The 144,179-nt window shown below is 37.9% G+C and overlaps 3 protein-coding genes across 12 annotated transcripts in view; 2 read left to right on the top strand and 1 right to left on the bottom strand.

Annotated features, from left to right (window-relative positions):
* CDKN2AIPNL (CDKN2A interacting protein N-terminal like) overlaps window positions 1-2,516 on the top strand; it is an 8,963-nt gene extending 6,447 nt beyond the window's left edge. The window contains exon 2 of the mRNA XM_020991211.2: window positions 1,272-2,516. Coding sequence (XP_020846870.1) covers window positions 1,272-1,320 — 49 coding nt within the window. The 3' untranslated portion in view covers window positions 1,321-2,516. The remainder of the gene's footprint in view (window positions 1-1,271) is intronic.
* A 25,988-nt stretch (window positions 2,517-28,504) lies between these two features.
* On the bottom strand, window positions 28,505-40,851 carry UBE2B (ubiquitin conjugating enzyme E2 B). 3 transcript variants are annotated; one of them, XM_020991207.2, is made up of 6 exons: window positions 40,719-40,851; window positions 36,181-36,261; window positions 34,536-34,561; window positions 32,005-32,094; window positions 31,501-31,589; window positions 28,505-30,618 (listed from the first exon to the last, which is right to left on the bottom strand). In XM_020991207.2, exons 1-6 carry the CDS (start codon window positions 40,760-40,762, stop codon window positions 30,490-30,492), a joined length of 459 nt encoding a protein of 152 aa, XP_020846866.1. In that variant the 5' UTR covers window positions 40,763-40,851; the 3' UTR covers window positions 28,505-30,489. The 3 variants fall into 3 exon arrangements, with proteins under 3 accessions (XP_020846866.1, XP_020846868.1, XP_078006485.1); XM_020991209.2 differs by lacking the exon at window positions 40,719-40,851 and adding an exon at window positions 39,054-39,078; XM_078150359.1 differs by lacking the exon at window positions 40,719-40,851 and adding an exon at window positions 36,584-36,741.
* A 10,991-nt stretch (window positions 40,852-51,842) lies between these two features.
* CDKL3 (cyclin dependent kinase like 3) lies at window positions 51,843-120,208 on the top strand. 8 transcript variants are annotated; one of them, XM_078150362.1, is made up of 13 exons: window positions 51,843-52,123; window positions 52,940-53,125; window positions 57,204-57,398; window positions 79,449-79,627; window positions 83,329-83,441; window positions 87,530-87,669; window positions 90,796-90,884; window positions 106,849-107,002; window positions 107,138-107,466; window positions 108,633-108,729; window positions 109,652-109,814; window positions 110,684-110,781; window positions 119,905-120,208. In XM_078150362.1, exons 2-13 carry the CDS (start codon window positions 52,961-52,963, stop codon window positions 119,947-119,949), a joined length of 1,767 nt encoding a protein of 588 aa, XP_078006488.1. In that variant the 5' UTR covers window positions 51,843-52,123; window positions 52,940-52,960; the 3' UTR covers window positions 119,950-120,208. The 8 variants fall into 8 exon arrangements, with proteins under 8 accessions (XP_078006488.1, XP_078006486.1, XP_020846860.1 ...); XM_078150360.1 differs by lacking the exon at window positions 119,905-120,208 and adding an exon at window positions 118,230-119,898; XM_020991201.2 differs by lacking the exon at window positions 119,905-120,208 and adding an exon at window positions 118,230-119,898 and having other exon boundaries at window positions 51,843-52,022.
* The last annotated feature ends 23,971 nt before the right edge of the window (window positions 120,209-144,179 follow it).

The following is a 144,179-nucleotide window of genomic DNA, read 5'->3' on the forward strand; positions in this document are numbered from 1 at the left end:
TTGATATCTTTTGTCTTTACATAAGTTATTTCAATCCTTCCTTTCTAGATTAAACTTTCCCTAGAGACAAAGAAAAACAATTAAGTAAAATATCCCATACAATGACCTCATCTGAATATATACAATAGTCTATCCTATACACAGATACTATCTCATACACACATGCACACACCCTGGAGGAGGAAAAGTTTTATTACCTGTTCTCAGGGACCCAAAATGAAGTGTATTTTTAAATTGTTATATTCATTCTAAAAGTATATGAATGGGACATTTTATATTTTTCTTTAAAAGGGGGGATTACAGATATAATTCCAGCCCATGGCAAAGGGCCAACTTTCCCAGCCCTTGTATTCCCTCTATCCTTTCATTGCATTCTTAGATTTTTAAACATTCTTAAAATGTTTAAAACAAGAAATTGAGGGAATTCTGTAATTATATAAGCTTTATTCAAAATAATTCTATTATGCATTAGATGGAGCTTTTGGTCTAAAGATGGTTTCTTTAGCTGATGAAAAAATCTTTGGAAAGAGGCAGTACCCCTCTTTGATTTTTTGCTCCTGCTAAGGAATTTAGTTTGTTCTTTCATTTATTGAGAAATATAGGATGAATGGCTTTATCTGGGAAGTAGGTCATACCTTGAAAACTGTTTACTGGAAAGAATACAGGATTGATCTTTTTGCACTGCCAATGTTAAAGAAGCCCACTAAAATACAACCAAAGTGCTTTCTTCACACCCTGTTCAAGAGTTGTCTGAAGCTAATTATGAATTTACCAAAGGTGCCAGAGAGTATGTACCCACGAATAATATTTCTGCTTTTACTCACTTTACTATTTGCAGAAATGCTTTTACAATTTACAGCAGCGTGAAATCCAGAAAAGTATAACCTTCCTATCACTTAGCTATATGAGTCAATGTGAAGTGCTGTGAATTACTACCTGAGTTTGGCTGTTTTTAATTGAGAACAGTAAGTATTTTGGTGACTAAAGAGAGTTACTTTCCTCAGAGCATACCAGCAGAAAAGTTGTATTTCAACTATTTTATGTTACTGCTTAAATTGTAGACTAATGTAGATTCAGCATGACAAGACAAAAAAATTAGGTGCTGGGTCAGCAAATTGGTGGCGGTTGGTATTTGGCAGATTTTTCTAGATGTGGTTTAAGATAGTAGTAGTTTTGGGGAGAGTTGTCTGGATGACACAAAAAATATATCCTTACTTATGGAAATTTTGGCTCCATAACCTTTTATTGTTGGTTTGTTTGGTTTTTTCCAGTGTAAACACTAAGGAAGATTTCTCCAATTTTCATCATGCAGTTGAATGATTGACCAAGAGGGTAGACTGAAAGGGCTTTTGAACATAAAGGCTTTTGCAAAGCTTCTAGATCTCACATACACAGAAAGAAGAGAACTGGGATGAAGTAAAATCATTGCGTTGACTTCTTTAACTGTCATTGTCTTGGTAGCTACCTTTTTAAAGCAAATGTAGATGGTGTTTTTTATAGACAGTGAGTTCAGTAATATTGTATAAAATCCCTTTCTGATTTTCTCTTCAGTTTTAAAATATCAAGCTTTTTTAAAATGTCATGATTATTTTTATCTTGCAAGTCATCATGACAAGATTTCATTTCATTCTTGAACTATGAGTGAAACAGCATGAACTCTTTGACAAAACTATGTATTTTTCTTTGTTATTTTTAAATTTAAAAATATATAAAATATGTCCTTCCTTTGACATAAATCAGTGGAATCAGAGACCAAAAATATCCATCCTTGAGTGACCACCTGGTCAGCCCCCTTACTTGAAAAACAATAGGGAGATAAGAATCTATTTTCTTTGCAAAGCTCTGAGACCTGAGACACCAATTTTTTTACTCCCACCCATTCTAACATTTCCTGTTAGAATCCTGTTGGGATTTTTTTTTTATAAAGCAAAAGTTTCCCCTTCTCTCTGGAAATAAAACCAGAAACTCACCTTTCATTAGAGGATCTACTTTCTCTTTCCTAGGCTAAATTATATCGATTGCTTTCACTTATTACAGCCTTGTTAGTATTTTGTGATTTTCCTCTGTATCATCTTCATTCATTCATGGATAATCTATACAAATTCTTGTGGAATACCTACTTATGTTCAGGCTGGATTCACTGGAATTTGACTATGAGAGTCACTGTACCTACTGTATTCAGGTTTGAGTTCTACTCCCTGTGTGTAGGATCCAGTGAAGAAGGAACCGTGAGGACATCTTCTAACTTCTTTTTTTGTTTGTTTGTTTCTATTTTTTTGCTAGGCAATGGGGTTAAGTGACTTGCCCAGGGTCACACAACTAGTAAGTGTCAAGTGTCTGAGGCCGGATTTTAACTCAGGTCCTCCTGACTCCTATCCACTGTGCCACCTACCTGCCCCTCTAACTTCTAATATGGCTCAGGAAGTATCTAGACCACATTTGCTCAGCTCCTTCCAAGTCTTTTCCAGAGAATCCTTCAAGGGATTCAATAAATAACCTTGATTCAGGTTTCCTTTTTCAAGATTTGGCATTGATGTCAAATGGCAACAGGCTGCTGGGTTTTTTCTTTTTCTTTTTCTTTCACTTCAACAAGTGTATACTCATATGCAAGATGCTGAGGATACAAAGGCTGAGCAGCCCCTGCTCTCAAGAAGCTTACATTCTGCTGAGAGATACAACATGTACACAGAGAAGTGTGTAACAGGTCATTTGAAGTGGGAGAGACCATTAACAACTGGGAATCAGGAAAGTTACACTGCAGAAATGTTAACTAAGCTGAGAATTGAAGGAAACTTAAGATTATAAGAGGTGAACAGTCCATCTGGTTTATCAGTTTTTGGTTGGTTCCTAGCTTCAAAGCAAAATTGTTGAACCCTATTTGTACAAGTGGACTTAGCTTTCAGAAAATCCATAAAAATATGGATGTACAATTGGCCATACCAAGAATTCAATGATTTCTAACAGTAAACCTTCCAAGTACATTTTAAATGTTCAATTCATAAAAAAGAAGTCTGTATAGGCAGGCAAATAGGCATCAAACCTTCAAGTGCTTATGAGGCCAGGTGCTTGCCAGAGATACAAAGCAAAAAGACAGTCCCTACTCTCAAGGAGCTTACATTCTAATGGGGGAGAGATAATACATAAAAGGGAACTGAAAAGGGAGGATGGTGGGGAAGCCCAGAAGCACAGCTGGGAGGAGAAGGAAGCATGTCCAGACTGGACCTATCTCTAAAAAGGAGACCCAGAAGGAACTCATCAGTGGGAGAAGGGACTCGGTATGGCCCAGCGATGTTTAGGGTGAGAAAGCCCCAACCATGAAAGGAGAAACTCCAAGATGAGAGGGCAGTTTTGGGGGATGGGAGTTGGGGAGTTGTACGTAAAGCAAGTTGATTTTCTTACCTGTACACTTGTTAAAACTGCCCGGCCAATTTGTGCGAAGTCTTTTCATAGAATTTCACTACTTTATTTCTGACTTAAATTAACTAAGAGATCATATCAGATCATGTTAAACTCTGATTATATCATCCAAGATGTTTTCTGTTCCTCTCTAGTTTAGTGCCTGTTTCTATCTTCCAAACTCATCTCCAGATGTTATCTACAAAGTTAATGCACATCTTTTGTAACCCACTTTCCTACCAACATCTATTTCCAAAATCCTTCGAAATATTATCCTTCAGATGTAAGCCCTTTGGAGCCATTGGTGCAGATGAAATAGCACTCAATTTTAGATTTTGAATCCAGGCTCTGGCACTTTCTACCTTATTGACTTTGGCTGGACACATCATTCGACCATTTGTCATTTGTAAAAAAAAGAGAATTGGACTAAATGACCTTTAAGTTCTCTCCTAACCCTGTCATGAAAAGAGTGGGCCACAGTAGCTGAGGTACTGTTGTAGGTGCCTGATTAATTTGATGGTAATGATCTTTCCTTTAATTAAACCGTATTTCAAAGGTGGTATTCTAAAGTTCCTCATCCCCCTGTGGACTATGGAAGGACCACATTTTCCCCTTTGCAGGATTGAGACCTATGGCTTCAGGCAGTCTAGACTTGGCAAAGTGATGCTTGATCCACTAACCTGTCCCATTGGGCATTTAATGGATAAGGGTGTTAGCAATTGCTGCCCATCCTGTATACACATTATTGGTCTCTAGTAACTCTTAGCAAAAATGCTCACCTGAATTGAAGTAATTAGACGGTTTCTAACTGCTTGATTGCATAGAATCTCTGCCATAAATTGAGACTTATGTCTGGAACTAACCTGTGGTTAATTGTTACCAGCTTCTATAATCTGCGAGCCACATGGGCACTGAGTTGCCAATCACACTGAACTTGAATGAAAATTTAACATCTGCTTACACTTTAGCATTAATAAGAGCTACTCTTCATAGCAGAGAATTATCTTAGTTATTCTCAAAACTTTTCCTAAAATACTTAGCTTAGGCCTCTCTTATGGATTGCTTAGAATTTAAAAGCATTGCAGATTTTTTATCATATGGAAGACATGCTCCAGCTATTAAAAAAAACGAGACATTTTAAATAAAAGCAAGCCATGTGCAATTATATTCCTTTCCAAAAAAAATCACTCTTGCTCCTTGTCTCCTCAAAGTTCTTTAAACAGTGAACTATGGTGCTGCCTGCTTTTACAACAGTATCTCTTTGGGTTTTTAAGTAAATCATTACAAGTGAAGCATTCTCACAATTCAAGTGACTGAAGAAAAGGCTCAGTAGAGTCAGACCTCAGTCACTGGAACCTAGGGCAAAGAAAACAACCTACTTGTACATGGAAATGTAGAAAAAATGTTGGCTTTGGAGTCAGAGGACCTTTGTGCTATTCTGGCCCGTTACCTGTGTGATTATGGGCAAATTAACCTCTGTGGACCTCAGTTTCCTTAACTGTAAAATAAGAGGGCTAGACTAGATGGCTTCTTAAGGTTCCTTCTAGGTTGAAATCTATGACCCTATGATCCTATAGTTGTGTCATTGAAGGAGGCACAAAACTTACCATCAAGAAATACTGAGTTCCTGTAATGGAATTTGGATTCCCCTCAAAGGGATTGTGAGGATACCATTTTTAATCACTGACTGGCTTCCCCTTGAAAATTTCTTAGTTTTCACCATGTTTACCACAAGTCACTTTTATAGTAGTCACTGTTTATCTTTGAGTTAATATCAAAGAGAGGTATATCTATGCCCTGACTCTCATATGCCCAAAAAGAATCCCATTTATCCATTGGTGGTAAGTAAAATGAAGTTCTTACCAAAAACATTTCCATGGAAACCAAACAGAATGAGAACCAGAGGTATAGAATATTAAACTGTTATTAATATTGCTGCCTAATTTTCATACACATACATCCTTATTTCTTTTCAGGGCCTATTTTTCTAACTATACCAGAATATTCTCTCTTCCATCTCTTCATCATAGGTCAGCACTACATTTAAACATAGAAGTTAACTCCTTTATCACACTGAAGTAACAATTATCGGCAGCATGGTTTTCAAGTGTGTCTTGGCTGAAGGCACTATTTACCTGAGAATTATTGTCGTTCAGTTGTTTCAGTCATGTTCGACTCTTTATGGCCCCATTTGGGGTTTTCTTGGCAAAGATTCTAGAGTAACCGGCTTTGCCATTTCCTTCTCCAGTTCATTTTACAGATGAGGAAACTGAAGCAAACAGGGTTAAGTGACTTGCCCAGGGTCACACAGCAAGTCTCTGAGGCCAGATTTGAACTCAGATATTCCTGACTCCAGGCCCAGTACTCTATCCACTGAGCCATCTAGCTGCCTTATTTGAGAAAGGCCACAACAAATTCTCATCCTGTTATTATTTATTTTCCTTTTCCACTGACATCTTGAAGATATTGAGAATATTTAATTATTCCCATTAGGCAAAAGGTGCCCAATCATGAATAATTTGAACCATATAATTATTTCTGAGATGAGAGGAACAAATCTGATTTCTCTGGACCCAGACTGACCAAAGTTGCGCTGATGTATGTCATCATAACTTTGTACAGGGTTTTGAAATGGTGATAGAAGCAGTGTAGTGCAGTGGGAAGAGCACTAGATTTGCGGTCAGAGAAGCTTGTTTCAAATTCTAAATTTGAAAAAAAAAAAGTAGGACCACTTAATACCTTATATATTCTAATCCTTTGGGCCTCTTTTCATGTGTATAAAATGAGGTGGTTAATCATTCTGGACATAAATTTGGAAATATGCAAGAAAAGCAACTAAATTGTTCATAATCATTTTGACCCAGTGTTTTCACTCACTACTTAAGCATGTGTCCCAAGGATGTTAAAGACAGGAACAAAAGTCTAATTAATATGTATCGAATTTGTCATTGAAACACTTCATGGTAGCAAAGAACTGGAAACAGTAGAAAGTCTATCACCTAAGAAATGGTTGGCAAAAAGCTTTTTAAGGAGTATTATTGCATAGTATGAAATTATGAATGAGGAATTTGGAGAAACATAGGAAGATTTGTATGGACTGAAGCAGAGCAAAATAAGCAGAACCAAGAGAAAATAAACATAGTTAACTATATCAATGTAATTGGAAAGTTGAACTCTGAGTAACTGGAAAAAAAACCTGGTGAAGGTCCTGAAGAGAGAATAAAATATACCTTCCTACTCTATACAACCGTAACAATCTTATATACATTGTCAGTTGTGGCTTCTATACCTCCAAATCAAATGTTTTCATTTTTGTTTTTTGCTTAATCATTTTCTTTCTCAGAAGAGAGGGTTCAATTAGCAGTGGGAGAACAAGGACGGACATAACTATGTAAAATCCATAAAATGTATTTTCAAAAAATAAAAGAGGGGGCTGTGTTAGATGACTTCTAAGGTCCCTTACAGCTCTAAAATTCTATGATCCTGTGATTGTGATGTCTGTACCCCTTGATTCTCAGACAGAAAGAAGAGCTGACTGAACTGCCCACAGAGTCTTTCACGCATCTTTAGTTGGGAAAAGTGGAGCCAAGGACAGGTAGCTCAGCTGGCTTGAAGTTCTGAATCAGCAACCGAAGGAGTCCAGCAGTATCTGGATACATCTTCCCAGAGCAGTAGCCAATAGTGAAACAAAGGAGTCAAAAGCCAAACAAAACAGATGGGAACAATGCCGTTCTGCATAGAATTTCTTTATTTGGTCATTTTCAAGATGGAAAGAAAAAAAAACCCAAAAAACAGAATAAGGAGGATCTAAAACTCAACAACAGAAATTATACAAGTAACCATTCAAGGAGAGATTTCATCTTCCTGAGACGGAGGAAATGTGGTTAACGTAGCTTTAGAAACTAGCCCCCACTGATTTTATAAGGTAGAGTGGAAAGGCGGGATTAGGCAGGAGTTTTATTTATTTCATACATTCACTATACTGTCTGTGATGGAATGGGCCTCATCAATGTGCTTAGGAGGCTAAATTGAATCATGTTTCTATCTCCTGATCAAGGCTTTCTGGAGTCTCCATCTTTTTCCCCCACAAGGGAACTCCTGCTTCATTCCGTTATAAGCATGATAGTATGGCAAAAAGGTGAAATTGGAAGCATTAGGTTCAAGTGTGAATGGATAAGTCCTTTTACTCCTCTAAGCCTTAGTTCATAAGGTCATAAATTTCAAGAGGTCAAGTCAAACTACCCCATTTTACAGATTAGGAAACTGAGTTACAGAGTGTCAGCCCAGGGTCACACAGCCAGTAAGAATCTAAAACAGGATTTGAACCCAGATCTTCCTGACTCCCGGTGCAGTATCACACTGCCTCCTGTTGTGAGTAAACTACTTTGTATATCTTAAATAACTACATAAGAAGAAACTATTATTATTCAGAACCCATCTGTGGTGGGAAAAAAAATCCATCAAGGTCCTGCGGTAAAATGGGTTGGTGATAGGTGAGTGCTTCCTGCCCTAACAATGCACTGCTACATCTTTTCCTAAGGCCTGAGGAGAATGAGAAGCTTTTGGAGATGAGGCTGATAAAGGACTGAAGATGCAGGGCAGAACACTGCAATTGGCATAGACTGAAACTTTCTAGGCTGAACAAATCATCTTTATAATCCAAGGCTTTGAACAATTTGGAAAGTATCACTTTTGACCAGGGAGGAGGGAAGAAAAAGAACAAGAGAGTGATGAGACCAGAGTAAAGTAGAAAAGGAGGGAAAATACCTGGTCTTGTAGATGATTAGGAGGCCATGGGATTTAGAGGTGCAAGGGATCTAATCCAACCTTCTTATTTTTTCCTCCACTGAATAGTACTTTGTTTTTTCCAATTACATGCAAAGATAGTTTTCAACATTCACTTTTAGATTTTTAGTTCCAAATTTTTTTCTCCCTCCCCAAGATGGCATACAATCTGATATAGGCTATACGTGTATAATCATATTAAATATATTTCCCCATTAGTCATGTTGTGAAAGAAGAGTCAGGACAAAAGGGAAAACCCACAAGAAAGAAAAAAAAGAAAATAGTAGCTTTGGTCTGCATTCAGACTTCATCGTTCTCTCTCTGGATATGGATAGCATTTTCCATCATGAGTCCCTTGGAATTGTCTTAAATCATCGCATTGTTGAGAAGAGCTAAGTCTATCAAAATTGGTCATCGCACAATGTTGCTGTTACTGTGTACGACGTTCTCATTCTGCTCACTTCACTCAGCATCAGTTCATGTAAGTCTTTCCAGGTTTTTCTGAAATCCACCTGCTAAACATTTCTTATGGAACAATAGTATTCCATTACATTTATATACCACAACTTGTTCAGCCATTCCCCAATTGATGGGCGTCCTTCAATTTCCAATTCTTGGCCACCACAAAAAGAGCTGCTATAAATATCTTTCTACATGTGGGTCCTTTTCCCTTTTTTATGATGTCTTCAGGATATAGACCTAGTAGTCAGCCTCCTTATTTTATAGGAGTAAACTGAACCCCAGAGAGGGGAAAAAACTTGTTCATGGTTACACAGCCAGTAACTAGTGGCAGAGCTGGGATGGAACTAGAACTTATGGTTCCTGACTCCCAACACAGGGTTCTTTCCATGAGATTATAGGATTTATAACTGGAAAGGTTTTAGATATCACCCTGGCTAACCACCTCATTTAATAGATGAGGAAAACGAATGCCTAAGAGGTGAAGTGGCCTCTCAAGGCCAGCCATGTAGTAAGTAGCGGAAGTGGGATTTCTTGGGTCTTCTGACTCCAAGTCCAATAGTATGAGACCAAAAAACGTAAACTGCTATTTAACAGTTGTGGAAGTTTTCTATCAAAACAAAAACATATTTCCCTCCTATGACCCTTCATAACTTTGGGTAACCTGGAGGGCATTTTCCTGGGTTATTTAGGGTTTTTTACCTCAAGTTAAGTCTAAGTTTCTTGTTTCATCTGGTCATGGGAGGTACCTGTGGGGGTGGTTGCTGTTTAAATGTAAAGGTAGTGTGGATATATGTGATCCAGCCCACCTTTGTGAAGGCAGAAGAGCTGTGCTAACAGTAGGAGGGGCAGGGAGGATGCAGGACCTCCAAGGCTGGATAATCTCTCCTATCTTCAAGAAGGGTTTTGAGCTAGACACATCTATCTGCCACTCCTCAAATATCTCTAGTCGAGAAGTGTAACTCAGAGTGGTTCAGAATGAAAGTTGTTTCCCCTGATTGCCATCAACAGAAGGGTAATAGCTTAATATTGCCAGTTTCACTCAATCCCACCAAGTCCTGGTTTCACAAAACACCATTACAAACATCTAATAGTGAATCAATCTTTTCATCCAAGCAGAGCAGTAAACAGAAACCAGGGAAGTTACAAAGATTCAATGAGATAAAAGAATACACAATAGTAAAGGGGCTCTTCAGCTGGAAACCAACGATATAGGGAACTCTCACCAATGGGATTGCAAGCATTAGAAGTCAAGGGACGAGATGGGGGCTAGTTTCCCACTTGTCTTCAGCTCTGGAGCTCCTGTTAGCCTTGCAAAAGTTTTCTTGTGACTTGTTTCTTTTGATCAAGGCCCTTTCTTGAAGTGTTCTCCAGCAAACTGAAGTCTTTCCTTCCCTCACACAGCATCTAGCTCAGTATTTTCTTTGCCAAGCAGGAGTTCTCCTTTACAGGTACTCAGAGAAAAACTGTCAATCTTGCCTAGGTGGGAGTGAGTGTTACAATTTTAAAAAAGAGAGACAGTCTCAACAAGGGATAGTCCTTGAAAAACCCAATAAAATACCTTATGGGAAAAGGATCACAAAACTTCAAGAGCAACATTTTGGTGTCAGCTACAACAGAAATGTAAGGCTTTTTTGTTTTCTGCAAAATTCCTTCAACCTTCCATGTCTTATTACTTGTGCAAGTGAATGCTTCCTTTTGGCTATTTACGTCCCCTACCCTGCATCAAAAGCTGTGACAGTTAATAGTATTTCTTATGTGATCCTGGGGCTGGCTAAATGACTAAATCATTTACTTCCAGCTGAGATGATGAGATTCTTGTGAAACATCCATTTTCTGACAAATTCCCCTTGGATTTTGCACAAGCAGTAGAAGCCAATAGATTTGCTGTGGCTGACTAGTCAGTGAATTTTCCTATCACCTTTCTTCAAGGACTGCTGGGTTTTCTAGGTTAATACTGATAACTGTTGACTCACCTAATTCTCCCATCATCCCAGTAAGAGGACCTGGCTTCTGATTGGCTGAGAGAATACTGAGCCTCAATTCTGTGTGAGTGGAGGAGGGATTTACTTCAGTTTGTTGAGGACATTCTTCAGGAGAGGTCCTTGATCAAGAAAGAATAGATTACTTCCCGCCCCCCCATCTTACAAGTGGAGAAATGAGAGAGGCCATGTGACTCACATCATCAGTACTTGATAAACTTTTAAAAATCAGAGTTCATTTGCCCAAAGTGACAGGATGAGTCAGAGAGAAAGAAACAGAAAAAGAAGGCAGGTTTCCTGGATGCCTGACCTAGTTTTCTCATGCTGTCGAGCAAGGCAGAAAACCCTTCATCCACATAAAGAGGTGGGGCTTTTGGCATTGATTTTAAAAGAAAAATGATAATAGTCACATTTATCCAGTACTAATATTTGAAAAGCTTTTCCTCACTTCAGCTTTGAGAAGTGAATAGAGCAATTATTTTTTCTATTTTATAAATGAGAAAACAGGATCAAAGAGGAGAAGGAAATTAGTATTTGATTAATAAATTGAGCCAGAACTTTAGCCCAGATTTTCTGATTCCAAGTTCATCACTAGCTTCATACCACACTGTCTCTTCAAAAGCAAAATGCGTCATGACCAGCTTTCCAATAGCCACTGCATTTTTCAACTGCAGATCAGCCAGGATGCGGCTGAGTGAGTGAAGTCCCTTTCTGTCAGCATCCCCTCAGTGTCCCAGGAAGAGCTCAACCCAGTAGCTAAAGAGATCAGTCAGTGCTTGCGTCAAATTTTCAGCTCTCCCCTTGGAGTAACCTGCACAACCAGAATTCTCCTCCAACCAGACCCAGCATCCCCTGGGAAGAAGGCAGTGGTGCCTGTCATGGCAACAGATGCTATGAAGCATTCCTGACTGCCCCACCCCCCTTCCTCCCCAGTTGTCTGGGCTGGTGAGGTTTCTTTCCTTCCTAGACTAGCCGTTCAGTTGTACTAGATCAGGCTCCCTCCTATGCTTGTAAAACCACTGCCCTCTGCTGTCCAGAAGGCAGCAAATGCACATTGAGGTTGATGGCCGTGGATGTGCTGCAGAATACCTTTCCATTTCCAGCTGTGTTCAGAATCAAAGCCTCAGAGGTCATTTGCAGAGGTGTCAAACTCAAGGCTCTCAAGTTGCAAGCAGTTGCAAACTCCAAGTGCTACCTGAACTGGATTAGAATGCAATTAAGAAATGTTTAACAAAGTAAAAATTCAATACATCATAGATAATGTTAATTTGTGGTTTTCTAAGTCAATAAGCAGCCTGTAGGAAATAATTTATTTTTGAGGGTGACACTTCTATAACTCATTCCCCTTATTTGCACAGGCAGGGCAACTGAAAGCCAGAGATTTAATAGTGAGGACTAAACCCTAGAATCCAATTCTGCTGATTCCCAGTCTGTGCCATCCAGAAGATCAATAATATTTCTGTAAGACTGTTTTTTCCTCAAGAGCAGGGAGTAAGCCTTCTCTAAACTTGATATCTTCCCCTTTCCCTCCCCCTACATTTGACCTAGTAATGACAGCCGACACCTCATAAAATATTTGTGAAACTGAATTTAATTGAATGGGGATGAATCAACTCCTTTCTGAAGTTGGGCAGGTGGCCTGACTCTTTGAGGTGATTAGTTATGCAACAAAAGAGACCCTCTTTTAAAAAACAGAAAGAATTATTGGGGCAGGGAGTAGTGAGTATTTGCAAATGACCCAGGTAAATGGAGATGGGGAGAGGTAGAGTCAGTCCTTCACTCTTCATGAATGTATCTCCCAGGTGATGTAACTTACACCTGGGCAGAACATCAAGTTGGAAAAGATCTCGGTGGCCATACAATCCAACCCATACTAGAAAAATGCTCGAAGGACCTCTGGATGCAGCCATTTACACTTGTGGATTATAATAATTGCAAACTTAACTTTGACTCTTTGTTTTCATCAGTTGCTCCTAATTTAGCCCTCTGGAGGCAAAGAGAACAAATCTATATCCTGTTACACCTGACAAATCTTCAAATACTTGAACACTAACCATCTTTGGGACCTCATGCATCCTATGTTGTGTGCTCCTAATTTTCAATATCATTTATCTTCTTCATCAGGCCTCCCCAACAGCCCCCTTCAGTTCTCTAACCCAGCAGTCTAAACACACAAATCAAACAGTTCTCTAACTCATTATAAAAATGAGTCCATTAGCTTCACTGTGGTTGCTGGAAATGCCTGTTTCTGGGTGCTTGGAGAACAGGGTCCACAATGAGATGGTCTCAGGGGAGGAATATGGCTTTGAGCCTACCTGACGAGATTTCTGTTTCAATCAACAAGTACTTAGGAGGCAGCTTCTATTTGCCAAGGACCTGGGGGTCCAAAGACCAAAGTGAAACAGTCCCCACCTTAATGAGCTTACATTCTATTGGGATAGACAACATAAAACATATAGCTATCTACAAAATAAATTCAAGGTGATTTGAAGGGAGGAGTACTAGCAGATAGGGGCATCAGAAAAGGCCTCATGGGGTCAGCTAGGTGGCGCAGTGGTTAGAGCACTGGCCCTGGATTCAGGAGCACCTGAGTTCAAATCTGGCCTCAGACACATAACACATAGTGTGACCTTGGGCAAGTCACTTAACCCCATTGCCCAGCCAAAAAAGAAAAGAAAAGAAAAGGCCTCATGCCAAAAGTGACATATTAGTTGATTCTTGCAGTATTCTAAAGGGTTGAGAGGAGAGAATGCATTCTAGGAATAGCCAGTACAAAGGCACAGAAATGGGAAATGGAGTGCTATTTATGATGGCTCAAAGTGCCAATTGTAGGGTACTCTCCTCATTAGTGGAGATTGATTACTCAATGCTCCTTGCTTGTATAAGAGGTAGAGGTGGTAAAACCTGGAGAGAAGAGAAATCCAAGACTCTGTGCTTCCAGCATCCCATCAAGAAAGAAGATATATCATTCCAACCTTTCTTTAGGTCAGTGAAGGGAGAGAAACACTCTAGGAAGTAGCCTACAATGTAGAGGAACTGGAATCTCTGTCAAGACTTTATCCCCAGCTTGCTACACTAGAGACTTTGGGGAATTCCCCTGGGGTGAGAGATTTGAGTCTCTTTCTCTTGGTTGAGCTGAGTTATCTCATTCCCAATGGGAAAGCTTATTTACTTTTTGTATTGTCTGGTATATATCCTCCTATGCATACTTTCTTTTTAAAAAAGTTATTTGTTTTAATCAGCCAAGATCCACCTTCTCAACCCACTTCTCAATCCCACAACACCTCCAATGAAGAACACAAGAAAAACAAAAACCATTACAAACATGTGTAGTCGATCAAAACAAATTTCCACATTGGCCATCTTCAAAACAATATTTGTCTCATTCTGCAGTCTGAGTTCTTGACCTATCAAGAGCTAGGTTTCTTCATGTTTCTTTTTTGCATGTTTTTCATTAGTCTTCAGGAATTTTGGTTGGTCATTATGCTAAGAGTTCAGCGCAATAGTATTCCATCATATTTATATACTATAACTTGTTTATCCATTCCCCAACTATGGACACACCCTCATATTCCCATTCCTTGTCACCTCAAAAAGAGCCATAAATATTTTTTGTACATCCTTAGAGTTTGTTGTACTTAGGACTAATCCCTCCCTTCCCTCTAATTCCCTGTTGAAATTTATTTCTGTATCCAATTGTGTGTGTGTGTGTGTGTGTGTGTGTGTATGTGTGTGTGCCTTGCTCCTCCTCAGTGGCAAAGTTGTATTTGTGCACCCTGATTATGTGAAATAATTTCCCCTAAACTCCTTTCCCTTCTACCTTTCTTCCCTCAGTGTATTCCTTTTCCCTTCTCATTCCTTTATTTTCTTAAAATCAGCAAGGAATAACATTCCTTTGTCTTGTCTGATTAGACTCTCTCTATGGACCCTCATGATGGTAGGATTCACAGGGGACACATGTATCATCTCCCCATACTTGAATGTAAGCAGCTTATCCTTGTTTGGCCCTTTATTATTATTCATTCATGTTTACCTTTTTATGTTGCTCTTTACTGTTGTGTTTAAAAGTTTTTACGCAGCTCTGATCTTTTCATCAAGAATGTTTGGAAGTTTTCTATTTCGCTAAGGGTCCATTTACCCCCTGTAGCATTATATTAAGTTTGCTGGGTAAGTTATCCTCAGCTATAAACCCATATCCTCTTCCGGCATATATTCCAAGTCCTTCACTCTTTTATACTGGTGGCTACTAAATTATGTGTGATCCTGTAGTACTTATTCTTTTACTTGGATTCTAGATTTTTGGCTATGATGTTCTTGGGAATTTTCATTTTGAGGTTTCTTTCAGGAGGTGACTGGCAGATTCTGTATCCACTTTGCCTTCTGATTCTGGTCAGTTTTAAGATTTATGGAAATATGATGTCTAGGTTCTTTTTTTTTGATCATGGCATTCAGATAGTCCAATGATTCTTAATTTTTTTTCTCTTTGATCTATTTTCTATGTCAGTTGTCCTGCTCATATAATCTTATATAACTTCTATTTTTTTTTCAGCTTTTTGACTTTGTTTTAATATTTCTTGTTGCCTCATGAAATTGTTTGCTTCTATTTGGTCCATTTTAATTTTCAGGGAATCTGTTGCTTGGGCAAGTACCTCTTGTACCATAAGAGGTCTTGTACCTCTTGTGCCAAGGTGTTAATTCCCTTACAAGGTCTTGCTTCCGTTGCTCCCATTTCTTTTCCAATTTTTTCCCTTTAAACTTTCTCACTCCATTTATAAAAACAATTTAAACTTTTAAAAACTCTTGCTCCATTTCATTCAGGAATGGTAGTTGACTCTGTGCCTGTGTTTTTCTTCGAGGCTTTGCTGGGGTGTTTTGTTGGAGTCATTATCTTCTGTGTTTGTGGCAGCATCCCTGCCACCTCAATAGCTCGTCATGGTGGTGTCCTTTCTTGGTTTGCACATTCTTCCAGGCTGTTTCCTATGTTTGGACTTCACGTTACAGCTGTGCTCTGCAGGACTTCCAGAGGGAAGGTCTGGGCTGGTCTTATTGCCACTTTCTTGGAACATTGAGTATTGTGTCATTCCAGGATCTGAGGGATAGGCTGGTGAACTGCAAGCTTTCAGTGCTCCCAAAGGGTTCTGATCCAGGGCAAAGTCTGTTTGCTGTCTCCCTGGTCTGAATTCTGTCAAGTTTCTGACCTGGGTTGGGGTCTGATAAAGAGTAGACTGCTGCTGGACTCCACCCCTGCCAGCTGACTGGAAAATCCTGTTAGTTCAGAGCGGCTCCCCTTTGGTCTGAGATTCCAGCCTTGCTATTCCTCTCTGCAGGCTGAACTAGGTGTTGGAAGCGAGACCCTGCTCAGAGTCTGAGGTGTGAGCCAACTCACTGCTGTTGCTGCTGTAGGAAAACCTACCTCCAAACCTCACCCTCCACAGATTCTCCCTCTTGCTTCACCCTGGATCTGTGACCTGGAAGTAGGCAGTGGGCAACAACAGCTTCCAGTTTACACCTGTCCCCACTCAATGGCAAGGAATGGTTCTGGGGGTGGCTCAATCCTTTGCCTTGGTGCACAGTGTTTCCCTGGCACTAGAGTGTACAGTGTAAGGGGTGCAGTATGCTCCTGGCCTGACCCCCTCCCCAGTATTCACAGACCTCCCTGTCTCCCTATGCCAAATTGGGCTGGACAAACGTCTCATTGTGACTTTTTTCTGGATTTCCCCATCAAGACTTAGTCTGGAATCTTACTAAATCTGTTTGGAGGAATTTGTAGACAGGAGTTCACCCATCATTCTGTCATCTTGGCTCCCTCCTATGCATACTTTCTCTGATCTCTGTTTTGCTATCAACTTAAATAAATGGGTTTATTTGCTACTTGCTATGCATCTTCATTGTGGAACAGGCATTTGGTAAGAAGGGAGTCAAGTTTTGTATATATAGCTTGGAACCTTCCTTTCCTGTTTAAGGAATAGAGATCAAGAGTGAAGCTTAAACCTAAAAATCACTTCCCCTAATAATATTTAAAGGGACCAGATATAATTTTAGCCCAATACCCTCTCTGAGGAGAACAGAGTCACCAACCCATGGCCCTAAACTCCTGCTTTCCCCCAGGCAGGAATCCATCTTTCTTGGAGAAGGGTGGGAAGAGAAGATGCTAGAAATATCTATTTTTGTCTCCCTGCAAGTTACGTCTAGACAGACTTATGTGGGCACACATAACCTACACAGGCAAAAACAAAACAACAGGCATTGAATAATCAGCCTCCACCAGTGAGAAGAGTCCCATGTAATTGGCCTTTGAACCAAGCGTTACATGAGGGACAATAAAAAGGCAAATTTGACAAGACCATAGCATTTTGAAGAGAGTAGTGAAAGATGATGCTAGAACAGTAGATTGGGGCCGTGGTGTGAATGACTCTAAGTTCCAGAGTTTATATTTGATCTGATATATAAGGGGAACCTACTGGTGTTTACTGAAGAGAGCGCTTTAGAAAAATCATTTTGGGGTAGCTAGGTGGCAAAATGGATAGAGCTCCAGTGCTAGAGTTAGGAGGACTTGAGTCTGACCTCAGACACTTGACACTTACTAGCTGTGTGACCCTAGGCAAGTCACTTAACCCTGCCTCACCAAAAAGCAAAAAACAAAAAACAAACAATAACTAAACTATACAGCCCTCATTTTGGGGCAGCTAGGTTGCATAGTGGTTAGCGCTCCACCCTTGGAGTCAGGAGGACCTCAGTTCAATTCTGACCTCAGACACTTGACACTTACTAGCTGTGTGACCCTTGGCAAGTCACCTAACCCTGACTGCCTCACAAAAGAAAAAAAAATCATTTTGGTAGCTGTGTGAAGGAATAGCTTAAAAGGTCTCAGGAATAATTTTAGCCAAGAGTATACCTGTCAAAAACTCATCAAGACATATTGCCCCCATCCCTTGTACTGCTTGTTTTAAAAACACATTCTGGAAACCTAAGGGTTAGAATCCTCTCATTCCTCTCTGCTATGGAGCATTCTTGGCTATTTTTCTCACTACACATACTCCCACAATAGATTTAAGTGAACCCTGCTCTACCAACAGATCTCATTGATAACCTGATCAATAAGGCCAGGAGGGGGGCTCATCTGGAAAACAAATTAGAGTTTGCTTTAATTCTCTGTAACAGGGCAGTTTGGATTCTCCCCTCATGTTCAAAGTCAACAGGCCTGATCTAAACAGAATCACAACAAAGTGCCCATCATCGAGTGGATTGAAATGGCCTCTATTAGGATAACACATTTTGTGCTCAAAATGCTTTTGACAAATGGATAAATACATATAGAGCCAGTGCTTAGTGCAGTTCTAGGTTCATAGTAAGCACTTAAGAAGTGTTTTTAAGTCTCTATGACAACAGAACAAGATGGTCCCTACTATCAAAAATCTTACATTATAATAAAGGAAGAAAAGACTTAAGGGGAAGCTAGAAAGAGGGAGCAGGAGAGGGTACCCACACAGGGACAAGGCTGGTCAGGAAGTGGAGCAGTGTGAGAGCGAGTTAGGCTGGGACTCCTCACATACGGTTTGCCCAACCAGAGATTTCACTGAGTAGGCTGAGAGTAGAGTATTTCCAAAGCAGCTAGGCAACATAGTGGATACAGTGTTGGGCTTGGAATTAGTAAAATCAGAGTCCAAAACCTGCCCATACACTTAGTGGATGTGATCCTAGGCAAGTCACATGAAGTTTCATAGCCTGTTTCCTCATCAGGAAAATGGGGATGAAAGCATCTGCTGTTAGATAATACATCTACCCTGCCTCATTCTCAGGCTTGTAGGAAAGAACAAATGAGGTAACATACGTAAAGCATTTGGTGGGCCTTCAATGCTATATAAATGCCGCTTTTATTTTTTAATCTTTGTGCAGGGATCTCAATGGTCTTCCTATAGAGCAGGCCTGCACAACATACAGCCCACAGGCTGCTTGCAGTACACCAAAAATGTAGAGGATGGAAAAGAAAGTAAAGATGTGACAAGTGCTTTGTCTGTGCCCAGCTTAACTTGCCTTCCACTAGTCACTACTGTGCTGGTCATGTACCTTGCTGGGTGGTTTGCCACAGTGCACTCTCCTGCTTGCCACATGATCCACAGCAACCAACCATCATCTCTACCTCTAGTCTGAGAGGAGTGATTTAATGATAAATAAAAATCTTAAGTAGTAAGTAATTAATTGATATTAATTGAAATTTCCCTTTTTAAAAATATTGTTTATTTGTAAAATAGCTTAATCATTAATTATACCTTTACTTAAGAAAGTGAGCCTGTGACCTGAAAAAGTTTAGCCTATTTTAATTTTGGCCCCTATTTACTGCCAAGTTGTGCAGGTCTGCTGTAAAGAGCAACCTAACATGAACTGGAAATCTCCATTTGCTGTTGGATCAATGTCAAAGAACTCTGTTGGATTTAGTTATATCTTGTTTCCAGTTTGAAAGATTTCACTGTCTAGATTGAAATAGAACCATACAACTGAGAACAATACAAATCAAACAGTAGTAAAGTACTTGGTCTGTAGACCATGCATCTGATTCAAGGGATATAACTGATTACTTAGGTCACATACCTACATTCCAAAAGATTACACTAGGTTCTTTTTCTTATTATTGTTCAGGATTCATCCATAGATAGCAACATGACATGAACTCCAGTGGCTATTGTTCTAAAGTCCTAGAATTGGATTAAAGCGTCATAAGATGACCCCAAATTCTCCTCTATCTTATCAGTTTCCTGATAGAACTGTAATGAAGTTAAGTATTTTGTTGCCTACTTGAAAGATTTCATTGCCTTAAATTGAAATATAGATGTCCTAACAATGAGAGAAATACAAAGCATGAGAAACTAAACAAATTGTTATGTAGGACATGAATCATAGTCTAGGCATATACTCGATTATTATATATCTAGACTCCGAAAGATAATATTGTGTTTCTCCTAAGGGGTTTCCAGGAAGCAGTCATAGTTGTTGTTCAGCTGTGTCAGAGTCTGTATGACCCCACAGTAAGTCCATAGGGTTTTCTTGGCAAAGATAAGTAGAATGATTTGCCAATTCCTTCTCCAGTGTGTCCCCATTTTACAGATGAAGAACTGAGGCAAATAGGGATTAAATGACTTGTCCTGCTACCACTATTAGTAAGTGTCTGAGCCCAGATTTGAACTCAGATGTTCCTTACTCCAGGCATGGTGCTCTGTCCACTGCAGCATCTCACTGCTCCCCACGAGGTTACCTATAGGCAACAATTTGGTATCACGTGGAACTCTTTACTAGCTATGGGATCAGTGTTCTAGAAGAAGAGTAACTAATTTAAGCATCTTATGTCTTAGTTTAAAATTTTCATTGTTTTACATTGAAACATAGCTAGGTTAATGATAAAGAATGAAACCAACCAAATTAGAGTAAAAGATTTATCTTTAGATCACATATTGCACTCAAGAAATATGCCAGACTTCCTAGCTACCTATCAGTTCCTAAGAGTTATATTTTTTTGCAGGGTTTTCAGGTATCCTGCTATAGAAAGCAACCTAACATGAAACGGAAGTTTTTATGAGCAATTGGGTACATGTAGAGAAGAACTCTATTAGAGTTAAGTATCTTGCTTTTCATATAAAAGATGCTATTGTTTCAGGTTGAAATAGAGCTATCCTATTGACTGAAAGCAATACCAACCAAACGGGAGAAAACTACTTGTCTGCAGACCATTTATTTTATTCAATGATGACAACAGATTTCTATATACCTAAGTTCTCTCCTCCCCGCAAATGTTTTTCTGCCAAGTTTTAAAGATATTTAACAATGACATAGAGCACAGCTCTAAATCACTAATAAAAGAACTGAAAAGCAAAACAACTCTTAGGTTCTACCTTCACATCCAGCAAACTGAACCAGATCATAAAACTTGGGAATAATCAGTGTTGGAGGAGGGGTTATGGAAAGACAGGCACAGTAACACACTTTGGGTAGAACTTTGAATATTGGTCCAACCAATCTGGAAAGCAAATTAAAATTAAGCTAAGAAAGTGACTAAAATTTTCATACCTTTTGACTCAGAGATTCCATTGGTAGGCATATACCCCAAGAAGTAAAATGAGACAAAATAAAGTCCTGAATATTACATTATAGCAGTATTTTTTGGTAGTAGCAAAGAAGATGCCCTTTGATAAAGAAATGGCTAAACAAATGGTGGTGCAAGAAGACAGTGGCCTATGACTATAGCATAAGAAATAATGAATATGATGAACACTGAGGAGTATAGTTAGACTTTTATGAACTGATACAAAGTGAAATAAAGAGAATGAGGAAAATTACAGAACGACATCAACTAAATTAAAACTGAAAGCTATGAAAATATAATGATCAAGCTTGTCTACAAAGGAAGAGATATAAAATTGTACCTCCCCCTTTCTTTAGAGAGATAGGGGAATATGACTGTGGAGCACAATATATAAGGTCAGTGGTTTTCATTGTGAAAGTTTTGCCAAACTTTTTTCCTCCCTCACATCATGCAGTCTCCACTCCAACTATCATCTCCCCTCTTCTCCACGAAAACTTTGGACTCTTGCCCCTGAAACTGTCCTGTGTTCTGACAGGCCAGATTTAGCCTTCCTTATCTTGCCTACATTCAGGCTTCCATCAAACTTCCGGGCTCTTTCCATGTTTCATCTTTCCAGCTCCATTTTAGTTGTTAGTTTCCCCATTAGAATGTAAGCTCTTTGAAAGCAGAGTTTAGCTTGTATTTGCATCGCACAGTTCTAGCATATAAATGCTTAATGAATGCTTTGTCTAAACTATATTCAATAGACAATAAATATTAAGTCCCTACCTTGTGCCAGTTCCTGTGCTAAGCTCTGAGGCTACAAATAAGAAAGACAATCCTGCCCTCAAAGAGCTTACAATCTAATGGGAGGAAGACAGCACACAAATGGAAGATGGAAAGGAGTGTGGGAGGCACTTCTCTCCCTCCTTATCTATTTATCTATCATCTAGCCTTCCATCTATCTATCATCTAGCTATCCATCTTTGTAATAAGGGATAGCTCATTGGAAGAGGATCCTAGAAACAGATATATTGGGAAATATAGGTGATGGAAAAAAGATGTAAAAAAATTAAAAACACAAGACAAAATGCTTTCTTCACAGTGACTAGAATTCTGCAAGCATGGAAAAAGGTTTTCCCAGCCTCTATGACTTTCTCCAATATCCATGAGGACAGAAGTATTACAACTAACTTTTTCTACCCCTCCTCCAATCTACCCCAATCCACTGACAGGACAGTAGACAAATCAGACCAGCTAAGTTTAGCATTTTTTTCCCTTTGCTCTTTAACATTCAGTGTTTGCTTTCCCTCTGCACATGGTTTGCAACCTCCCCATCCCCCACCACCTCAGGCTTATCTTCAGACAAATTTCCTTGTGACTACAAGAATCTTAGGTGCATTCCACAGAAACTTACCTTAGGTTGAGATAGTGTGAGCAGCAGCTTTGGGGAGCAAACCTTCCAGCTGAGATTTCTGCAACCCTACAGATCTTGATACTCATTCTTTGCACACTTCCCTCTTTTGCAACCTGATGGCCAGGTGTAACAAAGGCATATGCCATTCCATAGGATAGTGGGGGTGGGGAGAACATTACAATGGAGTGTATTTACTTCCCCTCAAGGTTAGCAGGAAATGGTTAGATAAGCACTTTTATGAAAAATCATTGCTAATTGCAGCTTAGATTATCTTACTCTCCTTTTCTTTGCTCCAGCAACAGTGCAGAAAATTACAGCAGAAAATCATTTTCCAGCTCAAGTTTGTACAATAACTTGACACCAGACCTAGCCCAGTATTTACAACAGTCTCCTCATTTGACTTGCTGGGATCTAAGGGGACTGACTCACTTCTAACAACAAGCTGTATTTTTCTTGGCAAAAAGTGTTATTTGTAGATGGAGAGGGGAGGGCAGGCAGGTGTGCCCTTTGCCCTTTAGACAGGAAGCCAGAGTTAGGTGGAACAAGAACTACTAGGGCAGGAGATGGTAGAAAAGAACATTAGAAAATGATGAAGTATATGTGTGCAGAGGGAGGGCGGATGATAAGAAAGTCTAATCTGATTCTTAGCCAGGAAATAAAACTTTTAAGAGATTGGCTCTGACAGCCACTCTCCCTTCTCTTAAAGTTCTTGAGTGGCTTGGGCTTTAGACCAACACCTTACACCATCTTCAACAATATATTCTAAATTGATACATGAACTTAATATTAAGGAGCATAGTATAAAAAAAATAGAAGAAAAACAGGTAGTACAACTCTCACAGCAATAGGTAGATTTTGATAAGAAGGGAAATGGTTGAATGGGAAAAATATTTGTATCAAATTTCTCTGATAAGGGATTGGTATTATATACATATATATTTTATATATATGCATATATACATACATATGATATTATCAACAATTTATATATATACATATAACACATATATGTATGTGTGTACAAATATATATAGTGTGTATAAATATATATATATATATAGTGTGTGTATATATATATTTTATATATATACATATATATGTGTATATATATATATATGTATAAAATAGCCATTCCCCAATAGTATATGGTTAAAGAATGTGAACAAATAGTTCTTAAATTAGTTTCCACAACCACATGAAAAAATGTTCTAAATCACTAATAAGAGAAATTGCAATTCAAAACAACTCTAGGGTTTTACCTCAGACCCTACAAATTAGTTGGAGGAGTTATAGAATGATAGGCACACTAACACATGGCTATTAGAAGCTGTGAAATGGCACGGTCATTTTGGAAAGCAATTTGGAATCAGGCAAATAAAGTGACTAAAATATTCATACCATTTGAACTAGAGACTACATCACTGGGCGTATATCCCAAGGAAGCCACTAATAAGAAGAAAGTCTCTATATACTCCGAACTTTTTGTGATAGCTAAGAATTAGAAATAAAATAGATGCTCATAATAAGAGATGGTTAAGCAAACTGTGGCACATGAATGCAATGGAATATTACTGAGCTCTAAGAAATATTATGTGTGAATAGAGAGAAGCATGGAAAGATCTATATGAACAGATAAGGAGGGAAGCAAAGCCTAGAAAACAATATACACAGTAACTGCAAAAATGTGAATGGAAAGAACTACAACACACAAAAAAATCTGAAGCAAATGTAACAAAATTATAAAGATCAAGCAGGACTCAAAAGATACATGAGATGACACCTTCAACCCACCCCTTCGTGGAGGTGGAAGGTCCACATGTGTTACACACTGCACATGTTTTTGGATTTTTTTTTTTAATATCTCGATCAGTTGTGATTTTTTTTTCCTCTCTAAAAAATACTATTTGTTATATGGGATGGCTCTCTGGGAGCAGGAGGGGGATAGATAGTTGAGATAACTAGGATAATATAAGAAACAGATGATACCAATAAAAAATTTTAAAAAGAGGGACTTGAATTTTTTTTAAAAAGTGACTTAGTTGACTACATAATATTTCACATTTATATAGCACTAGACATGCCTTACACACTTTATTTTATTTGATCTTCACAACCTGTAAAGTAGGTAATAATCTTCATGTTACAGGTGGGGAAACTGAGGCACAGAAAGGCTACCTAGGTAATGAGAACCAGGGCTGCAAGTTGCACCCATTTCTTCATATTCTAAATCTAGTGCCCTTTCCTCTACTCTGTCCAGCTACCTCTGGGTGGATCATGCCGCTCTTTGAAAATGTCTAGATAAGGGCTTGAAATTGGCTCCCCTCACACAACCAGCTCTAAAAATGGGTAGCAGCATTAACTTTCTATCAGTGGAAAGCCCTCAGATAGGTTTCTGAAGATCATTCAACAGTATAATAAATGTATTATTATAATAAGTATTAAGCATTTACCATGTGCAAAGACTAAGCTAGGCTCAGAGAATTAAAAACAAAAATGCAATAGGCTGTCCTCCAGGTTACATTCTACTAGGGCATGCAATACAAACATATAAGCTCAAGAAAATTTAAGGAGTAAAAGTTAAAAATTAGGGAGGTGACATGAACTGAGCCTTGAAGAAGTGAAATTTTTTTTTAGGTAGGCAATGGGTTTAAGTGACTTGCCCATGGTCACACAGCAATAGTATTGAGTGTTATGTGTCTGAGACCGGATTTGAACTCAGTTCCTTCCGACTCCAAGGCTGGTGCTCTATCCACTGCACCACCTAGCTGCCCCAAGAAGCAAAACATTTTGAGAGCCAGAGGTGAGGAAGGAGTGAATTCTAGGCATAGGGGCCATGCTATGTAAAGCCATGGAGGCAGGAGATAGAATTCTAAGTTCAAGGGTTAGTAAGTAGGTCACATCGGCTGAAACGTAGTATGTAAGGTGAAGGGCATGAAACAAATCTCAAAAAATCGTCTGGAGTGACAATGAAAGATTTTAGATGCCAACCTGGAGAAGCTGTATTTTATCATAGGAACAAAAAGAAGCTATTGAAGTCTCGAGCAGAGGAGAGTGACACGATCAGATATGTTTGGCAGCTGTGTGGAATATGTGCTGAGAGCCAGCTACTGCAGTAGCCTAGGAAAGAAATGATGAAGACTTGAACAAGTAACGTAAGGCCTTGGGTGTAGAAAGAAGGGGACAGGTGAAAGAGCTACAGAAGTAGAATCTGGAAGATAACGGGAACTGATTATATATGGGATGATTAGGGACAGCGAAGGGTTAAGGATGTTGTTGCCAATTTGTGAGTGACTAGAAAGATGGTGGCACCTTGATAGAAATAAGGAAGTTTGAGAGAGAGTTTAGTTTCATCTTGGCCACATTGACTTGAGATGTCTATTAGACACTGAGGTGGAGATGTATAGAAAGCAGTTGGAGATGTAGGAGAGATTAAGGAAAGGTTGTTTTGGAAGTCATATGCATAGAAAGATAATTGAACTCAGGGGAGTTGCTGAGATCACCAGAAGAGGTATAAGGAGAAAAGAGGGCTCAGAGTCAGTCTTGGGACCAGCCATGGTTAAATGCTAAGAGATGGATTATGATGAAACTGAGGTGTAATTGGCAGGAAGGAAAACCAGAAGAGAGTATTGTTTGGGACTCCAAAGGAAGAAAATATCCAGCAAGAGGCAGTCCGAGTCGAGTACTAAAAGCTGGAGAGATCAAGAGAAAAAGAAAAGGCTACCATATTAAGCAACTAAGAAATCATTGGTAAGCACAAAGCAGTTTTGATTCATTTTCATACTTGACAGGTACATTCCCTCTTCCTCTCATACCAATTAGAGCTACAGAACATTTAGAATACAATTCTCTTATGCAGATAGCAAGTTCCTTGGAAAGTCATTATTCAGCCTCTTAGTTTCTCCATCTTCTCTTCTAGGCTTCAGGTCATTTCACTGTTCACCATTAAATTAGACATCTGTGGGGGCCTTTTATTTCTTTTTGGTTTCTTTTTTCAATTAACAAAAATATTTTTTCTCTCCCTCTTACTTTCCTCTACCACACCGGAAAAACAATAACCACAAACTTTTGTAACAAATACGCAGACAAGCAAAACTAATTCCAGCATGGACCGAACAAAAAGTCTCGGCCTGCACCCTGAGTTCATCACACCTGTTAGAGGGTGGTAGTATGTTTCATTACAGATCCTCTGCCATTGTGGTTGGTCACTGTGATCAAAGTTCTTAAGTCTTTCAAAGGTGTTGGTCTTTACAACGCTTTACTGCAAAAATTGTTCTACTGGTTTTGCTTACTTTACTGCATGAGGTTCATACACATCTTTGCAAGTTTCTCTGAAACCATACCCTTGATCATTTCTTATAATAGTATTCCATTACATTCATATACTATATTCAGCCACTCCCCAACTGATGGGCACTCCCCCTGCTTTTGTTTTCAGCCGAAAAAAAGCTGCTTCTGTGCTGCCTTTTCCACCTATGTTTTGAATAAATACAATTTTGTGAAATGACTGATACATTAAAGACTTTCCTAACAAGTTTGTCTGAAAGGGAAACTGCTTAATAATTCCCATACCTACCTTTAAAAAAGGACTTGTAAAAGAATTTCACAAACTTGCAGAATATACCTGAGAAGAAAATTTTTTCAGTTACCAACTAAACATGTTTTGAGTAAGAACTTACCTAACTCCTTTCCTTGAAAGATACAGGAAACTCAGATTTTTCCCCAAGTAAATTTTGTTTCTAATATCCTCCCTGTCTACCACATGCTTTTAGAACAATTGGGGAGCAAATGACTGCAAATTCTTTCCCCAAAAACTACAACAGGTTGGTTCTTTCACAGAAGAGATTCAAGTAGCTTCTCTTGCCAGTTTTCATTTGATAAAAAAAAGAGAACGCCAGCTTAGGACAATTTCATTTGCCTTTAATAGCTTGCCAGCTACTGACTTTACTACTCTATCATTTGCATAAATATTCCTCTACATAAGCAAGGCTCCATTGATATTGCTTACTGCAAGCGGATGGGCTCACAATAGTCATTAGCACACTGCAATCCATGTGGCACTACAAGGAGCTATTAGGAATGCATTTGTCAAGCACTTTCTTCATAGTGCTAGGAAGCTCAGGATCATTTCTGAGATGGCACTACACTTAACAGTTTGAGAAAAGACTGCTTATCCTGAAGAACAACAAATGTTACTAAACATTGCACTGTATACGCTGGAGTCAAGAAACCTGGGGTTTAAGACCTGCCTCCAAGTCACTGAGCCCTGAGCCCATTTTCTCAACTGTAAAAAGGGGACAGTTACACTAGCATTACCTATCTCAGTTTTGTGTACTTGTCAAAACATTAAACTGCTATAGAAATGAAAGTTTACTGGCCCCACTCTCGTTAAAAGGGAGATTTTCAGAGATATCCCAGGAAAATTATTCATCTGGTCTTAAGTATACTCTTTACTATTCTTTATTTGGTTCTTTTCACTTAATCACTGAATGCTATTTCTCAAAAATTTGTTTGGCTCTACAATAAGGCTGAAAACAAAATTATTTACAGGGAAGAGGAAACTATAGTTGATTGGAAAGGGCTCCTAATTGAGGAGTCTGGAGGTCTGGGTACATGTTGTGGCTGCATTGCCCAATAACCATGTAATCATGGTCATTAACTTCTTTCCATGCCAGTATTCTCTGAGGAAATCTGTGTGAAGTGCCACAGAAATGTAAGCTAACATTAATGGAATCAAATGAACCAAGTGACTTAACTGGTTATCAGCATTAGAGCTGGAAAGGACTTTAAAGATCATCTTAGTCAATCTCATTTTTCAGACTGTAAGTCAGTTAGAAATTCTCATCTCCCAACTCATTCCACCATACTACATGTACTGTTTTCTATCTGAATCTTCCCTAAATTATCATTCAAAGTGAGAGCTTCTAGCCTATTCTGGTCTCTAGAAAACAGGGTTTATTCTTTTTAAAGCCTACCTACATGGCAATATGGCATAATGGATCAAGAGCTGGCCTTGAAGACAGAAGGCTCCTGTCCCACCCCAGATAGATCCCTTGGCCTCTCAGTATTGTCTACAGCTATGACTAGGTGCAGGAAAGATGCTGACTTGCATCGGTAGAAGCAGTTTCCTTTGCTAGGCACTCCCTACAGCAGTATTTCATTCTTCCAAAAACTTTTCTCCAGGAAGCCCCTAGGCTCCACAAGCATTTATGCTAAACATGATTTTGCATATTTTTCAACTCTCCAGCTTATAATCTTGAGGGCAGTCTTATTTTCCTTTGGTCTACATCTTTAATCTAGTTAATATAATGCTATAAACACCCTATGAGCACTAAGATATGAAATACAAATAATGCAAGGCTTATTTCATGAATCTGCAAAAATGTATAGGTAAAGACAGAAGTCGAGATGGCCTCAGTTTGCTTTTGACTGTATTCACAAGTGTCTGAAGTTTTCCCACAAAATAATTCTATTTAACAACAAACAATAACAAAATTATAGAACCCAATTTCTGAAGGTTTAGATTGAACAGTTTAAATTTATAATTTTCCATCAATTCTGACATACTCTGGGTTTCAACTAGGAAAGGAAGATAGGTCACATGAGGATTAAACTGATTTGGAGAGATTATCCAATAGTAGCTTTTTTTTCTGATTATCCAATAGTATTCATGAACATGTCAAAATGGACACACCTCACACCTCTCTATTGTCACAAACTACTAGATGTTCAATCTTTCAAATTACATATATTCAGAAAGTACACAAATACTTGGTAATTGTAAAAGCATTAGCCACTTATATCAAAGCACTTCTAAATAAAAAGTCTCTTATTGATGCTATCAGTATTTTCATCAGTGAATAGTTTCCAACCAGCAGTTCGTAAAACTCTTAACATGTCCCCCTTTAAATTATACCTCATAGTTTCAGCAATACATGAATTAATCCTTAAAGGGAAATGCCCGGAGTTATTTGTCCTACTATTACAATTTCTTTAGAGTTCATTCTGGGTGCTACATCATCCACCCAGCTCCTATCTGTGAGGGAGCTGTTGTTTCCCTACGAGTGTGTGCCACTGCAATGATATACACACTCCTCAAGTGACCTGGATGGATACGATGAAAAACACACTTAAGGTTACTGCCACAGGTGCTTATAAAGGCACAGACCTACCATAAACACCAGGAGACTAATTTTCAATATCTTATTTTTGGGAGATGGACAGGAAATTAAGAACTCTCAAGTTCATCATATGGAAAGCCGTTTCCCATTTATCCTTAAACATCTTAGCATTAGCTTTCTGAAGCACTGTTGCCTTGTAATGACCGTGCAAACTTCATGTGCAATTAGCTTTTGTACAATATGGGGGATTTTTTTTCTCCCCACGAGAGCAATTTAGAAGACCCTGAAGTACGTATGGTTTTGGAGGAGAAAGAAATATAGATCTACATTAAAGGCTGGCATTAAATAAGCTAAAAAGCAATTCCTTTCCAAAACTTTGCCTTGATGAAAGAAAAAATCTGGTTCTTGATTTATCATTCTACTAGGAAGTAAATTCATAATTTTTAAAAAATTCATGCCAACAGTTTCAATTTCCCACCAAAATTGATTAGTGAGATCAAGAGTTTACCCAATCTCCTAGAGTAATTAATGAAATGACCTAAAGAGGCAAGTGATCGATCCTTCAATAATTAAGCATCAAAATGAAATCAAATAGCTCTGTATAGCAATTACTCTATTAAGAGTAATTAATATGCATATTCAGAACTGGTGTATGAAATTACTATGGATATTCAGTTAAAGAAGCACACATCTAACTTATATTTCCTGACAAACTATTGAGAGGATGCTATTATTCCCCTGAAATTGGAGAGATAAAACAAATACAAATGACTGGAGAGAGATACTTATGCATCAATCCCTCCTAGTCAGATAAGGAAATAAGTGACAAAGTCTCTTGCACTGAAGTTATGTATTTAACAGTTTTACATGTAATATTTATATATAAAAAACTTTTAAGTGCTTTTCTCCAATTTAAAAATCTAAAGAATTCAAAAATAAGGCATTCAATATTTGAAAAAAGTACAGATTTACAAAATGTGTATATTCTGTCATGAAAACTTCACACCAACATTATACACTTGGAAAAAAAATACAAACAGGATATATTACAAATTTATGTAGCAATAACTTAGTTCATACCATGCAATAAAAAGTACATTAATCAAGATACACAAGCTTTTAAAGGTTCTAAACTGAAGGGCTTTTTTTTCTTTTTTGCAGACACATTAGGTATGCAAATCCTTAAAACCTGTGGCACTTAAAATTTCTGGTAGCCTTTCTACTGAGAGGTAAATTATACACAACAATGATGATGAGGATGAACAGAGCAGTTGTCTATTATGAATCATTCCAGCTTTGTTCAACAATAGCTGAAACTCTTTTCTCATATTCTCGTTTGTTTTCCTGATAAAGCTGCGCTGCCTGGCTATTGGCAGGACTGTTGGGATTAGGTTCATCCAGCAGAGACTGAAAGAGAGAAGAAAGGAAAAGTATACCTCTTTAATACTTGAAACAGAGTACATGACAATGATAAAAACAACAGAAATCCTTCAGGAGGAGTAATCATTGATATTAGTGCAAGCTTTAGCTACCAAGCTACTTGACTCTAATAATGATAGTGTCCTGACAATGAACTTAACTTCAAAAGCAAATGACTATCAACTATCTTATGAGATCACATTTCAAAGACAATCAGAAAAGAACAGCATTCTCCAGGAACCAAGAGACAGTAAGCTAATTTGGCTGTTAAATATATGGTTATAATTTAGCAACCAGCATTGTAAAAACTCAGTCCAAAAGGTGTTACTTTTCCAACATCTGGCAGTGAATCTTTTTTCCCAACATCTGGCAGTGAATCTTTTTTCCCCTTCATATACCAAAATGTGTAGAACTGGTGAGGGAATAAAGTAGGTAGGGAAAAAACAATGCTGGAAATAAGTGTATGTGTGTATTGGAAAAGGAGAAAAAGTAGGGAGCTTCAAAGGGTATATTAAAATCCAAAGAACCACTACTACGTGCACACTTCCCCTCCTCCCCCGCTGCCAAATTAATTCCTCTCATTCTATTTCACTGATTCCAATTATTATCTACCATGCTGCTTTGATATCTAAGTTTCACTCAGGAGTGGGGAGGAGACCACAGTTTACCTATTAGGCAAATTTAATGTTGCTTTGCTCATATACTATTATCCCAAGATTCTTACTCTCTTCCCTAGCGCCCCTTAAATAAACGGAAGTCTACATTCTTCTAGTCAACAAGAATATCCTTTCTGGGATTCTTCACCAAGATTTCCTAACCATAGCAAAACCTGATTTACACTATTTCTAGCAAGAAAGACAAAGAGTTTACCTGAATTGATGTTAAAATAGAGGACACATCATACGTTGGACTCCAACGATTCTGGAGGATATCTAAACATATGCTACCATCGGCATAGACTGCAAATATAATACTGAAGTCAGTAACAGTTTACTTTGTTATACTTCAAGAATTCCCAGAAATCTTTCCCACACATAATAGAGCTCTGTGAAGCCCTCCAATGATTTTCCAAAAACTTCTCTGTTCCATAGGAAGATAACTTTAAAAAATAATATCACCAGGAAGAAGGGTTATTCTAATAAGATGTCAACAGGAGAGGGTTTGACTAGATAACTTTTAAGGCACTGTCCATCTCTAAGTCTGTGATCATTAAAACTATGTTAGTATTTCAAACTATGGAAATGGAGATAAAAAAAACCATGGCAGAAAATAGCTAATAGCACTAAAAGTGCTCCTTTGTGAAATGTGACAATTCAAAGGGCTTAAATCTACCCTCTTCAGTATTTGCAGTATCTGTTAAAGACAGTCACTTACCATTTGGATGAAACATCTTTGATAAGAACCTAACAGTGGGAGGTTTATTCGGATATTCTTCTGAGAATTCTATTACTAGTTTAAAGGTACCTAAGACAAAATAAAACAAAGTCAATAAAACAATCAGGACAATTATGAGCAATCAACTGGCACCTTTTAATTACCACACAAATATAAACGCCCTACTTTAGCACCATACTTAAGAGGTGGTGTTATCTATTAGTACTATTACTACTACTCATGGACACATTATATGCCTGTGATATGATTCTGAAATGGGAATAAGTTAGGACTGCCAACATAGACTCATTTATCTCTATTCCCTTTTATTATTCATTTAGAATAGTTGTTTTAGGCCTAAGTAGGCAAAATGCCCCTCTAGTTAAGGTAGGCAGCATGATATATTGGAAAAAGCAATGGATCTGAAGTCAGATAGCTTGGTTTACTTATCTGTGTGACCTTGGGCAAGATTCTTAATTTCTACGGGCCTCAGTTTCCTCATCTTTAAAATGAAGAGACTGAACTTGGATTGATGATCTCTAAGGCTCCTTCTAGCTCTGAATCTATGATCCTAACTAATGGCTGTATTTTTTTAGAAGGCAAAATGATGGTAGAAAGGAACTGTTTAGCTGCTCTATCACCTCATGGAAGGTGCTTAGAATGTTACTATTAAGTATACAAGTCACATATCAAACTACATAAGCAAAGGGAATATTCTGCATTTGTCTCTGGATTTCTTATGGAGGAAGCTTTGGCATAGTGGAGAGAGAGCATGCCTTTGAGCCAGGAAGACCAAAGTTCAAGTCATGCTTCTGAAACATATTGATCGGGTGACCCTATGGCAAGCAAGTTAGCTTTCGGGTGTTCTACAAAACTCTCTAAAACTGAATGTTACAGAGAGGGTGGCAGTCGGCATTGGTAGAGGAAGTTCCTTTTGTATTCCTAGAAACTAGAACAATGCTTTGTACATAATGAGCAATTTAAAAATATCTGTTAAAGTAAACTCAAGTTCACAAAAACAAGTCATTTTTTAACCACAGAAAATACTACCCAAATAACCACACCTAAAACCCCCCAATCTATGAACATCTATCTGCTTATTAGAGGGCATCCAACAAACTGGGAAATATTTCATAAAGTAAAAATCAATAAACTTTTAGTCCAGCTTTCATTGCCAAGGTCTAATGGACAAGCTTCAAGCTTCTTTCCTTACCTCTACTATTTAAAATATATATACACACAGAGAGAACACAAATACCTCACACCTATTTCTCAGGCTTATTCAAAAGTCAAATGAAATTTGGTTTTAATCTACCCTGACATTAGAGGCTCTTATTTAGGAAAGATTTTAGAAAGTCTTTACTACATTAAAATACTGGGAATTGTACCATGCTTAACAGCAAGGGATTTCCTTGTCTGTTTCCAATTTGGGATTTTTCTACATGCGTAAGTCACATCCAAAAATCAATCCCTTCAAATTTGCATCCAACAGGGTTGGCAATTTAAACAATATAAAGAAAATAAGTTCTATAAAGACAGGTATTTGAGATCTATGACTGCTCACTGCAAAAAAAAAAACCTACTACCCGTCTTACTAATAAATACTACACACACTTTTGATTGAGAAACCACATGACTGGGTTGATACAGGGCCATCTTTGCAGTCAAGAAGAACTGGGTTCAGATTCTGCTTTTGATCCACATTTGCTGTGCAACCACTGACAACAGTCACTTAACCCCTCACCAAATCCAGGCAACTCCACAAGACTGTTACAAACAGCTGTTGATCTGCAACAGTGGAAGGAGTTTCTACAAAGTAGGGTTCATGACACTGATGAAATCACACATCCAGATCGAGACACTGTATTTAAAAATTCTGATTGACGAATGTTAAATATTTGATCATTTTAAATAATTCAACTTAAGAAAAGATGTCATATTAAGGACAACCCCAAGAACTGACTTTTAAAAAATCAATTCAATGAGTTCAACTAAACGGTTATCAGTTAGTTTTGAATTCCTCTACTTCTCCGTGAAAATAATCCAATGTGTGTACAATAGAGAATACAAAATGTTTACTACCACTTAGGAGTGGGGAAAGTCGAGTGCTGTTGTAACTATTCTACATGAAGCTATCAGCAGCAATGTTTAAAAACAACTCCAGTTAAACACTATGCCAACACGGTCACAGCAGGCTAAAACTATGACCAACCTCCTGGACATCTCTAGTATGTTACAAACCATCTAAATATAAACTATTCTCAACATGGTCCCTGTCTCTAATATCCAATATCCAATATCCAACTGTCCCAGCAATAAACTAGGGCACTGAAGTTTATTCAAGCTCCAGAAGACAAAGTCGTTTGTGAGCTGTTAATTCCCAATAGCCTACAATTTTTTGTCTACTTTCAAACTGGCTTGCAACAGCAGGAAAAGGTTTTAAGCAGAAGGTATTAATATGCCAACTTGCTACTTAAAAGCATCCTCTTCATGTAGGAGATAGCAAAGAAAAGTTCACCAGGAGCACTTACCATCCTCAAAGGGTGTGCCTTCTGGCCTGAGAGATTAAAAAAAAAATATCTAATTAGCATATGCCCTTCAATATACTCTTGTAAGATGGGGACCAAAAACACTTCAAAACAACTTAAAATGACCCTAAGCCAATTTATCCTGGTTTCCAGAAGATTTAATATCTTCCAGCATTAGTGCAGCTAGGTGGAGAAGTAGATAGAGGTGTGGGCCTGGAGTCTCATGTTCCAGAGTTTAAATCTGGCCTCAGACACTTAATAGCCAAGTGACCTTGGACAAGTCATCTAACCCTGTTTGCCTCAGTTTCCTCATCTGTAAAATGGGTTGGAAAAGGAAATGGCAATCCACTGCAGTATCTTTACCAAGAAAGCCCCAAATGGGGTCATGAAGAGTTGGTCACAACTGAACAACAGCAAACCATTAGTCCTATGAGAAATGAGGCTAAGCTCAATGTGGATGTTATCACAGGTAAGCCATTTTACTGACTGCCATTCTTCTCTTGCCCCAAAACTTTTCCCTTCTTTTCATACCAATTTAACCTTTCCCAAGAGGTTTAAATACATAATATGTGCACAGTACATTAAAGATTTTAATACAAATAATTACTGAGGTAGGTTAAACGTAGGTTTATTCTTTCTTCCCTCTGAGATTATTCCCACTTACTTATTAAAAACAATGTGACTTTTAAAAACATACTCTGGAGCAAAAAGAATTTTTTGGGGGATCTTATTTTAAAAAGTTATTAACAATTAAATCTTTTTTAAAAGATCAAAAGGATCACTTCACAGTAATTTGAATTTAAAGCTTCTGGTGCCTATAACCACAACAAAACTAGGAAGAAAAGAAATGGAATAAAGAAAGAATGAAAATACAACAAAATTTGAAAGGCATATAGAATTCTAATGTAAAGAGAAAAAAAAATCAAGTTTACATTTTAACACATAGTTATTGAAGCCAAGAACTCACTTTCTACTTTTATTTATGTAGGCCTGTAGAGTATATTTGCATTTACTATACTGCCACATTAAGTGGTACCTTTTCCCCCTGCAGTAAGGCTGAAATACATTCTGGGTTGTACTTGTACCCAGACCAGTTTTTCCTTTACCATTCTACTGAATGCATAACTTTAACTGGTATGGTCTTACAAGGAAATAAAAGCATAATTAAATTTATGTAAAAGATCAAAAGCACAAGTGAAATAGTTCTTATAATCCCACTATAAAAATTCTAGTAGAAATTTCTTAACTTCTAGTTCTAGACATGGAGGATTTCAACTTCTTTCAAGAGAACTTAACTCTCAATACTACAAAACCTTCATGATTTCACTCATGTAGGTATTTCCTCAATAGATGCAGATCACAATTTTTCCATACCTTACTGGTCTTTATGGTTTAAAAAAAAAATCAGATGGTGACCAACAATCTAGTGATTGATTCCTCTGTACTTAGCTAGGTCCTTGTACCACCAACAGAAACTTTTTTAGTTTGATGGGACCTGTTCTAGCTTGCATTTTACTAGTGTAGCTTTTTAGAGCTGAAAATGAACTCTCTGTATACAATGTGGTTTTACGTAGAATATTTGCCAAATATTTTGCTTCAATGCTCAAAGGATGATGAGGCCTATCATTTGTTATCACCTGCTACTTACCCAAATATAACTGCATTCCACTGCATGATGTTGTTTTCAGATGGTGCGCCGCTGACACCCACAGGTGGGTCTTCTTGCAATCTAAGAATTAAAGAAATACAAGCAAAAAAGTTGACTATGGAATCCAATGAGGAAGGCCACCAAAGCACACAGGATCACTGTTCCATACAGTCTTCTAGAAACTCTAATCAATTTATGTTATTTTAAACTAGATGTATTTCCATGTCTTTGCTGATAGGACAAGGGCTCCTTTTCAACCCCTGAATGAAAAAATCTAGAGGTACCTAAACCTTGCTGCCTTTAAAAAGCTATAGAGCACTCCAGGTTCTCCAGAATTTTACAGGATTTAGGATCAATGATTTTCCCCTAGGTTATGTAAGATGGTGTTCTCTTAGGAACTTACCATGTAGCATTAACTGAACAGCTCAACTGCCAAGGTAATTCTGATCACTGGACCATATTATTTAGGGCTAGAAGCGACTGGCTTCAGATGTCATCCCTTCAACTGATGGTGAGAAAACTGAGGCCCAGAGAATTAAATATCTTGCCCAAGATCACGGAAAGCTGGGAGTAAAGCAGATATTCAAATCCAGGTCCTGACTCCAAATCCAGTACTTTTGCCATTACAACACCCTATTTTCATTGTCCCTTCATTTCTATATCCCTTCACAAGCTATATGACAATATACATTTTAATCATGACCCTTGCTACCTTGCAACATGGAGGACAGAATGTAATTACAATTATAAATAGCTCAACTATGCCTACTGAAGGCAGCTAGGTAGCACAATGGCGTCTCGAAGATTTGAATTCAATATTCAGCCTCAGATACTTACTGGCTGTGTGACCCTGGGCAAGCCACTTAATGTCTGGTCTATCTCTGTTTCCTCAACTGTAAAATAATGAAAACACTTACTTCCCAGGGTTGTTGTGAGGATCAAATATTTGGAAAATGTTTAGCATAATACCTGGCACAAGTATGAAGAAATGCTACTTATTATTATTATTATTAGTATTAGTAGTAGTAGTAGTAGTATACCAATCTACTACTAAATAAACATCTTTTTTTTTTATTCCGTTTATTTCAGGAGAAGGTAACATCAATTTACTTGGGATTGTGATGGAAATTAGGGTCATCTAATCCTGAGGTATCAAATGTGCTACCCACAACACACCTCAGCTGGATCCAAATTAAAATGTAACTGGGAATTATTTAACAAAATAAATGAAAAGAAAACATAGACAATATTACATTTTTAAACTAAGTAGATATGCAGCCCACAGGGAACCTTCCAAAACTAAGGACTGGTGAGTCCCCTTTCCATTTGAGTTTGACATCACTGATCTAGTCCAAGCTCCTCATTTCACAGATAAGGAAGCTGAAGCTCAGAAAGGTTGGGTAACTAAGACTAACTATGATCACACACAGGTTGTAAGCAGAAACTTCTTTCCATTACACTCTAAGGAGTGTGCTTAGTTAAGATATAATGAAGATGGCAAAGCATATAGGAATAACTTTCAAAAATCAGCTAGATCCCTTTTATTGTCATTTACCTTTTCTTCAAAGCTCCAGATTCAACAATTATATAAGCTGTATCTTAAAAGGCAGTGACAAAACACCAAGGGTCTGGAGAGTGAATGTGTCAGGGCTAGACTAATAACCAGATAGATAACCTTCCTCAGGGTCAAGTTCACTCAGCATTCAGCTGAGCCTCGATTCTCGTGGTTTACTGGCTGCCAGACTCCTAAATCTAATTAGGCAGGAACCAGACTGAGGTTGCAAGTACAAGAAAGCCACATAACCACATTAGAAGAAAGGGTAACAATGCTTTTTCTCCAAATTTCACCTCATAGTTTTCATAACTGAAAGGCTATTTTGTACATAATGGTGAAGGATAGAGTTGTAAATAGTAAATACTAGTCTCTTATACTAGTGATGACTTTGTGACCACTATGATTCTAAACAAAACTATGACACAAAAATGACAATAAATAGAATGGCTGATGTTCATAGGGCTTTATGAATTACTAATCAGTTCATATGCCCGGATCTCATTTGATCCCTTAAAAGTACAGGGCGAGTAAAGTAATACAACTACCATTAACTCACAATTAGTAGATGGGGAAACTGAGGCCCAAAGAAATTAAGTGCCTCATCCAGGGTCAAGCAGCTAATTAATTAGGTGGCTGAGTCTAGTAAAAGGGTTCTAAACACACAGTGTTTAAAGTGTAGATTCAACTGCTCAGCAAGGTGTGGTAAGTCTTTTATAAGAGTGAGGTTCCGGAAGAAGCAAGTGGAAGTTCAGAACAATGAAGGTACCCTGGGATATCAATGTCTGTGAACAACAGCGACCAATGGACAACAAGGACAGCACAATTTACAGGAAGCCAAAGTTTTCATATGCAAGTAGTGCATATTTATTTCCCTTTTATAATTGACACCCTGCAATTCACTACTCTCTCCTTAGGGATAAACATCATAGGCTCTTAAGCATGTTCAGTAGACTGTCAACAAGCAAAGTTGCAGGACTGATATATCTTCCATAATTGCCATAACTTCTTGCTAGCTAACCCCAGCATGCTTCTAAAGGTACAGAAATTTTTTTAGCATTTAGAAATGTAGCACATAAAAAGTTTTGTTGCCAGAATTAAGCTGTATCCAAAGCAAAATTTAAAAAATAAAATGAGCTGTACCTGGAACCCCAATTGGAAACCTATTACTTAGGTAATTCTCAGAAAAACCAACCAATGAAATATCTGAGTCATAAAATAGTGTTTTAAAGACAGTGTTCTTAAAAAAAAAATCAAAAGCTGAGTACATTATACATGTGACCCTCCTAATTTTTCTTGAAAAATCCTTCAAGTGTCTTACCTTACAATATGGAGTTAACCTTTGTCTCTTTTTCAGGTAACCCTCTTTTAAAGGCTTCAATACAGAGCTATAAAGTTTTACATGCAAAGTATCATTGTAAACTATACAATACTTTGCGCATAAGCATTTTATCTTCATACTGATTTTTTTTCTTTTTGGTAAACGGGTTCAAGCACACTGCATTTAAGCAGAATTATACTGGGGAAAAGGCATCCATAACAGCTCAGTCTGAATTAACATATATCATACTTAAGGAAAAAGATCTCTCAAGCATACCTGAGAACTTAAAAGGGTGTGGTGAAAGCACTCTAATTTTTAACTAACCAAAAACTTTGTAGTAAACAAGCAGGTTTCCCCAGAACAAAGAAGTCATCCCAAATATTTCTCTTTAAGCAAAAAAAAAAAAGTTGAGGAAAAGATAGGTTCAGTAAGAAATTTCCTCACCACTTTATATTCCTAAGTATCTTCCAAAGTGTTTGTAAAGGTAAGTAAATGACTTTTAAAAAAAACAACTATTTTGTCAAAATCCCATCCTTCTCAACAGATAAAAATCCTAAAATCAAATCTAAATGCACCACAGGAAACCCAGGTGCTCGTCTTATCACTTTCAGTACTGGCGAGAAAGGCATTTCTTCAAACCTTAAGAGTTACTAGTTCAAAGGTTTATCCAACATGTCTCCTGGTAACTAAAAAGGATATCTGGAGAGAATGAATTGATCCCCACCAGACCCCTAACTAGCTCTTACAAGGACTGGAACCAGAGGTTTGGGTTGGCTCAGCACCCAGCAAGGTTGTTTTTGTTTTTGCTTTTTTCCCGGGGGGGGAAGAGGGGGAGGGAAAAGGGGGGGAAGATGAGGGGAGGTAGAGGATTAGCTTCCACCAACTTCTCCACTCTCACGGAAGGGACAGGGGTTACTAAAGGCCTAGCCCCAACCCCGGAGAAGGGGTGTGGGATTCAACTAGAAAAACACAGAATTAAGATTCCGGCTGGGGGAAGGGGAGCATCCTCCAGTGCAAAGGACACCCCGCTAGGGCATACAAAAATGAACGAAACAGAGGATTGAGGTGGGGGAAGGAAGGAAAATAACCCCCTCTTCTCCAAACCTGGGGGTGTCACCCGACAGTCGCCTCATCCTCATTAAAATAACAAATGAAACCCAGGAAGGCAAAGAAATCAGCTCCTTCCCCTTCCCCCCGCCCCGGCTCCAAACTCGGGGGTGTCCGATCGCCTTCCTCTATTACAAAAACAAATAAGGCTGAGGCAGGCCCTCCGTTCCCCAAACACTGGGGTGTCGGACGCCCCCTTCTACTGATGGGGACGGGGAGCTGCGCGAAGCTAGAGGCCTATGCAGTCCCCTACCTACACCCCCACCCCTGTTTTCACCCAGGAAAGAGAAGAGAAAATTGGAATTCCCTTGGCCCGGAACTAAAGGTCGACAGAGTGCAGCGAGCTCCGGTCAGAAGCCGCCTCAAACCCGGGCCCTACCCCTAGCCCCAAACCGGGATCTAAGAGAGGACAGGCCGCGTCGCGGAGCTAAAAGGAAAGTGCCCTGCGGCCTGGCCTCGCCGGGATTGGTCTCCAGTCTCCTCTTCTGCCGAAAGGCTTCGGGGAAGGGAGGAAGACAGCCGGAAAATAGAACAGGGACATCTGCTGGGGGCAGTTACCGCTTGAAGTCCCGCATGAGCCTCCTCCTGGCCGGGGTCGACATGATTCCCCCGCTCCCCCGCGGTCTGTGTGAGAGAAAAGAGTCCCGAGCTCCCCACCCCCCACCCCCCCTGCCGTAGCACTCAGGAGCACCGCCACCACCAAAGCTTCACAAACAACCTGCAATGACTTCTTCTGCCGCTGCACAAAAGATCCCTCCGCCCTCCGCCTGTACCACTATGGCGACTTTGTAGGAGGGGGAGGAAAGGGAGGAGTCTGAATGAATTCTAATCCTTCATCAGAAAAATATCGAGTTTTTGACTGTAGCACTATTGTTCAATGCAATATGCCTTATATTCGCCTAATTTCCATTGCGTAGTGAGTAACTGAAACCGTATCACAACCAAACCTCTGCTAGTTCCCCCTTGATACAATCTTAGACTCGTCCAAGTGGGGAGGAGTCGGAGATGCGGGAGGGAGTGATGCAGCCAGCTCCTGAGATTTCAGGCTAGAGGAAGGACCATTACGTCAGATCACGTGACACTCGGTGATGCTGTCAACAATTCAGGTGGGGGGGGAGGGAACTAGACCACGTGGCCCTGTGACGCAGGCAGAACTGTTTTCTGAGAAGGGACTGGAACCGTGAAGTTGCGAGGAGAGTTTGTCCGGTTCTCTGGTGACGGAAGGATTTTCTCTTTAGGGCCCAATCTGCTTAGTCACCCCACCACCAGGAACCACGGCTGTTGTTCGCTGCCAGTCAGGAGATAGCAGACAGGTGGGAACGAAGGCTTGCATTTCTTTTTGCCTTCTTCCTTTGAGGCGTGGGGGCTTGGTGGTCGCGGGCACTCCCTCTCCTGGCGCACGTCGCAGCCCCTCTCGTTCTTGGAGGGTCTTTGTGAGGTCCTGTGGCCGGACAGCTCTCTGCCTGTGGCCACCTTGGTGATCGAGGCTCCAAATTTAACTAAGTTGGTTAGTTTTCAGAAGACAGGCACAGGGGGCTTGTTTAAAATCTTTTAAATTGTGCCGATATGATTTACGGCTTAAATTCCTCCCACCCCCCACCCAAAAAAACCAGGCCAGAACAAAAACACTTTTCTCAAGCTGTGGAAATGTTACTTCGAGGTATCGATGTAGGGCAGTAGGAGAGAGTTTTTATTGATGGGCAACAATGAATGGTGACTGCCTCCCTTCCCCTGTACAGAGGAATAAAAATGGCCAAATGTGTATAGACATCTCCCTTTCTGTACTTCACTGAGGTTACTCTAGAGCTGGAAACCCCAGGAAAGGGTGTGTGTGCGTGTGTGTGTTTTCAAAATTATATTAGAATTTTTTTTTTTGGCAGTTGGGGTTAAGTGACTTTCCCAGGGTCACACAGCTAGAGGCTGGATTTGAAGTCTGGTCCTCCTGACTTCAAGGCCGGTGCTCTAGCCACTGCGCCACCTAGCTGCCCCAAAATTATATTCGAATTTCAGGAAAATTATATTGGAATTTCATTTTTTCTTGAATGAGCTCTATTTCATTTGAGGATTTGTATCAGAATTTGTGGATTTTGTCTGTATTTCGCAGGGATCTTAGTTACCTTTACATCTGTTCCAGCACCTAGCATGTGCCTTGCACATAGTACTTATTAATAAGCATATCTTTTTTTAGTAGGGGGTTGACAAGTTCAGAGGTAAGTTGTAGGATTGTGAATTTGGCAGCTCTGTTGAGAGTGGATTGAAAGAAGGGAGAGATTGTTAAAGAAGCTATTATAATAATCCAAACAAAAAGTGATGAGGGCTTGAACTAGGGCAGAGGCTGTATGAGTCAAGGGAAAAGGATGGATATGAGAGACTTGGGGCAGTAGGAATGACAAGACTTAGCAACTAACTGGACATGGGGATTAAGAGAGAAGAGTCGAAGACAACCTCCAGACAGTGAACCTGAGTGACTGTAACAATAGTAGTGCTATCAGTAGAAACAGGGAAATTGAGGCATCATGTTATAGTTAAAAGAGTGCTGGGTTTGGAATCAGATGAGGGTACAAATCCTGGACTTGGACAAGACATTAACCTCTCTGTGCCTTATTTTCCACACTCACAAAAAAAAAAGAACAAAATGCAACCTTATAGACACCTTGAGGAAGATTTCCCATGCTTGAGTTAAGATCATAGTAAATTTCTTGAGATAGATGTAATGGAAAAAAAAAGCCAAACACTTTGTTCAAAGATCTTCTAATTATTAGTATGCTAAGTCATAAAGTGAGGCATAAAACATGTTTGCTATTGTGTATGCCATGGTTATGGACCATGCCTCCCATAGACTCCACATAGAAGAGGCACTGTTTGTATATAAGGTCTTCCAGATGTTCCTGTTTATAGACAAAACAGTGCTGATCATATCAAGCCCTATAATACTACTTTCTCCTTAATGAGATCCACAGCTACTCAAAAGAATTCAACCTGTGCTAAGACATCTAAGACGCAGAAGCTAGGGTCAAGGATAAAGCTGGTAGGAGAGGAATAGCAGCTGTCCAAGGATAGGACTTTGTATTCTTCATAGTTATAAGTTATCTATAGATCAGGCCTTACTGTATACAAGTGGAGACAAAAAGAATCTCAGAGCAGAGACACAGAGAGCACTCCCTTTGGGAGAAGCCATATTCTCCAGAAGGCAACAAGGCTGCCAAATCGGTAGCCAGCGAAATCCCATGGCAAATTGAGGTTCTCAGAATAGAATCAGTGTGAGACTAGGGCAGCAGAGGAGTCTGTTACCCAGCATTTGGACCAGGCTTATGCAGAACTGTGTTCAAGATAGAATGAATATGATCACCCTCACATTTTAAACATGTCATAAATGTTCTGTAATAACTATGCAAATCACCAATAATTCAACAAACATTTATTAAGGGTCTGTATGAGCACTTGTATTAGACAGTGACTGGTGGGAATACAAAGTATAGATGAGGAAGACAGAGCCAAGATGGTGGAATAGTGGAAGGAAGTACAGTGAGCTTCCCCCCAAAATTCCTCCAAACATATAGAAAAGGTACCATACTGAATACTGATGGAGAAATCCAAGGAAAAAAAATCACAGTGACTAATTTTTCTGGCCCAGGTTGGCACAGATAAACTGACAGGTCTGTAAACACTAGGAACAGGGTTTGGCCAGGAGCATGTGGTCATCTGGAGCACTGAAGTACCCAGAGAGAGGCTGAGCATTAGGGCAAGAAGGGGTCTAAAATCATAACAGGCCACCAAAAGGGAGCTGGTGCTAACTGGCAGCTATGTCATCCGATACCCATTTCCAGGTCACAGATACAGAGTAGACTGATTTGTGTCTAGGGCTGGTGTTGCAGGGCAGGTAGCAGCCAACGTCTCTAGGTGCTGTACTAACAAGTTCAGAAGCAAGCAAGAACTGTCTGTCAGGAGCAGAGCAGGGTTTTACTTTCAGCATCTGGTCCATTCTGCAGCAAAATAACCAGGGCAGGAATCCCTGACCAAAGGGAATCCTATAATTCTGTCACTGAACCAGCAGAGCTTCCCAGCTGCCTGACAGGAGGTGAGTCCAGCAGTAGTCTATTGTTGTTCTGACCCAAACACAAGTCAGGAACTTGCAGAGCTCAGACGGGAAGGGCAGTGATTAGAATTTGCCTCAGATCAGACAACTTTGAGAGGAATGAAAGCTTGCAGTTTACCAATCTGAGCTGTCCCTGAGATCCTGAAATAAAACAATGCTAGATACCTCCAATAAGCAGGACCATCCCTGACCTTCCTTCCAGTAGCACACAGAGTCCAGCTCTAACATCAAGTCTGAAAGCAGGAAGTAAGCTGAAAGACTGAACAAACAAACAAAAATCCTACTACAAAAAGCTGTTGTGGTGACAAAGACATTTGAGGCACAAACTCAGAAGAAGAGAATGACTTCAAAACCTCTACAAGCAAATACTCAAAGAAATACATGGCCTGGGCACAAATTCAACTAGAATTCCTAGAGGAGATGAAGCAAGCATTTTTAAAAGTTTAAAATGTGTGTGTGCTCATATACAAAAATATTTATAGCAGCTCTTTTTGTGGTGGCAAAGAATTGGAAATCGAGGGGATGCCCATCAATTGGGGAATGGCTGAACAAGTTGTGGTATGTGAATGTAATGGAATACTATTGTTACATAAGAAAGGATGAGCAGGTGGACTTCAGAAAAACCTGGAAAGACATGAACAGATGCTGAGTGAAGTGAGGAGAACATTGTACAGAGTAACAGCAACAATGTGAGATGCCCAACTTTGATAGACTTAGCTCTTCTCAGCAATATAATAATCTAAGATAATTCTAAAAGACTCAAAATGGCACATGCTGTCCACATCTAGAGAAAGAACTATAGAGTCTGAATGCAAATCAAAGCATACTATTTTCTTTTTTTTGTTTGTTTTTTCTTTCTTGTGGTTTTTCCTTTCTGTTCTGATTCTTCTTTTACAATGACTAATATGGAAATATGTTTACTATGATTGTACATATACAGCCTTTATCAGATTGCATGCCATCTTTTATGTCTTAGGGAGGGGGGAAATTTTAGAACTCAAAATTTTATAAAAGTGAATGTTAAAAACAATAAATAAAATTTTAAAAAGAAAATATTTAAGAAAATAAAAAAATACAATGAAACAAAAAATAAAAATGTGTGTTTAATAAATGAGAGGCCTAGAGGGAAAAAAAATGGAAAGAAATGAGAGGTATTGAAGAAATAACAGTTTGTTACAAGAGGTGCAGGATCTTGCTCAAGCAACAAATTCTCTGAGATTTAGAATGGACTAAATGGAAGCCAGTAAGTCTATAAGATAATAAGAAATATTAAAACAAAGTCTAATGACCAAAAGATAGAAGAAAATATGTTTTCTCATGATAAAAACAACTTGATCTAGAAAACATCAAGGAGAAAAAAAATTATTGGAGGTATCAAGCATTGTTTTATTTCAGGATCTCAGGGACAGCTCAGATTGGTAAACTGCAGTTTAAGGTAATCGTTGGAGTACCTTAAAGCCATGTCCAAAATAGAGCTTAGATATCAATAAGAGTTTCAGGAAATCTTGGTTTTAAAAAATTCGGTTTTATCATCAGTTCTGAATTCTGTCCCTCCAGTCTCCTACCCCACCCATTGAGAAGGCAAGAAAAATAAAACCCATTACAAATGTGTATAGGCCTGCAAAACAAATTCCTGCTTTAGTCATGTCCAAAAAAAGAAAAGAAAATATACTTCAATCTACATTCAGAGTTCATCGACTATCTGGGGTTGGATAGTATATTTAATCATGAGTCCTCTGGAACAATTGTTTGTTGTGTTGATCAGAATTACTAAATCTTTCAAAGCTGATTATCTTTTCAATATGGTTATTACTATATAAATTTTTTTTCTAGTTATACTCACTTCATTTTGTTCCAGTTCATATAAGTCTTCCCAGTTTTTTCCTAAAACCAACCCCTTCATTTCTTATGTTTTATCACATTAATATTCCAATTAACGGACATCCCCTCAGTTTCCAATTCTTTGCCACCACAAAAAGAGCTGCTATAAATATTTTTTGTACATGTGGGTCCTTTTTCTCCTGTTTTTAAAAAATATCTTTGGGGTATAGACCTAATAGCAGTATTGCTGGTCAAAGGGTATGCAGAGTTTAATAGCTTTGGGGACTTAGTTCCAAATTGCTTTTCAGAATGCTTGGGCTAGTTCATAGCTCCACCAACAGTGCATTAGTGTACCTGTTTTTCCACAGCTGCCTCGCCTCCAACATGTCACTTTTCCTTTTTCTGTCATCTTAGCCAATCTGATGGATGTGACATAGTACCTCTGAGTTGTTTTAATTCTTGTTTCTCTATTAGTGATTTACAGCATTTTTTCATATGACTATTGATAGCTTTTCTTCCTTAGAAAACTGCCTATTCATATATTTTGACCATTTGTGAATTGGAGAATGGCTGTTATTCTTATGAATTTGACTTAATTGCCCATATATCTTAGAAATGAGACCTTTATCAGAAAAACATGCTGCAAAATTTTTCCCCAGTTTCCTGCTTTTCTTCCAATTTTAGCTGCATTAATTTTGTTTGTGCAAAATCTTCATAATTTTATATAATCAAAAATATCCACTTTATCTCCCGTGAATCCTTCTCTTGTTTGGTCATGAACTCTCCCCCTTTCCATAGATCTGATAGGCCATTTTGGGAAATCTTAAAGGAAAACTGCCCAGATCTCTTAGAACCATAGAGTAAAGTAGAAATAGAAAGAATCTGTTGACTACTTCCTGAAACAAACCCCCAAATGAAAACTCCCAGGAACACTGTGGTCAAAATCCAGAGCTTCCACGTCAAAAAATATGACAGTCAAGAAAGAAATATTTTTGAAAATGAGGAGCCACAGCCAGGACCACACATAATCATAGCAGTCACCACTATAAAGGATCAGAGCCCTTAGAGTATGATATTACAGATGGAAAAGGATATGGGTTTATAACCAAGAATAAATTATCCAGAAAAACTAAATATAATCCTACAGGGAGGGAAATGGATCTTTAACAAAATTAGAGAACATCCAAGCATTCCTGATGAAAGACCAGAACTGCATAGAAAGTTCAAAATTTAAACAGGAATTAAGAGAAACAAAAAGGCAAAAATAAGGGAACTTAAGGGACCAAATAAGGATCTGCTAATTTACATACAAATGTGGGGACATGATATATGAGCCCTCTCTGAGTCTTATCATCAGGGGTCATGGAAACTAATTAAACAAGGCCTTGGAGTAATTCTCTTATGTTCTGAGGACCTTTAGAAAAGAACTGAAAGTGAGGGGAAGAAGAATACATTGGAGGAGCAGAGGGAGGAAAGTGAGGGAAAATTATCTCACATAATCAGGGTGTATAAGTAGACATCTATACAAACAAGAAGGAAGAGGTGGGTTGGAGTGGCTGATACCTGAACCTTACTCTCATCTGAACTGGTCAAAGGAGGGAAGAATATATACAGACAGACACACTAGAGTTGTATACAAAAATACATTTCACTCAACAGGAAAATTGAGAAAGGAGAGAAGGATAAGGGGGAACTAGAAGGGCAGATTAATGAAGAGATTAGTCCTAAGCAAAACAAATTCTAAGGACAGAGAAAAACATTTTTTTTTTGAGGTGGCAAAGAATTGGAATCTGAGGGAGTTCCCATAAGCTGGAGAAAGGCTAAACACATTATGGTATATAAATGTGATGAAATATTATTGTGCTATAAGAAATAATGAAGGGGTTGATTTTAGAGCAACCTGGGAATACTTGTATGAACTGATGGAGAACAAAGTGAATAGAACCGGAAAACAATGACAACGATATGGTAATGACAAACAACTTTGAAAGAATTAAAGATTCTGATCACTGTAATGAACAGCCAGGATTTCAGAGAACTAGTGATGAGATATGCTACCTACCTCTGAATGGTGCAGAATGATCAGTTTGGACATTTGCACATAGTCAATGGAGAAATTTGTTTTGCTTGACTATGTTTGTAATGGGTTTTTTTTTTCAAATGGAAGAAAATGGGTTGAAGTTAGAGGGAGAGAAGGTAGAAATTTTTGCTAACTGAAAAAAATAAATTTTTTAAAGAAAATGATAGCTACAAAAAGTATAGATGAGACAGTCTTTTATGTATGGTAAGTGAGATACATACCTTTTTGAAAGATGCTTTGTAAATAAAGTTGGACTCTTTATTTTATTAGAGCCTGGTGAAGAGGTTCTCAATCCAAGACTTTTTTCTAGGTAGGGTTTGAAGGTATGATTCTTAGTACCCTTCACACAAGTATTGTCCCCTCTTAATGTATTATGTCTGGTCATTGCAAAGGACCCAGAGATCAGAGTCAAGCATGAGGAAGCAGGGAGGGGGTGTGTCTTCAGGGTTTTAAGTAGGCTGTAACATTATCATAAATGTGACTTGATAACATTATCAAAGAGGCTACTAGATAGAAAAGAGTTAGATACAACCAAACCACTGAACAACAACATTATCACAATTATTTGACTTTATGAAAATATCACAAAAATACAATACACATTTATTAAAACTACTTTGATGAGTACCATGAGAAGTATGAAGTTTAGATCTGATGCAATGCAAGTATTTATCATCCGCTTGTACAGTGTGTAAAACACTGTGCTGGGCACCAGGGATACAAAGATTAAAAAAACACCAGTTCCTCCCCTCCACTAGCTTACTTTCCACTGACAATATATAACAAACCGTTAATATAAAGTATATACTAAAAAAGTACAAGTAATTTTGGGGGTGGGGAGGTGGAGGACACTAACAACTGGAGATGAGGAAGGGTCTTATTTGTTGGTGGCACCTCAGCTGAGCCTTGAAAGGCACCGGAGATTCCAAGAGGAAGAGGTCAGGAGGGGTAACATGACAGTCATTGAAAAAAAAAGCTCATGCAAAGGCATAGAGGTAGGAGGTGGACTATCAAGTACAGGGAACAAATAGTAGCCCAGTTTGACTGGAATGAAATATTTGTATAGTCAATTAGGCAACTATTGGAATAGTCCACACCAGCAGCGATGAGGACCTGAGCTAAGATAGCAGGCACACAAATAAAGAGATAAACAGATGCCAAAGGCGCGAGGTCGTTCCCTATTGCAGTATTTTAAAAGTTTCTAAATGCAGTTTTGTGTCAGAAAAAGTTTAGGATTGTAGAAAAAGGTATGTAATTTTTCAATAAATCCAGCACAGACAACTCCAGTTCTGGGTCCAGTTTCTTGTTGTTGTTCTTCTCCTTTTTTTAACATTGTTTCCCCAAGATATATGGGTAATCATGGACTAACTCAAAGAACTGCCCATCCAACTACAACTGCAATGGATAACCTGAACAATAAATATTCTCCATCCTGTTGATTTTTCTTGTGGGGATTGTTAATGTTGTTCATAGCACTTCTACCAGTATGGCCATAGTTGTGAATAATAGAGAGGAAACCCACATTTGTCTAAAAGCTTTCTTACCATGGCTCTGACTAGCAGCTATAGAAAACAAATTTGAAATGTGCAGCATAGCTAAAATAATTCCTTTAGAAAAAAATAGGGCATTTTACTTACAAAGGCACACCCATATTTCCTCCCATCCCTTGACACATATAGATATTAATCCTTTATCCTTCTCAAAATGCCACTTAAACAATGATCCAGAAAGTCTTTCCTCTCTTGTTTTGGTTCAGACCTGTGATTTCATCAATATGGGGAGCTCCCAGGATGGAAACGCCCTCCAGTAATGTACAGTGGTAATTTCTGGTAGCTTTAATTTTAAGAGAGTTGACTAGGGCACTAAGATTAAGTGATTTGCCTATGATCACAACTTAAGTATTTGGCAGAGGCAGGATCTGGGCCCAGATCTTCCTGAATCTATACCTACCTTCTCTCAACTTCTCCACTCTACCCAGTTCTCCTATCTAACTGCTCCTCAGTCTCCTTCACTGGTTCTTCGTTTCATACCTACCAATGTGGGTGTCTCCCAAGGTTCCAACCTGAGCCCTCTTCTTGCTCAATACACTCTCACTTGATGATCTCATCAGCTCCCATGGCTTTAATTATTTTCTCTATGCAGATGATTTCCAAATCTGGATATCCAGCACTAGGTCTCCTGAACTCTTGGACAATTTGAACAGTAGGTATCTGAAATTTAACATGTCCAAAATAAAACTCATTACTTACCCCCATACCCCTTCCAAACTTTGTTGAGGATGCCATTATCCAATAACCTAAGCTCACAACTTTGGTGTCATCCTTGACTCCTCAATCACCCAAACATTCCATTACTAAATCTTGTCTTTTCAAAACATCTCTCTTATAGATCTCCTTTTCTTGCTCTTATACAGCCACAAGTCTAGTTCAGACCCTCACAATTTTGGACTACTGCTAATTATTTGAAGCCTTCTTGCTTCAATGATCTACCAAATCTATTTTCTACTCGATGCCAAGTTGATTTTCCTAAAGTACAATCTGATCACAATATCACTCTCTTGCTCAGTGTGCTCCAGAGGCTCCCTATTTTCTCCAAAATTTCTCCAATTTTCTCCCTATAAACTCCTCTTTAGCATTTAAAGCTCTTCATAATCTGGCTCCTTCCTGAGTTGCCAGTCTTCTCACACTTTTTCTTCCCTCTACCACATTCTGCCTGATTGCTATTAACTACATGCTCCATCTCCTTTGCATTGGCTGTCCCCCATTTCTGGAAATGCTCAGCCCCTTCAGCTCGGACGGACTCCGGCTTCCCTCAAGACTCAGCTCAAATCCCACCCTTTGGCAAGAGTCCTCTCCCTCCTTCCATCACTATATAGTGCCTTCCCTCTGAGATTACCTTCCATTCACACTGTATAACTGTAGCTATATAGATAATTTGCATGTTGTTTCCCCGTTCGAATGTGAGCTCTTTGAGGGCAGGGACCTGTTTTGTTTTGGGGGTTCTCCCCCTTTTCTTGCATTTTCAGTGCTTAGTACACACATGCCTAATAAATGTTTGCTGACTGTTAAGTGCTTGACAAATGCTTGCTGAACAAGGACCAGTCAGGATTCCAGAGGTTCCGTGGTCCATTTCACCCACCTCTGACCGAGGGGGCTGCTTTTCCTTCTCTTTCCAATGGAAGCGGGGGTGGGGAGGGAGGGCCAGAAAATAACATTTAGGTGACTGAGGAGGCTGTGACAACAGCCCGGGAGGGCGGAGAGGAGGTGCCGAGGGCCTGAATCGGGGGGCTGGAGCCGGGATCGTCGCGGCCCGGCTGCCCGGCCCCGCCGGCGCCTCTCCCCGGCTCTCCCTCCGCCGCGTCCTGGATTTTCGTTTCGGATTCTAAGGCCCGAATCCTCACATTTCAGCCGACATTCTCCCGGTCACAGACCCGTCTGCCCTTTGACAGAAATCAGTGGAGCCCGAGAGACTCCATTCTGGCTCCAATGACCACGGGCGAAAAAGCTGACGACAGGTGGCATTTCTCCGGCCCATTTGCGCCTTCCCCCATCGCCACACCTACCGCCCTCCCCAGGGTCAGGGCAAGGCCAGGCCGCGGCCCACCTTCTTTCCTCTTCTGTCCCTCTCTGCTTGCCGTCCCGAACCAGGTGGGCTCAAGAAGCTTCCGGTCCTGCGCACGCCGCGTCCTGTCCCCGCCCTGCCGCCGTTGCCATGGTAGTGGTGGTAGAGCAGGCGGGCAGGGCGAGGCCCGTTCGGCTAGGCCTTGTCCTCGCGGCTGGGCTGGGGCTAGGGCCACGACTGCTCGGAGCCAGGCCCGTGGGGCCGCAGGATGGGCTGAGGCGGCGGCGGCGGCTGCCCTGACCAGGTCAACGACAGGGCGGAGCTGAGAGGGGGATGCTGCAGCCGGGCCTGGGAACCGCGGGTTTGATGAGGGGGATGGAGGATTGAGGCAGTGTGGGAGCCTAGGTAATGGGAGGTGATTCCGGCGGGGCACAGGGGGGATGCCTGGGGCAGAGGTCTCTGGGGGCGAGGTCGTACTGTGACCTGTGAGGGGACCGAGGCCTCTGGGAACTTCATGAGGGAGGTTCTGACCGGGGTGGAGACGGTGATGTGGGGAGCGGAGTAGGGGGCACCTCCCTGGGGGTTGATGAGGGAGTGAGACTTGCAGGTGTGGGGGGTGGGAGGAGGTGGCGGGCGCCTGAAGGGCTGAGACCTGCCCAAGGGCTGAGGCAGGAAAGCTGAGACCTCGCTGGGTACGCGCAGGGGGAGTGGGTTGCCAGCACCACCTTGGCACCTTCAAGATGGGGAGGGTCCTAGAGAATGTAGGTAGGAGGTTCGAAGCTGTGTTGGAATCCCAGGTTTGATGGGGGGAGGGTAAGTATGGGAGTCCCGTGTTGAATGAGGATCCCCAGGTGTTGAAGGGAAGCGAATATCTGTGGGAACCCAAAGTTTAATGTGGGTGATTGAAGCCATGTGAAAAGTACAGTTAGGAATTATGTGTGTAATGAGGACGGAATCACAAGATTTCGAGGAGCGCCTGCGGTAGTGCCCCAGAAGAAATGCAGAAAGTCGGGGAAGGGTGGGGAGAAGGGAGAAAACTTTTACTTTCTCCTTTGTTCGTCTAGTATTTGGGACCAGACGTTCACAGATTTCTTAAAAATCCTTATTTTGTGTAGGAATAACTTCTGGTGCAAATGGATTTGTCCTAGAAATAGATTTCCAGCTTGGAGCAAATACAAGTATAAACATTTGTCTTTTTTCCCCCCCTTTATTTCTGTGAAGAACTAGAAACCAGTCTTGAAAATGGAGATGTATGAAACCCTTGGAAAAGTGGGAGAGGGAAGTTATGGAACAGTCATGAAGTGTAAACATAAGGATACTGGGCAGATAGTGGCCATTAAGATATTTTATGAAAAACCGGAAAAATCTGTCAACAAAATTGCAATGAGAGAAATAAAGTTTCTAAAGGTTTGCTTCTTTTGCCATAATTGCTATGTAAGTCAAGAGAAATGGCTAGGAGATAAAAGTCATTTCCATATTAGGATATTTTGATAAATTATGTGCTGTTTGTATGTATATACACATTAGTAGAAAAAGGTGTCGTATCAATTTTATTGTTTACCTTTTATGATTTATGGAAAAAAATACAGAGAAGTTATAGAAAGTAGGTATTTTGAAATTATAGCACATATAACATGCATGCACAAAAGTTCAAGTTTTTACAGCCCTATTTTATGAAAGAATCATTAAGATTAAGCAGTTGTAAATGCACAACTCTTTGTCTACAAAAAGGAGACATATTTAGATAGATAAATAGCAATTCAGGTTAATAAAATATAAATGTCAAATGTGTTGTACACACAGTGAGTGCTATAGGAAGGGGTTCTTAGGCGCCCTGTTGTTTGGGAAAGGTTCAATTAGAATTTGAGTTGGATGTTACAGGTTGGGTAGGATTTAGGTAAGTAGAGAAGGGTAGGTGTTTCTGGCCAGGGTAACCTCAAAAGAGAAGATGGGGAGGTAAGAATATATGGAAGGTAGATCATTTTCTGTAGGTAAGAAGATTTGAGTTGGAGAGGTAGATTGAGGCCACATTGTGGAGGACCTTGCAATTTCATGCTAAGGTTCTTTGAGTAGGAGGCAAACATACAAAATAATACCCTCAGAAGAATTTAACCAGACTTGATGGCTGCCAAACTGCATCTCTTAAAATTTTTAAAAAGTGCTTTACATTCCTTAGGTAATGAAAGTGTCACTATTCCCATTTTAGAGAAGAGCAAACAGGCTTAATTAAGTGACTTTCACCAAAGTTTTACAAGGAGGCAAGGACAGATTCAGGAATCTAATCCAAATCTTTTCACCCCCAATTTCAGCGTTCCAAAGTTTCTAGCCTGAGTGACAGGTGGAATTGTGGCATCAATACCGTCCAGGAACAGCTAGTTTGAAGGGAAAAATGAGTTCAGTTTTAGACTTTTTCTATTTGAAGTTTCCTTTTTCAGTTTCGAGGTGGGAAGAGATGCAGATCTATATAGAAACGATCTTTGAAATCATAAAAGTAAATGAAAACATGGAAGAAAGAATTAGATGAGAGAAGAGCATAATTGTAGTGTGTGAACCTTGACCACATGTAATGCTTTAAAGACTTATGCATGTATTTCATTTACTAGGCTATGAAGTGGGAGGGTGAAACAAAACTTCTTGAGTTTTGTTTAGAAGGTAGTGCTTTTCTTTTTTAAACATTTAAGAATACAGTTGCCTAGTTTAGATATTTATTTTAATTTGAGCTGTATACAGAACATAGATAGTGATCACCTATTAAGGAGATAGTTTTTTTCTGTAATATAAAAAGAATATTTTTGCCTCTTGTGGATCTACATTGTTCAGTTGTTTTTCAGTCGTGTCCAACTCTTTGTGACCCCATTTGGGGTTTTCTTGGCAAAGATACTGGAGTAATTTTCCATTTCCTTCTCCAGCATATGGATCTACATTAGTTATGACCAATTTTGTAAGAAGAAAGGTATAGGTATTTTCTGCCTTAAACAAATGACGTAGTCTATACAATGAAAAGGGGAATCCAGTAGGTATCATTTTGTAGAGAATGCAGGACGCAGCATAAAGTGCTGGCCTTGGAGTCAGAAAGATCTAGGTTCAAATCCTACCACTGAAACTAGCTGTATAACTCTGGGCAAATCATTTAAACTTTGTAATCTTAAGACTTCTTTAATAAGTCATCCAACACTAGGTTCTTACAGTGAAGAAATCACAAGTTCTTCATATATTTTTAAGACCGCTTTTATAATTGTAATATGTGCTAATTCAAAACTGTACTCTTAGTGAAAATAGCCCTTATTACTATCATACTTAGGTTGAAATAGAACTCTTCCCAAAGAAAATGTTTTTTTGTCTGTCTTGGTTTTTCTTTAAAGTTTTGTAGCTGGTTATTTTTTCTGTTTAATCATTTGGGAAAAAAAATGCCCAATTTGTCACAAGACTGAAGGCATTTGTGAAAATGTGTATTAATGTCATGACTATTAAATAAAAATATGATTTTGAGATACCTCAAATGTGTTATCTCTGATTTGCTTATTTCTAGCATGACTTTACCTTGATGTCATTGAATTTTATAGTGCTTTATAGTTTGAACTAGATAGAATTCTTAGTCTTAACTCACTCTGACAATCTGAGCTAAACCCAATTTCTGTGAAGACGTAATAACTTCTGTAAAAGCTCTGTAAAACATCATTAGTGGGTGTGTTTCTATGGAGCTCAACTCTACCATCTGCAGAAAAAAAAAGTAATAAAACTAGGATAAAAAAAGGAAGTTGGGCATGTTTTTGATTTCATTGTAGTGTTTAGAGAAGATTCGAACACTCATTCTGGATAACCTACCTGTAGTATATCTACTCTTTTAAAACATCCTTGTTTTTATTACCTTTGTCTTTTACACAGAGAGGCCCAAAAGTCTTAAGTATGATTTATTTAAACTTAAAGCCTAAAACTGCACTCAGACTTTTAGGCCACTTGGTACGATAAAAACTGAGCTGGAAACTATGGTATTCTTCTTTTGGTTTAGTGGTTTGTGTTGTAGTGATCAGAAGTAATTATCTTTTTTTACTGCTGTCCTTATGATGCCAGACCTTGCCAACTTGAGAACTGGGATAAGAAATTTAAAAAAAAAACTTTAAAGAGATTTTTAGAACGTTTGTCTTTTAGTCACATTAAAAGAATTGAAAAGGTGAAATTGCATAAGACTCTAATTTATAGTAGTTTTTAAAAATCCACATGTCCCTTAGAATAAATATAAATATTTTACCATGAAATGTTTAATAATCTAATAAATGTAACATTAAAATGTACCTCTTTCAACTAGAGTTAAGAGTTTTGATAAAATTGGTACAGAATATTACCACATAAAATTTTTTCCTTAGAGAATTGGTAATTCAACTTCTTATTATAATTTAAGGTTTATAGTCAAAAATAGTATTTACTGTAGGTCAACAGCCAGTCAAAAGAAAATAGGCTTGCTGGAAATGATAAAATGTTTGCTTTGGTGTATGAGTTGGTTTTTTTTTTTTCTGTTAGGAACATTAGTGATTAGCTCAGTAGCTTTACCTCAATAAGAGGTAAGCTCAATAAGAGTAAGTCCTTGAGTATATGAGTTGAATTGAAATATACTGTTATCTCAGATGACTGAGCATTAAATGAATTATCCCCATTTTTGCTTTCTAAACAGATTTGAGAGAGAATATTTTTGACATCCTAAAAAATATAATGATGAAAGATGATTTTGAAGAATCCTGGTGTAAAATCAAGATGGTTCTTATAAGAAGCGTTTTGTATATTTAGTTGAATAATGTGAACATATGGCAGTGTTCCACTCATAGATAGCTTCACAAATTCCCGTTAAGTTCCTACAGTTGTGTTTACATTGTGTGTACATATTTAAAGTAAAAAATTCTTATGAGAAGTTTTTAGGCATTTTAAAGTAATTCTCTTGCATTTTGGTAATTTATTTAGATGTCTACCCAATACTTCTTCCATTGTTTTTTAGTGTTTAGGACCTAGTGTCTAAGTGAAGTTACAATAACTGGTAGTTCTGTGATATATAGGCACAAGCAGTGCAGTTAATTGTGTCTGTCACCTCTACTATGTCATTGAAATCAGTTTAAGATTGTAAGCTCTACTGATATAAAAGCTGTTATTTACCACCATTTAATAAAGATATTGGATTGACTTACGAGTGGAACTTAAAAGTTGACATTTATACTCTCTAACATTTTGCCAAATATCAACATCGGCATACTTCTGACTAGTTATTTTGGAAAAAGCAAATGTGAAAAACTGAAGGGTTATATTAACAAGGAGGTATTACCTTCAATTAAAGAAGATCCTTCAGTGGACCAAAATTCTCTTAATTTGTGATTCTCAAGTTGTAATATTAGAGGAAAAGTGATAATATTTTAACCTCGATTCAATATTGTGTAGGGCTTCTATACAAGTTATAGTGTTTGGAATAATTTCTGAAAACCTTTTTTTCTTTTGTTAATAGCAATTTCGTCATGAAAACCTGGTCAATCTGATTGAAGTATTTAGACAGAAAAAGAAAATTCATTTGGTATTTGAATTTATTGATCACACAGTTTTAGATGAGTTACAGCATTATTGTCATGGACTTGAGAGTAAACGACTAAGAAAATACCTCTTCCAGATCCTTCGAGCAATTGAGTATCTTCACAACAATAATGTAAGTGCTTCACAGTAAACCGACATAATTTTAGGCTTACTATAAACATCTTCATGCTATTTAAAAGCTTATTTGTCATTAAATTTAACTTGCTAATGTTTATTTCCATAATGATCATAATAAGATTAAGTGATTGTGGAAATACTATTGGGAACCATTGGGGACCCAATACAAAAAAGTAGAAGATTACAGTCAGGGGCCTTATATTTGAGGATCTAGAACACATACCCAAGACAAAAGACTAAAACAATTAACTGTACCAAGTAAGAAAAGAAAGTGAAAACTGGGAGCCTTCACGGGTTCAAGATGAACAGGTCAAGACAAAATAGCATGTTCTTTTTTTGACAGACGTATTATACCGGTGGGTCAGGGGAATGCCTGGATTTTAGCAAGGCATTTGACAAGTTATCTTTATAGACAAAATAGAAAGATGTGAGGTAGATGTAGTCAAGTTAGTTGTAACTGATCAAATGATAAAGTTGAAAGAGTAGTGAGTAATGGAATGTCATCATGGAGGGAGGTGTCTAGTGGAGTCTATTGGGGATAAATAGATGCTCAGACCTATTCTAGTCAACATTTTTTATCAATGACTTGGGTGAAGGCATAGATAGGATACTTATAGAATCTCCAGATGACATCAGACTGGGAGTAAACATGTCATAATAGAATTGGGATTCGAAAAGATCTAAATAGTGTCTCTGATAATATAAAAATATCTGATAACATTTCAACTTCAGTAGTTTTAGGTCTTGTATACAAGTTAGTGTGCCTCAAATAGTTTCTGAAAACCTTTTTTCTCTAAAAGAGTTTTCAAAAATGAAATCAAGCTAGAGGGTAAAAAAGTGAAATAAGTCTAAGAAATTCAAAATCCTTTACTTGTGGAATTGATTTTTTGAATCAAAGTACAGGATGGAGGAGTGTAGCTGTCAATCAACAAGCATTTATTAACCCTTTGTTATAGGCCATGAATAGTAATAAACTTTGAGGATACAAAATTTGATAGAACATGTGGGAAGTTAGTAGACTTATAAGGTCAATATAAATCAACAGCGTAATGTCAGCCCAAACTAACAGTGTCACAGACCACATTTATGGAATTATAGTGTCCAGAATATGGGAGGTGATAATCCCATCATATTCTGCCCTTGTCAGATCACATCTGGAATATTTTGTTTGGTTCTAAGTGCCATAGTTTAGGAAGCACATTGCCAAATTTCAGGTGCATCCGGAGGGGGGTGGGTAACCATTATGGGTGATGAGATGACCAAAGACCATGATATTTTACAGGACATCAATTAAAAGAGAAGAGAAGCCTTAAGGGAGAGATAATTACCTTCAAATATTTGGAAATCTGTCAGGTGAAAGAAGGATGGTATTTTTTCTGCTTGGTCCTAGAGGGCAGAATTGGGAGCAGTAGGTACAAGTCGCAGAGGTAGAGAGGTTATCTGCATACAAAGAAAAACTTCCTGGTCATTAGAGCTGTCCAAAAGTGGAATGGGTTGCCTGTGTAATTATTGAGTTCTTTATCACTGTAGGTCTTCATATGTAGACTGGGTAACCACCTTTGGAGGATGTTGTAGAGGGGATTCCTGTTCAGGTACAGATTGGATTAGATGACTTCTGAGTTCTCTTCTAATTCTGATTCTGAGTACATGTTAATATAGTGCAAATTGAAGACATGGGGGACTGAGGTGTTCCTAATACAAGAATGTACAATGAGGTCAATCCTAGAATCTTGGAGGTAAGTGTTGAGCTAGGTTTTGAAGACCAGAAATGTGGGTTAGAGAGGGGAGGGCATGAATGAAAGCATGGGTTGTGGATTTTGGAGATGGCATCTTGCTTACCTTGACTATCTAGAGTCCTCTTTTGAAAGAAATGAGTAAGAAATTATTTTAGCTGAGGGTGGAGGGCTTTGCAACCTTGCTTAGTGGGAAAGCATTATAAAGAATTTAATGTTGACTTGTACCTTATCTAGGACATTACAGTTCACCAAACATGTATTCAATGACTTTTGTGTGTAGAATTACAAAGTGTAGATAAGGATGGAAGTTAGCCCTATTAGAGCTCATGGTCTGATAGGGGATGACACATACACACAGAGATAACTAATAAAACAACACACAAAAAATTGTGTGGAAAAGTACAAAATGAGCTGCAGTGTGAGATCCCACTGAAAGGAAGGTCATTACTTAATTACTCCCTGGAGTGATCAGAGAAGGCTTTATAGAGGAGCTAATTAATATTGGGTTTTAAAGGATAGGCAAAATTTTAACAGACAGGTGGAGGAGGACAGATTAGTCCAGATATGGAGCTGAGGGAGCAGAAGCAAAGAAATAGGAAAATGCATGGCATGGTTAGTGGGGATAGCAGTCAGGTTGGCTGTAATATAGATTAAGTAGGAGAAAATAGTACATGATAAAGCTGGAAAGACCATCAGATTAGCAGTAGATTGTGGACTGCTTGAACTTGGTAGGTAATAAGAAACCATTGAAAATTTTTGAGCAAGGAAGTGATATAATCAAATTTGTGCATAATGAAGATTGCAATAGTATGAATAATAGATTGGAGGGTAATAATGGAGATAAGAGAGTAGAGGCAAAAGAGCTGTGAGAAGTTCCTTGCAGGGAGCAGGAGGCAGTGAGAGTTTCTGCTAATGTAGCAGTGGGAATAAAGAGGAGGGGACTAGAGGTAGAATCAATAAGACTTGGGCACTGATTGTGATGAGGAAAAATTTAATGACATCAAGATATCAAACATTGGAAGCTGAGTGAATGGTGTTACCACTGACAGTGAATTCAGTGGGAGAGATAAAGATAAGCTCAGTTTTTTTGTTTGTTTGTTTTTTGGCAAGGCAGTTGGGGTTAAGTGACTTGCGTGGAGCCACACAGCTAGTGAGTGTTACGTGTCTGAGGCTGGATTTGAACTTGGGTCCTCTGAACTCCAGGGCTGGCTCTCTATCCACTGTGCTATCTTGCTGCCCCAATAAGCTCAGTTTTGAACATGTTGAGTTGTTAAAAATTTTAGGTGGAGATGAGGCTCTGGACGGAACTTGAGAGAAAGGTTAGAATTGTAGTTATAGATCTGGGAGACATCTTCAGAGAGATAAGAATTGAGGCCTTCCTAGGTTACCCAGGAAGAGAAGTGGGCCAAGAATAAAACCTCTGGAACATCCATTGTAAGGTATTGGGAAGAGAATAAGGAGCTAGTAAAAGGGGTAGATGAGCAATTGGAGAAACAGGAGAATTAGAAAAGTGTATAATTTCTAAATCCAAAGCAGTGTTTATCCAGGAGATAAGTGTAAGATGGTGTGAAAAAGTCAAGAAGAATAAGGACTGAAAAAAAAATTGCCATATTAGATTATTGCTGATCTTTGAAAAGTGTTAGTGGGGAGGGGGAGAATAAAATTGCTAGGGACTGGCAAAGATAGAGTGGGTGATGAGGAAACAGAGATAATGGGTATAAATAACCTGTTAAATAGGCTGTGGGGTTGAGTTAGTTGGAGAAGGCTTCAAAAAGGGGTTCAGAACTAGACTTGGACCTGGAAACATGAGTAAGATTTGAATCAGTGGATCATCAACGCTAATCTCTGGATTCTGTCTTTAACCTCGGGCTTTCCTAGGGAGCCATGCTTCAAGCCTCCTGCCTCTGGCCTCTTAGCTGTGGAGACTGCCAAGAGCCCTGAGTCAGCTCCTGATACAGGGCACCCAACAGTGGCTTCTTTGCCTCAGAGACTTCTCTCTCGGAAGGCTCTGGAGGCCCTTCCTGAACTTTATTCAGTTTGAACTATAGTTCTTTTTTCCTTGCTGGAGTCTTTCAGGTGATACTTTTGCCTGTTTCTGCTTCTTGCAACAGGCATCCTGGGCCTTGAAGGACACAGCATGTTACAAGTTTGGATCTTGAGGGAGGGCCTTGAAGTCTGTTCACCTGTCTCCTTCAATAGACCTCTCTCCAGCCACTGATACTCTGCCAGAACTCATGCTTTAATGATTAGCGTATTCTCTCTCCTCTTATCCTCATCATCCTGGTGATTGTGAACCCTGCTGCTAAAGCACATGCCTCATTTCCCATCTCCAACTACCTGTTTCCTCCCATCCTACTCAATTATTCTCCTTCCCTCACTCCCCTCCATGTCCACCTTCAGATCTACGTACCCCTTACAATATGGTGTCTGGAATGCCTGCTCCATAGTTCAGAAACATGCTTTCATCTTAAACATATTCCTTTCTTATTCTCTCTGTCTTCTGGTACTCACTGAGACCTGGCTTCTTCCTGATGACACTATCTTTGGCCATCCTTTTCAGTATTAATTTCACTCTTATCCCCTAACTCGTTGATGGTGGTAGTTGGGACAGTCAGAATACTCCTCAACTGGATCCTCACTACAACAAATGCTTTTTGTTGTTTAGTCATTTTCAGCTCATTTTACAGATCAGGAAAGAGGATTAAGTGACTTGCCCAAGGTTCACATATCTAGTAAGTATCTGAGGCCCCATTTGAGCTCAGGGAGTTGAGTCTTCCTGACTCCAGACCCAGCACTTAGTTGCCCCATATTCCTTTTACACCTCTCTAATCAATTTGTTTTCTCACTTAACACATAGCTATTCCAAACCAATTCACCCCTCCTCAAGCCCTCTCAGCTGAGGACCTGGCCTCACGCTCCACTGAAAAAAATTGAGGCCACTCCCTGAGAGATCTCTCTTGTGCTACTTCATCTCATTTCTCTCAGGCATCTTCCTCCACTATTTTCCTATTTCTGTCCCTACTGAAGAAGTGGTCCTTCTTCCAAAGGCAAACTTGAATATATGTGTCCTTAATCCTTCTTTAGCAGATTTTCCCCTGTATGATTTTCCATTCTTCTCATCTTAACTCCTACTGGCTGTTTCCTTACTGTCTACAATTATTCCAATCTTTCCTCCATCCTTGAGAAACTGTCACTTGATCTGGCTATCCCTCCTAGCTACTGCCTCATTTCTCTTCTGCCCTTCTTGACTAAACTTCTTGAGAATGTTGTCTATGCTAGGCCCCTTTGCTTCCTCTCATGTCACTTTTAAACCCTCTTTAATATGGCTTCTGACCTCATAATTCAACTGATCCTGCTCTTTCCAAAATTACCAGTGATCCCCTTCTTGCCTGATCTGATGGCCTCTTCTTTCCTCATCCTTCTTGACTTTTGACACTATTCATCATCTTCTCTTTTTGGCCTTTGACACGGTTGATCTTCCTGTTCTCCTCTGTCTAGGTTTTCATGCCACTGAGCTTTCCTGGTTCTCCTCCTACCTGTAATGACCACTGTTTAATAATCTTGGTTGGATCTTCATTTAGGGCTTGCCCACTAACTGTGGTATCCCCAAAGACTCTGTTCTGGGACCTCTTTTCTTCTTCCATATTATATTACTGGATGATTTCATGCATTCCCATGAGTTCATTTTATCATCTCTATTCAGATAATTGTCAGAATAGTATGTCCAGCCCTAGCCTGAGCTCTAGCTCAGCCATCATTGGCTGAGCCACCATTTTGGCTCCTCAGCCTAGATGTCCCATAGACATCTCAAACTCAGCATGCCTAACACAACACTTATTATCTTTATCACCAAAACTCTCCCCTATTCCAAACTTCTCTGTTGCTGTTGAGAGCACCATCATTTTTCCAGTCATTGAGGCTTGCAAATTTTGACCTCTCTCTTGCATTCATTCCATGTCTGTCATTCCTGCTTCCAGAAAGCTGAGACTGATGGATCAGTTGAGCTTAGGAGTTATGGGCTGTGGTAGGGCTAAAGCTGATCAGCTGCCTGCACTAAGTCCAGTACCAATATGTTGAGCCCCTGGGAGTAACGTGGCCACAAGGCTGCCTATGGTGGCTCAGGTCAGAAATGGAGTGGGTCAGAACTTTCATTTTGATTAGCAGTGGAATCAAGGCCATGAGTAGCCATTGCACTTCCAGACTGGGCAAGATAAGAAGACACTCAGTCTTAGGAGAAAAAAAAAAAGACCTCTAAGTAGGGAAGATGCCCCTATACCTCTCCCCACCCCACTCTCAGAAAGCATGTTTCACTTTTACACAGCTCTTAATTGTTAAGAGTTTCTTCTGACATCATTAGTTTATAAACTCATTTGTGATTCATCATGCAAGAGGATGGCACAAGACTAAAAGAATGCTATTGCCTCATAAAACAATAAGAAAAGAGTAGAGGGAGAAAATGAGTCTATAAAGATTACCAAGCCAACTAAGTCAGATCATCACAAGAGAATTTATAGATGAAGCTGGAAGGAAGATTATAGAGATGCAAAATGGAAACAGTTTGCCAGCATGTCTATAGTAATCTATTCTCATTACTGATGACAATGGAATTTGCTGCATTTGGAATCCAGCCCTTCAGAACTTGTACTATATGAATAAATAGAAATGACACAAAAATATGAAGTCAAGAAGGGTTGCTGGACATTAAAGAAGAATTTGATGTTAGAGGTGGTAGAATTTTCAAAGCTTTCATGAAGTGATTTTTAAAATAAAAGAAGACAAGATGCCAAAGGAGTGGAAAAATAATAGTAGACATTATTACTGAAAAAGGCAACCAATTAGACCATAAGCAGGTATTAACATATATGCCTAATTTTTTCATCTTTAGAAAATTTTTATGACAAAGGTCTGCATGAATCAAGAGTATCCTTGATGAAAATAAGAAATAAGAAGAAGCAGGTTTATGAAAATTATTTTGTTTACTACAGTATGTCTTCAGAGTCACAAAATGGACAAACGTGTAGAGAATAGAAGATGCTACAGTGATGATTATTACTAAAATCATTTGATTTAGAGCAAAATAATTTTTAAAGACTTTTCTTGAACAAGGTACCTTCCATGCATTTATTAAGATAATATGAGATTCCTTGATAAATGAAACCACAGATATGACTTTGTTCAGTACTCTTGTCATTATCACCATCAAGGTAGGCAGGAATACAGGTAAGTGATGAGAGAATAAACTATAGTGATTTAACATTGGGAATACATTGACATTGTACCAAATGAGGTCCAGTTAAAATGTATTTGCCTAGGACTAAGGTCTTAAAACTTTGAGCATTAGGGCTTTAAACTAAAATGGAGAAGAGAAAAAACTACCAGTGTATGTCAAGCTGAAACTATAGAGAGTAATAGGTATAAGCAGAATATCAGTAGAAAATCTAACTCAAGAAGATGCTAAAGAAAAAAATCTTATAATAAAAAGCTTAGCCTCATATCTATATGGAAACATTATTAGTAATAAGGAGAACTAGTGATCCTAACATGAGGCAAAGTTGACTTCATAGCTATCATTGATATTAGAGCATGGGCCCATATTAAAAAAAACAAAAACAAATAAGAGGGGCAATTCAGTTCAACAACCATTTAGTAAGTGACTTACTATCTTCTAGGCATGGTGCTAGGCTCTGGGACTATAAAGAAGTCTCTGCCTACAAGGAACTTATATTCTACTGGGAGGAAATAACACATATGCAGATAATTAAGTACAAAATATATGTGGTATGTTAATACAAAATTCTTTTGTTGGGGGAGCACAAACCTACTCCTTCCTGTAGGAGGCAGTACCTGAGTTAGGCTTTGAGGTAAGTTAAGGATTCTCTGAGGCAAAGGGAAAGGGGGAGAGCTTTCTAGGCATGGGGAACAGCTTGTGCAGAAGGACAGAAATGGGAGATAGGATTACAAGTAGTTAAATTTAATGGGAACTTAGAATACATTAAGAGTAATAATGTGTGATAAGTCTGGAGAAGTTGGAGCCAGATTATGAAAGATTCTACATGCCGAAGAGAGGAGTTTACAGATTTAGAGGCAATAAAGAGCTTCTTGGAGTTTCTTGAGCAGATGAATGCCGTGGTCAGTTCTGTGCTTTAGGAACCTCAGTTTGGCCCCTGTGTGGAGAATGGATTAGAGAGGACAGAAACTCGAGGTAGACATAGAACCAAGAAGACATAGTCATATGAGAAATAGAAAAACATGATAGGAGAGCACTGGGGTAAGGAGAAATTGTGAACTATTAAACCTGTGAAAGATTTCTCCAAAATATTTATCATAATATCAAAACAACTCGGAGATTTCTGTTCACATCCTAGCATTTGGCAAAGGTGATAAAAAATGGGAATAATATTGAAGGAGCTACACAAAAACGGGTACACTAATGTACTATTAGAGTAGCTGTGAATTAGTCCAGACATTCTGGGAAGCAATTTGGAATTATGCTAAAGAAAAGTGGCTGAAATTCCCAAACTCTTTGACCCAGAGATCTTAGTGCTGGGCATATAACCCCAAGGAGGCCAAAAGCAGAAAGAACAGTCTCATATACTAAAATATTTATAGCAGCACTTTTCATGGTAGCAAAGAACAACAAAAAAGTATATGCCCATCAACTGAGTAGTGGCTAAACAAAATGTGGTTACATTAGTAGAATGTTACTGTACTGTAAGAAATGATGATTATGAGGAATTCAGAAGAGCTTGGGAAGGCTGATGGCAAATAAAGTAAATAGGACAAGGAAAACTATACTTAACAATTTCAGCAATGTAAATGGAAAAAATGAAAAATGAATCTGAATGCTATATAATTACAATGGCCAAACTTGGCACCAGAGAAGAACCTACCTTTCTTTGCAGAGGTATGGAACTATACCGTCAGATGCACAGTTTATGTGTTGGTGTCATTGAACTGCCTTTTCTCCTCTTTAACCTTTGTTATAAGAGATAGCTTCATGTATAAGGTGGAAGGGAAGATATATTCAGGAGTGAAGGTGATGTAAAAATAAAGACAATAAAAGTAATTTTTCCAAAGGATGAATGGAGAAAGAAATAGGAACAATAGCATTGGGAGTATAAGCCAAAGCATCTGGAGAGGAGTTAATAGATGATAAGTTTAAGGAATACATCACAAACTTGGGGTGGATGTTAAGGAATGGGACACTTCAACTATATGGACCATTTGCTGTAGTTCCCTCTCTGCCAAAAGTAGACAGATAAATACATTTTTAACTTATGCTAATGTCGACTTTATTTTTCTTAAGGTGGAGGAAGTGATAAGGGGAACTGTTATTCTGGGCATGATTTTGACCAGTAAGGTAGAATTGGTTGCTGTGGTAAAAATGATGTTATGAACCATGGGAAGAAGTGACCATTCCATCTTACAATCTTGATAGGGAGGAAGGAAGCCAACTTGTTTTAAAAACTATGCCTGTGATTTAATTGCCATAGGCATCTCCTTTTGAAGAAGTTCCATCTACCAGTGCAGGTTGGCATCTACTTTATAAGTTATAATCTTGGTTGTTTGAAGGCGTTGAAAAGTTATAGGACTTCCTCAGGGTCACACAGCCAGTATCCCAGGTCTTCCTGGCTAGAAGCCAACTCTATCTAATGCTTCCATATACAACTCATCCCATTCCTTCATAGTCCTACATGTGCCCTAGATTTTGGAAGAACAGATTTAAAGAGTCCAGAGGAAGGACAGATAGAATTCCATATGTAAAATTTCTACAAGATAGAGTCAGCCCAAGGGAAAAAGTACTCAAGAATGACATTTTAGCAACACAAGAAACAAACCTCATGCAGGGAGAAAAGGAGGAACTGATGGTGTAGCTATTCAGAGAATTCTTTAACCAACTTAGATTTTTAAAAGATAGCTATTTTTTAATTGACCAATTTTATTTTAACAGAAGATGAACATGAACAAACCAAAACCAAAGCATACTCCCAGAAGACAGCAAACAAAAAACAAACCCACAAATGAGTGATTTGAGTCTAGTCATACATAGTATTGTAAACTTTTGTAATTTTCCCTTTGTTGAAAGAAAGGGTATGTGCTTTGACTTTTAATCTGTAGTACCAACTTCATCTGTTGTATTTAACTTTATTTATTTATTTGCTGGTTAGTGTCTTCATTTATGTAATTGTGATTAGCAGGAAGTTCTTTATGGTTCATGCTCCAACCCAGAGAAACCCTGGGAAAGTCAGTATCTGGTTTCCTTTTCATAAACAATCTGTGGCTAGTGCCCCCAACAAAGAAAATTTATGGGAGCATAAGTTTCTGGCTCATTTTACTGTCCCTAAATGGTTCCCTCAATACTTCCTTGTAAGCATTCATTCAGACTAATATCATTAGATCATAGATTTAGGGATTGAAGGGACTTTAGAGTAAAAAGGTATGTTGTTTTTTTTATTTGACGAAAAAGTACAGATGAGTCCTCTCTTCCATCAGGAAAACTTTCCTCTTTCCATATGGTGTGAAATAACCCTTCTCACTAGTGAATCTTATCTTACCTAGGCCTCTATATAGAATCCACATGCTTCATAACGTTAGTGAGGGAGTAGATCCAAGTTGCTCCTTGATACATATGGTTTTCTGCTGCACTGTCTTCTTTACTATTAACAAAGGTCCTTCATCCTTGTGGCTCTGTTACCATTTCATACTGCCCATGTGGCCCTGGTTCCTCAGTGCATGTGCTTCTTTTGGAGGGCCATTGTGAGGAAAGATGAGAGGAGAAAGGTGCTAAGGATGCTTCTCTTGTCTGTGTGGGAGTTCAGCATTTCTGTCTTTTCTACTTATAGATTGTGTGTTCTTTTTTATATCCAGAAGCAAATCTTTTATTGCTAATGAACCCCAAGAATCCTTCAAGAGTGAGGAAAGCTTATCTGTGTGCTTACTAGATTATCTAAAAATGTGTAGTCTTTGCCAATCACAACAGTGAATCCTTTTTTTCTGAATGCAACACCCTATATCAGCATACGCTGATGGCCTGCAAAAGTGACAGCCTGGCCCCTAATAGTTAAAGCACTTCTGTAGTAATTTGCTGCCATTTCTTTGATGCCATTGCTGCCAGGGTTATTGATCCCTGTCTTCTCTGGGGAGGTGTCCTCACTTGTACTGTCCTGTGGTCCTAAATCTAGGTCTAGATGACCTAGGATAAAAGGGACTGTGACTGACCTCTAAGGTATCTGGCTTCATAAATGGACTTTGCTCTTTTTACCAGACTAGTAGGAAAGAGAGAGGTGGTCTCTAGATTTAGCACCTCTTCCCAGCCTTAGGCTGCCTTGAAACTTTCCCTTTGCTTGGTACTATTGCCAAACTATTGCCCCTAGACTTTAGCCCAGATCCTCACTGTAGGGGTCATTCCTTAGGGTCAGTTATGGAACCTGCTCTAGTGAGTGAGGCTTTTTAGGGGCCCAGGTACTCACCTCATGCTTTAGTCTTCCTATCCACCATGTAGTTGACTAGTTCCCTCTGTAGGTGATGAGTGGTGTCAATGAATCAGCCTTGTAGGAATTTAGCATTCTCTAAGACTGTTTTGTAGACTGGTAGGCTACATAATTTCTCAACTGCTTTCTGTGGAGTGGTTCTCTACTAGTCAGTTGTCTTATATTTTATAAGTATATAAGTACAGCAAGATTGATAGCTGAACTATATCAGCTGAAGTTTCAGCCTTCAAACTTGAACTAATTTCTTTGTTTATTCCTCTCCATGCTCTTCTGACTTGAAGCCATTTAGAAGCTGAAGGTCTCTCAATTGAGGGTTATACAGGCCATGAATTTCTATCTTCCATATCTTTAGATACACCAAAACAGTGGTCAGTAGGCAGCCCTGGTCTTTACTCAAATAATCACATGTAGGGAATAAAGCCTCTGGTATTCTTCCTAGTGACATTGTAGGCATGCACCAAAAAAGTCATATGCTAACTCCACTTCACATTTTGCTTATACCTCAGCATCCTTAATATGTTCAGTGAGGTGAGCTTAAAAGCCTTTCTTTTCTGGTCTCCTTAAGGGTGATGTGGAGTTGTTCTAAACTTCGCTCCTGCCAGGTTGAGCACATGCTTGAGTAGAACTGCTTTCAAAATCTCAGCCCTGATAGGAATGAATCCTAGTAAGGAATCCATACCCTGGGAAACACTACCTTGCGGAAGCCTTTTGGTTGCTGATTGGGTAGGCCTGTGTATATTCCACAAAGGGTTCTGTCGCCACTTGGATATTGCTCATGTTCTTCCAGAACCCTTCCAGAGACAAGATAGATAACAACTCAAAGATTTGCTGCTGCTTATAGTCTCCAGATAAGCGTCTTGAATCAGCACTTTGCTATGAATACTCTGGACACAAGTCGTATACTACTTCCGCTGCCATCTGGGAGCAGAAGAATCCATCCCACACCAGATAGATTTATCTTGGCCCAGGTGTCTAAAAACATCGTGGAGGTCTTTCAGAGCCATGGTTTAAACTTCTTTGGTGAAATTTGCCTGATCACATTCAGCCTGTTTTGGTCTTGGTGGCCTACACCTGAATGGATTGCTTAGGAATCCTTGAAGGTAATCTTTATAGCCTGCATTACTTTTTTTGACCACAAGCCCCATCTCTACCTCCTCGGTCCATCAGATCAATCCTCAGTAGTTAGAGAGGCGTTTTCTAATGCACAGGCAACTGTAATTGCCATAATAGTTCATCTGCCATGCCTCTAAACACTTCCTGTCAGCTTAGGATGGTTTACAAACCCTAAATTTATTGTGCCTTTGATTACAGATCTCTGTAGGCTCTCCAACTATTGCCCAAAGCTGAAGCCCTTTTCTCCCTTTACCTGGGATATTGCTAAGAATCTGAATGTCGTGCTCAGTGCCATTTCATTGGCTATAAACATACAATCAAGTATCATAACTAGATTCTACTTGCTGGGATTCGAGGCATGTTTAAAGTAAACCCCTGAAGAGATTTAGTAATTACCTATGTTCCTTTTTTCTAGCATCTGCAACTGCTAAAGTATCTGTGACATGTTCAAAGGCTTTATTTCCATGTATGTTGACTCTACCTCTTGAGAATAAACCTAATTGTCTACTGTAGACCCTTGCTTGATGACCTGGACCTATGCCTATGTTGACTTCTAGTTATTGGCCAAAGAGAAATATGGCCCATGTTTCCCATATCAAATAATCATGTGTATACTTATTTCTTTACATGTTCTGTTTTCACCTTCCACCTCACCAAAAGTAAATTACTTGAGGTCAATGTCTGTCTTAATCCCTTTTATTTTGTGTCCTCAGTGTCTAACACAGTAACTTGCATATAGGAGACACTTAATAAAAGCTTGTTGGATTGGTTTGGATTAAGTTTAATTGCTTGTCTGCTGCATTGGAAGGGGTTGCCTCTGAGCTCTGAGTTTTTTTTGAATGTTTTTTCCTTTTGAAACTGTTGGTATTTCAGCCTTTTTCCATATATTCTCCCTTTACTCAGTTTCTGACTTCTCACTTCCTTTGCTGATGAATATATCCCCTGAGCTGAACTGAAAAGCTGCTGTTAGCCCCCTTCCACTTGCTGGATTTGTTCACTGTCTTGGGTCCCTGCCATAAATAGCCTCTGGGGGACAGGAATGGCCCCTGATGGGTTTCAGGACCCATTCCTTCAGACTCTGTATATCCACTCACAGTGGCCCCCTGTCCTATTTCCTCCATTGGCTTTCTTTTTCTTCTTTGGCTGAGCTGAATCAATCAGCTTTTTGCAAGTACTTTTGGAAGAGAGTAGAAATGATGTTCCAGATGGAATATCTGCAGTCTTGAGGTTCCCTAATCTAGGGGTTGTCCAAGCAGAAGGCAGCACTCTTCTTCCCTACCCTCTGCTCCTTATGTGGCTGAACAGAAACAGTGTCTGCTACTTGTTACAGGCGGGTAAGAGGGGAAGGGAAGTGGCAGGGAATATAGTTGAGAACAAAGTCATTGAAGCAAGAGGTATCTCAATGCAGTCCTCAGGCATAATGTCCACCATTTGGTTTGAGTCCTGGTCTAGAATATGGAGACAGATGGTGGAAGGATGCTGTGTTAGCATTAGTGTTTGATTTTCCCCCTTTTATTTAGTTTATTTAATTACCTGCCTAATTATTATTTTTATTTTTAGCATTCTTTAAAAAATCTTTTGAGTTCCAAATTACTTACCTCCAGCCCCTCCCCCATCCTTTGAGAAGGCAAGCAATATGATACTCACATGTGAAGTCATACAAAACATTTTCATATCAGCCATGTTGCAAAAAAAAAAGTGAAAAAAGTATGTTTCAGTCTGCACTCAAAGTTTATCAGTTCTCTCTCTGAAGGTGGATAGCTTTTTAAATCATATGTCCTTTGGAATTGTCCTGGATCATTTTATTGGTCAGAGTAGCTAAGCCTTTTACAGTTGAACTTCATCACAATATTGCTGTTACTTTGTAGGTTATTCCCCTGCTTTTGTTCACTTTGTTTTACATCAGTTCATATAAGTCTTACAAGGTTTTTCTGAAACCATCCTTCTCATTTCTTATAGCCCAGTAGTTTTCCTTACAGTATGCCATAGTTTGTTCAGCCATTCACCACTTGATGGGCATCTCCTCAATTTCCAATACTTTGTCACTACAAAAAAGACCTGCTATATTTTTGTACAAATAAGTCATTTTCCTTTTTCTTTGATCTCTTTGGGATACAGCCCGGTTGTGGTATGAATAATAGTGTTTTCTCTTTTTAATTCATAAGGATTTTACCTTTTCAGAATTCTCTCCTTTTTGTCTTGTAGATCCAGCTGTAATTGTTCTTTATTTGGTGCATAATTCATCTTTTGAGTTTGTTTTCATTTTAAAGAATCAGTCTAATCTGTTATCTTCTTGTTTTCATGACCCAGAAGTCTTACAGCTTGCCCCCTTTCCCAGAGATCTTAAAACAGAAAATATTCTTCAGTTATGTAATAGGCTAAATGATCTGTGAGGTCCCTTCCATCACTGAATTTCTATGGGGAAAAATGAATAGGAATATCTCAGAAATAGAAATAATAAAATTTGGCAACTGATTAGATGAGAAGTGAAGAAGGAAGAGGTAAAGCTAACTACAAGGTTTAAGTTTTGACAACTAAGATCATCTATCATTAATGACAGAGTTAGGGACAATCAGAGAAATAAGATTAATTTCATTGGGGAAGTGGGGGAAGAAAGACAATTCAGATAAGCTGTGTACAAGATGAATGTTGGATATGCAAAAGAAAATATCTAGTAGATGCTTAGATATGTACGTAACTGGAACTCAAGAAAAAGGTAAGAATTAGAGATATAAATTGAAGGGTCATCCACACAGAGGTCTTAAAGCTGGAAAAATGCATTTGTAAGTATACAGATGGCTTCAGAAAGGTACATAGAAAAGCTAATTTGTAATTGTCATATGTTAACATTTATTATGGTATTGTTGTTTAGTTATTCAGTCATATATGACTCTTCATGACCCCATTTGGGGTTTTCTTGGCAAAGATACTAGAGCAGTTTGCCATTTCTTTCTCTAGCTCATTTTACAGATGAAGAACTGAGACAAATAGGGTTAAGTGATTTGCCCAGGGTCACACAACTAATAAGTTTCTGAGGCCAGATTTGAATTCAGGAAGATAAGTCTTCCTGACTCCAAGCCCAGCACACTACTCACCACCTAGCTGTCTGTTAACATTTATATTTTATCATTATTTACTAAAATGTTATATTTTAATTTATTATTTGAAAATATAACATATTTTACTAAACTATTAATTTGTACCTATGAGTTTTAAAAGTTTGTCATGAATTTAATAATAAAGAATTTGTCAACTTTCAAAAAGGAGAGTGAAAAATCAGCCCCTAACTACCTAGACTTGGAAGAACCTTGGAAGTAGTAGTAGAGGAAGAAACATTGAAGGAGAAAGTTTAAATCATTCATTTGACTTTGTTTAGTTTCCATCTGTAGTGCATAGAATATGGTACCTATTCCACTGATTCCTCATAGGAATATTATGAACATAACTGTTTTTATGTGTTAGAAAATAATTATCAAATTTAATGGGTCCAGGGGCAGCTAGATGCCGCAGTGGATAAAGCACTGCCCCTGGAAGACCTGAGTTAAAATCTGGCCTCACTTACTAGCTATGTGACCCTGGGCAAGTCACTTCACCTCATTGCCTCACCAAAAAACCCAAACCGTAAAAAAAAATGTAATGAGTTCATGCCTAAAAAAATAGCCTGGAATTAGAAGAATGGCACTACTCAAAGTCCTACATACAAGTTCTACTCGAATTCAGCATCATGGTGTGGAGGCAATGTTAGCTTATTAAAAGCTATACTAGTGAAGTACAAGCTCTGGCAGAGTGTACCAAGCTGGAAAAGTTTTAGGGTATAATCCTGACAACAGACTGCTTTCTGAGGACCAGCCCAACTAAGTATGGAAAGGACCAATGGCAACACATAAAAGAAAAACAAAAATGGCTCTCAGTCTGTACAGCCCTTTTGAACATACAATTTTGGTGGCTGTAGCAAAGTGGTGGGAACAGGTAGCAAAAGATAGTTTTGCACTGTTTACAAACATAAACTTGATTGTTGTTACTCTAAATGTGAGATCGTTGTTTTATCACTAACAAGTTGACATACCACTGGAGGAACTGAACTGTATCACTATTGGCATATTTTTACTAATGAAACCAGAAGACTAGGAAGTTACCACTACATGGAAGGATGGTTCACAGATTCTTCTTGGCTAGGCAGGTAAAGGAGTTGCTGCACTTAGTCTTGTGTGTCCATAGGCAACAAGAAATATTTCTTATGACATTTCAGTTTTAGTGAACTGCAAGCTTATTATGAGTCAGCAATGTGATGTAGTAGCCAAAAAATCTGGTGTGATCTTGGGCTGCATTGACAGGCATACCTTTGAGGAATAGGAAAGTGACGATCCCACTGTACTCTGCCTTGCCAGACCTCAGTTTAAGGATATGGATAAGCTACTAGACAGTGTCCAGAGGAGGACCACTTGTTATGATGCCTTGAGTACATGTTTTTGAGTTATTTCAATCATATCTTTGTGACCATTTGAGGTTTTCTTGGCAGAGATACTGGAGTAGTTTGCCATTTCCTTCTCCAGCTTATTTTGCAGATGAGGAAATTGAAGCAAACAGGGTCAAGTGACTTGCCCAGGTTTACACAGCTAGTAAGTGACTGAGGCCAGAATTGAACTTGTGTTCCTGATTCTATCCACTTTTCCACCTACCTGCCCCATTTGAGTCCATAACATATAGTCAATGAATGAACTGGGCATGTTTAGCCTGGAGAAAAGAAGATTCAGAGTGTACATAGTAGCAGTCCTCAAGTGTTTGAAGGACCGTGTGGAGGAGAAATTGGACTTGTTCTGTTTGACTCCAGGAGCAATGGATGGAAGTCTCAAAGAGGTAAATTTAAACTTGATGTCAGGAAAAACTTCCCACCAATTTGAGCTATTCAGAGGATAGCATAGAATTCCCTAGGGAATGGCTTGTCTTGAAGGCATTTCCCCTTTGTGTCAGTCTTCAAGCAAAAACTGGACCATCATTTGTCAGATATTATATAGTGGGGTATAGCGAAGTTTACAGAAAAACTTGGCAAGAGATCCAGTTAAGCCAGATCACTTCACAAAAGGATAAAAATGGAAGGACAAGAAACAAGCAAAATGAAGATCTGTCAATATTTCTATAACTTTTCCCATCATTGACAATGGAGCACCCTTATTTGTAGTCTAACATCACAATCTGCCACATGTGTATAGGGAAGTAGAGATGGCACTAAAGAAAAGAAAGACCAGTTTGACTAGATCTAGTCAATACATAGAAAAAGTTCATGCTAAGTTAACACAATTTTGTAGGTATTTACAAGATATCTGAAAGAGTGTAGGATACAAAACACTTAGGAAAAAAAGACAATTAAGAAAATATCAATAACTACATACTTTTCCGTATCTACAAAATTTTATGATGATTATGTATGGAAAGTGTCCTTGTTGAAGGTATATACGATAAAAGAACAGAAAGTTACAAGTGGTTCTACCTATTCTTATAGTCGCACAGTTTACTAAAAAGTACAGATGATATAAGATAAAAAAAATTTTGATTTGCTAAATCAAAATGCTGCCTTGAGGGTTCTTTTTCCACAAAGTGTTTTCCGTATCATATATCAAAATCATATGATATTCCTTGAAAAATGTAAAAACAGAGAATACTTTACTCAACCTCCTGATTATTGATATCATTTGAGTAAAAAACCAAAGTGACGTATGTTTGCCAAAGGTGTCATGGAGAGTCCAGATGACAGAGAAATTACCCATGAATGGTGATGTCCTCCAGATGCTTCTATTTGTGAGTGACTTTACGCTGATTGCATCAAGCCTTGGAATATTGCAGAGCATCCTAAATGAAATCCATAGTCATGCAAAAGAATTTGGCCTAACATTCACACAGGAAAAAACAAGTAGATAAAGACTAGCCATTGTGCCAGACTATGATAGGCAATTGGATGGACAACCTATGGAGTTGGTCCATTAGTCCATATATCTGGACAGACACTGCACATGGACACGGAATGGAGCCCATAGTTGAATAATAGGAAACCAGCAGGCTGGATTGCCTTTGGGAAATCACACAATGCTTTTAGTGACCCCAAGTTTCTCATTGAAACAAGAGACTAAATTTTTAACTCCATTATTCTTCTGGTGTTTAAATTAAATCAATTTCACATTAAATATTCCCAGTCTCTGAGGAATTAAAGTTGCAGGTCACATGAAGGGCAATGGAGAGATATTTAGTGGGCATAAATATACTGTAGCACATTACCAATAAATCATACATCAGAAGTGGCATAAAAGATACAACTAAAGAGATGTAAGACCAGAAAAGGATGTGGGTTGGTCATGTAGCAAGACCAAGGGATAACAGGTAGACAACTTAAATGCTACACTGTATCTGTTCAATGTCAGGATATAAAGAGGAAGGTCCTCAGCATGTTAGGTGGAGTCTCTGGGGTGGATTTATGGGAGGACATGCACAAGAGTTAAACAGTTAGGTGGCACCGTGAATAGAGTGCCAGGTCTAGAGTCAGGAAAACTTATCTTTGTGGGTTCAAATCTGTCTACTAGCCAGATACTAAATGTGTGACCCTGGTCAAGTCACTTGACCCTGTTTGCCTCAGTTCTTCATCTGTAAAATCAGCTGGAGAAGGAAATGACAAACCATTCCAGTATCTTTGCCAAGAAAACCCCAAATGGGGTCATGAAGAGTCAGACACTACTGAAACAACTGAACAACAAGATGCACCAGAGTCACATAGGATGAAAGGGAGTGAATGTGATCTGCAGTATTGAAGGGAGTACCCACATTGACAAGATGACATCCTAGATCCATTGCAATATCCAGAGTTGGATGTATATTGCCAGGGTATCATGGTTTGTGCCTGGAGCACATTGATTTCACTGTCAGATTGTCATTTTCTAAATAAAAACTTTATCTTAATATCTTAGACCTTTCAAACAAAATATGATTACTTTTATTATAGTGGCTTATAAAGCATTCTTTGGGATTACTAGATCAGTTGAATTTTTCTAAAACATTTATTTTATATAATGGAATATTTGCAAATTTTTATACAAAATGTCTGTTTCCCTTACTTCCCCCTCCCCCACAAAAAGATAATCCAAGCAAAAGGTTCTCAAAATGAAACTGTTGTGAGCACAGACATGGTCTTAGAGTATGGAGGAAGAAACCTGAAGGGTACAACCCATATCTCCCTAATTTATAATCCTTTCTGAGTAGTGTCTTGGTTCTTGTTTTAGGAGTTTCATTTCATTCATTTTAAGACTATCTTCTTCCTCCCGAAAAAAGTGTTCTGAGCAATATATTAAAATCAGAATACTGGTCATAAAATTGATTTATGGTCTTTTGCAAGCATCTTCATTCAGCATGTCTCTGTGTGTGTCTCTGTCTCTTTGGACACTTAGCTTATCACTGTTTGTGCCACATTAACATCTAATTATCTCCACGTTGTGCTGAATGTAAAGATTTGACAAGTAGATGGAAAGTTTAGTTAATAGAATCTTTAACATGATTTAGAACTCCAAATCTTCCTTAGATTGTCAGATAGTAAAAAGTTGAGCCTTTCCATATTTTGAAGGTTATTTAAATTCAAGCATATAAAGTTATATGGAACAATGGTGTTGTAAATTAGAATGTGGTATTGACTTGCATATGCTTGTACCATGTAGTCATACAAAATTGAGGTTCAAAATATAATAGTATAAAATTGACATTTAATTCAGATTCTAGTCAGTTATTTTGTTTGATTAATCTTTATTTATATGAATTTGATATAAAATTTGGGGTATGACTATATAGGGATAGAAATTGGGACTGCATCTGTGATTCCACTGGTATAGGGAACTCCTGGTAAGGAACTTTATCTGTCAATGCAGTTTGGCTCCTCCTCTGCAACTTTTAGTCTTAAAGATGTGCCTAGAGCACAGTGAGTTTGTGACTTGTTCGAGGTCACATAGCTAGTATGGGTCAGAGATAATACCTGAATCTAGATCTTCATGGCTCCAAGAGCAGCTCTCTAATATCTCAGATCATGTTGTCTCTCATCCATATGTAGCTATATATACACACATATATGCATGTGTCATGCATATGTGTATATATTATGTGTGTATATGTTTAAAATGGAATTTAATTGACATGCAAATAAAAATTGTTAATATCTCTAAGGTGTTTTGTAAGTGGAGGTAAGTGGTTAGCAAAGCTTACATCTTATCTAACAACTTCTCCAAGTTATTTACTCTTATCATAAAACGGGACAACTACTGGTAGGTAGCAATGAGGCTCCTTACCTCTAGTCTGTCCTTGCTTCAAAAGGGAACAGGGAATAGTATACATACTTCTAGCTGTTTTATTCTTCATGTAATGATAACTCATATTACCATAGTGCTTAAAGGTTTTTGAAGCACTTTACTCAAAACAATCCTGTGAGGAAGATATTATTATCACTTTATAGGTAAAGAAGTTTGACCTTAGAGAAGTTAGGTGACTTGCTCAAGTTCACAAAGCTATTACATGTTGGAGTCAGGATTCAAACCCAGGTCTCCTGACTGGTGTTTATTCCACTTTATTATTCCATCTCACTATATACTACACTGTGGCCAAACTAGACTTTTCAGTGACTTTGCTTATGCCAATATCTTCTCCTGGAATATCACCCTTCTATTTTTACCTGTCAAAACTCCTACCTGTCCCTAATATGCCTTTCTTAGATATTCTTGAACACCAAACACAGGTATTTACAAGGAAGTACTTTATAAATATTTGCTTAATGAATGAACATTGAATTCCCATATGCTTATGCATTCCTTTGTTTCTTAGGCTCAGAAAACAAAAATTTATTGATTTGATATAAATCTGACTATTTCATCAAATCTTACCTAATTTCTTATATTAAAAGGATAAAAATGCCAAATATATTGTAAAGTTCTCAATTTCAACTTTTTTCTGGTGTGTGTTAGAATACAAGAAAAATATTCACAGTTTAACATCAGTGAGTTGGAAGGGTATCAAAGAGCAAACATAATATGCATATAAACACATTTATATTAAAAAATAATTAGGTAAGCTACGAGAAAAAGTAATACTTTCAAAGCTGAAATTGCTATAAAGTTCAAACTGAACTTTTTGGTTTTCTTCTCAGAATACCAAGGTATTTTATAAACAAAGCTTTTCACTTTCTTTTAAGTAGGTTTATATAATCCATTTTTTTTAAATGGTGCTACCCACAGAAAACAAATCTGCCCTATGCTAATATTTCTTTTGTCTTTTAGAGGAAGACTAAGTCATAGAGTCAGATTACAGCAAGTTAATTGTACAGCCAAGAAAAGACCCCAGATTTCTTACTTTGAATACATTTTTCTTGTTTATTCCATGGTATTTACAGTAAATTGGGATGCTTAGTTGTTTTTTCTTTTAGTGAATGTCACTAACTTTTTGTGACAGTATATCTTTCCCTAAATTCTTTTTAATGTAGGTAAATGGGGTAGGGGATCAGGAGCTAGAAACCTAATGTATAATATAGACATTGAGCATCCTCTCCATTTGTAGAGAAAATCTTTACTGCTGGCAATATATAAATATATATATAAAGTATATATATATCTGCCATATATATAAGTTAGAGAACATCCCTAGTTATTGAAGTTTAATTTAACTAAAATGGTTATTGTTTGTTTTTAGATTATTCATCGAGATATAAAACCTGAGAATATTTTAGTATCTCAGTCTGGAATTACTAAGCTCTGTGATTTTGGTTTTGCTCGGACATTAGCAGCCCCTGGGGACGTTTATACAGACTATGTGGCTACCCGCTGGTATAGAGCACCTGAATTAGTATTAAAAGATACTACTTATGGGAAGTAAGTATGTTTTAATATATGTTTCGCTTTTCTTCCCTTCTGAATTTTCCCATAATATGCTTTTCTGATCTCCACTCTGTCCTTCTAACAAGGCACATCTAACATGGCCAGGACTGGGAAGCATTTCTGGGTCTTGTACCTTAAGGGAGGCCCAAGAGAAACCAGCATACTACTTCTATTTCCTCTCCTGAATGGTTGTAGCAGGGATGGTAGCAGCTAGCTAGCTCAGAATCTCCTTAGAAAACATCAGTGCATACATTAAGCCTTCTATTTAGTTACCCTATTGAGTGCCTACTAGTAACTCCTTCTGCCATTATATTCTTGGAAAATTTTTATAATTAATTTACTTCACTACCAATTTAGAAATAAATTTCCAATTACATGTGTTAAGTGTTTAGTTACTATATTGATCTAATGTATGACATCTTTTTGAAATACATACATATGTACATATATGCATACATCCATTTAGGTGTAGCAGAAGTGATCAGGAGAACTCCTGATTTGACTGAGGTATCTCTTATGGAATTGTACATGCACTCTGTTCCTTGCTATTCTATATGAGGCTACTTCATCCTCTGGCCTCGACCCCTTTCCCCTTTCCAGAAGGGGTGGTTCTACTTACTAGGCCATCTTCCAGCAGACCTGCCTCTGTCATAACAGTGGAACCATAAAAGTTTGACTGGTGACTCTTTGGTGCCTATGTAACAGGATGATCATATGAGGCAAAATGTCAGTGCTATAGTATACTCAGTGTCTGAGTGGAGTGTGGGGTGTGCCTGAGGCATAGCACAGAGAATCCAGCTCAATGAATCCTGATCCTTTCAAGAGCGGTTTCAGGAGAGAGTCTTTTTAGATATAGAAAATTCCCTCAAAATATTTGAAAAAATTATTTGTGAATGCCATCATCCCTGAGTCCTGTAGTCCACATATACATATATATATGTATGTGTGTGTATATATATATATGTATGTATTTGTGTGTATGTGTATATATACATACATACATAAATATATATATATATAATACACTTCATGCATAAGACTTGGATACACACACAAATACATATACACACACATATATGTGTATATCTGTACAGACTACTGGATACTGAATAAGATAACTCAGATGGACCAGTCAGTACAGCATGCCATGTGTTCAAGATACCTCGGACTGTTAGGAGGGGATCCAGTGGTTTCCAGTATTATACTTAACACAGTGGCTATAAGCAGATCCCATTGGATCCAAGTGAGAGAAAACATTGGAAGAGAGTCCTAAAAGTCGGTGGAGCTATTTCTTCTCGTTCCTCTTATAGACCATGCACATGGACCATACCAGGTTGGCTCAAGTTCCCAAGGGGATGTAACTATGGCTGAATGAGCAAAAGGAACAGTTTCCCAGGTTACTCTAAACTGGTACAGTTGATCTGGCAGAGAAGATTCTATGAGCATGGAGAACATGCTAAGGAAACAGAAAATGGCTTTGTGGGGTACCAGGACATCTCTCAGGTATGGACTATTGAAGTCAAATAAGAGGCTACGCTGAATCACTCAGCCTGTACTGCTGAAGAACAAGATAGGTCTGCTGTGAGATGGCAGTCACACTTCATGGAGAAAGGGGCTTTGGAACAGAGGCCAGAGCAGCCTCATTCCATAAGAGGAAGGGGCCAGAGCACATATCCTGTTCTATGTACTCTAGTACAGAAAATCAGAGGTTCTCTATTTCATCTCTGCTGCCCCAGAAAATAATACTCATAGGCTATACTCAGATTCTATACAAGTCAGAGTTGGAGGGAAAAGTGTGGCCCTTGTTTTGTATTGATGTTTTATAACTGAACTGATCTGTGTGTGTTGTGCTCTTCTAAGAGCTTTAGAAAATTGCCTGGTCTCTAATGGATTTACAATTTGAGGCAAAAATAGAATTATAGAATTTGAGAGCTGGATAAGAAATATAGAAAAATATAAAGGAACAAGTTGTTTTATATATAAATGCAAAGAAAAAAAAGATGAATTTTTGTTGTTGTTGTTGTTGTTGTTATTTTAGGCAGTGGGGTTAAGTGGCTTGCCCAGGGTCACACAGCTGGTAAGTGTTATGTGTCTGAGGCCGGATTTGAACTCAGTCCTCCTGAATCCAGGGCTGGTGCTCTATCCACTGCGCCAGCTAGCTGCCCCCAAAAAGATGAATGTTAAATGGAACCATCTTCTACATTCTTCCTAGGAATGATCACTCTGATGGGGAAACTCCAGGTTTTGTTTTTGCCTCCATATAAAGGTGCTAGAAAGGAACTTGTTTTAAATTTGAACATATTGTCATTTTTTCTAAAATCGTTTGTCAGGTTAATGCTTGAAGAAAATTATTCATAGTGCTCATGACTAGTGTTCCTGCAACAGAGTTGCTACATTTAGAGCCTTTCAGAGTGACATTGAGTTTTTTCAACAGCTAAAATTGAGCAGAAATACTGTGGACGTTGGTGAATATTCTAGTTATTGTGGGGTTATCTCAATAGCCAAACAAGAACATTCTAATTAAGCCGAATATTGTGAAAGACTTCAACAATTAACCAAATATAGCAACAGTTAACCAGATGTAGTCTTCTGTGCCTTAAAGTTATTGCTAATCAATCAGCAACCATTTATTAAACACTTACTGTCTACCCAGTACTACTAAGATGATATGCCTTCCTTTCCCTCAATTGTTAAGCATAGGGCATCAATACCAATTAGAAATATATATCCAGGGAATGTTCAGGTAGAAAAATCCAGTTCCTAGTGGTTCCTAGCTGTTCATCTGTGAATGAGCAAACTAGAATAAATTTGGGGAGATATCTCAGAAGTGGAGGATGAGTTTTCTGCATGGCATTCTGTAGAGATACTTTTAAGTGTTGAGGAAGAGAGTATTTTTAATGGTAGATTTGCACAAAAAGCAACAAGCCATCATTTACTTCTTAGAAATTCTGAGAATTAAGCTACTTCTGACTTTCCATTTCATCATTAAGTAGCATGCATAACGTTTGGGCTTGCAAAGTTGAACAAACTGATGTTAACTTCTTTATTCCTGAATTCATTGTTATCTGAATTTAATTGTGCTGCTTCTGTGGCAAGTGCTTAGCATATAGGATGATATTATGGATGACATAAATTACTTGATTTTAAAATTCTTCTTTCTTCAAATAGTGATGCTTTTTAAAAAAATTGCTTATTGAAGAAAAAAACCTAGATCCCGTTTCATGTTATTGGGGGCTAATGTCTCGTTCTTATATTAGAGATGAGTTAAGATTAATAAATTATATACATGTTAGAAAATATTTGGGGATGAGGTACTATAGTTATTGTTCTGTCCTTTAGTACATGATGCGTAATAGAACACAATTGTTCAAATTCAACTATATACACTAATTCTGCAGTTATTATGATACAGAGACTTATCGATCATCTGGATTGCTAGACAGTTTAAATCAAAGCAAATTGATTTATATCTAAATAAAGCAATGATTATATTTAAATATAACCTGGAATTTTGTATGTAAGAGATCATGTTGTGATTTGATGGAAATTATAACTTTTATCTCTTTAGCTTTATCCTTGGTAAATTAAAGCTTGTCAAGCTCAATCCTTGGTACATTAAAGATTGTCATTTCTTAAATGAAACTTTCTTGTTTAGTTTCTCATTGAAAAGTTATTTGTCATTTTTCTGATTTTAGACCTGTGGACATTTGGGCTTTAGGCTGCATGATCATCGAGATGGCCACTGGGAACCCCTATCTTCCTAGCAGCTCTGACTTAGATTTGCTCCATAAAATTGTGATAAAAGTAGGTAGGTATTATTGAAATATTTTGTTGCACTAAAGAAAGAAAATGAAACAAAACACATTAATTTGGTTTTCACTATATATTAAAATGCAAATTGCTCAGCCCAGTTCTGCTCATAAAGAATAGCAACTGTTTTTATGCTATGATAGCAAGTCATATTGCTCACAAAGATATTAGCAAATTTGTCCCTAGGCTTATATATATTATAAGTCTATATAAGGTACCAAATTCTCTACTCTACACAAATAACATGCCAGGAAAGAAACTGCTATCCCATGTTGCTAGTTGGTATATGAGAAATGATACATTAGGATTCTTAATTTTGGAGGAAAGATATTACTTAAAAGAACTTCAATGTTAAAAATATTTTTGCTCCCCAAAGGCATTAAGTTTTAGATGAGAAACTATACACACATATATACATACACATTCTTATGTGCATAAATATATATATGCATTTCTCTACTAATGGAATATGTGCATTATTATTCATTCTTTCCAAAATATTGTCCTTTAATTTTAAGTAGCCAAATACTGGAGATAGGGTGGGAACAGAAGTCCTTAAATAATCTTATCTGAAAGTCGGCTTGAAGTATAGAATTAAAACAAATTGTTGTATTAAACAAAATTTCCATGTTATATAGCTAAAATTAATGTGTTTCAAATTCTTAAAAGTTAGAGTTTCCTCTTTCATTTTGTAGAAGTTCTGAAAACCATTTTAAAGGCTAAAAGTTCATACACTTTAATTTTAATTATTTTCATTCATGGTCCAAGTATTCTGTAGAAGTGCATAAAATAATTGTTATTGTGCTGAAGATTCTAGATACTGAATTTTTATGTGTAGATTTATACTATATAGTATACGGCAGCACTAGAAGTTTTCAATGTTACAAAAAATAAATATGCACATGATCATTTTCCTATTTTGGAAGGTTACTTTTTTTTTCTTTCAGCCAAAGACAAAGTTTATTAGAACATCAGTCATATTGGGCAGACTTTTAAGGAATCTGAATGTTAGTGAGCTATTGGCTAGATTGTAAGAATCTGAGCCAGAAGTTTACTTTTTTTTAAAAAAATCCAAAAACATCCTCTAAACATTTTCTAGCTGGGTGTTAAAAGTTTTCTTAGAATGGGGAATACCTCCTTTTTATCATGATGCATTTTTGAAAACTGTGTCATATTGTAGAATTGAAAGTGGACTAAAATTTCTCATGTAACAATTGGGAAGCAGTATTATTGAGCAAAAGCTCAGCTATCAAAGAAGCATCATTGTAACTCGCATTATAACTACAAATAGCTTTCATCCACTGTAATGACTAAATATAGTAAAATTTTCCTCCAAGTCATTGAATTTAAATCTAGAGGGGACCTTAGAATTCCAATCCAACCCTCTTTTGTAGATGAGAAAAAACAAGGCCTAAAGAGGTGAACTGATTTGCCCAAGACTATGTAACTCATTATGGGCATAGGTGAGACTAGAAGTGAAGCTCCTAAATTCCAGTCAGAAGCTCTTTCTACTCCGCCACATTTTCCTTCCTTATAACAAGTTCTATAAATGGGTACAACTTTGCTGCGTCAAAAACCATACTTATGACTAGTACAGTAGCTATACTTTGATGACTCTGTGATCTTATTAATGTGAGTGCTCCCTTCAGCACTGCAGATGACCACTTATTCAAATCTTTTTTATCCTGCGTAACTCTTGTGCATGGCCTCTCATTAATCCACCCCAGAGAGTCCACGCATTGCACTGAGGGCTTTCCTCTAGATCTCTTAATATTGAATGGATACCAGTGTAGCATTTGAGTTGTCTACCTGTTATCCCTTGGTCTTGCTACATGACCAACCCACATCCTTTTCTGGTCTTACATCTCTTCAATTGTATCTTTTATGCCACTTTTGATGTAAGATTTATTGGTAATGTGCTACAGCATATTTATGCCCACTAAACATCTCTTCATTGCCCTTCATGTGACCTGCAACTTTAATTCCTCAGAGACTGGGAATATTTAATGTGAAATTGATTTAATTTAAACACCAGAAGAATAATGGAGTTAAAAATTTAGTCTCTTGTTTCAATGAGAAATTTGGGGTCATTAAAAGCATTGTGTGATTTCCCAAAGACAACCCAGCCTGCGAGTTTCCTATTATTCAATTGTGGGCCCCATTCTGTGTCCATCTGCAGTGTCTAAGATATATGTACTGAAGGACCAACTCTATGGGCTGTCCATCCATTTGCTTATCGTAGTCTGGTACAATGGGTAGCCTTTATCTTGTTTTTTCCTGTGTAAATGTTAGGCCAAATTCTTTTGCATGACTATGGATTTCATTTAGGATGCTCTGCAATATTCCAAGGCTTGATGAAATCAGCATAAAATCCTCCACAAACAGAAGCATTTGGAGGACATCACCATCTATAGATGATTCCTCTCTGCCATTTGAACTCTACAGTGAACATTTTCTGTAATAATGGTGACATATTTGGTGACTGTCTCCTGGTATTATGCTAGAATAAAATTCAGGGAGTTCTCTCTTTTGTGGCATTTTTAAAGGATAACATGATATTAATATATGCGTGAGGGAGACTTTGAGAGAAGAGCCTTCATGATGTCATTTTGCCTTTCCTAGTGAAAATATTATTACCAATAAAAGGCAAAGGAGAAAATATCAAGAAAAAATAAAAAGCACTCCTGACCCTATGTCTGCCTTCCCATTGTTATGAAATTTTTATGAAAACAATGTGCAAAATCATGGAGGCCGTCTTTGATGAAGTTATGGAAAGGGACAAGTTGGCTTTCACAGTACAATAAAACACATCCTATCGTTACCATCTCATAGTTGATGGAAAGGAACAAAGAATGCTCTTATTATTTGTTGACTCAACTAACTAATGATAAGATTAACTTAACTTTTATGTATTTAATAGTTATTACAGCTCCCTTAGAATTTAGAAGGACTTCTGTGAAATGATTGTCTCTTTAAAAAGGTGTTTAGGAAAATTTTGATTAATGCCTTCTTTTTTCTCTGAATGAATTTTCTCTGTAAGCAAGCAGAGGCATTCAGAATCATTCCATTGATTATTCTTTTAACATGTAACATTTATGGCATCTACATCTGTAGATTTTGGTTATAAGGATTTGGAGAAGAGTCTCTTTAACCTGGCCCTTTCGTTCTTTTATGTTATGATCTATGAATCTCAGGGTTTTGTTAACACCAACTGGGGCCCACCTCTTTCTCCTCTCTTCTGCTGCCTCCCTGAATCATCGGCCAGGTAGAGCCATTGCCCAGGTAGGGTCCCTGTGCAAGAACTGATTAATGATGAAAAGTAATCAGAGCAGTAGAGATGAAATGCATTGGGAAGTGATCGTATATGCTATCATCTATGCTAATGTGTTCTAGTGCCTTAAGACATTTTTTTCTTACTTTTCTCTAGCCATAGAGTTATAAAATCTTAAAGCTGGAAGAAACCTTAGCAGTCATCTAGTCCAAACTCCTCATGTTACAAATGAGGAAACTGAAGCCCAGAGAGGTGAAGTGACTTACCCAAAGTTAAGTGTTAGCTACTTAGGCAGAACTGAGACTAGAACTAGAATGCAATTATCTTAGCCCTCTGTGTAGTCTTCTTTCTACTACACTATACTGCAGCTTCATTTCCAATTTTCATTCAGAGTTCCAAATTATTGCCATATTTAAGCTTTTATGAATGTGGCTTCAGGCTAGCTTAATGAATAATAACGAACAGTTAAGATATCCACATAGAAATATTTCCAAGTTTTAATATTTAGATAAAAATTTTTTCTTGTGGTATCAGATCTGCTACCCTCTCTTTTCAGAGAAGGAAAGGAGCCTGGTGGTTTTGCATTAAATCATGCTATAACCTGTTGACATATTAATTAGAAATCCTGAGATATTTATGCAGTAAATTGTTATTTCTTTGTCCAGCTCTAAAAATTAAATATACATAAGCTTTGTTGACATATGCCTATAATTCTAATTATTCTTGCTTTATGTGCAGAAATAGCATTTTGACGATTTAGTTATTTTGACTTTTGTCAGCTTCCTCAACTCTTGTTTTTTTTTTTCTTTTTTCAGGCAATTTGACACCTCACTTGCAGAATGTTTTTTCCAGGAGTCCCATTTTTGCTGGGGTAGTTCTTCCTCAAGTTCAGCACCCTAAAAATGCAAGAAGAAAGTATCCAAAGCTAAATGGATTACTGGCAGACATAGTCCACGTATGTTAGAAGAGATCAGGGGCTTATTTCCCAGAACTGTTTGTAAATTTTAATAGCATTTAAAAAATCCTATTTTAATGGAAATTGAAGTATACTAATATGTAAAAATGTTACTGGAAAAAAGTCGTGTATCTTTACAAATGTGTATCTTAGATATAGAAGAATTAGAATTATCATTTATAGGGCCATAGCATTTACTGGAAGGAATCTTAGAAATCATCTAATCCAACCCTCCCCTTAGGAGCAGAGTTGCGACTCTTATTAAGGTCCCCTGGCATTCAAATTAGCTCAATATTTCTTCCCCTGTACCAGAATGACTTGCTGTTGTAATTAGGGCAAATCTATACAGCAAAAGATAAACAGGTCATCCAATCTACTACAGGAAGCAGAGGATGGATATCTTCTGAGACCTTCCAATGTCCAGAACCTCCTAAAAAACTGGACACCCTATATCTCACATTTCTATCTGCAAGTGGCCTGTGTTATCTGGATTTGGCACTATAATGTCCTATTCTATCCCTGTGGTGTTGGCATGCAGAGATACATTGATGTCAAGTTTTTAATTGAAATGAATTTAAATGAAAACATTATGTACGTCTTTGGAAAAGTGTTATTTTGAACTTCTTATTCTTGGATTTCTGTTGATCCCCAAACACTGAAATATAAAGTATAATTTAGAATTGTTAGTAAACTTTGTAATAGAAGGTAGCTTTTCCAGAAATTATTTGATGGATTGCTGGAAAATACTGTTGGTTTTAAGGTCATACATGCCAAAATGTCTTTTTCTGTTTTCTCCTTTTCTTAAAAAAAAAGCCAAAAACATTTATTTATTTACTTTTCGTTTTCAACATTTACTTTTATAAGATTTTGCATTCCAAATTTTTCACCTTCTTCACCTCCCCCCACCCCAAGATGGCATGCTATCTGATATAGGCTATACTTTCTGCTTTCTTAATTCCCTAAATTATGTTATTCAGCTAATATCTGATTAATTGACTATAGAAGAGTCTGGGTTAGGCAGGCATTTTACAGTTTTTCCTTATAAAACTTTACCAATGGATCTTCATCTTGCTCTAAAACTACCTACATAATTTTAGCTAGTGACAGTTTTAAGAATATAAGGATATTCATATCACGTATTAGGTAATGGTTTCTTAATTCTATTTTATGATTCAATTCAAGTTTATGCCTTTTTTTTTTTAGGCAATTGGGGTTAAGTGACTTGCCCAGGGTCACACAGCTAGTAAGTGTCAAGTGTTTGGTCTGAGGCCGGATTTGAACTCAGGTCCTCCTGACTTCAGGGCTGGTGCTCTATCCACTGCACCACCTAGCTGCCCCCAAGTTTATGCCTTTTGAAAGGAAGAGTAAAATATTGCATGATCTGTAATTTTTTAAGGGAACTGTGAAATGTAAATTATTTAGGGACATTTATTACATTTTGGCCCCTTTTTTGTTATTTTGGCTTATAAAATGGTTTCATTTGTAATTATAATATAATTGATCTTTTATTATTTAAAATTTTGTGATCTCACTTATATGTTTTCCAAACACCTTGTTTCTTCCTTCTATTGTCTGTGTTTAGGGCTATTTCTTTGATCAGTGTTACTTCTTCTGAGAACAGAGAAAAGAGTAGGACTATTCTGCTGAAGGCTGAAGTCTTACTAAAGTGGAATTGCATGGTACTATCTTGGCTAAGAGTAAAAAGACTTGGGTTCTGGTTCTAGACTTGCCTTGCCATGTCACTAAATCTCTGTTGCAGTTTTCTCAGGTGTAAGATGGAACTTTTAGTATCTGCCCTACTTTTGTAAAGAGTTATAACAATCATATGATAAGCAGCTGGTATAGTGAAAGAAGCCCTGGATTTAGACCTAGGTTTGAACCCTGACTCTACTATTTACTGTCTACACGTTCTTGGGCAGGTTTTCTCTCTGGGTTTCAGTTCTTTCATCTATAAAATGAAGGGTTGGACTAGATGATCTCTAAATACATGACCCCTTTCAGCTCTAAATTCTACCATTCTATGACAATCTTTTACATTTGTAAGGTATTTCGTAGTTATTAACTAGCTTTCACATATATTGTCTCATCATATTAGCTCACAATAGCTTCATGAGATAAGAATAGCATATTTTAGGCCCATTTTATATGTGAGAAAACTGAGCCTCACAGACTTTAAAGTGTCTTGTCTATAACAACACAGCTATTTAAGTCCTAACTGTGGAATTAGTACTTAAAATTCAGGTTTTCTAACTGCTAATCAACTATTCTTTCCACTATAGCTCAAGATTGGAAATTTGCTGCATGTATATTTTTAATCTTGATCATTTTAGCCAAAACCAGTAATTCAGTCCCCAGCATCTCTTTACCAGAACTCTCCATATATTTTTCTAAGTGACCATAACATCAGTGTTTTGTGTTACTGTGTTAGTTACATGCTTGACTTATATAAATCTACCTTTACACCCTGTAGCACGGAACATTTTAACCTGTGATAATAGAACTACTTAATATAATTTAGGTAAATTGGTAGGGGTAGGGAGGGGGAGAAGAGGATTACTGGGTCCTAATTTTATCTTTTTAATGGTTCAGGCCTTGGCAACCCCATTTTTGCTTAGTTGTAAAAAAAAAAAAGGAGAACCAGGAGAACATTGTGCACAGTAACAGCCACGTTGTGCGATGACTAACTTTGATAGACTTAGCTCTTCTCAGCAATGCAAGGATCTAAGACATCTCCAAAGGTCTCATGATGGAAAATGCTATCTCCATATCCAAAGAAAGAACTATGGAGTTTGAATACAGATTGAAGCATGCTATTTGCTATTTTTTTTCTTTCTGTTTTGTTTCATTTTCTCTTTCTTGTGGTTCCTCCTCTTGGTTCTAATTCTTCCTTACAACATCACTAATGTGAAAATATGTTTAAGAGGAATGTATATGTAGAACCTGTATCAGATTGCATGCCGTCTTGGGGAGGGAGTGAGGAAAGGAGGGGGAGAAAATTTAAAACTCAAAAGCTTATGGAAGTGATTGTTGATGAATCAAAATAAATTAATAAAAAAGAGCTAATGCCTACTGTGCTCTGTAAAGAAATTTGTAAAGTAATTTTAACCTTATTTTATTATTTTCCAGGCTTGTTTACAAATTGATCCTGGTGAAAGGGTGTCATCTACAGATCTTTTGAACCATGACTATTTTACTAGAGATGGGTTCATTGAAAGGTAAGCATTTAAAGGTTTAAAAAATTTTTTTTAAATTAAAACTTTTATGTCATAAGAGTTGACAGATTTCTTTAGGGTCTTGTCTACTGGAAATGTCTGTAATGTGCATAGCTATAGATGGTCATGTGTGTTAGAAAAGAAAACGAATTAAAGTGAGTCTATATGTATAAACTTTAGAGATCATAAGCTAGTGGTAGTCAATTGGATCAAACAACAGGAATTTTGTCTTTAGTCCCATTGGGAACATGGATTTATTGTCCAGTGCTGACTAATCAAGGACAATGATACTGCCAAAGCACAGTGATGGTTCTTTTCTCTGTCCTTATATAGCAGTGGTAGTCCCTGTACTGTACAATGTAGCATCTACATTACAGGATCATAACTTTAAAGCTTAAAGGGATCTTAGAGATCATCTATTCCAACCTTTTAATTTTAGAGATGAGGAAACTGAGACCTAGAGTCCGGAAGTGGTTTACTCAAGGTCACCTAAAGAGTAAGGTACAGAGCTGAGATTTTAACTTAGGTATGGGTCTCGATAATACAATAGATAGAATGCTGGGCTTGGAGTCCAGAAAACCTGAATTCAAATCCAGCCTCAAACACTTACTAGCTGTATGATGCTGGCACATTCTCTCTGTTTGTCTCAGTTTCCTCAGCTGTGAAATGGGGTTAATAATAACACCTACCTCCCGGGTTGTCTCAAGAGTCAAATGAGACAATATTTGTAAAGTGCTTAATACAGTGCCTGGCACATAGTAGGTGCTTAATAAATGCTTGTTCCTTGTCCCCTTCATCTCTAAAATGAGGGGGTCAGTGGTCTCTAAATCTTAGATCCTTAGACTTATAGAATAAATTTATTCTATAATTGTTTTTTGTACATTAATCTTATTTTCCCCTATTATATTCATTTGTTTGTTCATTCATGAATAAACATTTAGTAGTTGCACACTGTGTGCTGAACACTGCTAGGTACTCTTCAGGGAGACTCAGAATTTAGATAAAGCATTGGTCTTTGCCCTTATGAAGCCTGTAGTCTAAGGGGGGTGGGTGGGTGATAAGGGGAGGAGGAAGACAGGGAACAAGTATCTATTAAATAGCTACCCCATGCCAGGCACTGTGCTAAGTGTACATAATATCAAAGTGCTAGGTGCAGACAACAACAAATATTGTCTGATTTGATTACCCAAGACACATACAGCTAACTGTAAGATAAAATATCACAGCTAAGTGCTGTGAAGTATGAAAGAAAAGATAATTACCAATAGGGGGTGAGACTCATGGAAGAAGAGTGTCTGAAGTGAAATTTAACAAAAAGGTAAAACTGAGGCATGTTTCTCTGAACAAAATAATATTTTATTAACAAGGGCACCAACCTGCCAATAGAATGGGTCTAATGACTGCCTTGATTACCCAAAAAAACAAAGAATTAATGGTGCAACTAATTTTTATAAGCATAGAACAAAGAACAGAACCAAGTAGGTGAGGAAATCATACCGTTGGTATGGGTTGGCAACATCATTGGGAGTGAGGGATCATGATTGGTTGTATTAAAGAAAGTGGACATACAGACATGTAGGATTGGGGTCAGCCAACTCTGTCTTGAAGGGAATGCTTTGTGAATTTATGAGGCCCAGTTTCACCCTTAGGTCATTGATAGTGGGCTAGGAGTAGTAGACTCATGGGTGCCTGGGAATGAGATTAACACCTTTAATTGGTAAGGATGAGGTTAAGGTGGAATAAGATCAGCTTGTCTACCCTCAAGGATAAACACAGATGTCATGGAGTTTCTCAGGAGCTGGAGTTATAAGGGAGAACAAGCCTCCTTGGCAAAAAGTGATTTGCAGGTGGTGCTGGGATAACAATTTGTGTGGTACAGCTGCCCAAAAATAACACTCAGAGATTTTCTAGGTATAAAATGAAAGATTTATTACGTTCTCGCGTGAAGCGGGAGACTGCTTCGTCGGCAGTCCGAGCCAAGGCAGAAAGGCCAGGACAAAGGTTATATAGCCCTAAGGCAGAGATACCTACCTACCACTGGCTTTGAATTCCCATTGGATAGGAATTTCAGCCTTACAATCTAAAACACAAAAATCTACCCCAGAAACAAGAAACCACATTATAATACTACCAATCCTAGCTATTTATCCTTACTTAGTAATTAGCCATTACCTAATGCTGATGTAACAATACAAATCATATGATTTCTAGGAACCTGAAACTTAGGCCTATTCAGGTTAGTGTAACCAACCTCCAGTTTGCAACAGTCTAAGACATTGCTACACTCAGTCCATCTGAGAGATCTCACATTGTTTACGTTGTTTTACTCAGTTAAAAACCAGAGTCTTGACAAAAGTTTGCAAAAAGGAGAGATCTCTTTATTGACTTTCCCGAGAAAGTGTACCCCCGTGCTGCCTAAGCTGCCCCGAGAGTGTGAGTGCTCTTTGTTTAAGGAAAGATTATATAGACCCTAATGCAGCAGCCCACCCTAACCCCCTCCCGTTGGCTCATTGGCTGAGCCTCAGGTATACAATCTATTCGTGTAAAAACTACCCCAGTAACAGAGAGAACAAAGAGGTATAGAAATTATGTTAGCATGTTCCCCTTTTCAGGGCCTCACAGTTTCAGCAGCCCTTTACCCAAGGTCATATAACTAGCTAGAGGATGAGATAGATAGTATGTTCTTATGGCTCAGGAATTTCTGCTAAGAAATTCTAAGAGTAGGGGAGGGAGAAGGCTGGGGGAGGGGGTCTTGTATTCTGAGGGGTCTTCACTTAGTGTTGGTACACATGTACCACTCAAAAGCAACAATACCAGAACCATTAACAAGAACTAATGACCCTTTAAGGAGGCTTCACTTCTGAGAGATCATCTCTCACAAATTCTTTTAGAGTTAGAGTGTTTTATGAGAATATTGAACCTCTTAAACTTAGCTCAGAGTTTTTCTTTAACGTTGATTGTGGGAAAGTTTAAACCTTTGCATCTAACTTGAGAGAAGAGAGACTAAACTTTTGAACTCCTGAGCTTCTATACTCAGAGACAGAAAAAAAGGATTAGGCTGTTATGTATAACACAGAATAGAGTTACAGAATAGGATCAATTACAAAATATAAAAAACAGAGTCAATGTCTAGCTTCCACAGGAGGAAACATTTGGGTTGAGCTTTAAAAAATGGGTAGGGATTCAACAGGTGAAAATGGGAGAGAGAGAGAGAGGCTACCCTATGAATAAAGGTCAGAACAAGCAAAGGCAAAGCCAGAAAAACAGAGAACATGTATATGGGGTAGAGAGTAGTCCATTTTGTCTGGATCAGAAAGTTTGTAGGGATTATGAGAAGGCTGAAAATATAGGGTGAATTAAATTGTGAGGAGCAGACAAGGCAGTTTTCAATTTACTGAATTTATCCTGATATTAACTAATCAGAGACAATACTATTCTAGTACCTGTTGATGGCTTGACTCCTTGCCATTATTGTTTTGTTTTTTAAGTTGTCTTCTTTTTTATTATGAATGTAATCAAACACAAATATTTTGATATACAGAAATGAATAAAAAGAGGGTTATGTATATAAATGTTATATACATTTTAAAATAATTTTAAAAAATTTTAAACTTAAATGTAGAATGAGAAAAGGAAAAAAATACATTGCCATGTACACAGTAGACCATAAGAGAGGATTCAATATAAAACAATAAATTTCCATTTCAAGAAAACCTGTATAATAAATATTTCACAGTGTTTTCAAAGCTGCCCAGCTTTTCTTTGCATCTTTGTTGGCTCTCTTTTGTTCTCTGCTGTACACTTTTTACTTTATTTCCCCCACCACCACCAAAGAAGGCTACAATTAAGTATGGACATACACACACACATACGTGTATATATATAGTATGTATATATGTGTATATATATCTGTAAAGATATATAGGTATACACATATACTCTCATACACAAAAATGTAAGATGGTACTTTGCTTATTTCCACCTGTGTTGTGTCTCTGGAGGTGGATAACATCTTTCATAGGTCCAAGTCTTTCCTTGTTTTTCTAAATCAACCAGCTCATCATTTCCTACCCCACAGCAGTATTCCAATCACATCCTTATCTGAGAGATTGTCTATGAAAGTGTTTTCCCAATTTTCTACTTTACTTCTATCCTTGGCTACATAGGTTTCATTTATACAAGAAATTTTTCATTTAAAATAATAAAAATTATCTTTTTTATACTTCAACAGTGCTTTCCTTTACAATATAGTTTAAGGTCTGATATTGCTGAATCTACTTCCTTTACATCTTTTTTCCTAGTTTCTTTGAAGTTCTTGATCTTTTGCTCTTCCAAATGAACTTTGTTCTTATTTTTTCTAACTCAGTAAAATAATTTTTTAGTAATTTAATTGGGATAACATTGAATAAATAGATTAGTTAGGTAAAATTGTCATTTAAAAATTATATTGGCTTTACCGACCAATGAACAATAAACATTACTTCAGTTGTTTAGATATGAGTTTATTTATACAGAAAGTGTTTTATGTTTATGTTCATATAGTTCCTGTGTCTGTTTCGGCACGTATACACTTAAGTATTTTATACTGTCTAGATATTTTAAATGCTCTAAAACAGAGGTGGGGAACCTTTTCATGTTAGAAGGCTGCATTAATATTTAGCTGTAATCAAATAAGGCTGCATTCAAGAAATAAGGCTGCATTCAAAAAATTAGATAGACTTAAAAATGCACATTATTTTGAAAAATATAACTACTATATACTTAGTAATTTCAAAAAATGAAAACCGTTGAAATTACTAAGTATATAGTAGTTATATTTTTACAAAATAAAGAAATATTCAAGTCATTTTGATTTGACATATTACACAGAAATGCAGCATTCCTATGGAAATCTTCTTTTCATAAATCACATTGCTGATTCTGTTCATAAAATTTAACTATCTGTTCTCGCAGAGATAAAATTTTGGCTAACACCTGTCCCTGTGATAGTCAGTGCACTTTAGAATGATATGGCAAATCCACACTGAATACCTCATCATTCAACTGGAGCATGTTATGAAACTGATGATAGTATGTTGCATTTGCATAAATATAGCTAACAATACATATAACTTGTTGCAAAATGTCACTTAAAATAGTAGCGTTAGCACAGAGATTTTGCTAATGCAAAATACAACGAAAAGAAATGAGAGCATCTGGATCTGTTAATATTGTTTTTTTAATTTGTGCAATATACCCTTCATGTTTTTCTGTCATGGAAGGTGTGTCTTCTGTACATACACTTACTAAGTTTACCAAATTCAGTCCAACTTCACGACATTTATTTTCAAAGTTGTTGAAGGTAAAAACTAAGTCTATATATATATATGTATATGAAAAAAAATCCAAGTATTTCAAAAAAGCTGTTTTCAAAAAACTTCTTCAAAAAGAAATTTCAGATGAATATTTTCCCCAGGTAGCAAAGGTCATTGATGAGCAGGATGATATATATGAATCATCTGAAGAATACGTAGGTGCTATAGATCTATTAATTGTAGAATACAATGAAAGATTAGCCAACTTTGAGAATCATGACATCGCACTCAAATTAACATTTCAGTGTCACTTAGTTGATATCAGCAAGGCACCTGAAGAAGTACAGATGGAATTCATTGAGGTCTCAGTAGATGACATTTTCAAGTCATTATTTGATGCTAAGAAAGATCCAGTTAAAATATGGAAAAATGCAGTAGAAAACCCATGCCTCTGGCAACATGCCGGAAAAATGCTTTCTTGCTTTTCAGCCACTTGGTGCTACAAATCTATATTCTCCTACCTAATCCAAATCAAGGTCACAAATGATTAATACCCATCTAGAGGATCAGCTGAAACTTTGGACCTCCATGCTGCAACCAAATATTCAAATGCTTTCCAACAAAAAGCAGACAAAACAAACGTTTTTTTTTTTAACATGATGAGCTGTTAAGCAGACAGAAATTAATAATACTGTTGAACTGTGTAACTATTCACACATTCTACTTCAAACAGAAACACACTGCACTGTTGTCAAAAGCTCATAACAGACTGGTGTACTTGACTCCTATAAACTCACTCAGGCTGAACCTCCACCCCTGGATGTTGGGTCTTTCCTGGGGTCTTCTCAAATTGTCTCGGGAGGATAACTGCTTCACCCCATACTTATTTCTGCTACTCTTAGGTGAAGTTATGTCCTTTTTTGTGGGGGAAATTTGGAGAGCCTAAAGTTTTCTGACCTACTCAGACATCTTCCCAGAATCCTATAATACACACTTTTAAAAAACATGGTATGTAACATAAGTTCATAGAACCTTTTAAAAGGTAGTAAGAGAATTGCCTTATTTTGTCTCAGATTCCTAAAATCTAGCCACTGTTCAGATTCTTATGATCTAGCCAATAGCCTACTCCTTAAGAGTCTGCCCAATATGATGGATGTTTTAATAAACCTTGTCTTTGGCTGAAAAAAAAAAGAATTGCCTTATTTTTTTTCCTGTCTCCTGAATTCCTTTTTATTTTCTTCTGTGGAAATTTAGTGTTTTATAGATGTGCTTTTCTTTCTTTTTATCTCTCTCACTACCTACTGACTCCCCTTATATCTCAGGCAGAACCACGCATGTCACATAATAAATTGGTATGATTAAGTTAAATCAAATCATTGGCAATGTATGAAAATGTATGTTTCAATTTGCACCTCTAGTCCATCTCCCTGCCAAGAGGGAGAAAGCATATTTCATTATCAATCTATTAAAGTCATATTTGGCACTGCTCAAAGTTCTGAAGTTTTTCAGAATTGTTTTTTCTTTACGTTATTGTGATCCTTGTGTAAATTTTCTTTTATGGTGTTTCTCATTTCTTTCTGCATCAGTTCATACAAGTCTTCCCAAGTTTCTCTGAATCTATCCCTTTCATAATTTCTTATGATATGATATTATTCCTTTTTTTAAAATCAAGCATTTAAAAATTTTTTTTAAATTAAATTTTCTTGAATGAATATCTGCCTTCTTTCCCTCCTCCCTTCCCCTTCCTGATAGAGGAGGCAAGAAAAACAAAGTTCCCCTACTATCAATGTATATAATTAAGCAAAATAAATTCCCACATTGGCCATATTTTTTAAAAAGTCTCATTCTGAACTCTGAGTCCATCATACCTCTATCAGGAGATAATTAGGCTGTTTCATCTTCAGTCTTGTAGAATCATGGTTTGTCACTCTTGATCAGAGTTCCTAAGACTTTTAGAGTTTATTGCCTTTATTATATTGTCATTATGGTATAAATTGTTCTTCTAATTCTGTTCACTCTGTAACATGCAAATCTTAGGTTTTTCTGAAACCATCCTCTTCATCATCTCTTTACAGTACAATAGTATTCCATCACATTCTGTATATATGTATATATATATATATATATAACTTATTGTAATAATATTTAATTACATTTCTATACTACAATTTGTTTGACCATTCCCCAATTGATGAGTACATACTTTGTTTCCAGTTCTTTGCTGAAATAAAAAAGTGCTGCTATAAATGTTTTTTATACATATGGATCCATTCTTTCTGTCTTTGACCTTGTTAGGATATAATGACATCACTGGGTCAAACAGCATTTACAGTTTAGCATCCTTTTAGGGATAGTTTCAGATTGTTTTCCTTAATGGTTAGAAAATATACACAGCTCTACAGTCCCGCCAACAATAGCAATTTTCATCTTTCCAATCTGAAAAATGAGGTAAAACATCAGAGCTATTCGAATTCACATTTCTCTCATTATAAGTTATTTGGACCATTTTTTCATATTGTTGTTGTTAACTTGCCTTCTACTGTTGAGAAATGTCTATTCATATCCTTTGACCATATATCCGTTGGTGAATGGCTTTTGTTCATATATGTTTGTATTAGTTCTCTGTCTCTATACCTCAGCTTTGAGTGTATTGTCAGAGAAGTTTGCTGCAAGAATTTTTCCCTGATTCATTGTTTTCCTTCAAATTGTAACTATGTTGATTTTGTTTGTGTAAAAACTTTAAAATTTTATACAACAAAATTAATCCATTTTATCTCTTGTTATCCTCTTTATCCATTGTTTGGTCAATAATTCTTTTCCTACACATACTTGTGAATGGTATATCCTTTCCTGCTCCTCTCATTTGTGTAGCTCATATAGTTAATGGTATAAAATGTCAGTCTAAAACTAATTTCTGCCAGAAAACTGTTTTCTAGATTTTGTAGCATTATTTGGTTGGTGTCCTTAAGTTGGTTATTAGTTAGCTGGTGAACTTGGAGTTATGCAACAGTATGCTATCATGTGCAATTGCTTATGAGTCTCTGTTCTCCTTATCACCTTTTCTAATTTTTAACCAGTAAGAAATAGTTTTGAAGATTACAGACCTACAGTAAAGTTTGAGATCTGGTACTTTTAGGTCATCTTTAGTCCTAATTTTTTTCCTCATTATTGTCCTTGACCTTTTGTTCTTCCAGATGAATGTTAGTACTATTTCATCTAGTCCTCTGAAATATTACTAGTTTGGCATGACTAAATCTGTAAATTGATTTAGATAGTATTCTTATTTTATTATATTGGCAGAATCTAGTTATGGAAATCAGTATTTCTCCCATTATCACCGTATTATTGTCATCTTCCTTGTCCTTTTATAGCACTTAGAATCAGCCATACAATAGCACCTTATATATTGTCTTTCTCTTTTATGTCAGGGAAACTTGTTTCTCCTTCTCCAGCTCCTGAAGATTTTTCAACATTTTTCAACATGACTAGACCTATATAGAAGGGAAGCCAAGAAGCAAAAATAAGGATGGAGAGTGTTCCAGGAGTGGGGGGCACCCAGGGAAAATGCTTGAAGATGGTGCAAGGAGCAGCAATGAGGCCAATGTCACTGGATTGCAGAGTATTTGGAGGAAAAATGAGATGTAAATAGATAGGAAAGGTAGAAAGAGACCAGGTTATGAATGGCTTTAAAAGCCAGAGATTTTCTGTTTAATCCTGAACATAATAAGGAACCACTAGAAATTATTGAGGAGGGGGTGATATGGTCAGACCGACATTTTAGGAGGATTGATGTGATAGCTCAGTGGAAGTTAGATTGGATGGGGAGAAATTTGAGGCATGAGGGACAATAGCAGGCTATTTCAGTAATCTAGGCATGAAGTGATAAGGGCTTGGTCCAAGGTGGTGGAAGTATCAAAGGAGAGAAGAGGGGTATATATGAGAGATGTTATGAAGGTAGAATGACAGGACTTGACAATTGATTGGGTACAGGGAGTGAGAGAGAGAGAGCAGTTAAGAGTGACAGCTAAGTTGCAAGCCTGAGTTGTTGGTGGTAATAGGAACCTTGGAAAGAGGGGACGGTTTAGGAGGGAAAATAATGAATTTAGTTTTGGATATGTTGAGTTGAATATATCTATGGCATATCCATTTCAAGATGTTTAAGAAGCCATTGAAGATACAAGACCCTAGGGGTCAGGAAAGAGGTTAGAGCTGGACAAGGTAGATCTGAGAGTCATCTACACAGAGATGATTCTAAAGCAGCAGAACCCACAAAAAGACAGACTGAAACAAATTTACAGCCCAAGACAGCCTGGATGGTTGATCAGAAAGGTATATCATGTTGAGTGGGGAGAGGCGCGCAGTTCGGCATGGCCGCGCAGGCAAGGCAGGCCTCTGCGAACGTGGAGCAGGCCTCAGAGGAATGGATCTCAGGCAGCTGTGGCGGTTTCCAGACTTCTCAACCCACGAACGCCAAAGACAACTTAGAAGGTCAGTGGGAAAGGTCTGTGACTGCGGTGAGAGAGAGAAGCGCTGGGTCGCAGATCCAGTCCCCGAGCTCAGCCCCGGAGTGGCTGCTGCTTCCAGAGCTTCTGGCCCACAGATTGAGGTGGAATCGAGTGGCTGATCAGAGAGGGATTGCAGGGATCTCTTTGCCAGTGCTGGTGCAGGAATCTCTCGCTTTTGCCCATGCTTGGATCTGGGTCACAATTCTGGGTGGTGGTCCTGGGACAAGGAGGAGTGCTGCCGTGATGGATCTTGTAGTAGTGGTGCAGACGAAATCCTCCTCACAGTTCCAAGGCAGAAAAGAGTGCTTGTTGTCACTCATAGACCATAGCATAGGCCAGGAAAGGAGTAAACACCTCGTCCCTTATCATGCCACCTTGGAAGAACTGAAAATTTACAGGTCCCTAAAAGTATCTCTGAAAACAGCTGCACAAAACCCCTGAAGCTTGGGACAGTACATTCTCCACACTGGAAGCAGACCCCTACCTTAACAAAGAGTTTAAAACTCAGGTAATTTCCTGGGATCATGAATAAACAAAGGTCCAAAAAAAGTCAGACCATAGAATCTTTGTCTGGTAACAAAGAAGATCAAAACATATAACTAGAAGAAGACAACAGAGTCAAAACTCCTACATCCAAAGCCTCCAAGAAAAATATGAATCAGTCTCAGGCCATGGAAGAGCTCAAAGAGGAGTTTGAGAAACAAGTAAGAGAAGTAGAGGAAAAACTGGGAAGAGAAAAGAGAGTGATGCAAGAAAATCATGAAAAACAAGTCAACAGCTTGACAAAGGAGACCCCAAAAAATGCTGAAGAAAATAACACTTTAAAAAATAGCCTAACCCAAATGGCAAAAGAGGTCCAAAAAGCCAATGAGGAGAAGAATGCCCTAAAAACCAAAACTGGCCAAATGGAAAAGGAAGTCCAAAAGCTTATTGAAGAAAATACTTCCTTGAAAATTAGAGTGGAGCAATTGAAAGCTAGTGACTTTATGAGAAATCAAGACATTGTAAAACAAATCCAAAAGAATGAAAAAATAGAAAACAATGTGAAATATTTCATTGGAAAAACAACTGACCTGGAAAATAGATAGAGGAGAGATAATTTAAAAATTATTGGACTGTCTGAAAGCCATGATCAAAAAGAGCCTAGACATCATCTTTACGAAATTATCAGGTGGTGCAGTGTATAGAGCACTGGCCCTGGATTCAGGAGGACCTGAGTTCAAATCCGACCTCAGACACATAATACTTGCTAGCTGTATGACCCTGGGCAAGTCACTTAACCCCATTGCCTAGGCCCCCCCAAAAAAAAATTATCAAGGAAAACTGCCCTGGTATTTTAGAACCAGAGGGCAAAATAGAAATAGAAATAATCCACCCATCACCTCCTGAAAGAGATCCCCAAAGGAAAACTCCTAGGAATATTGTAGCCAAATTCCAGAGTTCCCAGATCAAGGAGGAAATATTGCAAGCAGCCAGAAAGAAACAATTCAAGTATTGTGGAAACACAATCGGGATAACACAAGATTTAGCAGCATCTACATTAAGGGACCAGAGGGCATGAAATATAATATTCTGGAGGTCAAAAGAGATAGGATTACAATCAAGAATCACCTTCCCAGCAAAACTGAGTATAATCCTTCAGGGGGAAAAACGGACATTCAGTGAAATAGAGGACTTTTAAGCATTCTTGATGAAGAGACCAGAGCTGAATAGAAAATTTTACTTTCAAATACAAGACTCAAGAGAAACATGAAGAGGTAAACAGGAAAGACTTATTAATAAGGGACTTATTAAGGTTGAACTGTTTACATTCCTGCATGGAAAGATGATATTTGTAACTCATGAGGCCTTTGTCAGTATTAGGGTAGTTGGAGGGAAAAAATTATATGTGATAGATAGATAGATAGATAGATAGATAGATAGATAGATAGATAGATAGATAGATAGATAGATGGCACAGGGTGAGTTGAAGATGAAGGAGTGATATCTGGAGAATAAAATTAAGGGGTGAGAGAGGATTATACTGGGAAAAGGAGAAAGGGAGAGGTACAATGGGGTAAATTATCTCACATGAAACAGACAAGAAAAAGCTTTTACAGTGGAGGGGAAATGGGGGAAGGTGAGAGGGAATGAGTGAATCTTATTCTCATCGGATTTGGCTTAAGGAGGGAATAACATACACACTCAATTGGGTATGGAAATCTATCTTACCCTACAGGAAAGTGGGGGGGGAAGGGGACAAGAGAGTAGGGGGATAATACAGGGGAGGGAAGATTGGGGGAGGGTTAATCAGGAGCAAATACTTCTGAGGAGCGACAGGGTCAAAAGAGAGAAGAGAATAAATGGGGGGCAGGATAGGATGAAGGGAAATATACGTAGTTTTTCACAGCATGAAAAAAAGTTTTTGTTGTATATTCTGTAAGAATTAAGAGAAGTAATATAGGAAGACCTCATATCCCTAGTATTGTTAGCAAGGGTTCATTTAAATTTCTTTACTTTATAAATGTGGTTAAATATACATAACATTTTTATGAAATAAATTAAAAAAATAAAATTAAAAAATATGACTAGATTTGTTGATTAGGAAGCCGTTGACAACCTTTGAGAAAGGAGTTCCTGTAGCATTGTGGAAGAGAAGCCAGATTGCAAGGGTTTGAGGAGAGAGTAGTTGCTGGATGAGGTGGAGTGATTGGATGTAAACAATTCATTTGAGAAATGTGGCCACAAAAGTGAGAAGAAAAATAGGAAAGGCAACTCTCTGGTGAATAATAATCAACTAAAGAAAATTGGTAGGACATGAGCATATTTGGAGGCAGATGGAAAAGATTCAGTGAAGAGTAAGAATTTGAAAGTGCTTCAGAGAGAGGGAATGACTATTAGAGCAATATTGTGGAGGAACTGAGGAAATAGAATCAAAGGTATAGGGAGAATGATTAGTCATTAATGAACTATAGAGATACCTCTTGTGCTGTGACTAGAGGAAAAGAGAGGTACTCAAAACTTTTGAATAATAGAGAAGAGGATCTGAGGCAACTTAAGTTGGACTACTTCAGTCTTCTCAGTGAGGTAGTAGGCTGAGTAATCAACTGTACTTGTGGAGGTTTGAGCTAGGTTTGGAACCAAGGGGTTTTAGAAGAAGGTTTGGAACAGTCACGGGGGAATGAAATGGAGTTCATTGAGCAGCAAGACAGGATCAACTGAAATTTGTAACAGATAAAACAAGCTTGGTTTTATGACTTTTTCCAGTGATGCTCAGAAGTTCTGAAGTAGCAGTGGAGAAGTTTGATGGTGGGAATTTTCCAGAGATGAAGATTTGCAGGCCAAGAATGATGGAAGTTCAGGAGGGCAAGAAATTCTAAGGTAGTAGCTAGTGAAACATTACAGTGGTAGACCATGAGGTCAGGGCTGAGTGTGGAGGCAAGTAAGGTGGTGTGTGTGAGGGTATATATGGCTTGGGTGATAAGGTTGAGCATGATAAAGTTGAAAAATAAACATATTGTGAATAGCAGGGTGGTAAAGGTAGAGCAGAAAATTTTGTTCAGATGGTAGATTCTTGGAGGTGCTGGAAATCTGTGATATGATGAGATCTAAAGTGTTGGGATGGTGTCATCAGTAACATCCATCATGGGAAATGAATAAATTGAGGACCCAGGAAGTTAGAGGTCAGTATGCTTCAGTGAAGTGGAAACAGAGGTCAGTGGAATTGAGGTATTTGAGGAATTGTGAAACCAGTTGACAACATGAACCTAAAAGCCCCTGAGAGTCATGGCTGGAGTTGAAATAACAAAGAAGATTGTGAGCAAGGTATTAAAGCTATTGAGAAAATAGGGAGAGTTTCCTGGAGGGTAGTGTTGAGAAGAAAGTCAGGAGAGTGACTTGAAGGTTAGATATATGAAACAGCAGAGATAGAGAAGCATTAGTATGAATGGCAGTCATGGACTTCAAAAGAAGAATGGTTATTGAGGAATAGTGGCAGAGGGATAGTTTAGAGGTAGTGGCAGTAAGAAGTAAAGAATGTGCCAATCTCTTCTCCTTGCCCTGTGTAATAAAAGAGTAGTGGCTTACATTGGGGAGAATTATAAAGTATATGGTATCTTCAGAAGAGAATTGAATTTCTGTTAGAGTAAGGAGGGGTCAGAATGCTGACTGAAAAGTTCAAGGATGATATTTAAGAGAGTTCCAAAGGGTACATTGGAATGAAGTAGGAAATGCAAATCACTCTATTGGGGTCCACTCCTTCTGCTCCCCTAAATCAAAGGGACAGAAGGAAGAGTTAATATACTTCTGGTTGACTACAGTTGCTTTCAGACCGTGTTGGACCTAGGTTCATTCATGTTGGAGTGGACCTTGGGAAAGGTAGGGCTGATTAGAATAAGTACTAAGGTTTTGGAGTAGGTAGATTGTAAACTTCAGAGCAGGGACCATACTTTTTGTAGTTTAAAAAATTTCTGACAGTATTGAGTGCAAAAGTGCTCTCAAATACTTGGTTGGTAAAATAGATTTTTTTTAAAAAAAAAAGCAGCTTCATGATAGCTACTTGTGCTTCAAAAAGTAATGGAGAAAGTTACTCATGAATAAATAATTTATTCTGGTACCATTTGAGATGCTACATGACCTAGTAGATGGGGCAGTAGACTTGGAAAAGAAGATCTTGGTTCAAATCCCACCTCTGATGCTCCTTATATGTGACCATCCTCAAATCACTTAACATCTATGAGCCTCAGCTCCCTCATCTATGAAATGGGGCTAATAATACCTATAATACCTATCTCACAAGATTGCTGTGAGGATCAAATATATGTGAAATATTTTGTAAATTTAGAGTATGATATAAATAAATGCCATTTATTATTACAGCATTTAGTCATTTATTTTCAGACCCCAGGAGGTTCAGTTTCAAATTTAATCAAGTCAGAGAGAAAAATGTGGGATAACCATATGGATGAGTTTTAGAGAGTTAGAGATAAGGCTCTGTCTTGGACTCCCTTCTCTTTTCTCTCGGTGCTCTTACTTGAGGTCCTCCAGATCCGTATTTTTGGTTGTTGTTGAGTTGTTTCATTTGTGTCTGCCTCCTTGTGAGCCCATTTGGAGTTTTCTTGGCAAGGGTAGTGGAGTGGTTTGCCATTTCCTTCTCTCACCCATTTTACAGATGAGGAACTGAGACAAACAAGGTTAATTGACTTGCCCAGGGTCACACACTAGTAAGTGTCTGAGGCCGGATTTGAACTTAGACGGATGAGACTTCCTGATTCTAAGCCCAGTGCTTTACCCACTGCACCACCTACCTGCCCAAGATCTATGTAAATACCTCTATTTTTTCCCCTTGAATGTTAGTCCTACATTGCAAATAGCTTAATATAATTCTTCAAAAACAAAGTATTTACTTTTGTTAAAGTTTATACTTTATTTTTAATTTGTATTGATACATTTTATTTTAACACATCAACCATTAAACAACTGTCACTTCTCCCATTATACTTTCCCATAAAAAATAAATTAAGTAAAATAAAGATTGTGACTTACAATACATGTTCTTTATAGTTTATAGTTTGGTAACAGAAAGGAAAGATTTCATAGTATCCTATCATAGGATTATAAGGTGGCTGGATCTTAGAGACCATGTAGTCTAATTCCCCTTCATTTTTTGAAATACGAAAATACAGATTCAGGTTAAAAGTGACTTGCACAAAGACATACAGCTAATAAGTGTCAGAAGCAGCATTTGAACCAGAGTTTCCTGGCTTCAAGCTTGTCACTTTATCTACTGTTATGCTGTCTTTCAAGACTTCAGGCTTTAATGATTTGAAATCAACATTTTATATTTCCTGAGCTGTCTTTCCCATTAGGAATATTTGTTTATTTGTAGGTTGTAAAGCAATCCAAGTATATAGAATTCCTTCTTTTAAAGATTTTGGAAGGCTCATCTTTATTTATAAGTAGTGTAGATGAGTTAAGTATAAATTGTTTTTGCCTTTCTTTGTGTCTTCTTTGCTGAGCATAGTGTCTGGCGCAGAGTAAGCACTTAATAAATGGTTGTTCACTTGATTCAGCATGTAACATGTATAAATGTATTTGTTACGTAGTTGATAAGTAAATTAGAGCAAATAGAACATAAGGATACCACATTTTGTGCATAAATTGCTTTGTGTTTGAATTTTTTTTTATCAGATTTATACCAGAACTGAGGGCTAAGTTACTACAAGAAGCAAAAGTCAATTCATTCATAAAGCCCAAAGAGAATTCTAAAGAAACTGAATACACTAAAGAAGACAAAAAAACAACCCATGGAAATACATTGCCAAGTAGTTCAACTATAGGAAAGGTGAGGATTTGGATGTTTGTTTTCCTGAAAAATACCGCTTTGTATATGGAAAACTATAATATAGAGAAAACACTTGTTTGGACTCTATTGACTAAGTTATTTTGTATATTCAGAACGTGGTTATATCTATTCTAGGATGGGGACAAGGACAAAAAGGCCAAGGAGATAAAAGTCAGAGTTTATAAAGTAAAAGGAGGGAAAGGAGAAGTTTCTGAAAGTAAAAAGATAGAGCATGAAGGTGGACATTGCCAATGGGGCACTTCGGAAATTTTTCACACTCTTTCTCAAGATAATAAATCTGCAACACCCGAATCACCTATCCCTGCAGATCTCAACACTGATTCTAACAACATGAAGGAAGATGCCCATGCTGGCGGGTGTATGACCATGCCACCCATCAATTCAAATAGCAGTAATCTGACTGCTGCAAATCCTAACTCACATTTCACTTACACAAATACAAGGTGGGTAGTAACTGTGGAAATAGTAGGGTATTAGTAAATGGTAAAAGTGATTTAGCCTTTTGTTTACCAGGCATATTGCAAAGAATGAATACTTTATAGCTTAGATGGCTTTCAAAGGTTGCTGCAGGTGAAAAAAATTCATTATCTTGTCACCAAACCAGTGAAGAGCCCTCCATTTAGCTAGATTTGTCTTCTGGCAGTTAAACATCAGGCCAGTTCTTGAAACCTTTCTGGTTTGGTAGGACGTGTTAGAATTTGCACTCTACTGGTATGAACTTTGAGACCTTGGTGATACCTTTATACATGATGAATCATCAGAGGAGAATTATATTGGAGAAAAGAATAAATGGTGTATATGACATGCTTTTAAAGATGAAATGCATAAATTTTAGAAATACCAGGTCCTGGTAAAACAAGGTATTCTTTATTTATAATCATGTATGGCCCTACTAGTCAAAGGAAAGCTGGAAATATTCTTGAATGGTCAAATAGTTTAGGAAAAGAATTATATTTTGGGTCAATTTTGTGTTTATCATTTGTTTTGCTGGTTCTTGGGCAGCTATAGAATCAAGTAAGCCTGAAGAGACCTAAGGAGGTCAGTGGATTGAAGATCAGAATAGCCGGATCAGTTAGATTAAGAACAGGTGCACAAGTTCTTTAAGTCCAAGAGGAGAAGCAGAATCAAAGGTAACCAGGATATTGAGAATCAAGAGAAGCAATAATAGTATAATTGGACAGGCTAAGTCCCAGTATCCAGGAAATGAACACAAGAAGGGAGAAGTCGTGAAGACTCAAGTTTGCAGGCTGGGTCTGAGTCAGAGGAGTATCAAGAACACAGGCTAAGAGTCTGGGGACAGAAGAACAGTCTTCTGGCACAGAAGAACTTAGTAACAAGGAATAAAAGCCAGGATAGGATAGGCTGAGCGAGACACCAGGAACCCAGGCACAAAGGTCATGGACCTCCATAGACAGGAGGAGATGAACAGCTCTAGCAGCCTAGTGGTGACCAGATGTTGTTGGTCTTCTGCTTTGGCTTTATGCTCTGCTTAGTGTGAGTGCTGGTGTGGAAGGAGGGCTCTATACGTGCTGGTTATCCTGGATTGCAGAAGAAGCAAAGGTTTCAGCCTCCCCAGAGAGTTTTAACAATTTTTATATTCGTTTCTCAGTAATAAGCCATCTGAAAAAGCTAAAAAGAGAAGGACTTCCTCACAGTCTCGTATACAATCTGTGTCTAACAAGCAAGAGGATGCAGGCCCTGTTCAAGTAAGTTCAAGGAGCTGATCATATAAATCTGGCCTTTTTCTACATTTATACTTCATTTCCATTGTTTGTTGCATTTGAGGCCCTACTCCAATTTATGAAATCCACTTTTGATTTTAAATTAAATTTTCTCCCTGAGATTTAAGTCCTCAACAGAGTCAACGTTTCTTGTCAGACTTAACTATTTAATGTTTGGCTTCAGGAAAGTCTTTACATCTCTAAAGATCATTAAACCTGATCCTCCTCTTCCTCCTTCTCCTCCTCCTCCTTTTTTTTTTTTGTGAACCAAGTGACTTGTAAATATATAGCACTTTCAGATCAGCTCTTTTTTGTTTTACATCACTAAAAGTATTACTAACAGGATTTCATATAATAGTTAATTACAAAAAAATTTTAATTAGAAAAAAATAACAAAATGCACAATCTCATTTTATAACACATAGGAAAATCTGCCTATTCAAAACTGAAGATTTGTACAATGATGAAATGTGAACAATAGAACTTAAAAATAGAAGTTTGTGACTTCTGAATAGTCATACATACATAATTTTTCATGCTTATTATGGTTCTTTCACATTAAAAAATATTCTTTTTTCATAATGCTTAGTATACTGAAACCTTAGTTTCTAAAATATTTATTGGAGTTAGAACTGCTTTACATTTCCCTGTATCCTTTTAAACTTTTTCTCTTATCCTTTTCCCCTTTATCCATTCCTGACTGCATCTTCTTCACACATAGTCATAAAAAATGATAATAAATAATAAAGGTCCTCTTTGGACTAATTTGAGAACAAAGAACCAACTGTTTTAGATGATTTTCATGCGGTCTCATATGGAGACAGAAGACTAACTTGGGGTCTCTTCTATTCTTGTCATTCTATGAATAGTTAGTTACACACATATTTTTGTCATTGTTGTTGTTTAGAATCAAACAGAAAAGGGCACACTTCATGAGCGAACAGCTCAAAATGACCAAATAGCAAATGGGAACAAAAGGAAACTGAATCTTTTAAGGAATGACAAGAAAGAGATACATTTCCCAGAGCTACCTTTCACAATACAATCAAAGGAGATGAAAGGAATGGAAGGTATAAATTTGTTGCTTAGGTTTGTACAGATTCAAATGGCATTATTTATAAGACTTTTTTTTTAAAGTAAAACCTTAATTTTGATGTGTTGTTTATGGGAAAAAATTATAAATTGCCAAGAGATTCAAACTGACATGAGTTTTTAATTGGTAGGATTTTGTTGTGTTTAAATGTGATTTAGTATATTTTCTCATTGAGCATATATTTAAAAGGGAGTTAGGAAAAGCTTTAAAAGATGGAATTCTTATTAAATCATTGCTTTTACTGCTGAGTATGGCACCGTAATTCACTGAGTTATTAAAATATTGGTCTAGGTCTAGGTTCTCACCTAGGTTTTTGTTTATCATATGACTTGGAACAAATGACCCTATTCAGATTCCCTCACATAGTAAATGGAATACAATATTTACTTTATACCTTCAAGAAGTGCTCTGAGAATTAATGACTTAAGGTCTCTAACAAACATTGAACTTCTGAATGAAATGTGCTGCCTTACATATAGTATTTATTTTATTTAGTTAAAAAACAGTGACATCTGGTGAAAAGTTACTGTAACAGCAGTAATGTTATGCTTGGATAGTACATAAGGAAACACATTCCTGAGCTGCTTATTTAAGAATTTGGCTCAGAACTTAAAAAGGAATATCTTATATTTGGTAGCATATTGGCTTTCTAGAAAAATAATTTATCTTTGGCATATTTATCATTAGGACTTACAATTAGGTTTTAATATCTTGGTAGTAAACCAAGAAACTGAAAGTAAAGGACATTTACATGCATTAGAATCTGCTAGCAAAGCCCATGAGAAGGAAAAAAAAACATTCAGACTAAGAATTTGAAATAGTAATGATTCTGTCTCTTTATAAAAGTTAAACAGGTAAAGGTGCTGAAGAGGGAACCAAAGAAAACTGATACATCTAAAATACCAACTTTACTTAATGTGGATCAAAATCAGGAAAAACCAGAGGTAAAGCTATTCTGTACATAGTTATTAGTAAGAAATTCTTGTTGAGCATCTTAATTCAGTGTATACATTTGGTCAGTCGAGCTAGAATGCTCAATTGTATATTTGAGTATTTTCAGTCTTGACTCAATGTCAGTTCAATCAGCCCAGCTAGAAAGTTGGATAAAAATGTCAAATCCTAAATTCTTTTAAAGCTGGAAACTGATCATCATCATCGTCTTGGCTTAATAATTCCTCCACTAAAACTTTACTCTGATGCCCCATTGTGATGTGGAGGTAACCCTGGGTTCTCAAAGGTTCTGCCAATGAAGCACAAACTCCGGTAGGTCGTGGAGTGCAAGGAAGACTTTGAGTATGGGTTGGTGACAGATTATATGTCATTGTCTGAAGATCAATCTAGCTAAGTGTCAGAGTGGCTCTTTACTAGAATGTTGGCTACCAAGTGATGAATTTGGGAAACTACAATAGCTCATAGAGACCATTTGATAAGGCATGGGAAGAATTGGTGGAAAAAGTACTCACACTGATAAAGTAGCATATCCTTTAAGTATTGAAGGATAATAAGTTATTGACACAGTTCCTACTGTTACGTAGTAATTTCCAGCCACAATTAAAACCAAAATGATTAGATTTATATGGATTTTGTGATATCCAGGGAAAATAGCATATTAAAAGTTGCAAACACACACATAGTCAGATAAGTGACATTAGGGGAAATGTGGAACAGTGTAAATTATGATTGGCCTCTCCCTGGGCACATTTGTTAAAGAGACAAAGTTTGTCATTGTAACTCTTTCACCTCCTCCTCCTGTTTATAATCAGACCCTAACCTCTTCCCCACCTTAATGCTTAATAAGTATTACATTCTCACAGAAGAATTTTTTCTTTCCCCATGAAATATTATCCTGCAAAAAGGTATTTGAATTTTATTTGATGATACATGAAGACTGAAAAGCCTTCTAAACCTTAAGGAATGAATCTTTCACGGTGGAAGATAATGGGAGAGATATTTTGAGGGCAGAGGGCTCTAGCTGGTAGCTCTCAAATCACATCAACTTCCTTGTATAGGCAGATGTCTCCATTTCTAATGTACCTACTTAAACAAGCAAAACTTGGACTTTCGGGGCAGCTAGGTGGCACAATGGGGCAGCTAGGTGGCGCAATGTATAGAGCACTGGCTTTGGAGTCAGGAGGACCTGAGTTCAAATGTGACCTCAGACACATAACACTAGCTGTGTGGCTCTGGGCAAGTCACTTAACCTCAATTGCCTCACCAAAAAACCAAAAACGAAACTTGGAGCTCTCCTTATAGAATCTTTTCTCCCTTCAAAGCTCCACAGGCATATCCTTGTATTGTTTGTGGATTTTTGATGAAGAGTGAACACATTTAACACAGTCATCCTACTTTTCCAGAGGCTAGACTGTTCCAGTTAGGTTCCAACTTAACTTCTAATGTAATACTGTTTCTCCAAACCTAATTGATTTTCTAGAATTAGATTGAACATTGTTTGTTATTTATCAAATATGAGAATCTATAGTTATTTGTTTTTTTAATTTAGGATTTTACAGGAAAGTTCCTTAGACTAATCACTTTGTGGAGCATTAGTATAGTGGGAAAAGTATTTCAGCAAATAATTCAGATAAATTAAATATAGTTTCTTTGTCTTTCCCATGGAAAACAGTCACATATGCTTTGTTGAGGGCCAGACCAGTATCCTAACACCTTAGTAGCCAAGAGAGGTCAAGTCCAGGATAAATCTATACATTCTAGTCTATTTAGGGGAAATCTAATTGTTTTATTACAGTTTATGGTTGCTATGTGAACTCATCATCCTATGGAATGCCTCAACTTGTCCAGAGCTATTTTATGAAAGGAGCATATTTCCCATGATTTTTCAAGAAAAGATATCTTCCACATAGCTGTTATTGTTAGGCTCATATGTGAGGTGTTTTCTTCTAAGTTGTGCATCCAAGTTGTGTGTAGCTGGAGGTTGGTCAGAGAAAACCTTAATCAATTGAGTGCTCCCCATCTACTTAATGAGGTTATTGGGCATGGACATTTAGCAGAAAGGGGCACCTTTAGTGGAGATAGACATGCATTATGGCCTTTTGCTGAGGAGTGGGTGCTTTGCTGAGATGACTGAGAAATTCCTGTTTGGTCCTTATGATGATAGGGGTTGCATCAAAGATAATCAGCAGCTTCAAGTGAGGACGATCTGCCTACTCTGTGGTCTATAAGGAGAGCAAAGGGAAATGGTTACACCCACCTCTTTGGGGCTCTTCTTTTGGGGAACTTTTCCAGCACCCTCTCTCTTTTAAACTTCTGGGTAGGAGAGAAGGTATTTCTCTTCCCTCACTCAGGGACATTGGTGGCTTTCTTGTGAAGCATATGCCAATGGCAATTAGCTTAACTTGTTTAGGCAAGCATGAGCCAGGACCTGGGGTTCCTATTGCCTTCTTCAGTCTATTTCCTTCCCTGAAAATAGGTCAGCAGCCAGCAATCTTGAGAAGCAGATCTCTCTGCTGTTTTTGGTGATTTTGTGGATAAAGAGTTCCAGAATTCCAATTTCAAATATCAGCTAGAGTGAGAATGGCTTTTCAAAGGAGCCACGAAGGACCACAAAGATCATTCTGTAGCTTAAGGACTAAAGAAAGCCATGTTCTGGCTAGCCAGGAGATTTGGATTTTGTGAATTGCTCAGATGTTATAGGGAGGCTAATGTGAAATCTTTGTGCAGCCATCCCACAAAGGATCTTTACCTTTGGGTGGTAGTATAATGAGTGTAATAGACCCAAAAGAATTGGGTAAAACCTTTTTGTCTCGCTTTTCTTTTAGACCACAAATGGGTGACTCCTCTTATCTTTATTAGCCAATCATCTCTGGCACAACTTCTCAAGTCACAGGGATCAACCAAGAATCACAGTGTCATCCCAGTAAAGCATATGTCCCTCAGTAAGAGGCCAGAGCATTATGTCCAGGCCTATCAGAGGTATCTCTTTCTGACAGATTCATGCCCTGTAATCTCATCAAGTGGACTAGGGCGATTCAATTCAGCCCCTTTCTATACCCTTCCCCTAGGTAAATATTTGCCACTTTTTCATATTCCCAATTCTGAATAACACTCTGGGGAGACTGGGAGGCTCAGAGGTTGCTTTTTCAATGCCTTCTACTGAAGAGTCTCCGCAGATTTCAAATGGCGCGGTTGTTAAATTCCTCCTAAGTGCCAAGCAAAAATTCCTAGCAATGTCTATTCAGCACAATTCTTACTCCCCAAATTAAGTCTTTTGTGAGAGCCCAGACCTACCATAGCTGGAGGCCTGGAGATTACACTCATTCCCAAATATATAGTTATGCAAACCACATTTTTAAAAGCTCTCATAGGTTACCACCTATCTTACTGCTTAAAGAGTCTATTCCAACCCAGAACAATTGGGAATGAACAAAATTAAATAGTTAACCATAGCAAAAGCAACAAAACAAAAAGGAAAAGGAAAAATATAAACAAGCTGTCTCTTCAGTGGGGAAAAAATCTAGTCCTAAATCCTAAGTCCTAGTTCCAAGAGCCTGTGTAGTTCTTCCATTAGGGATTAGGAGCTTGGGGTTAACTATAAGTCACCCTTATCCTAAGGTGAGAAACCAAACTGTTCTGGGTAAAAATTCTTCCCATGGGGTTCTATAGTATAGAGGGTAACTAATAAATGTCTATAATGGATCTCTGTAATAACTAGGACAATCCAGATGAAGGTCCTGATGAACATTTCTCCAGTGACATTTTACAAATGCAGAGGACACCCAAAAATATCTCCCAACGATCCCAGCAAAAGCATAGGGCATTCCAAATGGAGGTACAAACTTAGTGCATCCTACTAAAAAGAGCCAACCCCAAAAGAAATCAAACTCAGAAAAGTCTCAAAGATATATGTAACTCTACAAAGGGATTAAGCACTTGGGAATTAATTGGAACTAAGCCTCCACAAATTTTGGGTTTTGTTTAAAGTGCTCAAAGAGCTCCAAAAAAGAAGGGCCCCAACGAGGTGAGTAGAGCCATTTTCCTTTGCTTTTCTTAGAGACTACAGAGCAGGTAGCCCTTCCTGATTCACAGATTTCAGTCATTTTTGATGCACCCCACACACACACACAGGGACCAATCAGGAAGTGTCCTGATGGCCAAGAGGCCTCCCTAGGGGAAGGGGCTCTAGGCTCATCTAGACCCAGATTCATACCAGAAGGGCCTGACCCCAAATGGGGCTAAGGTTTCTCTTTCATTCTGGATCTGCCCCCTACCCTAGGATAAAACTCTAAAACAAACTTAAGAATTCCTCATGTCTAAGGTTTCCCCAAAATGTGGCAACATTGTCCCTTTTAGAAAAAGCAGTCTTTATATATGTGTATGTGTGTATGTATGTGTGTATGTATATGTGTGTGTTTGTGGTAAAGAACAGAGTTTATTTCCTCTGCCCCAGCAAATGCTTAAGATACAAAAGACTCACAGGCATATAATAGCAAGTACAGAAAATATACAGCATCTCAAACAGCAAATTACAGTCCCCCAAAAGATAAAGGCCCTTTGTTGACTGGCTGCACAGATATTTCCCATTCGCCTCAGCCCTGAACTGTTTGAACAGTTTAGAAGGTCCAGACTTCCTGGCCAGCCCTAGCATTGACTTGTTTAGTCCTTCAGCCACAGGATGATCTAAGTGATGGCCCTGTTTTCTTCTGGGAAGCTATTCTCTCTCTAGTCAGCTGACACCTGAATCTGGAACCCTGGAGCTCTCAACCCATGAGGTTACCACAAAGATGAGAAGAATCTTTTTCTCAGGATTGCTGGTTGCTAGCCTGTGGTCAGGGAAGGAAACGGGCAGAAAGCATCGACGGACCCCAGGTCCTGGCTCAGGGCACCATGCCAAGCATAAGCTGATCATCCTTATCATATGCTTTTCTTTTTTTTTTTTATTCAGTTTTTTTTTCAGCGCCAAATCTCTCCCATCCACTACCTCTTTCCCTTCCTCCCCATCCGCTCTGCCTTGAGAAAACAAGAAAAACAATCCCCTTTTCTAGCCTTGTTGGAAGTCCTAGGGAGGAAAAGTGCTCAAAGAGGTCCAAAAAAGAAGGGCCCCAAAGAAGTAGACGGAGCCATTTTCCTTTGCTCTTCTTAGAGACCACAGAGCGGGTAGCCCTTCCTGATTCACAGATTTCAGTCATATTTGATGCACCCCCCCCCGGGACCAATCAGGAATGTCTGTGTTATCTCAGCAAAATGCACATCCTTCAGCAAGACCAGAGAGCAGGTCCAACTTTACTGGAAGGGCTCAGTTGATCAGAATTTCCCCTGTTCAGTCCCCTGCCACATGTGGAACAAGAGATGTTGTCGTTAGAAATCATTTTAGTTTTCTCCAGAAAAAGTCAAACTGGTTTTAAACAATGAACAGGTGTTTTTTATTACATAATATTTTGTGTGTGATAAGTTCAATTTTGCACATTTTTTGAATGGTGGATAAATTAAGGGACACAGGGTTGTATGAAATTAAGGTGCAACAAATTTAGTGGTGAGATGCATGTGTTTATAACACTTTGGACCAATAATGTTCCACAGAATTAAACTTCTATACCTTTCAAAAGAAGAGACGGGCATCTAGGTGGCACAGTGGATAGAGTACTACTCCTGAAGTCAGGATGACCTGTGTTCAAATGCAGCCTCAGACACTTACTAACTGTGTAATCCTAGGCAAGTCACTTAACCCTGATTGCCTCAAAAAAAAAAAAAGACAGTTAAAGTTTTCTATAATGAGTCTCAACAGGAATGAGACGGAAGGAGAATCCTTTTTACCTTCCGTGATTTGGAAACCCTGAAAGAATAATTATCTTTTTTTTTTTTAAAGTGACCTTGAAACAAGCTGTAGTTTTACTTCAGAGTCAGAAGTCACTGATGTTAAGTTGTAGTTTATTTGCACTGCACTTTGAAAAGCAGTTCTAAGTGACTGACTGCATTTGTACCAGCAGCAAGGCTATTTCCATTGGCTATTTCCAAAAGCTTTTAATAAATTAATGTTGAAATTAAGAAAATATAAGAAATTTGGAAACTTTTAGATCTGTAGTTTGTCATTTTAGAGAAGGGGGTATGACATGCTTTTTGGACCTTCCTTCCCTCTTCCCCTTCTCCCCCTAAGGAAGAATGATAATTTGTTCTATTCCTGGCTCGAATGTTGTCTTCCTTGGATCACCTAATCTTGTTCTCCATCTATAAAATGGAAATTATAACCTAATATTTGGCCCTAGAGATATGGGTATGTATGGAGGTGCATTAATTCTCTCAGGCTGCTAAATGAGTGCCATGGCCCTAGGACCTGAAAATCTTTATGTGCTTCCTTAGGCACCTAACTATGGAGTGACAGGGGAGAGGAAGTCTAGAACCCGTAGTTATCTTAAATTATGTTTGATAAGGGTAAAGACAACATTTTGTTCATCACTTTTAATTGTCTTGTTCAGTTTAATTCAACACACATTTATTAAGTACCTGCTATCCATACAGCACTGTATTAGGAGATAGGAAGATAAAGATTTAAAAAATTATATAGTCTCTGACCTCAAGGAACATAGAGTCTCTGTGCAATAACCCACAAATGCAAGGTAATTTTTAAAATTTCTCTTTGGCTGTCTTCAACTGGCCAAAGAATCAATATTCTCTGAATTAAGTGCCTGTTTATATTTACTTTTTAGAATACAGGAACTGCACAAACTAAAAGGAAGAAGAACCTGCCGATGTAGAGTAGAAAATGCAGCAGCTGAGATCTCAGGGAATTCCAGTATGGTTTAAAAGAATCCTTTTCTATAAACATTACACACACACAGACGCTGACTAGAGAATTCTACAGATATATCATAGTCCCTGTATCGTGATGTGTATATTCACCTAAATTTGTGTGAAAATTTACTGATCAATAAATTCATATTTTCCTAATTTGAACATTAATTTATTAAAAACTGCTTGACAGGTGCATCTTAATTTTAAAAAAAACCTGCAACTTACATTAAGTTACAGGATTTGATTTGATCATCTATCTTCTCAACTTTGTCTTATTGGTGGTCATGTTTAGCTTTGGTTCAAGCCTTTAGTAGTGAGGAAGAAAAAGTTCCTGAATTCCTGATAAGGTAAGATCATCATTTCTGGAAGCATCAAATACTGCTGAGCAAAACAATAGAATTGACAAGCATGTAATACAGTTTTTGTTTCTGCACATGAAGATACTAGAGCAGCACTTAAACACACTATAGATTTTAAGTGATAGAAATGTAGAACACAAATGAACACAGTTCTGGGGTCTCCTGGCCCCACCAGCATGCTAATCATTTAGTAGAATATAAATAATTTAACAATAATGCATCCAAGGTCTCAACAGCAAATAATTTCCATTCTTACCCCTGGTCCTTACTAGCTTGGTTTTTAATTTTAGGGAGGAGAAGCCCATTGTGAGGGGAAGAATTTGAAGAGGAACAGATTTTTCTCATAGTAGTGCCCTTGTATCCGAATAACCTTAAAAAGAAGGAGTTTGGGAATCTTAATATCAAAATCTATTCTCTTTTTACTTTATGTAGAGTAGAAATGTTATGTGAGCTGTGAAGACAGCCAGCCATCTGAATAATACCAGCCAACTCTTTCTGTTTTCTTAGCAAAATAGTCACTGTTTTCTACTTTCTCCAGAAGAGCTCTCTTGATGTGATGTTTTGAAATGGAATTATAATGTCACCTTCTATTTTCCTGCTTTTTTACTTATTGTGATTACTCGATAGGACACAATTCCTGTTATCCAATACATATAGTATTAATGATGATTTCTACCCTTTGATAATCACACAACCTTAGGAGTTAAATTCTATTTTAGGTTATCAGGCTTATTGAAGTACGTGTAAGCACTTAGTGAATATCTGACCCATTGTTCTAAAAAAAAAAATCCAAAACAACAACATGCATCACCATTATCATGGATTAAAATATATTCTGGTGTTCAATAATGAAAATGAATAAAATATCTGAAATGATATATACAAAATCTTAATGAAATTCCATTATTATCTTAAATACCTCCCAGTAATTCAAAGTGATGAATGATTTTCCCTTTGACTATATATAATTTTCACATTATGCAAAATTCCATCACTACTCCCTATAGTAACTCATATAAAATGTTATTAAAATTCAGAGGATCACCAAAAAAGCAAGACTACATAATTTCCTAAAGCATAATAAAATCATCTCTGATATTTTTTCAGAACTGTAATCTGATTCTTTAAGTAGATAATTGAGATTCAGGATGATTCTCTCAGTATGTAAAAATTTAAAGGTGGAGAGAACTGGGAAGAATCAGTGCTGATTGCACTAGATCACTGAGACACTTTGAAAGCAATGGCATGTATGAAAGTACTTTTCCCTGTTTCTCCTGATCCTGTTTTGTCACTGACTCATAGTCAAGGAGGAAGAGTACCATGTGTTTAATGAGTGGCAAGTAACTTGCCTTTTCAGAGATTTGAGAAAGGCCCAGTTTTAGACCCCCTTGTTTATTGTATACCCTTCTATGGCTGACATTGAGTATCTTCTCTATTTTGTGGTGTAGATCAACCTACATAAAAATGATGCATAACAAATAGTAATTAGTCTCTGGAATTTATTCATTAAGCAGTTCATAAGCAATGTATAAGCTTATAAAAAGAAATTGTCATGTGTTTCCTTGCCTTCTTGAAAATGTAAATGAAAGAATTTTGCATTCACAAAATAGTCTAAAAAAATCATATAGGAAAACAGTTTAATTCAGTGCTGCTTTATGATCTCTTCAACTAAAAGTTTTTGTTAGGATTAATAATAACTTAAATCATGTAAATCATATGCCTACTGTTAGCCTCAGCTGCCAGATAGACATTCTATCCTTGGAAAATTAAGGTTATTCAAAGGAAGTACGCAGTGGTATGAGTCTGCCACCCTAAATGCCCACATCTTTACCATGTGCAAAAACCATAGGATCAGGTATCTTTACTGGTTGTAGTAACTTCACTTCTCAATTATGTATGTGATAATTAAAGATGTGAGGATTCTTTTTCATTTAAAAAATGTTATGTTGCAATTTTAAATCCTAGGTACAAAGATCCTTGGCAATTTTTAAAGATGACTGGCCAGAGTGACTGCCAAAGAACTAAGACTTGCCTAAGTTATTGCCTGATTCAGCCTTTTACTGATTTTCTTCCCTTTTAGTTCAAGATCTAAGTCTAAGAAAAGCTTAGAACCCTGTATGGCCATGATTTCATTCTCTTATTGTATACATAGGATCTTGTCCTGAAATTGCTGTTGATCTAAAAGCCGTAATGTAAATGATGTGTCATTATACTTTGCCAATACATGATAAAACGTGACTTAAAATAGTAAAGACTATACTTGATAGGACTGAATGTAATTTGATTGAAAGGGACTTTTAAAAAGGTAATGGTAAGGTAAACTTATTTGGGTTGACTTTTAATATATTGATTTGCAATTGTAAATATGATAATTGTATTTAAAACTAATAGTTTCCCAAAGAAACTATTGTAGGTTTAGCCCTGGACACTTCATTTTGAACAAACCAAGTGATCGAAGTAATTAGCTACTTGTATCTACAATGAAAAAATGTCCACTGCAGGACAAATTTAAATGTCGCACAAGTGTAATGTGGCACTTATATAGATTAAGTCATCTCAGGTTGCTAAAAGAAGAAATAGTCATGGACACTATTAAGTTGTGTCTACTTAATTCTTTTAGGCCTTGTCCCAACCATGTACCAAGGGTTGGGACTTCAGGAAGTGCAAAACAATACATCAGGTTCCACAGCTTTGAAAGAAAGAGGGGCAGTTAGGTGGCGCAATGGATAGAGCACCGGCCCTGGAGTCAGGAGGGCCTGAGTTCAAAACCGCCTCAAGTCACCTAACCCCAATTGCCTCGCCAAAAAAAGAAAAAGAAAGTTATTACATTAGAAAACCCATGATAATGGGGCAGCTAGATGGTGCAGTGGATAGAGCACCGGCCCTGGAGTCAGGAGGACCTGAGTTCCAATCCAAACTCAGACCAGACTCTTGGTACTGTGACCCTTGGCAAGTCACTTAACCCCATTGCCTAGCAAAAAGAGAGAGAGAGAGAGAGAGAGAGAGAGAGAGAGAGAGAGAGAGAGAGAGAGAGAGAGAGAGAGAGGAAAGAAAACCCACTACAAACATGTCCCATGTATTTATTTCCCAATGACAGTTTTTCAAAGGAACTGATTAGATGAAATGTCTAGCTCTGACAGTTTATGATTCCATTTTGTAATCAACTAGAACAGTCAACATGGATTTATAAAAAGAAATATACCAGACTGAGTTAATTTACTTTTATAATATAGAGATGGGGAGAGGAGAAGTAATGCGTGTGGTTTGTAAGAACTTCAAATAATCAAGAATTATTACCATCTACTCCAGGCCTGGAGCAGCTAGGTGACACAATGGCTGGAGTGCCAGGCCTGGAGTCAGGAAGACATGAGTTCAGATCCTCCCTCAGACACTAGCTGTGTGACCCTGGGCAAGTCACTTAACCTCTGTTTGCCTCACTTTCTTCATCTGTAAAATGAGCTAGAGAAGGAAATGGCACACTACTCCAGTATCTTTGCCAAGAAAACCCCAGACGGGGTCGTGAAGAGCTGGATGTGACTTAAATGACTGAATGGAAATATAGGCCTCACCCTACACTCAGTGTTGAGGCATATAAAAGGAGTACAAAGATAGTACTAACTCACAAGAATGTTTCCTTCCTCTATAGTATCAGTGAGCTAAGATGATGTGGTCTCTGCTATTTTTAAATGTTTATTCACATGATTCATAGGATGAGTATTAGTTATCCATTAGGGAACCAAGTGGTAGAACAAGTTTAGTAGTCATTTGTATACAAAAATGACTATAATGTAAAATAATACATGATAAATAGGAGAGATGCTAACAAATACTAATGAGGTCCAAGGAGCACAATGTTATTACTTGTAGATTATTGGAGGAGGAGGAAGGAGAAGAATCAGAAATGAATTCCTGGAACTGGTAAGATTTGAACTGTGATTTAAAAGAATAATATAGGAAGGGAAGAAAGCATTCTCAGATATAAAAATGGAGACTACATGGTAGGGTGGCACCAGATTGTGGAGGATCTTTAACGCCTGACGGAGGAGTTAAACCTCAGCAGGCAATTGACACTAGGAATCCCCTGAAGAATTAATAGCAGAGCACTGACAACTGTAAGAATCTAACAACAGTACACAAGGTAGACTGAAATAGAGAATGAATAGAAGTGGGGAGACCTGTTATATTAGTCCAAGTAATAAGAGCCTGTAGTGGTAGTAACAGAGGAGTGAATAGATACAAGAGGCATTATGGAGATACTATCACACTCCACAGGACTTGACAGTTGATTACATACGAAAACTTGGGCAAAAAAGAAGAGCCAAGGTCTCAGACATAAGAGACTGTGAATGCTAGTGCCATAGACAGAAATGATAAAAGTCAAAAATACAAGGTTAGAGGGAAAGATGGCAGACTTGGTTTGGGACATGTTTATTTGATGTATAGGTGGAACATACCTGTGAGCAGGTAGAAATGTGAATCTGGAGCTCCCAAGATAGGTCAAGGTTGGAGATGCAGATTCAGAAGTTCTTCATGTTAAGGACATGGAAGTAAGTGAGATTGTAAGGGAGAAAAGGAAAAGAGAACCAATTGGGGCAGCTAGGTGGCACAGTGGATGGTGCTCCAGCCTTGGAGTCAGGAAGACCCAAGTTCAAATTCTGCCTCAGACACTTGACACTTACTAGCTGTGTGACCCTGGGCAAGTCAGTTAACCCCAATTGTCTGACCAAAAAGAAAAAAAAAAAGAGAATCCATTATAGGACCTTGGTGAACATGTGCCTTAGGTAGTTTTTTAAAGAGGAGAGAAAGGAAAGAGATGTTTAGAGAGGTAGTAGAACTAGAAAAGCATGATGCCTCTGAAACCAAGGCAGGAAAGAATATCTAGAAGGAAGAAATCAACACTAGCAAATGCAACAAAAAGATCAAGGAAAGTTGAAGCCTATAAAAAGACCACTGAATTTAGTAAGAGGTCATGGAAGAGGCAAAAAATCAATTTGTTCATTAACTGTGACACTGTAAATTGAGAAGCAACAAAACTTCTGGTTGGATATAAGTCATTGTTAGTACTATGCTATTGAATTGAAAAGACTCAGTAATAACTGACATTTATATAGTACTTTAAGGCTTTAAAAGTGTCTTACATTACCTTACCTAGAAAGAAGAAGCATTGATTACGAAGAGCCATCATAGCTTCATCAAGAATAGATCATGCCAGACTAACCTCATTTCCCTTTTTGTCAGTTAACAAGCATTTGTTTGTTAAGCACCTAATCTGTACCAGGCACTGTGCTAAATGCTGGAGATACAAAGAAAGGCAAAAGACAAGGAACTCACTGTCTAATGGGGCAGACAACATGTAAACAATTATGTATGTACAAAATGTGGAGAGAGTATAAATGGAGGGGGCGATCTCAGAGGAAAGGTACTAGCAGTGGGTGGGAGAGGGAGAGGTATCAGGAAAGGCTTCTCAGAGAACGTGGGATGCAAGATGAATTTTGAAGAAAGAGTCAGGGAAGCCAGAAGGCAGAGGTGAGGAGGAAGAGCATTCCAGGCATGAGTGACAGTCAATGAAAAGGCAAGGAGCAGGAAGATGGAGTGTCATATACAAGTAACAGCAAGAAGGCCAGTGCTGCTGCTGTGTAGGAGCCAGAGTTGTTTGAGTGTTTTGGGGAATTATCAGTTGTGTCAAAAAGTGGGAATAATTTTTTTTTTAGGTTGGTCAAAGTTCAGCTGTAAAAAAATTAAAAAAGATTATTGTTAACTTTTGAGAGAGCAGTATATTAGTAAATTATTTATTGAAGCCAGATTGCAAACAAGGAGTGGACAATGAGGAAGTGGAAGCATGGAAATAAGCAGTGATTTTCAATGACATTTTAAAATTAGTATATAAACTCCTTAAGGGCAAGGGCTGCTTTCCTTTTGTCTTTATTCTCTCAAAGCCTAGCACAGTGGTTTGCACATAGTAAGGACTTAATAGATTTTTGTTGAATCGATATCTAATGGATAGAGTTGCTCATTAAGTTTACAGATAAAACTATAAGCAGATGGAAATTAGAAATTTAATTCAACCTTAAATAAGTTTTATAAATGGTTTCTCAAAAGTGGGAAAGGAAAAATCAATGAAGGATTAGGGAATGATAAATAAATGGTTCAAAAGAGATTAAAAAAGGATATACTGTAATGAAAAAAATTTTGGGTTACTGGGCATAGCTTCTCATATTCTGGATCTCTCCCTTTCTTCACTTACTACACCATTTTGTACCAGGAAGTAGGCAATGATATGAAACACTAAATTAATATAAATGAAGTATTTCTATATATGTATGTATTTAGATAAATATGTATTTAGAAGAAAAGTATGTAGCTATCATAATGCCCTCTTATCAGTATTCATTTTTCAAACATACTATTAAATTAGATGGAATTAGGTGGCTTTGCTTTCAGAGGTCATAGATTCCCCCTCTTTGGAGTTTGTTAAGCAGAGATTGGACAGCTGGTGGTTGGATACATTATAGTTGGAATTCCATGTATGGGTTGGACTAGATAGCTCCTGAGGTCCCTTCTAACTCTCAAATCCATGATTCTGTGAATAAAATAACTTAATGGGTTTGGATTATCTCCATTTATGATTTTGAGATATATAACTCTATAGAATTTAATGAAGTTTCTGTTAATTAATTCTGTTAGTTCTTCTGTTAAGAGAATCATAAAAATCTTAGAATTGGCAGAGACTTCAGAAGTCATCCAGTCCTGCCAGATGAATCAAGTTGGATCTGGTAAAACATGCCAACAAGTAGTCATCTAGCTCAAGGACCTCCAATGAAGGGAACTCACAAAGTAATCATTAAAGAACAAGAATTTATCAGCTGTTTTGCTTTTGGCAAAGAGAGAACCCCAGAAGATATCCAGATATATAGTATACTATAAATCTGTCATCCATTTCCCAAAATCCTCACCTAATTCCTCCTCCTCTTCAAGTGATCTGTAGTATAGCACCAAGATAATATTACTTTTGTTTCTCCTGATGATCTTCATATGTTTTCCACCATGTTCTCTCAGGTTTCTGTATTTCCTCATGTGTGTATACATCTTAATTTGGATAGCACGAACCCTTCCATAGCCTTATTTCAGCCTTAGTTTCTATCTCACCAAGTCTCACCAATAACTATGAGGTCAAATTTGCCTTTTTGTGTTAGAATCTCTAGTTCACACCATTACCATATTGTGTACATATGTACATAACCATCTGAATACTATTATTGACCAGAGTGAGCAGGGAGGGATTCCTGAAGGAAGCAATGTTTGAGTTGGGCTTTAAAAGAAAGATCAGAATTCCACTGGCAAAAAGAGGGATAGAGAATATTACAAGCTCAGCAAAGAAAAGGCAAATGGGTGGGAAAGTACAAGGTATATTTGAGGAGCTGAGTATTATAGTCCAGTTTGATTTTAGCATATAGGATGGAAAATTAGGAGGGGTAACAGATTGAAGGCCTTGAATGCCAGATAAAGGAGTTTAAATTGTATTTGGCAAGCAGTATAAAACCACTGAAGTTTTTTGAGTGAGGAGTAATGTGACCAGATGTGTGCATGAGAGAGATTATCTTGGTAGCTATATGGAGCACAGATTGGAGGGTGGAGCCAATAGAAGTAGGAAGACTTGTTATAAACCTCCAGTAGTCCAGTACAGTAGTAATGAAGACCTCTGCTAGGGTGGGAAAAATGGAAATAGGGAAGTATGTAAGATATTGTGGTGATAGAACTGATAAAACCTGATCAATAGATGTGAAATACGAGGGAAAACGAAGAGTCAAAGATAACACCATGCTTTCAAGCACGAGCAACTAGATAATACCCTGATAGAAACAATGGGTCTTGAAGGAAGGGAGTTACTTAAATAGACAGACATGACAGATTCATAAGGTCATCGATCTGGATCTGGTAGGGACCTCAGAAACCATCTATTCTAACTCTTTATAGATTGGAAGGGAAAGTACATTCTTCACATAGGCAATGGTATGAGTAAAGGCATGGAAATGGGACAAAACATGATAAGATCAGAGGACAGAAAGCATTTGGATAACTGCTATGATAGTCAAGGTGAAAAATCATGAAGGCTTAAACTAGTGTGGTAGCAATGAAAGTGGAGGACAGAATTCAAAGATTTCTGAAGCAAAAATTATCAGGACTTGAATGAATGAATGAATGAAGCCTTTATTAAGTGCTTACTATGTGCAAAGGCCTGCAGGTACAAATAGAAAAGATAGTCCATGTTCTCAAGGAACTCACATTCTAATTGGGGAGACAAAACATATGAAAGGTTCCAGCTGCAAATCAGATGGAAACACCCCATGGTTCTTAGGGTGGAATGGCAAAGCAGGTGTTATTGCCTCTTCTTTAAAGTCATTTCCACTAAAATCCTGTCAGTTTCTGATGTTGGGCTGTTTGACAATGCCAGGGAATTTAATGACAGTTTTCTCTGTGGGCCTTCAAAAGATATGGCTATTGTTCATCCTTCATTTTCGAAGAGGACCGTGACATCACAGGTCATAATGACTTGTGAGTGAATTGTGTTTAGTGAGGCAGAATTGCTCAAAGTCATCAACCTCACTCTTCCTGAGTCATCAAAGTCCAATGGCAGGACAAGCGTCAAGATGACTGGTAATGACCCAGAGTGCAGTGGATGACCTTGGTGTCTTTGATGCCTGACCAAGCTCTATGTACTCCACAGCACCTCCTTCAGCTGCCTTCATAGTCATTGGGACAAATTGTTCTCATCCACCTGAAGGAATAGTTGCCAGTCTGCATCTCCACAAAGTTGCTTTTTGGGATGATGGCTATGGATACTGGACTGGAAGTATTGCTATTCCAAAAGCTCTTGGGTTCACAGTCCCAGGACATCTCTATCAGGGTCTGAGAGGAGATAATGGTGTAGATGGTAGTGGTGGTGGTTTGACTTGCCAGCCACATGCTGCTATCCTTCTCTTCTTCAGAGTACCCTGATGGTTCAGCAAAGCTGGCTTGTCTGCCCTGTGGCTTGGAAGATGATGGGAATAGCTAACCCGCTCACTGGAGCTATATCCCACAGTAATTGCTAAGTTGGAAGCAAGACTAGTGTTCTAAAGTGTGCTGTCACTTCCTGACAATATTACTTTTGTAATATTTTGCCTATGTGCCTATTGATGGCATTTGATCAGCAGTTGATGATAATGAGGAAGGTACAACCCTCCTCCACAATGATCCTTCCCTTTGCTGGTGGCTACAGGGGCTAGGCTATAAGCAACTATGATAATTTAGGGGATACTGCTATTCCCAAGGCTCTCAGATTTAGGGTTCTGGATTCTCTCCATCAGAGTCCAAGTACAAGGTGGTAGTTTGACTTGCCTGGCACTTAACTGATCTTTGTCTTTCCCTCATGATCCCTTGCTGCTTCAGTTTGGCTTGGCAACTTGATAGAAGTTAAGGAGGGGGGGAGGAAAAAGGTGATTCTGAGGTTTTGAGCTTTTGTGTCTGGATGGGTGGTATGCCATCAACAGAAATAGAACAGTTAGAAGTGAGGGAAGGATTTATGGGAAAATAAAATGGCCTTGGTTTTTGGCCATGTTGAGTTTTAAGGGGCTTTGGAACGTTCTGATGGGGATATTTGACAAACATTCAAAAAATCTGGTACTGAAGCTCGAGGGGAAGTTGAAAATGGAGATATCTTTTTGAGAGTAATATGCAGAGTGGTGATGATTGAAGCCATAGGAGTGAGTGAGATTATTAAATGAGGAAGTATTGATAAAAGAGAAAAGAGGGCAAAGAACAGGAATTTGCAACACTCTTTTTTAATGGATGAGAGGAAGATGAGCCAGCAGAGGTGACAAGCAGAAGGAGCTGTCAGAATGACCTTCCCTCTTATACTTCACACAGCGATTGGTTTTGCAATCCTGATTCACTAATATATTATTTGTTGTGGTTTCTTATTAATTTAACAGATGATACATTCGGTAAGGAATTGTGTCATATCTGAATTTTTTATCTCTTCCAACACCTAGTTCAGAGCTCTCTCCACAGAAGGGACTTAATGTTTGTTGAATGAAAGAACCATATTGCATCATGGAGGACAAAGTCATGAGAGAATATCAAGGTAATGAGGTGGTCAGAGTATCAAATGCTATAGAGACAGAAAAAAAGGCTTGCCTAAAGCTGACTCCCAAAAGAACAGTCTTTGGGGTTGTATGTCCTGCCCCTTCACATTTCTAATCTCTATAGCATTTCTCATTACTAATGTGTCTTTCCTCAAGTACAAATATGGTTCACAAAGAATCCTAATTGCAACTCAAGCAAAGAAATCCAGTTAAGTAGCTTCAGCATCCTCCAGAGGAAGACTGAGACCCAATGGTAATAGGGGAAGTCAAGAAAACTTTTTTTCACTATGAAGAAATTTGAATAACTATTCTGGCAATACCCTAATAGCATTCATTTTGAATTAGAGGTGAGATCATCTTTATTACTCATATCTATGAGCAATTTTGGGTTGGGGGAAAGGTCTTGTGATCCTTCCTAAAACAAGATACTGGCTTCAGAAATTTATTTTGCCTCATGACCAAAGTACAGTACAACTTATATATGTTTGCCTTTGGCCTTATAAGTATCAAGAAACCTAGAGAGAAGCAGTGTGGTATAATGGGAAAAAGCGCTGATTTAGAGTCAGAGGAACTGTGTTCCAATACTACCTTGGATACTTTTTTAGACCAGTTAACTTCTCTAACACCCTATTTCCTCATCTGTATGATAAGACAGTTGAAGTAGATAATTCCTGAGGTCCTTTCTAATTCTAAATCTCAGATTCTGTGGCCAGGAATGTGTTCTTTTGAGAGCTAGGACATAACCGTTTATTCTGCTTCTTTGGAAGGACTGACACTTCTGCCCTCAAATTTCCCAAAATACTTTCTTGATACTTAGTTTCCATTCTGATGGGAGGTCCCCAACCATTCCTTTCTATTAGTTTTTTCATCCTAATAAGAATTATGAAGTCTTGGACCCAGAAAGCTATGTAGTATAACCAGTCTCTAACCATCTACACGCCAAATCAGAAATCCCTTCTATTAATACAAGGATTCATCTGGCATCTCAACATCTTCGATGACAGGGAGCTCTGGACTTCCACATGGCAAACCTTTTCACTGCTGGGCAGTTTTAATCAGATGGTCTTAACCTTTCAATATCTTTCTATTAGTATGGTTCTCACCATTATGATGTCTGAAAACTTTGGCCATTCCAAAATGTTGGTGAATAAAAAAGCAGCATACAAATAAGTATTTTACTGACTAAAGTTTCTTTTTTGAGACAGGAGATGGATAATGAGAGCCATGGCATAATTTGACTAAGGGAGATTTTTTTTGTTCTGTCTATTGGCCAGTTTTATCCTATATCACATAAACCATTATTGAAATCTTGTTGTAAATATCAGCTTACCAATGATTCGTGCCTGATACAGAATGCTAAATTCACTCATTTTATCTGTGTAACCTCCTTGGAATTAAAAGGTGGAGGCAGATAAAGCCTAGATCGGTATAAAAAGGCTTCAAGGGAAAATAAGCTACATAATGATGTAGCATATCTCCTCCTCTCTTCCACATCCATCTCCTATTTTAGCTACACGTAATGTGACCCAACCCAGAGAACTGAACATGAATTCCTAATATAGTTGGGAGAGGTGTCTCCTTGGGTAGGTCCTTTCATCAGAAACTCTGGGCTAGTCTTCAGGTCTGCCACTTACTAGCTGTGTGACTGTGGGAAAATCTCTTCAACCCTCTGGGCCTCAGTCTCCTTGTCTGTAAAATAAAGAAAATCTCTTTCCTCCCCTCTTCCCAGGCTTACTGTGAGGATTAAATGAAATAGTGTAAGTGCTTTACAAACTGATATGCAAACATATCATTAATAATAATGAGTAAATTCCAGAAACTAGAATCATTCCTTATTCCCCTGGAAGTTCTGCCCATCTTCTAGTATGGAGTAAGTTAACACTTGCTTAGAGAAATGAGTGTTCTTTGTGAGGAGACCTGGCTGGTTCACCCCTATCTCCTTGTGTCTAGTACTTTGGGCACAAAGAAACATGGAGTGTCTACCTGTGTATATGTGGGTAGTGGAAGAAGGAGGAAAGAGAATGTTACTGTGAGAATGGATGCCTACCCTATATCATGACTTGCCCCTCCTCCTCAGTAACCACAAGGCCACCCTTCTCTAGTTGGTTGTCTTGACTACGTATGCCTAGGACATGTTGTCAAAATATGTTGTCAGGCTACATTTTTCCCCTGAGAGGTGTAGGCGTTTCCTGCTATTTGGGTGAGGTTTGAGCTTGCTAGTCTCGTGTTTGAAATCTCCCTCTAAGCATTGAGAAAAATTGACACTGCGTCAAAGCCTCACTCAGGATGATGCAGAGGATTTCTCTCGTATTAAGCATCTTCACAGAGTAAATGCTTCCTAAGAAAGATGTGCCCCTATTCTATTTTGCCCGGTTAAACTCCTTTTATACTAAATTATCCAGGGGCAACATCAAAGCTCTAGGTAGTATTAAAGTGTGCCTCCTTTTAAATGAATTATTTACCATCTGTTTTGCTCTTTAATTACATATATACAAAGGACCACAATAGTGTCCTAAAGTTGAACAGAAGTAAGTTATAGACCAAGCCATGTTTTATCTTCAGTACTGTTTGAATCTGTTTCAGGAAAGATCTCAAAATAGACGAAGCCGCTGTTTGGTAGTATCAGTTCTACACAATAACAAAATATTTTCCTGTGTTTGAAAGCTTCATTTCCCTTCCCATATCCAACCCCTTTTTGTTCTGAGTTTTAACATTAGCAGTAATTATAATTCAATAGTAGGTAAATTTATCCTTGGGTTGACAATCTAGTTTACACTTTTACATTTTCCAGGAGGAAACCTGGGAAACACAAGAGAGAAAGAGAAGGAGGAAGAGGAAAAAAAAAGGAAGAAGAATATTAAATTCCAATTTTTTTCACCCTCCTATTTTTTTAGTTACTCTTTACTACAAGGTTTTTATCATAAAGATTTGTTTCAATGGCAAAAGCTTAGCTTCAGAGCTGAAGGACCTGGGCTTGAGTCTTGCTTCTAATTCTTACTACCTCTGTGATCTTGTGCAAGTCACTTGACCTCCCTGAGTCTCAGTTTCCTCTTCTGTAAAAGCAGGGACTTCTACTAGATGGCCTCTAAAGTTGCTTCTAGTTCTACATCTATGACTCTATGATCTCAGGGCAAATAAAAATCATTTAAACATTTGCAGCACCAAGGCGAAAATCTTTCTATTGTGTTTATGGTCCAAGAATGCTTCCTAAACACCTAATCCCTCTGAAGAATCATAGAATCCAAAGAAATCACTAAATCTAACCTATAACTATCCAGGACTCTCTGTATGGATATCCTTAAAGGATTGAAAAACCCTTTCTACAGAAAGGAAATGAACTTTATCTGGTATATCCTGAGTTTGAGGACATGCTGGTACCTTTAAAAAGCTCATAAAGAGTCCTTTTAATAATGTGTTATTGTATTTTGCCAAGAATGGAAGTCAGTTCCATTAATCTATAGCTTGAAGTCTCTACCCTATTCTCTTTTTTTTTAAAAAAAATCAGGCCATTTGCTTATGTTTCGATTTATAGCACCGTACCCTCCACAATTTTCTGAAGGTCACTAACAGTGGTTAAACAATGTTTTCAGAATCCTGGCATACAATTCTTGTGGGTTTGGTAATTGAACTCATTGAGATGTCATCATCTAGATGTCCTCTTACCATTCACTTATGGATAAATATTTGCATAGCTGAGTTTCCATATCATTTCCATACTGGCTACAAGGTGACCAATCAGTTCCAAGAGCTCTCCCCTGCAATCTTCTTAAGCCAGGCCACCTTTAATTCAGCAAAAGTGAAAACATTATCCTCACTTCTATGCTGATTCCCTACCCCCTACACACCCCCCCACCCAGTAACAGACAAAGGAAAATCCCAGAACAGGTTTCTGAAAGGTAACTTTTTAAAAAATTGATCTGTTTATATCACCTTCATTTTCCAATTTATCTTCCCTAGTCCTGCACTGAAAGAACCTGCCTTATAAAAAAGATTTAAAAAGGAAAAAAAATTGGCATAATTAACCAGAACATCAGCAAGTATGACAAGACATACAGTGTTCTATATCCATAGTTTCCTATAAAAACTATCTTTTAAAGAAATGTTCTTTCTTTTAAGGTGATGGTTACTATATAAAACACTGTATTCTCTGGATAGATCTGGTAACATTTGAGCTGCATTTTATTTTAGGCCTCTTAGGGGCATTCTCATCCTGATCATGGGATGCAGGGATAGTCAATGGACGCCTGAAACCTAAAATATTTGTATGCAAATAGGTAGCTAGTGCCATAAGGTAACCAACTCTCTTCCTTTTGAAATGTTCTGCCAAGTGCTTTTGGAAACTAACAGTTTTTAAATTGCTCTCTGTAAAATACTGATCCTTGCTAAGTGACCAAGAGGGAGGAAAAGCAACTGCTCGGTTCTTTTAAAAGAAGTTTTTAAATTGAAAGCAACTTAATTTTTGAAATTATCTGTAATAGGTGGTCTGTGGAAATGATAGAAGAGTCATTTTCACAATATTTCTCTGGTGAAGCAATTTGCTTCAGCTTCTCAGGCTGAGAAGAAGGTGATGAGGCGCTGTTATGAGCATGAAATCTTAGAACTGATTTTAGAGATCACTGAATCCAAGCGTTATGTGAGCAGGACCCCTATGTAACATCCTCGACAAATTCGGCCTCTTGTTGAAAACCTGAATTAATAGTGAACATTCTAAATTAACGCATGCCACTTATGGATAGTTCTCACAGTTTGGAAGTTTTTGTTTTTACACTGAGGCTAAATATGTCTTTCAGCATCTTCCACTTTCCCTAATTCTGCCCTCTAGAGCCAAGCATAAGGTCATAAGATCATAGAAGCTGTGTAGTCCAGTCTCTTCATTTTACAGATGCAGAAACTGAGACCCAGAAGGTAAATGACTTGCCCCAAATCATATGCTAGTAAGCATTAGGGCCAAAATTTTTGCTAGGTCCCTTTAACTCCCAAAGCCGGCATTCTTTCCACTGTACCATGCTGTCTTCAAGCACATTGTGTCTAATTCTTCATCTGCCTAATAGCCCGTCAAATACATGAATCTTGTCTTCTACTCAAACCAATCTTCTTTTCACTGGGTTAAGTACCTCTAGTTCCTTCAGTCAACACATGTCCCATGGTATTCTGTCTCTTCGCCATCATTTCAATGTAGTCAAAATGGTTAATATCCTTCCTCAAATGTGGCATGCAGAACTGAATGCCACGAAACAGTCTAGATTGGTCTGACCAGACCACACAGGCTGCCATTGGAAATACTCTGTTCCATTCTTGAACACCAAAACCTCTTTGGAGAAAGAATATTGGATTTGTGGTTAGCCACCAGAAAAGTGGATTCTGTCCTTGCAACTTCCCTGGACTTTGACAGGCCAACTTCCTTACCTCGTTCAGACTTTGGCCTCCACTGCACTCCTCCGATATCTCCAGCAATGTGTTTTCCATTTGGATCCTCCCTTTCAATCCCTCCTCACTAGAAAACCTGACTCACCCAAGGATGGATCTCAAGGGAAGACCTGAAACAGTCATTTGCGTCCCTCAATGAACTTCTTTCCAACCACAATTACTCTGCCAGGAGTTATGGTTAATGGTTAGCATATTCACATTCTCATACTCTTCCCCATTCCAATGATTCAGAACCCCTGAATGATGTATAAACCCTATCCCCAACTGTCTACTCCCTTACTTCTATCCCTCGTAATGCTACCCCACAACATTCCCTTCTAGATTTACTCTCCCCTTCCATCATGTTCTCTGAAATGACTGCTCCATAATAAGAAATTACTTTTCATTTTAGATATGCTCTTATTCCTTCCATCTTCTGACATTCAGTCAGACCCGAATCCTTCCTTATGACAGTGCATCCCTAGCCATCCTTTATAGTATTGAATGTACCCCAACTCAATGATCATGGGAGGGGGTAGAATGGTAGTTGGAATACTCTGTGCTCCTCAATGCCATTTCCAGACCCTCTACCACCATCACTCAGCAACCTCTCTTCCTTTGAAGTCCACACTGTCACTCAATCTAGCTGCTAGTGGTCATTATCTGTTATTCCCCAGGACATTCTCTTTCCTTCATAAATGAGTTCAGTGCATGACATAGTATTTATCTCTGTGACTCCCGCCTTTACACTGTAGAACTTCTGTCCTCTGTATCTGTTCGATCCAGCCAAACTGACTTTCACTGTGTCCTCACTTCGTGATACTCCATCTCCTGTCTCCACACAATGGCTGCAATGCACTTTTTCTTTACTTCTACCTCATAGAATCCCTTTCTTCCATTAAGAGGTAGATAAGGCACCATCATCCACATAAGCCCTTCCTGATCCTCACCAACTACAAGTGTCCTCTGAAAATACCGTGTGTTTAACTACTTGGCATATATGTGTGTATGAACATTGAATTTATGTTTTGTATATTTTTATGTGTACTTGTATCCTCCATTGGAATGTAAGTTCATTTGTGAATAGAGACTTTCATTCTTTTTACATGTATCCCCAATGCCTAGCAAAATGCATGGCATGTAGCAGGAGATTAATAAGTATTTGTTGATTGATTGACTTCAACTTACATTTTTATGTCCCTTCAGATAGTCTAGGATACTCTTAATTTTTCAATCTACTGAATTCTCACGACCTACTCCTCTACCTCAGATATATACAGAGATGGTCATACCCTTGATATTGCCACCACCCACAAGTGTTTCTGTTTCCATATTCATAAACTTCAAAATTCCTTTATCTGATCATAATCTCTTATCATTCCATCTTTTCCTATAATTTATGATCTTACTAATCTTGTTCTTCATCCTCACTTGTCCTTTATCCTCAATACTTTCACCCCTCAATTCTTTCCCAGGCTATCACACCTGCACTTTCCTCCTTTCTCTATTGCAACCTGTTGGTGGATCAGTTAAACTGTATGCTACTCTTCACACTTGAATCCTTTCTGCCTTTTTCTGTCACTTATTATGCCTTGCCAAACCCCAGTTATCTCCCTTTTTTGCTCCTATTTATGAGCTATGAACAAAACTAGAGAAAAATTAAACTGGACTGAGTCTATTACAAATTTATGTTAGATAATCTCAACTGGGTCCTCATTGCAATAAGGCAACCCTTTTATACCTCCCTAATCAATTTGCTATCTTATTTACGACAGTTACTGTCTTAAATATTCTTTTTTAAAATACATTTTATTGACATTTTTTGTTTGGTTGTCCTGTCCATTTACATTACTGTAGTTGTTGTATGTATTATTCTTTTGCCTCTGCTCACTTCACTCTATCTTCACTTACTTGCTTCTACTTACTCTATATCACATCATGTAAGTCTTTCTATACTTCTCTGTATTCATCATAATTATTGTTTCTTACAGCACAGTAATGTTCCATCATAGGCTCATGCCACAATTTTTAAAAGCTATTTCTCAATCAATAATCATCTGCTTTGCTTCTAATTCCTTGCTCCCACAAAAAGTGTTGCTATAAATGTTTTAGTGCATATTGGGGCTATAAGCTTAGGAGTAGAATCTCTAGGTGAAAGGGCATGGACAGTTTAGTCACTTTGGTTACATAATTGTTTTTGAAAATAGTCAAACTGATTCACACCTCCACCAAAAATGCACCAGGGTGCCTATCTTCCCACAATGCCTTCAGCATTAAATATTACCATTTTTGGTCTTCTTTGTCAATTTGCTGAGTATGAGGTGGAATCTCATAGTTGTTTTGATTTGCATTTCACTTATTCATGGTAATTTGGAACATTCTTTTATATGGTTGTTAATAGTTTGTAATTTTTTTTAGAACCGTTTGTTCATATCCTTTGACCATTTACATATTTAAGAATAGCTTTTGGGAGCAACTAGGTAGCGCAGCGGATAGAGCACCGGCCCTGAAGTCAAGAGGACTTGAGTTCAAACCTGGCCTCAGACCAAACACTAGACACTTACTAGCTGTGTGACCCTGGGCAAGTCACTTAACCCCAATTGCCTCACCTCCCCCCCAAAAATTATCAAGACATTCATGTAAGTTAAAAAAAAAAAGAATGCTTTTGGTTACACACATATACACACAAATAATCAGGTGGTATGGGATTTCTCTTTTGGTTTAAAATGATTACTTTGATTGTTTTCCTAATGTTTAACCATCCTTGTATCCCTTGTATAAATTCACCTTGGTCTTAATGAATGATTTCTTGGATGAATTGCTATAGTTTATTTGACAGGATTTTACTTAAAGTTTTGAATCAATATTTATTAATGATATTATTATATATTTCTCCTGTGCTTTATTCTTCCCTGGCTTAGATATTAGGACTATGATTATCTCATAAAATGAGTTAATAGAGTATATTATTTCTTTATTTTTAAGAATAATTTGTGTAGTATTGATATTAATTTTTTTCTTTAGGTAATTGGGGTTAAGTGACTTGCCCAGGGTCACACAGCTAGTAAGTATCAAGTGTCTGGTCTGAAGCCAGATTTGAACTCGGGTCCTCCTGACTTCAGGGTGGGTGCTCTATCCATTGTGCCACCTAGCTGCCTGATATTAATTTTTCTTTAAAAGTTTGTTAGAATTCTCCTGAGGACCAGAAGATTTTTTTTCCTCTTCTGAAATTTCCTTTGCAGATAGTTATATTACCTTTTAGAGATTGGATTATTTAAGATCTCTATTTGACCTTCTGTTAGTTTGGGCATTTTGTATTTTTGAAGGTATTTTCTTTTGTGTTCTAAGTTTTGTTGGCATATAACTGTGCATAGTAGATTTGGACAATTCCTTTTATTTCTTCTGGTTTTGTTATGGTTTCACTTTATTTGCTATACTGTTAATTTTATTTTTGCCTGCTTCTTTTATTCAGGTTGGCTTAAGGTTTATCAATTTTGTTAGTCTTTTCAAAGAACCAACTTTTAGTTTTATTATTTCTATCTTGTGTGTGTGTGTGTGTGAGGTAACTAGGGTTAAATGACTTGCCCAGAGTCACACAATTAGTGAGTGTTAAGTCTACCTAGCTGCCCCAAATATGAACAGGTAGTTTTTATTTTGTTTTTGTGAGGCAATCAGGGTTTTTCTATCTTTTTTTGTCTCTATTTCTCTTCTAATTATCAATATTTCTCCTTTTGTGCATACTTTGAGTTTATTTGTTGGCTTTCTAATTTTTAAAAAATACACATTCAGTTTATTAACCTTGTCCTTTTTAATTTTGTTAATGTATGTTTTTAGGGATATAATTTTTTTCCTATGAGGACTGTTTTAGTTGGATCCCAGAAATTTTGGCATGTTGTTTCACTGTTGTCTTTCACACAACTAATTGTTTCTATAATTTGTTCTCTGGTCATTCATTATTTAGGATTTTATTCAGTCAACATTTGGGTCTGTGTCTTTTGTTTTTGCTTCATGAAATTGATTACTATTTTTATTTCATTATGATCTATAAATGATGTACTTGCTATTTCCGCCTTATTACATTTATTTTCAGTATCTCTGTGTACTGACATGTGGTCAATTTTTGTAAAAGTTCCATGTGGTTCTGAGAAATATGTAAATTCCTTAACAGTCCCATTTAGAAAATACTTTTAGCCCTAGTCTTTCTAGGAATGTGTCCAATTATGTGTTTTCCCTTTTGCTTTTATTTTTCTCAGATTTGTCCAAAACTGACAGACATCAAAGTCTTCTATTATTATTCTACTATTATCTATGTCTTCTTGTAATTTAGTTATTTTTTCCTTTAGGAATTTAAATATTAAGATATTTGTAGCATATAAATTTAATATTCATATTGGTTTATTGTTTATGGTTCCTTTTAGCAAGATGTAGTTATATTGTTTACCTCTGTCATATTGTGAATATTTCTATTCTATAGGAGATAGAAAAGATAGAATATTGCACCACAGTAGAAATTTTCCTGTATCTCTGATATATTTCTACCCCTTTGCATTCCTTATGATCATTTTCTTTTCCATTGCCCAGGGGATCTCTCTAAGTTCATTCCTTCCCACCCTGCTGGATACTGGTTGCCCCCTGGAGCTCTGACTCCCCTTCTCTTAAGGCTGGATGCTGTCCATAGAAATACAATATATTTAGAGGTAGTGGTCTCTCAGCAACACATCCCTGTAGATTATACCATTTGCAAAGCCCTCATTTCCCATTAGTAAGTTAAGTAGTATTTATTAAGCACTTACTATGTGTCAAGAACTGTGCTAAGTATGGGGAATACAAAGAAAGACCCCAAAAAATCCCCTGCTTTCAAGGAACTCACAGTTTAATTGGAGAGACAACATGCAAACAACTATGTACATATGATATATACAGATAAGTTGGGGATACTCTTAGAGGGAAGGCACGAAGATTAAAGAAGACTGGTAAAGGCTTCTCACAAAAGGAGAGACTTAGAGACATGAAGCCAGGGAAGCTAAGAGGTGGAGTTGAGGAGGGATAGTGTTCTGTAAACAGGAGGATAGTTAGTGAAAAAACTCTGAGTCTGGAGATGGTAAGTCTTCTTTGAAGAACAGCACTGGATCACAGAGTACGTGATGAGGAGGAAGGTATAAGAAGATGGAAAGATAGGAATTGGCCAGGTTGTGAAGGATATTTGATCTTGGACTTAATAGGGAGCCAATGGAGTTTATTAAATGGGGAGATAATATGGTCGGATCTCCACTTTAGGAAGATCACTTTGCTTAACAAAGTATGGATTCTGGAGTGAAACAGAGAGATCAACCAGCAAGCTACTGCAGTTGTCCAAGTATAAAGTGATAAGGGCCTGTACCAGGGTGATTTCTATGTCAGAGAAGAGAAGGGGGTATATATACAAGAGATGTTATGAAGATAGAAATGATTTGACATCTGATTGGATATGGACAGTGAAAGAGAGTAAGGAGTTGAAGATGACAACGCCTAGGCTGTGAGCCTGGATGACTGGGAACATAGTGGTACTACCAAGAGTAATAGGGAAGTTAGGAAGAGAAGAAGGTTTGTGGGGAATGATAATGAGTTTTTGACATGTTAAGTTGAACATGACTATGGAACATTGAGTTCATGATGTCTGAAAGGCAGCTGAAGATGTAAAGACTGGAAGTCGGCAGAGAGGGCTGGACAAATAGATCTAAGAGTGATCTTAGAGATGATAACTGAAAAGCTCTCCAAATGAAATAGAGGAAGAAGAGAAGAGGGCAGGACAGAGCCCTAAAGGACCCTCATTATTAGCAGGCATGACACAGATGGAGAAAGAGCAAAAGATACAAAGAAGGAACTATCAGATAGGAGAAGAGAGGGAAATGTCATGAAAACCTAGAGAGAAAAGAATATCAAGGAGTAGAGGGTGACTGACAGTGTCAAAGGCTCAGGGAGATCAAGAAGGATGAGGATTGAGAAAAGATCATTAGATTTTACAATTAAGAGATCATTATTAACTTTTGAGAAAGCAGTTTCAACTAAATGATGAGATTAGAAGCTAAACTGAAAAGAGTTAAGAAGAAAAAAAAGTTAAGAAGAGAGTGAGAGGAAAGAAGTTGAGGTATTCATTGTAGACATGTTTAGTTTAATCCCCAAAAGGCTAAGATACATGGGATAACTCGTGGAGATGGATGAAGTGAGGATTTTTTTGAGGAAGGCGGTGATATGAACATGTTTCTAGGCAATAGGGAAGCAGCCAGTAGACAGGGACCAACTGAGCATTACTGAGTGAAGGATTAATAGAAGGGACAATCTGTTGAAGACGAATGAATGGAATAGGATTGCTTGTATACATAGAAGTGTTAGCCATGGCAAGGCGAAAAGCCATGTCTTCATGTGAAACAGGGATGAAGGAGGAGAAGAATCTGAATGGTCTGAGATAAGGAACAGGGGAGAAAAAGGAGCTCTTGGCAAATGGCCTCAGTTTTGTTTTGTTTGTTTTGTTTTGTTTTTCATTGAAATATGAGGCATGTTCTCAGCTAGTGAGGAAAGGGTAAGGAAAGGAAGATCTGTAAGAACCTTGAAGAGAGATGAAGAGGTTTGAAAAAGTCATGAGTAGGATAGTTAATTGATTAGGGAGATATAAAAGAATTGCCTTGCTGAAGAGGGCCCAGTTGAGATTAGACAACACAAACATGTAGTGGACCCAGTTGGCATGGTTTAGTGATTTTCTCCAGCTTCATTCAGCAGCACATGAAAAGGAATAAAGGCAGCAGATGGTGAGAGTAGTCCAGGACTGAAGCTTGGCAGGGCAAGATCTTTGATAGGTTAGAGAACAAGGGACTTGAGAGAAGAGGGCAGTATAGAGTTGAACTGGTTCACTAGGGGATCAGGATGGAGAAAGAAAGAGAGTCTATCCAGTGTAGGGGTCATGACCTGAGAAAGAACTGAGAGCTGGAGGGAGTGGAAGTTGTGTGAGGATGAAGAAGTGAAGTAACAACAAATTATGATCAGATAAACTTATGATCAGATGAACTAGTTCACAGTTCATGAGCACAGATATGGAACACTTATGACTGATGGCAAAATCAAGTGTATGACCTGATGGTGTGTACCTGTGGTGCTGGAGTAAGTCATGGGAAATAAGTAAGTTGAGGAATTGAGTGATTTAGATATTTGAAGGTGTATCTGAATATCTTTATCTATTTTATATCTACACACATATACGTATGTCAACATATGTATATGTGTGTATGTACCTACATTGAAGTCCCCTAGTATAAGAGCAGGAGTTAGGGAGTAGGAAAAAACCCTGTGAATCAGACACTAAACTTATTGAGAAAGGAAAGAGAGTATCTTGAATGTCTATAGACAACAGTAATGAGAATTTTTATTGAATGATAAACATGTATTATGTGAACCTCAAAGAAAGAGGTTACTGAATGATGGTGATAGAGGAAAGAGCCTTGAAGCCCATTGGGGTTTAAGGAATATTTAACTGTCTTATCAGCATCAGTGAGCCAGCGGTTAAGTGAAAATGCAGCCAGTGCCGGAAATAGCCAGGGAAGCTATGACATCGGAAAGAAGGCAGATCTCAGTGAATGCAAAAATATTGAAGGAGCTAGAATGGAAAATATTTAAGATGAAATCCAGTTTCTTACCAGAGAGTACAGTGGAAAGGTTGGGTAGTTTTAGAGTGGGAGATTGGGGATGAAGGGGTGAAGAGGAATGGGAGTAAAGGAGCAGTCAGTAAAAGATGGACGAAGAAGTTTGAACAGTATCAGTTAGGTTCAGAATCATGAGGTGGGTATGATGGGATAGAAGTGTTAATCATCAAGGAATGAGTTCAGGTAGGTTATCATTGTCCATAGGGGTTCTCCTTCAGGTGAGTTATCCCAGGGCATCAGGCAGCTGTGTGTGGCTGAAAAGGGGGTGGAGTCACGTTGTGTCAGAGGGCCCAGGTGTAGTCAAGGCAGGCCTTTTGGAGCTGTAGGTAATACCTACCTGGGGTGACCCATATGACCATGTTTGGGCAAGTCACTTACCCTCTCCCAGCCTTGGTTTCTTCATTTGTAAAATGGGAATGTTGGATTAGACAGCTGAGGTCCTTTTTCCCTCCAAATCTTGGTTCTGTGATTTTCATAACCCATTCCATCTTTTTAGTCCCCTTGTGTATTAAGAATTCTTTACATTCAGCTAAATTCTTGCTGTTGTTTAAGCTCATTTCCTCTTGTTTAATCATCTAGAGAAACAATAACTGCCTAATGATTGGTAGTTAAGTTACTGTACCTTTAAAAGTAGTTATGAGCTGTCATCCTCTCAAAATGAAGGTGACATTTTAATATAATAAGGTTTCAGGGATGGGAATTGAGCTTTGCAGGATGGAACCTTTCAGGAAAGAGATGAAACCAGGAAATGAAATGCATTGTAGATCTCATTCAAGCTTTAAGCCAAGCCCATCATTGGGGCTACAGGGTACACTGACTGAGTCTGTCCTGACCCTGACATCATTTTGCTTCCTGGCCAGCTGGGAGGGGGGAAGGGCATGCTTGGTTGGGAGATGCACAGCAATCTATGGATTGTTTCCCACTCTGTATACAGCAGCAGTCTTTGTGGTTTTGTTTTAGGGTGTTTTTTGAATGCCAAATTCTAATTCTGCTTTCTATGATAAAAGTTCCACCGGCTGTAAATATTTTTTCTAGACCAGATGTTTGTTTAATGAACACAGGTTATTGGTACTTTTGTGCCTTTCTGTGAAGTTGCACTGTCTTTCAAAGCCAAGCCTCTTGAATTTTAAAAATAGATAGAGAGGATAATTATTATGGTGCTCAGTGTTGTTTGGATCTTTGCATAATGGTCTGTTCTTAAGCCTTATTATAAGAGCCTAACAGCAATAGTCATTTCATAAAGATAACTTAATGACTCCCTGCTCTCTGGGAGCATCTTTTGCCCAGATGTCTCAAAGCAACTGAAAACTAATTATTAATTGAGCTTTATATCTTCTTGGGGAGGTAATCATCATAATTATTCCCATTTTGTAAATGCAAAAACTACCACATGAAAAAGACAAATAATTTACCTAGGTTCAGTCAGTCAGTATCACCAACTGAGAATCCACTGTTTGGAACTCCATGATGATGTTTTAGAGAAAAGAAAGTTTAAAAAAAAAGAAAGAGAAAAAAAGGAAAAGGCCTGCTTTGTTGGACCTATAGTCTAAAGCAGATTATAGAAACAAATGTGTGCCAAATGTTAGGGTGGAAGGAAAAGGAAGAAAGCTCACATTTTTATGATGGTTTAAGGTTAGTAAAGTGCTTTATATGCATGATCTCATTTGTTCCTTACAACAGTCTATTTTGAGCTAGGTGCTATTATTATCCACATGTATTAGATGAGGGAATTGAAACTCATTGAGGTCAAAGTATATCGAAGGTCACACAGCTAGTCACTGTCTCAGTCTGAATTTGAACTCAAGTCTCACATATTCCAAATCTAGCACTCTATCCTCCACACAATGCTAGAGCAATTGGAATGGCTAGAGATGTCTGGGATTACTTTAACTTTATGGTGGTGAGTTCTGAGGCAGTTTAAAAAGAGTAGTAAATCCTCAATGAGACTGTAGAAAAACCAGACACTAAGGTTGTTATCTAATTTTTTTTTCTTTTACCTTAATTCTTGAGTAGCATTCTCTTTAAGATTACAGACATTAGAGCTCAGAGGGGCCTCTAACAATTATCTAATCCAGAAGTGGGGAACTTGCTGCCTCAAGGCTGATGAGGATGGGATCTAGACCCCAAAAAGGAAAAACCCTGGACTTTCCCGCTTGGCCAAATCTCTTGGTGTTTGCCTAAGGCCATAATCAACTGGCCTTTCATCGTGGCTACACCCAATCTCCCAATTCTCTGTTACCCTTAACCTAGCCTAGCCCCCCACAGTCTTACCTCCCTGTAGCCCCAGGCTACTTCCCACCCTTAATCTTAGCTAGGCTCCATTCTCCCTTGGCCACGTGGTGCAGGTCCCTGGCATTCTATTACCTCACTGTCCCTTCAAACTACTTGGCCACACCTAGATCCCTCCCACCGTTTTTCTGTATATAAGGTCTCTCGTCTCCATTAAGGTGCTCAGATTCTTAAAATCTAGCTACTGCTTAGATTCTTACAATCAAGCCAATAGCTCACTAACATTCAGAGTCCTTAAGAGTCTGCCCACTATGATGGATGTTCTAATAAAACTTGTCTTTGGCTGAAAGAAGGCTTGGGTTGAATTCTTTCAGACAGGACCTGTGTGTTCTGATTTTGGGGTCCCAGCACCTCTAAACCCCAAAAAGGCCACATGTGGCCTTCTAGGTCCTTGAGTGTAACCTTCTAAGTCCTTGGGTGTGGCCCAAGTTCAAGTTTTACAGAACAGATCCTTTTATTAAGGGGATTTGTTCTGTGAAATTTGTTCTGTGAGGAAAGTGTCATTAGGTAGATTTGGAACTGGTTGAATGACCTAACAGGGATGGGGAAACTTCAGTGGCCTTGAGGCCACATGTGGCCCTTTGACTGAAACCAAACTTTACAGAACAAATCCCCTGGAAGAAGTAGTTAATGGTTCAAAGTCAGCGTGGTTGGAGCTCTGGTGGAATGCTCCAGGGATCAGTGCTATTGAACATTTTTATCAATGATTTGCAGGAGACACAAGACTGGGAAGACACTCAGCTAACAC

This window comes from Phascolarctos cinereus, unplaced genomic scaffold (assembly GCF_003287225.1).
Source record: "Phascolarctos cinereus isolate Bilbo 61053 unplaced genomic scaffold, phaCin_HiC Scaffold_2;HRSCAF=192, whole genome shotgun sequence".
Classification (NCBI taxonomy): Eukaryota; Metazoa; Chordata; class Mammalia; order Diprotodontia; family Phascolarctidae; genus Phascolarctos; species Phascolarctos cinereus.

Coding starts and splice junctions, on each gene's coding strand:
- CDKL3 (XM_078150360.1), top strand. CDS start 52,961: ATGGAGATGTATGAAACCCTTGGAAAAGTGGGAGAGGGAAGTTATGGA. Junction 87,670..90,795: donor TACTGGCAGACATAGTCCAC/GTATGTTAGAAG, acceptor ATTATTTTCCAG/GCTTGTTTACAAATTGATCC. Junction 110,782..118,229: donor AAAATCAGGAAAAACCAGAG/GTAAAGCTATTC, acceptor TTTTAATTTTAG/GGAGGAGAAGCCCATTGTGA.
- UBE2B (XM_020991207.2), bottom strand. CDS start 40,762: ATGTCGACCCCGGCCAGGAGGAGGCTCATGCGGGACTTCAAGCG. Junction 36,262..40,718: donor CTCATGCGGGACTTCAAGCG/GTAACTGCCCCC, acceptor TTTAATTCTTAG/ATTGCAAGAAGACCCACCTG. Junction 31,590..32,004: donor AAAGATGTTTCATCCAAATG/GTAAGTGACTGT, acceptor TTATATTTGCAG/TCTATGCCGATGGTAGCATA.